General features: G+C 40.7%; 1 protein-coding gene across 3 annotated transcripts; it reads right to left on the bottom strand.

Moving 5' to 3' along the window:
* Positions 1-39,581: 39,581 nt before the first annotated feature.
* tfr1a (transferrin receptor 1a) lies at positions 39,582-138,173 on the bottom strand. 3 transcript variants are annotated; one of them, XM_034184123.1, is made up of 19 exons: positions 116,989-117,015; positions 105,370-105,376; positions 89,623-89,682; positions 86,375-86,612; positions 78,935-79,127; positions 78,606-78,828; positions 75,214-75,336; positions 74,874-74,969; positions 73,538-73,677; positions 67,655-67,806; positions 64,067-64,186; positions 62,226-62,311; positions 48,768-48,831; positions 48,327-48,394; positions 43,802-43,875; positions 42,131-42,239; positions 41,802-42,023; positions 41,518-41,676; positions 39,582-41,424 (listed from the first exon to the last, which is right to left on the bottom strand). In XM_034184123.1, exons 3-19 carry the CDS (start codon positions 89,653-89,655, stop codon positions 41,182-41,184), a joined length of 2,343 nt encoding a protein of 780 aa, XP_034040014.1. In that variant the 5' UTR covers positions 89,656-89,682; positions 105,370-105,376; positions 116,989-117,015; the 3' UTR covers positions 39,582-41,181. The 3 variants fall into 3 exon arrangements, with proteins under 3 accessions (XP_034040014.1, XP_034040013.1, XP_034040015.1); XM_034184122.1 differs by lacking the exons at positions 105,370-105,376; positions 116,989-117,015 and adding an exon at positions 138,066-138,173 and having other exon boundaries at positions 89,623-89,674; XM_034184124.1 differs by lacking the exons at positions 105,370-105,376; positions 116,989-117,015 and adding an exon at positions 116,313-116,350 and having other exon boundaries at positions 89,623-89,674.
* Between the last annotated feature and the right edge of the window lie 6,006 nt (positions 138,174-144,179).

The following is a 144,179-nucleotide window of genomic DNA, read 5'->3' as shown; positions in this document are numbered from 1 at the left end:
CCAAACGGCAGGACGGATCGCTCTTCAGCCTCCATGTTATTGTCCCGCCTTAAGACGAGAGCGAGGCTGCAGCACAATGACCTCAGATTCTGAGTCGTTTTATGCTTTGTGGATAAAATAAATAATTCACGGTAATCGCAAATATGAAAAATAATCACAAATATGAAAAATAATCGCGATGGACGAATATTGTAATAATTGTGACAGCCCTACATGCAGCACAGCCGGCTGAGGAGCTCAGCTCAAAGTCTACGGGGGTTTACATTTGTGTCAATATCAAAGAAAATGCTTTTGACAAAAACAACAGATTTTGTTTATTTCTATTTATATCCAGAGATCTAGGATCCACCATGTACATCAAGGATCCAGTGACCATGTACAGATTCTATCGACTTTTATTTATGTCCAGAGATCAAGGATCCAGTGACCAATTTCATATTTACTTTAAGACTCAATGTTGTTGTTGACATGATTACAGAAAACCTGTAAAGTCTACTTTTAGTACACAGAAAATTCAATAAATCTGATAAAGAAAGATAAATTGATAAAGAATCGGATCGATAACGGAATCGATAGATAAAATTTTATCAATACCCATTCCTAATCGTATCGCACCAAATTGCATCACATTGTAAGGAACTGAATAGCCATTAAATACATATCAAATCGCATCGAATCGGGAACAGGGTTGAATCGTACTGCATCATATCATTATGTATCGCTATATCGTATCGAGGTGCGTATTGAATTGATGTCAGTGATGAGATTCACATGCCTAATAGATATTTATCAAACTAAATAGCCCAACGTGAAAATAATACCCTGCTATTAAAAACTTTAACCACTGTCTATTTGTACCTCACATCAAAAAAAAAATAATAATAATAATTAAAAATGATTTCAAAAGCCAACTGTAAAATTTGCATCAAATTACACAGGACAATGAAAAGCATTATATTCATTTAGTTAGTTATGTAGTCATTTTTAGTTTGTATAAAGTTTAATACCTTTGACGATATTACAGTCCCACTGATCCCAGCTCTTAGCGTCTCTTCAAATATGCATTCTACTACAAAAAGCAGTTGTGGTTGTTCTTTGTGTATGTGGCGTAGGGATACGGATGACGCATGTGTGTGGGTGAAGGGATCTGTCACAGACCTGCCGCAAAGATCATCACTCACCACAACAGTGGCGACTATGTGCGTGTGTGTGTGTGCCTGGTAAATGTATAAACTGATTTTCCGGTCCCTTCAACCCAGAAGAATTAAGTGACTGGGCAGAGAAATAGATAACGGCATAGAAATGACAACACACAATGGAAAAAAACGTCCCCCCCACCCCCTCAAAAAAAAACGTTTCACTGAAACCCATCGTTCTATTTCAGTGCAGCTGCACGTACTAAGTTAATACTATACGATGTTCCCTCTGCTTCACTTTATAACCGTGGTCCCAGTGGACCAATGAGAGTCATGACTGTTGCAGCTTCACTACAGTCATAGTGCACGTTGCATAGGAATTTATGTCACAAGTCTATTTTATTCATACAGATCGGTCTCACTCAGTTTCACAAATGCAGAGTGATAACTGGGAGCATTTAGGGCTGCCACAGTGACAATTTTAAAAACATTTCAACCTTGTTTGCTTCAAATGTGTATCAAGTCTGCTTGTGACAGACAGCACGTCACATAACCTTCTTAACAGATAATCAGGCAGCAATTGCTGCAGAAAATATACAAGTCATTCCAGGTGATTGCCCTTTCCATAATGAAACAATAAATCCTTCTTCCAGTCCATAGGGATGATACCCGTCTCAAAGACTGAAACAGAGATCACTTGCAATGCCAGGTGGACAACCTGGAGCTCAGGAGCTAAATTTGTGTTCTGCATTTCAAATTCTGAATTACTGAATGCAAGACATCTGCAATACAAGCGGAAATCAAGAATGAAATCAAGGTGAAAAGCTTGATGGTACAGGAGAGCTTCAGAGTAGACCCGCTGCTTCTGTGCAGTGAAAGGAACCAGCTGAAGTGGTTCAAGCATCTGGTGAGAATGCCTCCTGATCATTTCACTAGGGAGGCACATCCAACTGGGAGGAGGCGAGGCATTTACATCCTCTATGCTTTCCTATATCATCATAAATATCGTTATAACAAGTTTAACTGAAATATTGTAATACGATTTTGTGGCTGTGTTGCCCACCCCTAGGATCTATGGTATGTTGATGTAATCCAGCTTTTGTGAGATGTTCTGACTTGAACTGTGCTGTTACTTTTGGTTGCTAAGGTGACCGTGGGCGCACCTGATTCCTTTTGGATTATTGTAATTAGTTCACCTGGAGCGTACGTGTGAAGGAGTGGATATAAGACGGGGTTTTGTGGAACGAAGGAGGACTTTTTTTTGCTCCGTTCCACCTCACTTCTTTGGAGAGAGGACAGAGATTTTCGGCGGAACAGCAGGAGGAGTAGCGGGTGAGGAAGTGATCATTTAAAAAGGAGCCATACTGGCGCTGACGTGACTGGTTTCAGTTGAAATACTCCTGCTGAAGAGACGCCACGACGTGGATTATCCGCAACGGCAGGGGAGGACCCTGCCGTGTCTGTGAGTACGTTTGATGTGGTTGTGAGGAGCCTGTTTTAATCAGAAAGTCGGAGTTTCCTTGGAGTTGGAGTTGTGCGCTTGCTGGCCTGGGTGTGTGTGTGTAGGTGCACGGAAGCTGCGGCGACGAAGAGAGGTGTTACGAGGAGAGATCAGTGACGAGGAGGCTGCGCGCTTGGTGATTGGAGGAAGCCACGCCCCGCCAAGAGAGAGTGTGTCGTGCTGAGTGGAGGATAGCAGGGCCCGTCCTGAGACGACAGCAGGAAGTATTTGTGGATTGGCTGTCATCGTGACTGACTGCTCGCAGAGTGACTTTTTTTATATTTGTTTTTATATATAAATTCTGGTTTAAATTGTTTTATTTTTTTTATTATATATTTTGTGATTTGTAATAAATTGTAATATTAAGTTTGCTTTGTTTGGTTACTCCAGCTCCATTTTTATTATAGTTACATGCATTATTTGATTGTGTTTTCATTCATTAATTCAAAACCACAATAACCTGCAAACCCGGGCTTACATTTACACATAATTTCATAGTCTTCCCGATTGGCCAAGGTGTTAACCCCCCCACCATCACACATAGCAAGAATGTGCAGGAACCAGCCCGACACAACAAATATTGCCATAATCCGACACAGTCAGGAGGAAAAGAGGTGTGGTCAGAAGTGACAGAACGCATCTGGATTACCTCATCCACACCTGCATGATGTCATCCAAACCGCATGTAGACAACAGGTAGATGACAGACTGCTGTCAGACAGCCATAAAAGGGGCTCAAGACTAGCCGATGTCCAAACTTCTGGATAGGCCTGGGCAATATTTCGATTTTATCGATTAATTCAAGTTTTTTGTTGCGGACGATTTAAAAAATAAAAAAAATTAGTTTTTTCTCCTCTTGCTTCGGCGCACCTTTTTGTCCCCAGGACCTTCCGTAGCTCCCCACTCCCCGTCGCGTTTCCTTCACCCAACAACAAACATGGCTAACCGCTAATGGAGAGTGAGTTTCATCAGTGGTTTGGGATTGCTGCGACAGATGTAGAACAAGGGCTGCACGCTGCCCATTGCAACAAAATACAGCTGCACAAACTTATTCCAGCATCTAAAATAGAGGCATCCAGCTGTGTGGGAGAAATGCCACAATTTACGAGGGGAACAAGAGCGCAAACTCCCGCTAAAAAGCAGCTTACTCTGGTCGAATCATTTGCCCACGTGCGGCTATACTAAAATACGAAATGGAGCCTAATAATCGCGAAATGGGGTAAAAAGTAATGAAATGGGGTAGACTGACCCAGAGTGACTCCAAATATGATTCAATTAATCACTTTTATTTAATTATTTTTAAGCGAAATGGGGACTGATAACGAAATGGGGTAAAACGTAACGAATTGGAGCAGACAGACTCCAAATATGATTAAATATGGTTCAATTAATTAGTTTTATTTAATTATTTTTAAGCTAAATGGGGACCGATTAGGAAATGGGGTAAAACGTAATGAATTGGAGCAGACCGACTCCAAATACGATTAAATACGATTCAATTAATTACTTTTATTTAATTATTTTTAAGCGAATGAGTGAAATGGAGACTGATAACGAAACAGGGGTTAAACTTAGCAAAATGGAGCAGACTGGCTCCAAATGTGATTCAATTAAGTACTTTTATTAAGTTTTTTAGCTAAATGGGATGAAATGGGGACTGATAACGAGATGGGGGTAAAACTTAACAAAATGGAGCAGACTGACCCATTAATTGAAGTTTCATCTCTCGAACGCCAGACGGTGCACCTGCCCCTACTCTACATGGACTGAGCACATCTCACAAAAAACAAAAACTAAACAATTAATGCATAATCCATTTCGTTACATTTTACCTCCAGTTCGTGATTATCAGTCCCCATTTTGCCCATTTCGTATTTTAGTATGGGCCGTTTTTGATAAAATAAAAGCAAAACTTGTTTTGAGTTATCTCTGTCATTTGTATGAAATGTTTTCTTAAAAGAAAAAAAAGTGTGTGTGTGTGTGGGGGGGGGGGGGGGAATAGGGAAAAAAAATCTAAAGTCAAATTTTTTCTGAAAAAAATCAGGGATTTTATTTTTAGGCCAAATCGCCCAGGCCTACATCTGGATGACAAACATGAGACCAGAGTGGGAGGGAGCGCTGTGTTCCTCACGCACATGTGTGTGCAAGTGCACAGCGTGCGTGGCATATGTATGTTCCACGTTTGTGTGTATGCAAAACGTGCGCACGTGTGCGTGCCAATGGACAGCTTTGCTGAAAGTTTGCTGACAGTGGGCCAAGCTGTTCCATGCGTACAGCGCGAGATCCATTCAGCTCCAAGCCCTATCCGTGCAATGATGTGTTACTGCGCACCATAGAGAGGCGCAGCTGCCAGTGTTATAGACAGTTATGATGGAGACAATAGTTCACATTATTTATGTCTCCCATTGGAAGGAATGGACAAATATCTGCACTATAAGGTCTGTTGTGGATATAACAGCCTGTTTAGATTTGTGGCGGCATGCGCGCAGTAGCGCATGGAGCTTTCAATTTCACAGCCCTTGTTCACATTCACTGTACATGATAATTAATAATTATTATCATGACAAGGAGCGCCGCATACATTTCAACAGTTCCTTTGTGCTCGGGGGGGGGGGGGGGGGGGGGGCATTATTATACGTGGCACATGTAGGTCATACCGGCAGGCTTTGCTGTGCCAGATCCATCTTGAGGTTCCCTCGTATGCACTCAAATCATTCTGGATCCTGTTTTTCCGCCATTGGAATATGTAAATTGCAGTCAAAGGTTCCTCAGTTTGCACATAGACCACCGTCCCATCTCGAGGGCGCCCAGAGGGTTTTGAACATGAGCATCACACTTGGGGCCGTTGGCCAATTTTGATCAACTGTGTGGACTTCCACAGATGGCCATCAGAACTTTTTGGAACTGAAATCCGACACTTTTCAGATGTGCACCGATTCGTCATTCTGACGCTTTTCTGCATGATTCCAGCTTTGTGTGACAGGGATATTAGTGTCACAAGGTGGTCTATTATAGGTTCACTTTTCAGTACAGTTGATGCACCAAGGACACATCATAGATACACTACACCCAGATGAAACAGCCAATACGCCAGTCCCCCAGGGGGCTGATAATGCAATACCCATTTGTGGAAGCAAATAGAAGTGCGATGTGAGAAAAATGCAGCTGTAAATAAAAGCTTCAGAAGCTCAACAGGGGGAGGTGATGGTCTAGTGGTTAAGCGTTGGGCTTCAGACCAGAGGATCCTCATTTCAAAAACCCAGCCAAACCAGAAAATCACTAAGGGCCCTTGGACAAAGTCCTTAATCCCCTAGATGGTCCTGGTATGTAGTGAATGCCCTGCATGGCAACACCCTAACAACAGGGTGTACGCGTGTCTCTGTGAATAGGTGAATGCGAGGCATCATTGTAAAGCGCTTTGAGCTTCTGATGCAGATGGAAAAGTGCTGTATTAATGCATTCCACTTACAACGTTTAAATCCATAAGAAATCATGTGTAGGTAGACTGATGAGGACTAACCCCAACTATGGATGTCAGGCGTAAAACAGCATAACACCCGGAAGCTAGCTCAGGACTAAAATGACACTGTACTCTCCGTCACTCCCACAGGCATTTAGACACATGCACCGTCACTACCCAGAGGCTCTCATTCCACCAAGTTCTCCTCCGTCAGTCTGGACTCTAAAGGCGCCACGTATATTCAGAGACACTATCCACAACATGCACACTACTGAGATCACTGCTGCTATTTTGGGACATTTTTCACTGATCTACACTTACCAATTCAATAAGTATTTTCACTTTCCTTTTGTATTTTCACTTGCTTGGGCGAGCCCTGTATGAGGCACACAGAGGAGCTATGAAGGATTTGAGGATTTTTGAAGATTATTTAAAAATGAGAATTCCCTGAAACAAGCCTAGGTCATATCGAGTGACAAATCGCACCAGTGGACATTGATGTCAAAATGTGTGCCTTCTACAAAAACTGCAGACAGGATGTCAGTGCTAACAGACCTTGAACAACTTCCCTGTGTTACAGCCTTAATAGGGAAGCTAAAACTGATTATTTAGCCGCTATTTTGATAATCAGTTAACCATTTCAGTCATTTACTTTCACTGACTTGTCAAAAGCAACTGTTGAACAGAGAAAGTTGGCTTGGATTGACCCCACCACCAGCACTGTGAGATAAGGATCTTTAACAAGGCTGACACGCTTCCTGCCTTTAACAGTGCTCCAATTATCAAGCCAAGCACTGATGGTCTGCCTCTGATAAGCTGGACATCCTGTAACAGCATTCATTCATTCATACGGTGTTTCACTAAAAAGTATGACTGCCAATATACTCCCACTCACATAAGCCGGTCTGCATTGTCAATTTGTGTTTTGTTTTTTTAAAGATTACAAAAAATTTATGTGATTTACCACTGCATACTGACGATAACGGGTTAGTGCAGACTCCACCCAAAAACAGATGCGGTCCATGACAAGTGCTTGTGCATACAAGATGAAATCAATAATTACTCCATCAAGCCTGTGAGTTAAACCTGGTGGTCACTACCACTCTATTACACAATCTACAGTGTTTAAATCTCAAAGCAGTCGTTTCTTGAAGAACACAACATGCACTTCATAGGCTATTTGTTGCAGAGGAGAATCAGAAGGATTCTTTTGCTCAGAGAATCTTATATCCCTACCACTGACATACCCACATGGACATCAAACTACTTTTACCACATGCCAAAGCAATGACTGCAGCTGTGCACCCGCGGAGAGCTGCTACGGGCATCACGGCACTGCACTTATCTCTCCCCGCTCCCCTGTGTACAGACACTGCACACCATTGCCTGTTCCGGTCAATATTATTAATTTAACTTTAATTACAGAGCATGAGCAAAGACTGCATGAGCATGAAAGGGCAGAGGCTGTCTGCTTTCAACATGCTCTGTTCAGGTAAATGCGTTGTTGCTTTCCATCCATTCACATTTTGATTTAACTGCAGCTGCATGGAGATTCATACAATTATTACTTCTCCACCACCCCTCCAGAATAAAGACTGCACAACATCATAGTGCAGCAGATAACTGAAACAATCATGCAAATGGTGATAAAAGCATCAAATTCGGCAGAAATACTCCTTAGACATTTCTCTTTTGAAAAAAACGATTGGCCACTGGACTTTTCAATCGGTGGTCAGGTAGGGGTCAATTGAAGAATTTATTGAACAGTATACTACATTATTTTCTTGATCATAAAGATTCCAAAAAGGTATAGTTTGGACTATCTGTGACTGAATTCTATGGAGTTATGGGATAAAAACAGCAAAAATGGTGACAAAGGTCAGTTTCAGTTTGTACAGGGATCAAAAGTTAAAGTTGCTCCAATGTTGGTATAAAGTGATGCAAATTATTGGTTGAACTAATAGGATTAATAAATGGAGTAGTTTTGACAGTGCTGAATGCTTGGTCTCCAAAGTAAAGGTCAAAGAAGGTCAATATCCATTGGATTCTATGACATCAGACATACAGTAGTGTTCAGAATAATAGCAGTGCTATGTGATTAAAAAGATTAATTTTTACGCCGTGATGAAGCGTCACAGAACATGTTCTGGCATGTCCAGGCACATCCACAATTTCTTGGATAATCACTCGACTGAAAAACCACCGACAGCTGTCTGAACGCCATCTCAAAGCCGTCCTGTGAGACCAAAACGGAGGTGGTTTTGTGTCGGTCCAGCAGCGCATCCATCATGACGCGCGAAACGTCCGCTCGACTTTCCATGACAAAATCTCTTGTTAAAAGTGAAATCTGCAGGAAAATGGGTGATGTCCAGCTCTTGTGATAACCAGAGAAACTGCACACGATGGTCACGGATCCACAGAGCCATCCATTTAGAAATGAAATGGTCGCTCAGCCTGTCGATGGCAGCTGGAGTGCGGCGCGCCCCACAGCTGCTGTGGACCATCCTTAAAGCGACAGTCACATCCCTTAATGTCTTTGAAGCCCATAAAATTTTCACCAAAAACCACCTGAATTACTCAAATGGTGTCCACATGGATGTGCCTCACAGTTTCTAAAAAAAATTTGATCAAGCAAAGCAGCAGTCTCTCAGCCATTTCCCTGACGACGAAAATCCGCCGAGGGGGGTGGACCACTCCTCACTCAAAGCCTGCTCACAGGCGAATGACGCAACCGACAGGCGTGAAAAAAAAATCACGCATGCGCATGAAGGTTCAAGGTTGGCTCACGCAAATCCATATGGTTTTTTTTTTTAAATAGGTCGTATACTTTTCTAATAGACCTCGGAAATAATGATAGAAAAGGAAGTAAAAACAATGAAATAAATACAATAGAATCAAATAAATGTGCATGTGTGTATGGAAAAGGTACTCTCTGTGCAGTATGTGTCTTTGCATTAATAATAAAATTGTATCAAGAAATTTCATAGTGCTCCTAAATTTTTATCTCTGCTCCTAAATTTTTTAATTTAGGAGCACCTGTGCTCCTAGTGAAAAAGCTAAGCGTACAGTCCTGCTGATGTCAGGGTGCTACCATACAAGGTGCTCACTACACACCGGGAGCAATAGGGGATTAAAGACCTTGCCCAATGGCCCTTAGTGATTTTCCAGTCAGGCGGGGATTTGAACCACAGATCAGTGCAGAAACCACGTGTCTGAAGAAAAATCCTTGGAAATGTTTTTTGTTGTTGTTTGTTACCTCAAAATTTCTGATTACTGTTTAAAAAAGTTTAGAACACTTGTAATTAAAATAGAAATCAATAAATGGTTCTTTAAAAACCTTTCATCTATAAATTAAAATACCCGTTATTTCAGATTAGATAATTTCTTGTTTAACATAAGGAACCTTTGACATTTATTTTTAGAAAAATAAAAAAATGTACAAATTTCCATGTTATTTTAAGTCTGGTAGATTATTACTTGATTGTTCAAGCTACCTCAAGGAGAAGTGCACTGTTTAAGTGATAAATAATAAAATAAGGTGATTAAAATGAAATTATTATATATTTAGCATTTGTTCATTGTTCATTCAGTTTTTTAAAGTATCGGATCGGGACTCGGTATCGGCAGATACTCAAAATCAGATGACTCGGAATTGGATCGGGGCCAAAAAACCTGATCGGGACATCTTTAATAGTAGCATCTGCTGTTGATGCTACAAACTCAAAACTATTATGTTCAAACTGCTTTTTTAGCAATCCTGTGAATCACTAAACTAGTATTTAGTTGTATGAAAACAGTTTTTCATGATTTCTTCACATCTGCGAGGCATTAATTTTGTTGGTTTGGAACCAAGATTTTGCTCATCTACTAGTGTGCTTGGGGTCATTGTCTTGTTGAAACACCCATTTCAAGGGCATGTCCTCTTCAGCATAAGGCAACATGACCTCTTCAAGTATTTTAACATATCCAAACTGATCCATGATACCTGGCATGCGATATATAGGCCCAACACCACAGTAGGAGAAATATGCTCATATCATGATGCTTGCACCACCATGCTTCACTGTCTTCACTGTAAACTGTGGCTTGAAATCAGAGTTTGGGGGTCATCTCACAAACTGTCTGCGGCCCTTGGACCCAAAAAGAACAATTTTACTCTCATCAGTCCACAAAATATTCCTCCATTTCTCTTTAGGCCAGTAGATGTGTTTTTTGGCAAATTGTAACCTCTGCTGCACGTCTTTTATTTAACAGAGGGACTTTGCGGGGGATTCTTCCAAATAAATTCGCTTCACACAGGCGTCTTCTAACTGTCACAGCACTTAAAGGTAACTGCAGACTGTCTTTGATCATCCTGGAGCTGATCAATGGGCGAGCCTTTGCCATTCTGGTTATTCTTCTATCCATTTTGATGGTTGTTTTCCATTTTCTTCCACGCATCTCTGTTTTGTTTTTTTTTGTCCATTTTAAAGCATTGGAGATCACTGTCGATGAACAGCCTATAATTTTTTGCACCTGCGTATAAGTTTTCCCCTCTCCAATCAACTTTTTAATTAAACTACGCTGTTCTTCTGAACAATGTCTTGAACGTCCCATTTTCCTCAGGCTTTCAAAGAGAAAAGCATGTTCAACAGGTGCTGGCTTCATCCTTAAATAGGGGACACCTGATTCACACCTGTTTGTTCCACAAAACTGACAAACTCACTGACTGAATGCCACACTACTATTATTGTGAATACCCCCTTTTCTACTTTTTTTTTTTTTTTTTTTTACTAATAGCCCAAATTCATAGCCTTAAGAGTGTGCATATCATGAATGCTTGGTCTTGTTGGATTTGTGAGAATCTACTGGTACCTTGTTTCCCATGTAACAATAAAAAATAAAACCTGGATTAATCTTTTTCGTCACATAGTACTACTATTATTCTGAACACTACTGTATGTTACCCTGTAACGTGATAACTAAGCATAATACATGGTCCAAACTATTCCTTTTTAAAACCCTGTTAAATCAACTAATAATTTGCATCACTTTTTAACAAAATTGAAGCAACTTTAACTTTTGACCCCTGTACAAACTGACACTACCTTTGTCACCAGTCTTGCTGTTTTTATCCCATAACTCCATAGAATTCAGTCACAGATAGTCCAAACTACACCTTTTTGGAATCTTTATGATCAGGTAAATAATGTGGTATAGGTTTCAATATGATTGGAGCATCTTTTAATTTTGACCCCTGTGTAATTCCTCAATTGACCTCTACCTGAACACTGACTGAAATTTCAAGTGGCCAATCATTTTTTTTTTTTTTTTCCAAAAGAGGAATGTCTAAGGAGTATTTCTGCTGAATTTGATGCTTTTGTCACCATTTGCAGGATTCTGCTCTAAATATTCTCTTATCTGCTGCACTATCAGGGCCAGAAAAACAAAACTGAGAAAAACCTTTTTCCCAGAAGCTGTCAAAATCACAAACTCTGTCAAAATCTGTCACATACTAGAGAATCTTCATATGTGCAATAACAGATGCACTCTTTTCATGTGAAATAATACTCAACATTTATACTCGTATTTCTCAACACTCATTTGTACTTTTAAATTGTGTTGCTTATATTTTTGCTTTACTTTTATTTTATTATATTAATTGTACTTTTAGTGTTTCTACTTATTGTGCTGATGTTTTATCCGAGCCTCCGTACTTAATTTTGTCTGCCCTTGTGTTTCGGAATGACAATAAGTCTTCTTGATTTTGATCATTACTTTAAAAACAAGTCACCATAACAAGAAATCTGCATTTCATATTATTGTGTAACCTCTGCAATTAATCTGCGGCACTTGCATGACAAACAGTGACGGCAGTCCACGCAGCTCATGGACAAAATTAACAGCAAAATACTAAATTCTGAAAATAACTAATATTCAGTCGTAACGATGGCACCTTCATGCTCAGTTTTGACAATGCAATCACTGTGGTACAGCAGCAATCAGACAGACAGTCTGGCACATAAACTCTGTGTACACAAATACAAGCCTGTTAGATCCATCTTCTGCTGTTAAGTGTGTGTCTGTAAGAGTGTGCTTTATGCAAGCAAGGAATCCATAAAAGCCATTTTCAACATTTCCCATACTTTTCTCCACCACTGTCAGGTGATCTTTATCTCACACCCACACGAAAAACCAACACTCTGACCGCAGATGACATCATCCCTGGTGTTTGCTCTGCTTTTCAAAGGTGAATAGCTTCCTTTGAGTTATACAGTGAGCTGGTGTCTACACCTTCTGACTCAGAGAAGCTGTTTAACATGATCTCATGTCTACAGAGCTCAAGCTCACGGAGATAAAATAAACAGAGAAACAGAAAATACAGCATGTAAAACTTTCTCAACTACCACAACACCCATGTCTACGTGTATGCAAGACCAATAACAGTACACATTCGCACCCAGAGCAGATGCACAAAATTATGCCTTCGATACACCCTACAATATACCCTCTGTGGCCATTGGTCATCACAAACCCAGGTGCATATGTTGGAGGAAACTCCTGAAAACCAATTAAACAAAAACTCTGTTATAGTGCAGTGTAATAGGAAACTATTCATTATCTATATTAGAATAGCCAAGTGGCCTCTGTGTGTGTGTGTGTGTGTGTGTGTGTGTGTGTGTGTGTGTGTGTGTGTGTGTGTGTGTGTGTGTGTGTGTGTGTGTGTGTGTGTGTGTGTGTGTGTGTGTGTGTGTCTGTTAGATTAACAGTGTTAGTGTTTTTGATTTATTGTGTTTTGTAGTTCAACTGGTTTAGTCACTTTAGCTAAGTCTTACGTTGCTGTTACCACGAGTGGCTTAAGTGTCATGTTGCTACTGAAATGTGTAGTGCTTTTAATGTCTTCTGTCACTGTCTCTTTGTCAAATTAAAAGCACCAGCTTACAGGAGATTGCAGAAAGACAAAAAGCTGTGCGTGCACACATGCATGCACAATGTTGATGCGATTAATATTTTTAGAGAAGATACAAATATTAGCTATCAACATTGAAATTTAGATTCTGGACTCGCACGCCATTCCAGCAGGGGGCAGAAAATCATCTATATATTAAACGTGTGAGTGCATGTTTGTGCGCATGTGATTTTATTTAGTAAGTTCGATGCAAGCACATAATATATTTGTAAATGCATTAAAAATACATGGATGACAAGAAAGTGAAAACACTTATTGAACTGTGGTCCATTTAAAAATCCAATGACAAAATAGAAGCAATAATAATTATTATTATTATAGCAATTATAATAACAGTGGATATATGATAACAAGAACCAATACAATTTATAAATACATTAAGACAGTAAATTACCATTGATAAATTACATAATTCCAACACACCATTCCAACTCATTTTAAAAACCACACTTGAAAATGTCAGCTACTGATTTTATAAATACTACCCAATCTAGAGCCCGTGGATCCCCACAGGCAACGCGTTAGTTGATGATTATTCATAAATAATAATCAGGGAAAATAGCAGCAGATGTTAAAAAAAAATAGATTGATAAGCATTTTCCTTTTACAAAGTGTTATATGCATTCTCTTTAAATCATTCTGTGGGGAAGGGGGGGGGGGGCTGCCTGTAGGTGGAAGCCCATTTCCAATGTTGGCTATGAATCAACTTGAAATTGTTCCCAACCTGGTCTGGGGGTTGGTGTAGAAATGCCCCAGAGGCCCTGTGCAGGAGGGGGCAGTATGAATGAATTAATGCGATTCACACGGACACACAGTCCACCCACCACCTAGTAAAGTGCCAGAGGAGAGGCTCACAACAAGAAGAAACACCGAGCTATTCTTCCTCCAAGCACATGCTCAACAAATAAGTCCTTTGTCTGTGAGAAAACGCACACAGTGGGAATGACTACATATACAGCAGTGTGCACAGAGCGAGATGAGCACACCAGCCAGCAACAGACACCAATTACATGCAATCCCATAGGCTGAAACCACAAACAAATAGACACAGTCTGACAGCTTTCAAGTCATGAATACCCTCAGGCCTGTCATTCATATATTGACATGAAAGATTCATGCATTCGTGGGCGAGGCTGAAAAAGGGGGCAGTGCCATTTCCTACCAGCAACAAACACTAACATATCACTGGATCATATTGTTCAATTTGTTATGCAACAGTCTCAGTGAGCGAGACAGGGCGGAAAAGGTAAGCCACTACATCCTGCACATAAAGACGTCCCACCAAGCCCCGACAAAGTATGACAGCTGCAGAAACAAAACAACCAAACAAAAAATAGATAAATAAAATACAATGAGCCCAGAGTCTGCATTAAGATGAAACGTGTTAAAATATAGAGTTTGACAGCCTGGAGTGACAAACTCTATATTTATTAACAACCAGTGATGCAACCCTTAAAAAAAAAAAAAAAGAAAAAAAATATCCTGAAGGTTTTGTTCATGACCTCGCAAGGCTCACAGGGCTACAGCACCTAGGTGATGTCCCCTGAGAAAATTTTTAAATATTACATGCAATTTGGTGCAATTCATAAGCTAAATGTCGCAGCATATTGCACAAACACAAGGGTGAAAGGTTTTAGCCTTTTCAAGTCCAGGCACATTGATTGAAAGCCGCGGTGTTGTGTGATGCACGAGATGTCAGGCTGCTGCTCGCTCCGCTCGCACACACGCATTTGCTCCCGACAGCAGACACTTTCCTCTACCGTCTCCATGTTCTCGCACCGCTCACAGGAACACATAAAATGTCAACCCCAAATAATATGTTCACAATAATCTTGAAATGGTCAAGGAACTTACGCAGTAAACACGGCGGCGGCATGTAAACATGGCGGCGGCATGTAAACTTGTAAGAACTTGCAAAATCGCAGGGTGTTCAAATACTTATTTTCCTCACTGTATATATTTCAGCACAACACAGTTTTCAGAACTTTACAGACTTCCCAGTAAAATTTGTAACTATATCTCTAATTAGCTGCTGCCTGTAGGATCAGCGGCTCTCAGCAAATGGGGGTGCACGTTACTTACTTTACTTTTCAGTCTCAAACTTTTGGGATGAAGATGTGAAAACACAAGACCTCTTATTCATTATGGTATCTCACTGGAGAAGTTTCCAATTGATTTTACCAACAGTATGTTGTTCTAACAAATACATACCTGAAATCTGACGCGAAAACGAAAAAGAAAGAAATGTTGCCACAGAGAAGAAAAAAAGAGGACTTCCAGGAATTGGTGAAAGGCTCACATCACTGAACAACAAACTGCCTCAATGGACGAATCAATGATTAATACTCCCAGATACTCAAGACTACTACGGTAATAAGAGATAGACAAAGAAAAGCTAAATCAACTACACAGAATCCAAAAGGCAAAGCAATGCTGCAGCTGGTCAGTTACTTGATACACTAGAGGAAAGCAAAACTTTCTCTGTCAGTCAACCAGAGAAAGGTGACACCATGAAGTCAGAAGCCTGAAATAAGAGTCTGTAATTTTATCAGGGACTGCACAAAAACACCCAGTGGGCACTTTCTGTAACAATAATGGAGTAATCTAACTGACGGTGTGCAAAGGACCTAGCTGTCACAATAACTCTGCTGTACCTGGATGTGTTTGTTGCTGTTTAGATTTTAAGTCTTACGTCTTCTACTTTGAAATAACTTGATCTATCATATTTTTAAAAGGAAAAACAAAATATGTGTCTGTATGTGCAATAATCCAATATTAATAGAATCACTATTTTGCTGCACTTGTCATCACACCAGTGCTCATTGTTTTGTGTTTAACATTTTAGTTCACAGTATTTTACTATTATTCTTCATCTTTTGAGACAAAATTGTGCTACAGTATATAAAACACGTGCTACATACAGTAAATGGCTGAACACACACCAAGGCCCAATCTCAATACTCTTCTGTACCCCTTCCCCTAACCTCTCAAAAAAAAAAAAAAAAAAAAAAAAAAAAAATCTGCCCGTACTGCCATCTTCACTGTTTGTCAACATGGCAACCAACACGCAACTTGTTGCAGTAGCCTGTTTGCTCTTTTTTTCCCCTCGCCTTTCTGCTTGAAATAGAAGTCACAGATTTCTTTGAAGCATCGCAATCATGTCGGAGAATTTTGTGGTATTATTAACTAATTTAATGAATTAGCAATTTATAATAAGAATAATAATGGTAATAATTATTAATTAATGTTAATAATACTACTAATAATGAATAACTATTCATAATAGTGATAATTAATATTATCACTAGTGATAATATTATCATATCACTCCCCTCTAGCTGCCACCTTATCGTGGTGGGGGAGTTTGCGTACCCGGATGATTCTAGGAGCTATGTTGTCGGGGGCTTTGTGCTCCCTGTAGGGTCTCCCAAGGCAAACAGGTCCTAGGTGACGGGTCAGACTAAGGGCAGATCAGAACCTCCATGACCAGTGAAAGATCAAGGACCGAGACGTCGCCCGGTATGGCGGAGCCAGGCCTGGGGTTGGGGCTCGCGCGCGAGCGCCTGGTGGTCGGGCCTTAGCCCATGGGGCCCAGCCGGGCTCAGCCTGAAGGAGCAACGTGGGCCCGCCCTCCTGTGGGTTCACCACCTGCAGAGGGGGCCATGGGGGTCGGGTGCAGAGAGGATTGGGTGGCGGTCGAGGGCGGGTGGCCCGGCGGCCCGGTCCATGCTCACAGCCCCTGGCTGTTGGGACGTGGAATGTCACCTCGCTGGGGGGCAAGGAGCCTGAGCTTGTGAGGGAGGTTGAGAGATACTGACTAGAGATAGTCGGGCTCACCTCCACGCACAGCATGGGCTCTGGTACCCAACTCCTGGAGAGGGGCTGGACGCTTCATTTTTCTGGCGTTGCCCACGGGGAGAGGTGGAGAGCTGGGGTTGCATTGCTTATTGCTCCCCAGCTCAGTCGCCATGTGTTGGAGTTCATTCCGGTGAACGAGAGGGTCGCGTCCCTACGCCTTCGGGTCGGGGACAGGTCTCTCACCATTGTCTCGGCCTACCCGACCTTCCTGAAGTCCCTGGGAGGGGTACTAGATAGCACTCCGACTGAGGACTCCATTGTTCTCCTGGGGGATTTCAACGCCCACGTGGGCGGTGACAGTGAGACCTGGAGGGGGGTGATCGGGAAGCACGGCCTCCCTGATCTGAACCCGAGTGGTGTTCAGTTGTTGGACTTCTGTGCTAGTCACAGTTTGTCCATCACGAACACCATGTTCGAGCACAAGGGTGTCCATAAGTGCACGTGGCACCAGGACACCCTGAGCCAGAGGTCGATGATCGACTTTGTAGTCGTATCATCTGACCTTCGGCCACGTGTCTCGGACACCCGAGTAAAGAGAGGGGCAGAACTGTTGACCGATCACCACCTGGTGGTGAGTTGGATCCGCTGGGAGGGGAGGAAGCCGGTCAGACCTGGCAGGCCCAAACATATCGTGAGGGTCTTCTGGGAACGACTGGCGGAACCCTCTGTCAGCGAGGTCTTCAACTCCCATCTCCGGGAGAGCTTCTCCCAGATCCCGGGGGAGGTTGGAGACATGGAGTCCGAGTGGACCATGTTCTCCACCTCCATTGTTGATGCGGCCACTCATAGCTGTGGTCGCAAGGTCTCTGGTGCCTGTCGCGGCGGCAATACTCGAACCCGGTGGTGGACACCGGAAGTAAGGGATGAGGTCAAGCTGAAGACGGAGTCCTACTTATCTTTGTTGGTAGGTGGGACCCCAGAGGCAGCTGACAGGTACCGGCAGGCCAAGCGTGCCGCAGCCCATGCGGTCGCAGAGGCAAAAACTCAGGTCTGGGAGGAGTTAGGGGAGGCTATGGAGGAGGACTATCGGTCGGCCTCGAAGAGATTCTGGCAAACCGTCCGACGCCTCAGGAGGCGGAAGCAGCTCTCTACCGGCACTGTTTACGGTGCGGGTGGGGAGCTGTTGACCCTGACTGGGGATATTGTTGGGTGGTGGAAGGAGTACTTCGAGGATCTCCTCAATCCCATTGTCACGTCTTCCGAAGAGGAAGCAGAGACTGGGGACCCAGAGGCAGACTCATCCATTACCCAGGCAGAAGTCACCGAGGTGGTTAGAAAGCTCCTCGTGGCAAGGCTCCTGGGGTGGATGAAATCCGTCCTGAGTACCTTAAGTCTCTGGATGTTGTGGGACTGTCTTGGCTGACACGCCTCTGCAACATCTTTTTGGCGATCAGGGACAGTGCCTCTGGATTGGCAAACCGGGGTGGTGGTCCCTCTGTTTAAGAAGGGGGACCGGAGGGTGTGTTCCAACTATAGGGGGAATCAGCCTCCCCAGTAAGGTCTATTCCCGAGTACTGGAGAGGAGAATTTGACCGATGCTCGAACCTCGGATTCAGGAGGAGTAGTGTGGTTTTCGTCCTGGTCGCAGCACACTGGACCAGCTCTACACGCTCCATCAGGTGCTCGAGGGTTCATGGGAGTTCGCCCAACCAGTCCACATGTGTTTTGTGGATCTGGAGAAGACGTTCGACCGTGTCCCTCGGGGCACCCTGTGGGGAGTGCTTCGGGAGTACGGGGTCCTTTGCTAAGGGCTATCCGGTCCCTGTACAACCACAGCAGGAGCTTGGTTCGCATTGCCGGTAGTAAGTCAAACCTGTTTCCAGTGCACGTTGGCCTCCGCCAGGGCTGCCCTTTGTCACCGGTTCTGTTCATTATTTTTATGGACAGAATTTCTAGGCGCAGCCAGGGTGTAGAGGAAGTCTGGTTTGGGAACCACAGAATCTCGTCTCTGCTGTTTGCGGACGATGTGGTTCTGTTGGCTTCGTCAAATCAGTCCCATCAGCGTGCACTGGGGCAGTTTGCAGCCAAGTGTGAGGCGTCGGGGATGAAAATCAGCACCTCCAAATCCGAGGCCATGGTTCTCGACCGGAAAAAGGCACTTTGCCCTCTTCAGGTCAGTGGAGTGTCCTTGCCTCAAGTGGAGGAGTTTAAGTATCTCGGGGTCTTGTTCATGAGTGAGGGACGGATGGAGCGTGAGATCGATAGACGGATCAGTGCAGCGTCTGCAGTGATGCGGTCGCTGTATCGGACCATCGTGGTGAAGAGAGAGCTGAGTAGGGGGGCAGAGCTCTCAATTTACCAAACGATCTACGTTCTGATCCTCACCTATGGTCATGAGATTTGGCTCATGACCGAAAGAACAGGATCGCGGGTACAAGCAGCCGAGATGAGTTTCCTCCGCAGGGTGGCTGGGCGCTCCCTTAGGGATAGGGTGAGGAGCTCGGTCACTCGGGAGGAGCTCGGAGTCGAGCCACTGCTCCTCCACGTCGAAATGAGTCAGTTGAGGTGGCTCTGGCATCTTTTTCGGATGCCCCCTGGACGCCTCGCTGGAGAGGTGTTCCGGGCATGTCCCATTGGGAGGAGGCCCCGGGGAAGACCCAGGACACGCTGGAAGGATTACATCTCTCGGCTGGCTTGGGAATGCCTTGGGGTTCCCCCGGAGGAGCTGGGGGAGGTGTGTGTGGATCGGGAGGTCTGGGTGGCTTTGCTTGAGCTGCTGCCCTCGCGACCCGACTCCTGATAAAGCGGAAGAAAATGGATGGATGGATGGATAATTAATATTGTTAATTGATAAAACGATTGATTCGTAATTAATTAATAATTAAAATAAATAAATACACTTGAAATAGATCAGTCTTTGTGGAATGAATGTATACATTATACAAGTTTCACTTTTTGAATGGAATTACTGAAATAAATCAACTTTTCCATGATATTCTAATTATATGATCAGCATCTGTATGTATGTTATGTAGGGGTGGTAGCCAAGTGGTTAATGCACTTGGTTTCAGTGCAGAAACTTCTGGGTTCAAATCCCACCCCTGCCACATTTCTCCAATGTAATGTGGAGTTGCGTCAAGAAGGGCATCCGGCGTAAAACCTGTGCCAATTCAACACGCAGATCCACCTTGGATTTGCTGTGGCTACCCCGAGTGCAAACAAGGGAGCAGCCGAAGGGCCTTACTACCTGTATGTATGTTATGGGCTGCATCTAGTTCTGTTACCCTTATATTTCTTTTTCTCCCATTTTTTGCATCCAGCCCTATTTCCTTTAGAAATTTCTTTGACAAATAATAACAGGACATCAGGTAGTGTTACGCATATACATGTGTATATATATTTTCCAACTTACTCCTATTGATGAAACTTCTCATTTTCCTGCCTGAAAGCTTATTAGGAGATGAGTTTGCTCAGGGCTCCCCGTTTGTTTACAAAACACACACACGTTACAGACCCTGAAATCCAACACCAGGGATTGATATTATCCAAAGATTTATGAACATACAAATTCACGTGCTTATCCTTTATCATGATTTTCTCCATTGTGAGATATAAAAGTGTCTTATCGTGGCAGTCGTGTATATGTGATCACCTTAGTATTTCTTCAGTTTTTCTTGTTGATTAATGCTGGCAAATTATACAGTATTTTTTGTCTTTCTGATGCCTGATTCTGTTTTTTCTCTGTTTAAGGTGCAGCTCCATCCAGAGATGGGAGTTATATTTGTGTTGGCGACCCTCCTGTCCTGTGCACCAACAGCATTTCTTGTATATTTGTCCGTGAATTGTTCTGTGAATTGTTTCTGTAATTTATGTTTGTAGCATGGCCCAAGCAGAGGGTCACCCCTTTGAGTCTAGTCTGCTTGAGGTTTCTTCCTCAGAGGGAGTTTTTCCCTTACCACTGTTGCTCTGGGGGTTGGTAAGGTTAGACCTTACCTGTGTGAAGCACCTTGAGGCAACTCTGTTGTGATTTGGCACTATATAAAGGAAAATAAACTGAATTGAAATGAACTGAAATATGCATTATAATGCCTCAGCGCACGAGGGAAGTTATGATATTCTTCAGAACGACAATATACGCAACATGCATCCAGCAGCATATACGTTGCTGTCATAGACAACTGCCTGTAAAGTTTTTTGGCAAGTTAGGACTTTCTAAACAGCGTAATTTGTAATGAAAGCCTCTTACATTTATGCGGCTCTTTTGGCACCATGTTTGTTTCTTTGGAGACAGCGGTAAGCTCCTTCTATCCCTTCAAATGGAGTGTGCATCCAGATTCACTCTGTTTGGAGGGGTTTGTAGCCCTCCGCCTACCCTTTCGCCTCGCTCCCAAAAAAAACTGAGACACCCCTCTGTCTCTCATGCCTGCGCAAAACGGAGAGGAAGGGGTAGAATTGAGAGCCAGCCAAACACTCTGTCCATACAACTCAGACTCAATCCTAAGTATAATATTTCTCTTTCAAGAATTGGTTCCAACTGTAGGTTTAGAATCTGATTGTGTTTCCACAAGGATTTAACAACTCTGGTCTTAACTAGGGCTGCTACAATTAGTTGACTAGTCACGATTATATAACGGCTGAGTGGATCCTTGTCATTTGAATGGTGCTTTGTATGTCACGTGACATGGAGTATTCAGCCCATATGTGTTGCATTCCATTTAGCATGCAAATTTGGTTCCATACATTTTTTACCACTGCACGCTGTGAACCCCACCCCCGCACACACTAGTGGTGGACTGGTGGTGGTGGCGTTTAGCTAACCATGGCGGAGTTTGTTTTGCTGACGGACGACAATTTGAAGGAGGTAATAGACTGTGCTAATTCTTAAACAAAAAACAAATCCACTACGCCATAAGCCATCTGGAGGCCTGAAGAACTGTTAGGAAATCAGTGCATGGCATCACGGACCACATTGTCAGAATTATTTTTTGAACTAACTAACCGTTTTTCCAAGTTGAGTGAGAACAATTTTGGACTCCTATTTAAAGTTCATGTGGGCTGTTTATGTCAAAGGACCAGTGAAGCACATCAAAATGTCCAAAATGTCAAAGGTCCCTTTTCTGTTATTCATAAATTAATAAAATATCAAATGACAACAATCTACAGTGAGGAAAATCAGTATTTGAACACCATGCGATTTTGCAAGTTTTCCCACTTAGAAATCATGGAGGGTTCTAAAATTTTCATCTTAGGTGCATGTCCACTGTGAGAGACATAATCTAAAAAAATAAATAAATAATAAAAAACAATGTATGATTTTTTTTTTAAATAATTTATTTGCATGTTACTGCTGCAAATAAGTATTTCAACACCTGCCAATCAGCACAAATTCTAGCCCTCAAAGACCTGTTAGTCCGCCTCTAAAAAGTCCACCTCCACTCCACTTATTATTCCAAATTAGAAGCACCTATTTGAGGTCTTTAGCTGCATAAAGACACCTGTCCACCCCACACAATCAGCAAGACTCCAACTCCTAACATGGTTAAGACCAAAGAGCTGTCCAAAGACACCAGAGACAAAATTGTGGACCTCCACAAGGCTGGAAAGGGCTACAGGGCAATTGCCAAGCAGCTTGGTGAAAAAAGATCAAATGTTGGCGCAATTATTAGAAAATGGAAGAAGCTAAACATGACTGTCAATCTCCCTCAGACTGGGGCTCCATGCAAGATCCCACCTCGTGGAGTATCAATGATCCTAAGCAAGGCGAGGAATTAGCCCAGAACTGCATGGGAGGAGCTGGCCAATGACCTGTAGAGAGCTGGCACCATTGTTTCCAAGTTTAATGTGGGTAATACACTAAGACGTCATGGGTTAACATCATGCATGGCACGGAAGGTTCCCCTGCTTAAATCAGCACACGTCCAGACCAGTCTTAAGTTTGCCCATGACCATTTGGATGATCCAGAGGAGTCATGGGAGAAAGTTATGTGGTCAGATAAGACCAAAATAGAACTTTTTGGTCTTAATTCCACTCGCCGTGTTTGTAGGAAGAAGAACGCTAAGTACCATCCCAAAAACACCGTCCATACTGTGAAGCATGGGGGTGGAAGCATCATGCGTTGGGGGTGTTTTTCTGCACATGGGACAGGATGACTGCACTGTATGAAGGAAAGGATGACCGGGGCCATGTATTGCGAGATTTTGGGGAACAACCTCTTTCCTTCAGTTACAGCATTGATTCCAGATTTAACCTCATGAAATAGTTGTACCATTGAACTCATAAACATTCATTATTTGTATATTATGTTGACTATCACAATAGTTGACGACTAATTTAATAATCAAATTCATCATTTATTTTTTTAAGGTTTGCTTTTCTCTCAAAACTCCTGCTGTACGTTCCGTTGCCTTTCTGTCCTTAATCCACATGTGTGGTTGTGGTAATCCGGGTCAGCTGTTATGTCACCGGTGCCATGTAAAATTATAAATTTTTGATAGATAGCCTTAGATAGCCTACCTAAAACTTCTGCATCTAAACTCTCTAACCCTGTATTAAAAATGCCTCCATGTAATCTTACAGCTGGGAAAACACACCATCTCTGCCTGGAGTCCTCCATTTTTTTCCTCCTCAGCCGAAACTGTGATAACATTCATTGTTCAGCGAGAGTTTTCATGGGAAACTTGAACAGTTGCATTTACTGACAAATTGTATTTAAGTGCATGTGTCTGCTTGCTGTGCCCCCGCCCTAGCTGGTGTACATAAGAGTACCCTTAGAACTGCTCTGGGCACACACTTATTCAACAGCCTGCTGTATTGATTTTGACTGCGTGCGTCTTTGAGGCCTCGAATTAAAAGCCTATTAATTAGACAATCTGTCAATTTGTCTGACTTTTCATTTCCACAAAGCCTCAGATAGTAAAAAGTACTTTTTGCCTCCACAGTTGGTGTCAGATGTGGGATGCTCTCTGGAACGTCAGACCAAACTGCGCAGATGGCTAAACAGGCCGGTAGGTGGGGGTCTGCCTCGTACCCGACTTTGACGTAATGAGTACTGACCAACTTGGGTTCCTGATTGCCATGAAGCATCTCCACGAACCGTGAGCATTGTGTCAACAACACAGCACCAGTGAGCAAGGCTATTCTTTTGTTGTGGAAATTAAAACTGACCGGTTGACAACAGGCACTGTAGGTTAAAATAAAACTTTATTTTAACGAGTTTGTGCCCTTGTAGGAGACCTATGGGTATCTGAGTTCTAGAGAATTTTCATTCTCCGAGTTATGTAAGAGTCAGTCAAAACATCTTTTATTTCTGAGGTAGGACATCGATTTAGTGTCTGAGCAAAATGGGAAACAAAGCAGGAAAATAAAAACCTGATGAAGTTGACTGGTGTTCTCCAACTGTACGAATAATGAAGAAGTCAAAAGATCAAAGTCCGCAAGGGGAAGACTGGTGTTCCGTTTATCATCGACCCCAGCCAAATCCACCAGCCGCAGCTCCCCGACCTGAAGTAAATCCAGTTGTCCTGCTGATGATCGAGTTTCCTGGTGCCAACGGTGAAAATGTCTTGGTTCACCATCACATGTGGACAGAAATGACAACTACTGCAAAGGGCTACCTCCCTTCACTCAGCCAGGGTGGAGAGGGGATTACTGAAAAACTGACTGCTTTCTGTCAAGCCTGGAGACAGACAGGTAAAGAACTGACCAGCCTCTTAAAGACACTTGTTGCAGTCTAACAATATCTGAAAATCCAGGGTGTGGTTGAACAACAAGCATCACAAAGATTAAGAGCAGAGACAGGCACCTGGGATAACATCAGTCAGTACAAAATGCAAATCAAAGCAGTGTGTGATGACACCAAAGCCAAATGTCCAGCCACAGTGGGTATGGCAGCAATCCAAGCCTGCAGACAACAGCCTGATGAGACTGTGACAGACTTCTTCATCTGGCTGGAAAAAGAGTGCATTGCACACAGTGGACATCTGAGACCTGATGGAGCTTACAACACTGTTTGAAGCTGTCCTAAAGTCCTGTCTGGTCCCTGGCCTGAGGTCAGAAGTCTGTCAGGAAGTCAAACAAACCCTGACTGAAGGATGGGCTGACAATCGAGTGAAAAAAATCCTGAAACATGCACATCATGCTGAAACTAGAGAGGTGAGGAAAGCCACCAAGAGGAGAGACAGTGATCACCAGACAATTATGAATGCCCTTGAAACGTCCGCCACTGCACTCACCATGTCGAAAGAGGGTGTCAACGTGGCCGACAGAGCTTTGATCGGAAGCCGCCATCAGCCCCCGACCCAGAGACACTGAAGATGCAGACGGCTGTTTTATTTGTGTGGAGTTTACCACTGGTCCACTGAGTGTCCACAAAGCCATCCAGAGCACAACACTGACGTGGAGGCTTCTCTCGTGGTGAGGCAGATGCAGTGGAGTGCGGTGTCCAGCCCAACAGAGCCAGGACACCCAAGTGGACTGACCACGACAGACGGCTAGCTCAGCAAATGGTGAATCAGACAAACACACCATTTAAACCCGCCATGGGACATGACACAGACACAAGCTTTACAATTCAGGCAAAACTACGCCATTGATCTCTGCAGGAGTGCATCCCATAAGGCCCTTTCCAACACCTTATGATGGATTTCATTGAAACAACCCCTGCAGGAGGACAGAAATACTGCCTTGCGATAGTGGATATGTTTTCCAAATGGGTTGAGGCCTTTCCAACAAAACACGCATCAGCATAAACAGTAGTGAAAGCTTTAATAACAGACATTGTCCCCAGATGGGGAGTGCCAGAAAAATTATCCTCTGATGCAAATGAGAAACAACCTATCACCCTTTGAGAGCCTGTTTTGACAACCTCCTCACACAGGGCTCCATCTCAAGGTGTTGACAGGGGAAGACATTGTTTGTTGCAATAAGCTTTCACAAGCTCTTTCTGTGTGCAGGTCTCATGTGAAGGAAGCTTTCCCACTGAAGGCTGTACAATCACTCCACGACATCTGACCCAGATAACAAACCTGCTGAGTCCTTACTTTGTATTGATGATGTTTTGTATTTTTGAAATTTGTTTACGATGGCGGATGATGATGTAATGATGTTGATGTTTTTAATCAGTGTTTTCTTTTGTGATGTTATTGGAATGTTTTGACTTCTATTAAGAGTGTGATTGTTTTGTTTCATAATTTTGACTCATTTGTGTGATCATAAATGATCAAAGGGTGGAATTGTCATGTAAAATTATTCATTTTTGCCTTACAGATAGCCTGCCTAAAATGTTTGCATATAAACTCTCTAACCCTTTATTAAAAATGCCTCCATGTAAACTTGCAGCTGTGAAAACACACCATCTCTCTGGTGTCCTCCCTTTTTTCTCTTCAGCAAAAACTGTGACAATATTCATTGGTGAGTGAGAGTTTTCATAGGAAACTTGAACAGTTTCATTTACTGGCAAATTGTATTTATGTGTATGTGTCTGCTTGCTGTGCCCCCACACTAGCTGGTGTACAGAAGAGCACCCTTCAAACTGCTCTGGGCACACACTTCCTGAAAAATCCTGCTGTACTGATTTTGACTTTGCGCGTGTCTTCGAGGCCTCGAATTAAAAGCCTGTTAGACAATCTGTCAATTTGTCTGACTTTTCATTTCCACAAACAGCCTCAGACAGTCAAAAGTCCTTTTTTGCCTCCATACCAGAAAAGTTATCCCCAAACAATATCATGGCTTGCCGGCAATGAAGCTCAAAAGTTAAGAAGCATTTTAACCAAATTAAAGAGAAAGATGTGCAATGTAAAACCTGCACGGCAGAACATGCCTTCCACGGCAGTACAACAGCAATGCAGGCACATCTGAGAAGGAAACACGTTGTGGCAGATGCTGACGAAGCGAGTGTCTTCTCTGTCAGCTAACTGGCTACTTAGTCGTTACCATTAACATCTATAGCTAGCTACTTACTTAGCTATAAACATTAACAGTAAGGATGACGATTTCATGAGCGTTAAGGTGCCCTGACACTTGCACGACTTTGAACGTGTACTTGCACGCTCATCTAGGGCTGCCACGACTAGTCATGACTACGTCGACTATTGGAACCGTCGACAACTAATTTAGTAGTCGACGAGTCGTTTATTTTATTTAAATCTTTGTTTTTCTCTCAATTCACAGTTTTAGGCACCGAGCCGTCCTGCCGTCATTTGGATGTTCAAATTTTGGAAAAGTCAGCAGATTAAAACAGTGGCCGTCTTGTTCAAAGCCATTTAAAATGCACAGTTTACCGACAGAGCTGTCAGTGTGTGTGTGTGTGTGTGTGTGTGTGTGTGTGTGTGTGCACGCACACGGGTTAACTGGCTGCAGACTGCGAGTGAGGGAACCATCAGTGCACTTGAGACAGCGAGCGCGGAGCAGAGAGAGAGGATTTTAACCCGAGAGAACATGTAAAACCACACAACAAAACCAAACCTTGGAGCTGCCTTTACTTCTCTTTCCACTTTCTCTACCCGCGTGGTTCTGATGACACCGACCTGTTCACACCATGTGCGTGTCGTATACTGAATTTATGAGATCATGAGATGAAATAAACGGTCAAATATCCTTAAAACATCCTTAAAAAATGAGAATATATAAATGAACTGCGCAAAAATTATACATACACGGGTTCAAAATAAAATCCTGCGTGTGGAGAAGCTGATGTTCAGAGGCACAGACCACAAAAAGTAGGTGAGAACTCTGAACTTTAACAGCTGTTATTTTCCAAAGGTATTTATTTATTCAATCTTAAGCTTAATGTAGTGTTCAAGCACAAAACGTGACTGATGAGGAGAAAGAAAAATGACTTTTAAAAATGACTTCATCACACTAAATGAACTGGAGTCAGAATAAAAATACAAGTGGCTGATTTTTGTTATTTTAAGCTGCAGCTATATGTTTTATTCATTTCAAAGTGAGTTACCTCTTATTTTATTCTGATTTATTTATACAAAAAATAGGGGGAGCCAAATCAGTCTGCATTGTTCTGTTCAGTTTATATCAAAGTTTTCCTGCACATGTCTGTGTATTTTTTCCTTCTTTATAAGAGTTTGGTGATTACATTTGCTCCACAAAGTTTTAAAACACAATACAATGTTCACACTTTATAGCAGTTCTGTAATTTCAGAACTGCAGAAACAGAAACAACCACAACTCAGAAAAAGTTGGGACTATATGTAAAATGAAGATGAAAATAAAAATGTTGCACTATTCCCAGTTTCTCCACTCACAGAAGCCAAAGTACCACACTGTTTGTATTTCTGAATGGTTGATGTAAATGAAGTCTAAGACGTAGTCACTGATTTGGAAATGTTCATGTTTTCATCCCCTGGCATTTCTCGGAAAATGCTGCAGGCCTTAATTTAGAAATTACGTATGATACGACTAGTTGACTAATCGCAAAAATAATCGTTGATTAGTCGACTATCAAAATAGTCATTTGTGGCAGCCTACGTCGTGACCATCCCACCTGCTGTGTTCCCAGCTGGATGCCGCACTTTGTCCCATTGGCTGCCACACATTATGCGCTGGACACTGCGTATATAAAATAATTATCTTGTAGCGGATTAATCATTTTCTCTGTGAGTTGGGTGTTGAAAACGGCTTGAATTGCTTCAAGCCGTTTCAAGCCGGACAGCTCCAGCAGCAGCTTTTTTCCTCATGTGCCCTTAAGGAGGTGGAGAAAGCATTTGGAACAGTCTAAAAAGGTAATTATTTGTAATGTTTATATTGTAATAGCTTGGTAAAACAGTTGCATGTTCATCCCTTCTTGTGTGCCACTGTAAAAATACATTTATGATAGATTAAACATCTCGTTATCATCGTTCAGACGAGCTGCACTGAAGCAATCACTTGCACTCACACTCTGTGTTTTTGACTTGTTTGTGTAATATTCACGTGAAGTTCACGTAATTAATGTGTGATGGAGATTTTGAAAATTTCAAAATTTTCTTTGCGCACTTTCACAAAGCTGCACACAGTTTACAATGGTTTACAGTGAGTTTGAGATGTTTACTCTTGTGCACGGCAGAGTGCGTGCAAGTGCGCGGATCAAAGTCTTGCAAGTGTCAGGGGGCCTTTAGCACACACATGTGGTTGCAGGAACGTTATAACAGCGATGTCATGTTTGAATAGGAAATGTGAAAATGCTAAAGTTTTATAACACTACATTACAGTGCTTCAATGGATGACTTTGTTACCAAGTAAAAGTTGAATGAACTATCATCTTGAATGTCTATTTTTAGTTAGTGCATTCCTTAAACACTTCAAGCTTGAAGCTAATGATGGTCATATAAGTCGTCATTAAGTCGCAATTTACGTATGATCTGATTAGTCGACTAATTGTAATCGGTGACAAGGGATGGGTATTGATAAGATTTTATCGATATCAATGCCATTATTGATTCCACTTATCGATCCGATTCCTTATCAATACCTCTTGTGAATTTTCTGTGTACTAAAATTTGGCTTTACAGGTTTTCTATGTCAGCAACATTTTATTGAGTCTTAAAGTGGATATGACACCTAAAAAATTAGGTAAAACTGATATAAATATCAAAATATACATACAGTATAGTAAGTTGAAAGTGGTTTTAATTATTATCACTGAGAAATAAAGTTTGTACAGTTTCTCAAAAGTGTGTTTCTTGGAAAGCGCGCTGGTAGCGTTCCATCAGCGGTCACGTGATGCCGTGACGTCACAGCGTGTAGAGTCCCGTCTTTGTCTGTTCGATTAACAACAGGAACAGATGGACCTCAGCATGGACAGTGACGAGATCAAGAACTTTTCTGACTCCTCTTCAAGTGTGGATTATTTCTGACTCGGATCCTGAGGATATCGCAGCTGTGATTAGACCCTACAGATTGGAGCCGTATCTTTCGGATGAACATTCAAACCAGGAGCATTCTGGCAGCGAAAATAATGCTGACGGTGCTTATGGTGGAGCCGAAGCAGAGGCAAGAGATGTGCCAATTCCGATGGATTTTGAAAGGCTGCAGAATATGGAATGGTAAGGTAGGCTTTGATTTTTGTTGCTGCTGTTTATAACACTCTAATTATAGCATTTTCGATGTGAGCGTCTGTTTACTGCCTTTGTTACTGTTCTGGAGCCGTGAAAGTGTAGCTATTACTTGTGGACCACCATCATTACCTTTGTGGTTTGGCCGTTTTCGAGTGCCTGGCATTGCATTCATCCGTGTTTAGTTACATTATTTTCACGAAAGAATAGGAAATAAACGGCGAAAGTTTCGAAAAAGATCGCCGAAAACAACACTGAACATGCCGCCGCCGTGTTTACATGCCGCCGCTGTGTTTACTACGTAAATTCCTTGACCATTTCAAGATTATTGTGAACGTATTACTTGGGGTTGATATTTTGTGTTCCTGTGAGCGGGGCGATAACATGGAGACGGTAGAGGAAAGTGTCTGCACAGTTGATCTGAGTGAACGCTTTAATTTCTAAATGGTTCAGTCTTTTTTATTTTTACCAAATAAAGCTACAGCTTTTTTCAGACACCACAAAAGCTCAACTTTAAATAACTTATTTTTTCGGGCGTTTTTTGCCATCGTTTTTTTTTCCCCTTTTTTATATATAAACTGTTTAGTGTTTCTTTATATTTAAAAAAATATTTTTTATTTGTCCCAATCAGGAACATTTGCTGTGCAGACAACCAAACTTCCATTGATGAGCTGAACACCATGAAGTCCAGTCGAAAGAAAACATCTCTGCTCTTCAAAATAGGACAAAAGTGTCTTCAGCAACACCACCAGAGTTCAAAGCTGCAGAAGAGACCTTCATCTGGTCCCGAGAATCCAGCAGAACATCACCTGCTTCTAAATAAAAGGCTCTTTCAACAGCAACTATTTTATTATTTTTTTTAAAAAAAGCTGTTTCATTTTATATTTTAACAATAAATGAACAGATCATTAAAAATGTCCACGAAATCAAAGTCAAAAGACATTTGCACAAGTAGAAGCTCTCCACTTATTGCGCTCAAATTCATATTTTAGAAATTACTCTGTCCTGATAACAACATTAAAGGCAATTACATATTTTGGCGAAATTACAAATTGAAATGACTATAAAAAAATCATCATGAGGTTTATGTCACAGAAATCCTACTTTACAGTCACACTGCAGTCATTGTTAAATTATTTCCTGTTGCATTTCTAATAAACATTTGTATTTATTTACAGTGTCTTTCTGGTTGAAAGACATGCAGGTTGGGTGGATTGGAAGCTTTAAATTGTCCATAGATGTGTGAATGCATTTACGTGTCTATATGTGGCCCTGCAACAGACTGTCCAGGTGTACCCCGCCTCACACAGACTCCAGCCCCCCGTGATGGTTAATTTGGATAAGTGGTTGAAGATGAGTGACTACTGACACACACCTGTTGATCCATAAAACACACACAGCTTCCATCAAATGGCGCAACACACTGCCGCAGTGTTTCACAACAGCACCTGTTCAACACCCGCTCACCTGCCTCTTACTTACCACCGCTGCAGCTTCTTAATCCACCTGCTTTTTAGCACGACAGAGCAGTCGACTAAACACGTGACTAGTTAAACAAACGGCGCGTTGTGAGCTCGGAGGAACGCTGAGTGTTTGTTTACCTGTCAGCCCGAGCTGCTGCTACCGAGATGAGTTTGACGCTACAAACTACAGTCCTGACATCTGGGACGCCATTCCGTGTTAAACCTGACCAGGTTTTAAGTCAGCACTGTCTGAAAACGCGATTTGAGGACCAGGTGCTGCAGCTGTCAGACTTCTGCCTGGTTTGTTCGGCAACTCGAAGCTCGCTCGTGTGTGTGGTTCCAGCTGCTGCTTCTTTTTGTTTTTTAATGACGATTGTCAAACTAGTGAATTGCTGCCACCTACTGGACTGGAGTATAAAGCAGCAAACCATCTGTGAGTGTGGAAGGGAAAACTATTTCTTTCATTCTCCCAGCGCCTTCTCTTAATCTCCAGATACTCAGTAGTAAAAGTAAGATTGGTTTTAATTTGGTCTGTCCTACATTTGACCTGGGCTGCACAATTTATGAAATCCACCCAAAATACCTTATCAACGCAAGCAACAGTGGCCTCCAGTGGCTACAATACCCTGAAATTATCAGCAACGCTTTCAAAGAAACATGATAGACCTGCGTGCCTTCATTTTATTTTGTATGTTAAAATATGCCAGCATGACCAACTCGTTCTCACCTGCGTCTAACTAAATTTTTAGCTAAATATGCAGTAGTTTTTACATTTACAGAAGTTTTGCAGGTCTACTTATGCATTTGCTGGTTAACTCCACAAATACCACTTGCAATGCACTGTGAATGCCGCGTTTAGGGCCCCCTCACACATACGAATAAGTACAAATCAGGGCGAATCACGGCTCGTATGAGCAAACCACGAAAACATCAAACGGACGGGCAGGTATGAACGATCCCGCTGCGACGGTTTCATGCACGCGACGGTGTCGTGCACGCAGGAACACAGTTGGAACAGCTGGGACATGGTACACCATATTGTGCCGCTGATGTGGAGAAAAATAAAATAAAAACCAGCTGTAGAATTAGTGAATATCACTGGGTTGATATAAATAAAAGGGGACGCAATACAGAACCCTGCGGTTAAATAACCCTGGTTAATTAAAAAATAAATGCCACTCTCAGGATTCGAACCTGCAATTTACAAAAGCTCTGATTACCAGACAGAAACTTTACCACTGCACTACAATCACTGTCTTACAACAGGAGCATGAAATAGCTAAAATCAACAAGCTGATAAACTTATTTATCAAAAAAAAAAAAAAAGCGCGGGAAACTGACCAAACAGCGTATTTCTGCTGATACGTGACTGAAAGTGGCGTATTTGTTGCACTGTTGGCTTGCTGTATGGTCCTGCAACACTCACAGGACATGCTGGACATCTGCCTCCATGCTCCTCCATCTCTTGGGCTTCTCAGTCAGACATTATGTCGACTCTACATCCAGCCTGATGGACCTTTGGACCAATGGCCCTTTGGAATATTCATTAGTCACTCTGTGTCCCAGTGTTAGTTGTTCTGTAGTGTTGCTGTTAAAGACAGATTAAAAGTTCCGAAAGTATCAATTGAGCTATTTCATGGTGAAGGAATATAAAGGAGACCTTGGCATTTGCTTTGGCTCTACCACTGTTTTGGATATCTACCACTGTTATGGATATGCGGGTATAGGATGGCCTACACTCCCCAAATCTCGTACTATGCAGACTGTGTTTACTGTGTATAATGACAATAAAGGCTTTCTATTCTATTCTACACAAGGTCACCATCCATAATGCTCTTTTATTGATATAGTCCCCCTTTGTGCCTTAAGCAGAAATTAATCTGACAGCAAATTTTACGAATGTCTTACCGTCTTGTGATTCATCTCAAGGGGTTCACACAGTGTTGTGGCAGACTGTTGCATGTACCTGTCTGACTGAGAAGACTAATTTTTCTGAGGGTGAGGTAGAAGCACAGAATCCAAGTTGCTTGAAGTCCAATATGATCACACAGTGTTAATTTGTAGTGCCATCTCATCTGCTGGTGTATGTCTGCTGTGTTTTATAAAGTCCAAAGTCAACCTACCAGTCTACAAGGGGATTTTAGAGTACTTCATGTTTCCATCTGCTGACACTTTATGGACAAGCTGATTTCCACCAAGACTTGGCATCTGCCCAGTGTCAAAACTGCTGAGAACTGGTTTGCTGACCATCATATTACTGGACTGTATTGGCCCCATAGACAATACCTCATAGATTCTGTCAGGTTTTGACAAGAGTAAAATGAGAGACACTAGACCCAACTATACAGATGAGCTGAACGCCACTACCACAGACCTGGGCTTCCATAAATCCTCAGTACTGCCACGCCACATTTTTGCAGTAATCAGTTCAAAAGAAGCCCCAGTCAAGTGTACTGAATGCACAAATGAACATACAATTCATAAGTTTGACATTTCTGTATTCTAAATCCTTTTTTGGATTGATCTTAGGAAATTTTCTAATACACAGAGATATAGGCATTTTCTATGTTTTGGAGTTGTAGGCCATAATTTTCAAAATGATAACACCTGACAAAAAATGTTCAACTTTTTTATGATATTCAAATGTTTTGAGATGCAGTTATTCATTCATTCACTCATTTTCTAAACCCACTTACTCCGATTAAGGGTCCTAGGAGGGCTGGAACCTATCCCAGAAATCATAAGAGATGAGATACACCCTGGATAGAACGTCAGTCTTGTCAAAGGGCCATACCAAGACAGGCAAACACATTCACACACTTATGGTCAATTTAAAGTTCACAATTCACCTAACCTGCATGTCTTTGGAAGTAGAAACCAGAGTACCCGAAGGGAACCCACATGAACACAGGGAGAATATGCAAACACCAGTGAAAGGGTCAGGGGGGAAGCGATCCCATGACCTTCTTGCTGTGAGGCACCATTGCCAACCTCTAAGCCAATGTGCCGCTGAGATGCACTTGTAATTGATAACATTCCGGTTAATTCCCCTTGAAGCTATCAGACCAGAATTAATTTTCTTCATGAACACCTTCATATGGCAAGCTACCATTGTGACACATTTCATTGAATTGTCCTAAACGATGTAGAACTTGCACTTTCAAGGTTAACATTACGTGAGGTATCAAAAATTTTTCCCTTTATTCATATGGTGGGCAGACGTGTGATGTTTCAATGAAATACACCAAATGGTTGAGGAGTTGCACTTACAAGACTCATGGACAGACAGGGTGATACCTATAAATCCCCCCACCCCACCCCCCAGAAATTTTTCACAGGGCTGTAAAAAAATTAATCAGTGCTACAAATTAGTTAGTGATTGTTTATTGCAGCAAAACAACAAGATGCAAAGCAATTAATTACAAAAACAAGCAGATTATATCTGATTAACAGACTGTAAGGAGGTTGACAGAATTTAATCATGTTCCCAAAATATGTCTAGCCTCTACACACAGTGTCTGTCCTGCTACAGCCATTGCCAGCTTGATGAACCCTTAAGTGGTTTTTATGAAGAACCTCTAGCACATGCCCAATTTCAGGTTTAACTGTATACACGAAAAGTACTACCAGTTGATTTGCCTTTGTAATGACACATAACTGAATTTTTTTCCATTGCTAAATAATACAATCCATCAGCACAACTTGTCCATATCCACTGAATTTGAAAATATGCTGCACAGTGGTATGGCTATCAGGTCACACCAGCAACACTTGGTTTGTGCAGACAACTCAAAATGAATGAACTTCAGAAACTTTCAACTATCACAACAAAGTACACATCTACAATAATGTGGTCAATTGATCTTAAATCATTTTATCATTGTTAAATCAACAAAGTTGATCTAAGAGTATCACAGAGTTGATTTAGAACCTTGTGGAGTGGGACATATGTAGACATTCACTTCAGTCAATTTCACTCTGTAAAATTAATGATGTGTCTACAGAAAGTGAGATCCAGAACCCACTTCACAAAAAAGGCACAGGGAAATTTCTTGAACAAGACTGAAATATCAAAAAAGACTACATTTCACACTGATAGAAAAAAAAACTAAAAACCTGTGATCATCTTTGGGCTACAGTAGTCCATGGGTCAGCAGCAAATTTTGACCTAATCAACAAAGCTCACTTAAAATGAAGTCTTAGTGTATCACGAAAAAAGTAAAACCTTCATAGAGTACTAGCTACAGCCAAGTAGGGGTCAATAAAGGATTACGCAGGGGATTAAAATTCAAAAATGTTCCAATCATCTTGAAAAACCATTCATTTGTCTGATCAGAAGAATTCTAAAAACATGTCATTTTATCATCCACCATCTAAGGCTGTCGAGTTAAGTTTGTACAAGGATGGGATATACGTATATGTATTAAAAATGATAGCGGTTCCAATTTTGATTAAAAAAAAATCTAGCAAAATAAAGAAACTGAACAAATTGGTCACAGATCTTTAGTTAAATTCTTCTCCCTGTTTAATCCTCAATTGAACACCTTGCTATATGAACCACTCTGGGAAGGCCATTCATGTTTATGATGCCCATGGTACGCTGAAACTGCATTGTAAATCTAGTTTTTATCACTGTAAGTGACAACAAAAACTTGCCATCACATCCAGACTAGATTGCATTGTTTGTAATCTTAAAGATGTAATCCCATTTTTCTCAACATTGATAAAACTTACTTTGCTTTGAAATCTGATTATAATGTACCTTTATTTCTGTGATATCACAGAATTACAGCCATTTATTTATTTATTGTTGGCATTCATTATGAAGGGAATTCCATGGAAAATAAAGGGTTTCATCCATGAGATTTTTCAGATGTCAAAAGATAAAAGCTCAGGGGCAATGTTCAAAGTTGATGTTAGATTCAATGAAAACTTGGAATTTCCAAATTACAACTAGGTTAAGGAAAACTCACTACTGTTAACTGTAACCAACATTATTGACAACTCATAGCAGACAAAGTTATGCATAAATGAGCTTTATCACGTATCTGACAGATTTCCAGCAAAATTTTGTGTCCTATCCAGATTTAATTGGTATTTCTTTCCAATGGGATCTCTGGCTATGTTTATGAGCTGTTTGTCACTGTTTGTTTCCATATTATACCATTTTGTTTGCCTGTTTTCTCTTTCAGTCACAGTTAAAGGTCAACCGCATTTCTTCAGCTCCATGACATTAGCGTATGTAGCTACCAGTGCCCTTTGACTCTTGAACAGCATGCTAAGGACACAGTTTCATAATGTGTCATGGCATCTTGTCATAACGTTTATCCACATGGTTCAAAATTCAACATTTTGCCCAGAAAATAGTGTGTTTCCATCTGCATCAGACACTCAAAGCGCTTTACAATAATGCCTCACATTTACCCCAATGTTAGGGCGCTGCCATACAAGGCACTCACTACACACCGGGAGCAATTAAGGGATTAAGGACCTTGCCCAAAGGCCCTTAGTGATTTTACGGTCAGGCTGGGATTTGAGCCAGGGATCCTCTGGTCTCCAGCCCAACGCTTAACCACTAGACCATCACCTCCCCAAGGTAAATTTAGGCAAATTTTGATCATATTTGTGAAAATGATCGTGAAACTTGTTAGTATTACAGACTAAAATTATAGTGGAAATGGAAAAAAAAATAAATGAAAAGGGGATTACAGTTTTAAGTGATAGCAAAACCTTGCTTGCCTCATGAAGTACATCAACCCCAAATGTTTCAAACATTTTTTCACACTCCATATAGTAAAGCTAGTGACTCAGTTCTATGCAGAGGTTAATGATTCCAGATGCTTGATTAAAATTAAATATAGCTTACCACAGACATCCAGGAAAAAAAAAAACTCAGACATGCAGCTGCTCTCGCTGGCTTACCAAACAATTTTCTACCAACACAAATCTGGAAAATAACTGACCCTCACCCTTTTGCTTGGAGGACAACTGTCTCAGCTGTTTGTTTTGGGCACATCTGCTCATTAGCATCTACCAAACAGCAAGAAATCATCATCACATGAATAATATGAATGTGGTGTGATGTGTTTCAGTGCAGTCAATTTGCTCTCCTTCAAGATGTACCTCAATAGTTATTCAAAGTTCCGCAAGTGCCTGTAAGTGTCTTTTTACAAAGGACATGTAAGTGTCATTTGGATTTGAATACATGTTGATGAATGAATGTGTAAATCTGACCCAATGTGTGCACACACAGGGCCAATTCTAGCACCACTGTCCCATCCTCAACAAAGAATTCAAAATAAATGTTTCATACAGGCACAATCAGGATCTTCCTCACAGTTCAGCAGGAGTCATGGTTTCACAGTCAGCTCAAACTACAGCACATACTTGTCAGAGATTTCATCATACAGATGTAGAAAAAAACACTTCCAAGTTAAAATTAAGGATTATCATCACTTGATAAATGTTCAACAACTGGCTTGAGGACCTACAGTTTCCACATATTGGACATTCGTTGAATTGTACGAAGCTTTTACCTTGCATTTTGGGTAATACAAATATCTGTAGATGACAATATAATTCATTATCAAGACAGGTTTCAATTACAGATCTGCACAAAATTTAAGCGATCGTTTCAGAATGTTAACAAAACAACCGCTAAATGACAGCATTTCCACTGAGTGATGTAATGCGACTACTGAGTTTTGTCCTCTCGCAGTAAGTCAGTCCAATAGTCATGGTAACAGCTGTGCCAAACCTGCTAAATACTGGCAATCTGTTGTTTTTTTAATCCAATATTGTCGTAACGTCATCTGTAATGAAGTTTAACGAGCTCTCTGTCTCTTCCTGTGCACACGTACCAGTTCTTGCAATTTTGTCTTTGGAATCGCCTAAAAAATCTTGTGTGAATGAAAACTTCAGCTGTAGGTCTGAGCAAAGGGTACATATATTGTGTCTACACAAGAATAGAAATGTAAAAATCTAACATTTGAAGAAAAGTGCTTAGCAAAGCAAATATATTGTATATACAAACATTATGAGAAACACTGTTCCCGATAATTAAAAAAACCCCACCCCAACAGTGAAATATGGAGGGCACTGCCTCCGATACGAACGCACTGGTAGGATGAAACTACCTTCTCTTTCATATTATGGAAGGCGCTGCTCCCAATAATATCAGGGTGAGAAGCGTACCTGTACCACGGCACCAGTGCAGACGGGGCATTGAATAAAAGACCAACCCAGTGTCTGTCACACACAAAAGTGGATTCAGGGTTGCGTTGGCAACATTCAGTGCTAGCCATCGGTCAGCAGGTACACTTCATTTAGCAGATGCTGCTTTTGTCATTTCGACAGTATAACTGTCATAATTATGGAAGGCACTGCTCCCGATAATTACACATTTCATACAAAAAGGTGATTTAAAAACTATTTATAGTGAACTCTGTCACTGATAAATAAATAACAATAAATACACATACGGTTTGCTTCAGTGCCATATGGGTTTTGATCTTCTCCCTTGATATATGAAAGGCCAAAGATTAGGTCTCATGTTAGAAAATGGTCATTACAATGATAAAACTAAGTGTAAACAATCTGATTTTCTTAATTCTGCATGTAATTTGAATACTTGTGGTAACAGTATTTTTTCAATATTTTGTCCAAAATATTGACAAAATAGTCTGTAATACTGGCATGTTGGTGTAATACTCAGTTTATGCAAATTCTGACTGAAAAAGAGCAGAGGAACATATTCCACCACAGTATGAAGTTCTAACCCTTATTGTACACCGGCTATATTGTGCGTGCATGGTGGCTGAGCCAATAAGCTGCCATGATTACATGATTACAAAAACATGATTACATTGTTCATGCCTGTGGCCTCTTCACTGAAAAAGAGAATGTTTGAACCAACTTAAAAAAGTGTTACAATTTGTAAAAAACCTGAATGAATTAAGTTGTTTGAACTTAAGTATGAAAGTTAAATCAACTCTAACTTACAAACTTAAGTTCAAACAACTTAATTCATTCAGGTTTTTACAAATTGTAACCCTTTTTTAATTTGGTTCAAACATTCTTTTTTAGGTGTTCCTTAGAACTATGGTGTGTGTGTGTATATATATATATATATATATATATATATATATATATATATATATACACACACACACACACACACCTGTTTGATTTCAAAATTACTACCTACAGATTTTTCTTTCTATTTCTGATATCCTACTGTACTATATGTATGCATGTGTGCAATTTCATTTTTTTAAATATATAATACTGCAATTTATCTACTTAACCCACTGCTGCTAACAGGTTTAAGTTGTGTTCTTTTAGCAGGGATGAATCTACGAATATTATTTTTAGATGGGAACAATGTCAATGATCCATATTACACCCTTGCCAAATTAGAAAAAAAGTTACGACCGTTTTTGAGACGTCACAATAAAAAAATCGACGATAAACGATAAACCGACGATGCCGATGATTACAATGGACGCTGCGCCACGACATAGGGTTAGCGGCCTATCGGTCTGTGTCACTTGCATCACGTGTGACAAATATGTGCTGCCTCTATTCTCCAGAGCAGTGGAGTAGCCGCAACCCAAGAGACATCTGGGGTGTTACCCCCATGCAAGTGATGGACAAGGTGTAATCTGTTAATATGGCGACCAAAATTAAAATAAACATGCCACCCAGCTGTCACGCAAACACAATTCATCCGGTGTGTCTCAAGCACTCGGACTCACTTGCACAGCCAGCTCAGGCCTGAAGTAATGAGTCAACAGCAGTAGTGGCAGTACAGGGCCTCAGAATTCTAATTATTAGGGTACCCAAGCTGACAAACAGCTGTCACTGCTGTGTACTTTTCCCACACTAGGACACTTCTAACTCACCAGGGTTACCAATTATTGAATGATTCTGATTAACGTAAAGCCTTCTCTGTATTTACGTTCCATGTAGAATATTGGTTTGTGTTTGCATTATCTATCAAAACACTCAATTGTAAAATGGCTGTGAGATAAGTCTGTATACATTACACATGGGGGCTCCTCAATCAAAGTAAGTCCACTGGAATATTTCTGATAGCACCAAAGACCATAGTTACCTCATTTTTCACTTGAAAACCCAAACTGAAAAGCTTAGACACTATAAAGTAGTCATTATTAGCACCAATATATTTAATGTCCCATGATTTTTGTTCTTTAGGATATTATTGCAATTACAATAATAATAAAAAATGAAACAAAACATTTTTTTAAATGGTGAAAATGAGTTCATTTGAACTTTCAGGAATTAGCAGTCATCACTAGCACCAAAAAGTGAATGCCCCATGGTGATTTTTTTGTTCATGTGGATATTACTGTAATTACAATAACAAGATCTACTTTGAAAATCTTGAAGGTTTAACCTGATTCCACTTGAACCTTCAGTAAATAGTACAAATCAGTCATCAACAGCATCAATATAGTCAATGTCACATGGACATTTTTTGCCAAAACGTTATTCTGACAAAAGTGCCAAAAATGTGACCATAAGGATTACATAGCTACATCTGACTACTTATGAGGGTGAGTTAAATTTTAGCAATAATGTTTAGCTTTTGGAACAGTTCTGGGGAGGTTAAGTAGTGAAAGTGTCGAAAATGATCTAAGTTATTGCTAATAATATTATTTATACCAAAAAAAAAAAAAAAAACCCAGATACACCATTTCCTGAGTCAAGTTAAGCAAATTTAAGATTTTCCTGAATGTTTTTGTAATGCCTGTTGTGGACGGTGGCCAATCTATAAACAAGGGAGGAAAGAGGTGAGATACTTTTCAGATTTCATTATCCAAAGACCAGATGTCCCCAGCTACTGAGTTTGCACAACCCTGAATGGTCCAGGTTGCCATAGCGAACTGGTTGCGGAACAGGTCAGTGTCAGTGCTGGGGTCGTCAGTCTTGAGGTCTTCGAGGTGGCTGGTCAGCGCTTTTAAAGTGTGAGGGCCAGAGCCCAGAAGGATATGACGGAAAGGATTCTGTGTGGGGGACACATACGGGGACAGGAAGTTCCTTTCCACCTAAACGAGGAATGGGGCAGATGGAGACAAACACTGTAATGGTTTGATTCTTTCATCAGAGAAAACAAGTCATCAGCCCTGGTTTTATCTTACCGCCATGATGCGATCATTGATAACCCGACACAACTCGATGTCTTCCAGATCGCTGTCCTCGATGTCTTCTGCCAGGCCGCGAGAAGCGCGGTTAAAGGAGCCAGAAGCCGACATCAACCACTGCACTGTAAGGTCCCTGGGCAACAGCTGAGGCTGCAACTGGAAAGAGGAGCATAGCAACATGACAGTTAATATTCTGAATAATAATGACTAAAATAATCATTCTGGATTCCACAGCAGATCCACTGATAGAGTTTCGCAAAAAACGATTCAAAGGAACGCACCTTCTGAACAACACGGAATTTCCTGCTGATGTCTAACACATGTGAACTAATAACGGTGGCATACTTCTGCAGACCCATCCGCAGCAAGTGGTCATGAACCAGCCGCAGTGTCATGTGACCTGCAAACCGAGCTGCAGTCACCGCCAGCGCGGGGGCCTGGTTGGAAGTGAATGAATTCAGCTTCTCACGCGTGTCTAACATTGTGCCATAGAATGGGTAATCCTACAAAGAACAAACCAGCTGCATTAAGAACGATTATAAACGTGTTAAGACATTCAACAAGTTCATCATCGTAGTTAATTATACAAAACCTCAGAAAGACAACTTACATCAGACACCTCTTCCGACATAGATGTAGTGAATCTAAATGAGACTGAAGGAATGCCAGAAAAAGCAAGGAAGGGATAAGCAGCACTCTCCAACCTGAAAGACTCCAATCTAGAAAAAGGAGAAAAACAATAAAATATTTGGAAACACAAAATCACATCATTATAGTTGTGGTTGAAAGTTGACATACATCATCGGCATGAACGTCATGGTCATTTTGGGCTTCTAATGCTTTCTTTGAACTGTTCGTTTGCCAGGGTGGAATGATTGTAAAGAAGACATCATTAATGGCTTTAAAAAACAAGAATTGGGTGCACAATTTGGACTTATTTTGATCTTGTCTAATCCATGCATGATCAAAATTTTAAACACAGGCTCAAATATAAACACACACCCCCATGAATATTTGGTTAAATGCCCTTTAACAAGCGGAGCCTTGATCAGATGCTTTTTGTAGCCAGCAACAAGCTTCTGGCATAATTCTGGCAGATATTTGACCACTCTTCTTGGCAGAATTAGTAGAATTCAATTGAACTGCTTGGCATTCTGGCACAAACCCAGCTTTTAAGCTTAATCCACAAATTTTCAACAGAGTTGTGGTCGGGCTTTGGGAAGGCCATTCTAGAGTCCTTTAGGTGTCTCCTGGCAAACTCCAGGTGGGCTGTCATGTGTCTTTCACTAAGGAGTGACTTCTGTCTGCTCACTCTACCATACAGGCCTGATTGTTGGATTGCTGCAGAGATGGTTGTCCTTCTGGAAGGTTCTCCTCTCCACAGAGGAATGTTGGAGCTCTGAAAGAGTGATCATCGGGTTCTTGGTCACCTCTCTGACTAAGGCCCTTCTCTCCCGATGGCTCAGTTTAGACGGGTGGTCAGCTCTAGGAAGAGTCCGGGTGGATCCAAACTTCTTCTATGTGTGAATGATGGAGGCCACTGTCCTCATTTGGACCTTCAAAGTAGCAGAAATGTTTCTGTACCCTTCCCCAGATTTGTGCCTCGAGACAATCCTGTCTCTGAGGTCTACATACAATTCCCCTGACTTCATGCTTGGTTTGTAGTCTGACATGCACTGTCAACTGTGGGACCTTATATGTAGACAGGTGTGCATGTTTCCAAATCATGTTCAGTCAACTGAATTGACCACAGGTTGACTCCAATTAAGCTGTAGAAACATCTCAAGGATTAACAGTGAAAACAGGATGCACCTGAGCTCAATTTTGAACTTCATGGCAAAGGCTGTGAAGACTTACGTACATGTGATTTCTTCGTTTTTTATTTTAATAAATTTGCAAAAATGTCAAAAAGCTTTTTTCACATTGTCATTAAGGGGTATTGTGTAAAGAAGTTTGAGGGAAAAAAATTTAATTTAATCCATTTTGCAATAGGATTGTACCATAAAATGTGGGAGAAATGCAAGCTGTCAGTGCTTTCTGGATGCACTGTACGTAAATCTCTGTCCACAGGCATATATTCTACTGTAAAATAGCATCCTTTTATTAATTTACATGTGAAGCACATCTAGGCTCCTCCAACCTGCTGAGAATCTTCTAGCCAATATCTGCCAAACATGGCAATGACTTTCTGACACTGTTTAAAATGGCTGGATGTGTCCAAAGGAAGGGAAACATATGGATTTGAATCAACCTACGCTACAAGCCAAAAAGTGACACTTACATGGTCTTTTCCCAGTTTGCAGACTTTCCAAACTGAGAATACAGAGTCAGAACAGCACTGTTTGGGGTGTTTACCTAAAAACAAAACAGGAACCAAATAAATCAGACATGCATCATATTTCAACATTCTAAAAATACACAGAGAAAACCATCCAGCAAAATAAGTTCAATAGAAATATAGAATAATCACTTTTGTTTTCATTCCCATTTTTCATGCATTAATGTGAAGGACCTACGATTTCTTTTATGCACACAAAAGGCTTATTTATTTCTAAATTTGTTCACAAATATGTTAAAACTCATTTGAGTGAGCACTTCAATTTTGCCCCATAATCCATCCAGCTGACAGGTGTGGCATATCAAGATGCTGATTATTGCACAGGTGAACCTCACACCGGTCACAACAACAAAATAAAACACATGTAACTGTGGCCCTGCAATAGACTGTGTACCCCTCCTCAAATTATAAAATTTAGAGTGAGGGGCCAGCTGGTTCCTAACTTGAAAACTGTAGGGGCCTCCCCAAATTTCAAGGAACCATGATGCAACTTAAAAAAAATTCTGGGAGGAATTTGGCAACTTTATATCCGATTTGACAACTTATGCTAATGACTTCCTGATTCTCTATGGCATCAAAATCCATTTAAATACGCCTTCTGATCCTCTTAGTAAATCATTTATAGACATTACAGAAATGCTGGGATTTCACCAATGCATTCAGGGGCCAACCCACGATAGCGGAATCAACCTGGATTTGGTCCTCATTTGTGGTATTACAGTCTCAGATATTAACATTACTTCTCTTATGTCAGCTGTTTCGGTTGCTCACTTATTACGTTTACAGTTTTATTATCCTGTCCACTGGGACAGCATACTTGTAAGTCGTGTCGGCATCACATCAGCTCCTCAACCATAAATTAACTTGGAGCCAGGCTGATATTTTAGCATGACCTTCTGGACATAATCATTCAGTACATAGTACATCCTTGGTTCAAATCCCAGCCTGACAAGAAAATCACTAAGGGCACTTGGGCAAGGTCCTTAATCCCCTAGTTGCTCCCGCTGTGTAGAGAGCACCTTGTGTGGCAGCATCCTGACATCGGGTGAATGTGAGGCATTATTGTAAAGCACTTTGAGTGTCTGGTGCAGATGGAAACACACTATATAAATGCAGTCCGTTTACTCTGTTTGTGAGTTACTCTGACCAAAGCATTATACTGTAACTACTCTGACCATAGTTAAACTGTAACTACTCTTACCACAGAGTTAAACTGTAACTACTCTGACCATAGTTAAACTCTAACTACTCTGACCATAGGGTTATACTGTAACTACTCTGACCACAGAGTTAAACTGTAACTACTCTGACCATAGGGTTATACTCTAACTACTCTGACCATAGTTAAACTGTAACTACTCTGACCATAGGGTTATACTGTAACTACTCTGACCACAGAGTTAAACTGTAACTACTCTGACCATAGGGTTAAACTGTAACTACTTTGACCATAGAGCTATACTGTAACTACTCTGACCATAGGGTTATACTGTAACTACTCTGACCATAGCGTTAAAGTGTAACTACTTTGACCATAGAGTTATACTGTAACTACTCTGACCATAGGGTTATACTGTAACTACTCTGGCCATAGTTAAACTGTAACTACTCTGACCATAGGGTTATACTGTAACTACTGTGACCACAGGGTTATACTGTAACTACTCTGACCATAGGGTTAAACTGTAACTACTCTGACCAAAGCATTATACTGTAATTACTCTGACCATAGGGCTATACTGTAACTACTCTGACCACAGGGTTATACTGTAACTACTCTGACCATAGTTAAACTGTAACTACTCTGACCACAGGGTTATACTGTAACTACTCTGACCACAGGGTTATACTGTAACTACTCTGACCATAGTTAAACTGTAACTACTCTGACCATAGGGTTATACTGTAACTACTCTGACCACAGGGTTATACTGTAACTACTCTGACCATAGGGTTATACTGTAACTACTCTGACCACAGGGTTATAACGTAACTCGTGCAACCTGATAAATTATGCTAACAGGGCTAATGGTGAATCATGACTAATGGCATCAGTGATACTAATCCTTTTCTCTCAAAAATTCTTGAAAGGGTAGTTGTAAAACAGCTAACTGATCATCTGCAGAGGAATGGTCTATTTGAAGAGTTTCAGTCAGGGTTTAGAATTCATCATAGTACAGAAACAGCATTAGTGAAGGTTACAAATGATCTTCTTATGGCCTCAGACAGTGGACTCATCTCTGTGCTTGTTCTGTTAGACATCAGTGCTGCTTTTGATACTGTTGACCATAAAATTTTATTACAGAGATTAGAGCATGCCATAGGTATTAAAGGCACTGCGCTGCGGTGGTTTGAATCATATTTATCTAATAGATTACAATTTGTTCATGTAAATGGGGAATCTTCTTCACAGACTAAGGTTAATTATGGAGTTCCACAAGGTTCTGTGCTAGGACCAATTTTATTCACTTCACTCCCTTAGGCAGCATTATTAGACAGCATTGCTTAAATTTTCATTGTTACGCAGATGATACCCAGCTTTATCTATCCATGAAGCCAGAGGACACACACCAATTAGCTAAACTGCAGGATTGTCTTACAGACATAAAGACATGGATGTCCTCTAATTTCCTGCTTTTAAACTCAAATAAAACTGAAGTTATTGTACTTGGCCCCACAAATCTTAGAAACATGGTGTCTAACCAGATCCTTACTCTGGATGGCATTACCCTGACCTCTAGTAATACTGTGAGAAATCTTGGAGTCATTTTTGATCAGGATATGTCATTCAATGTGCATATTAAACAAATATGTAGGACTGCTTTTTTGCATTTGCGCAATATCTCTAAAATTAGAAAGGTCTTGTCTCAGAGTGATGCTGAAAAACTAATTCATGCATTTATTTCCTCTAGGCTGGACTATTGTAATTCATTATTATCAGGTTGTCCTAAAAGTTCCCTGAAAAGCCTTCAGTTAATTCAAAATGCTGCAGCTAGAGTACTGACAGGGACTAGAAGGAGAGAGCATATCTCACCCATATTGGCCTCTCTTCATTGGCTTCCTGTTAATTCTAGAAGAGAATTTAAAATTCTTCTTCTTACTTATAAGGTTTTGAATAATCAGGTCCCATCTTATCTTAGGGACGTCATATTACCATATCACCCCAATAGAGCGCTTCGCTCTCAGACTGCAGGCTTACTTGTAGTTCCTAGGGTTTGTAAGAGTAGAATGGGAGGCAGAGCCTTCAGCTTTCAGGCTCCTCTCCTCTGGAACCAGCTCCCAATTCAGATCAGGGAGACAGACACCCTCTCTACTTTTAAGATTAGGCTTAAAACTTTCCTTTTTGCTAAAGCTTATAGTTAGGGCTGGATCAGGTGACCCTGAACCATCCCTTAGTTATGCTGCTATAGACGTAGACTGCTGGGGGGTTCCCATGATGCACTGAGTGTTTCTTTCTCTTTTTGCTCTGTATGCACCACTCTGCATTTAATCATTAGTGATTGATCTCTGCTCCCCTCCACAGCATGTCTCTTTCCTGGTTCTCTCCCTCAGCCCCAACCAGTCCCAGCAGAAGACTGCCCATCCCTGAGCCTGGTTCTGCTGGAGGTTTCTTCCTGTTAAAAGGGAGTTTTTCCTTCCCACTGTCGCCAAGTGCTTGCTCACAGGGGGTCGTTTTGACCGTTGGGGTTTTTCTGTAATTATTGTATGGCTTTGCCTTACAATATAAAGCACCTTGGGGCAACTGTTTGTTGTGATTTGGTGGTATATAAATAAAATTGATTTGATTTGATCATTGACTAATCACTAAATTATTAATTGTGATTGTTTATTATCACAACTTTTGGTGAAGATAATTTTGTATTCACAGCCTTTGTTTTATGTGATAACATTATCACACAACTTCACATCCTTCAGCAACAAATAAACCTTTTAAGTGTGTCTGACAGACGTTTCTCAGTATAATCTGTTCAAATAAATTTGGCCAGCCATCAGCTCATCTGTACTTTCAATACTTTCTAAATATTTGTCCATGAGTTTGAAAATATGCCACTTCTTCGTTGGTGTAACAAAGAAAACTGCCATCATTATAGACTTTACCAGACTGCTCCAGACGAATGGCGTGGTAAGGAGCTGGCTTTCTAATCAGTGGTTGTAAAAACATTTACTGAGGAAAACACACACACACACACGTGCACCTCTGCAGTTAAATGCTTCCCAACATGTCTAATAATATTTTATTGTATTCAGTGGTCAGGAGAAGCATTTTGCTGTGGTGTTTTGCACGGTGCATCTCCTCCATTTAATCATCCAACTAAATGCCAGACTGGATAAAATCTTTTGAATGCAGAGTGAAATGTTTAAAACAAAACAATCTTAAAATAGGCCCCAGGTTCAAAAAGGTCAAAATTCTCCTTTAACTCTGGGTGTGTGTTAGCGTCTGCTGAAAGCTGCCCGGCTGTGAGTTTACCTCCTTCAGTGTGCTTTCAACCAGGCCGAACATCAAAGGACTGGCTGCCACTTTAAATCTGCTCTGACCTGCAAAAGGAGTTCAACACATTCACACGGCTGTGCCTAGAAAAATGGACATGCTTGTAAAATGAACTCAGGAGCAACGCAAAAGCCTTGGAATCGGCACAACTTCACTTAAAGTTAAGTGTCATTTCTGTTTGTCTCTGTATTCATAGTGACCTTGGTTGAAGTGTATCACACAGCATCACATGTAAAAGGCAGTTTGTCCACCTCATTTACAATAAAATGTTCATGTTTATGACACAAGTGTTGTGCTACAGGGAATAACTGTATAACAAACAGAAGGACGTGTGAGACTAATTTCAAGTTTTGCAAGAAACAAAGGCTTCCATCCACACAACAGGGCAACATCATGAAGTGGGACGAGACTCGTTTGTACCTCCAACAACACCGTCCAGGTTGATGTATGAGAAGACTTTCATGCTTAGAGAAGACAGATAACCCTAAACACACAAAATAAACAAATAAATACAAACAATAAATTGGAGCATGGGAAACTGTCTCATTAAGGCCCTGTCACATGATTTAGCCAGCGTATGCCAACCGAATTAAAAAACATTGGCATAAGTCCAAAAAGTTAAGGCAGTCCTTCTCAAATAGTGGGGGGGCAGTGCGATGCCTATGGCAAGCCAACAGTGCCACAATTACGGCACTTTCAGTCGCGTTTCACCAAAAAAAAAAAAAAAAAAAAAAAAAAAAGCTGTAAAAAAACGCCATTTTGTCAGTTATTACGGCGCTTTTTACGCCGTAATTAAAGACAACGGCCTTAAATGCGCCGTAATGTGTCAAACAATACGCCGATGCACACAACGCGCGTCTGTGCACTTCACAACGCTTCAATACGTTTCTGTCTTTCTTGAGTTTAGGTGTTTTACGTCCCCACTTCTTTAACTGTATTTGTAGCGTAGTGGTAAAGCGTCTGTCTTTCACTTAGAGCCTTGCGGGTTCAAATCCCGTGAGTAACTTTATATATATATATATATATATATATATATATATATATATATATATATATATATATATATATATATATATATAATACTCCCATTACGATTAAGAATATCTTTTCCAAGAACGTCCTGGCCAAGATAAACAGCAGCAAATACAAAGCACAGTTACACGCTTACACAGACACAAACAAAAGGCAAATAAAAAGATGATAAAAATTTAAATTACAAGCATACTATAGAAGCAAGTGCATATTATGGAGCTGGACTCAAGTGCTCTCAATTTGGATTTAAAAGTGCTTAGTGAAATTAATACTGGATCTTCTGGTGGCCAGAGCAGGCCACCCCTGAGAGTATAACTGACAGTGGGGTGTCAACACTTTGTAGGAATAATTTTACAATTTTGGTATCTACAGTTGCAGAAACTCATCAAGTTTTTTCTCTTTTGTAGGCTCTTCTTCAAAATTTTAAAATTATTCATGTAACGTTTGATATAAATATTTGAAACCAAGGAGTGTTTTTGTGTTCACCCTGTAGTTTTCGTACTAAGGGAATTTCATTCTTTTCTGCTGTGAGGTTAAAAAGACATGCAAGAGGCTTCACTACAAATTGGTACTATGATGGAAATTTTGAAACGTTATTAAATCTCTCTCGGTGAGTAAAAAGCTCTCAGGTTCTACCTACTTATGTTTTAAAGGATACTGTTCCTGTCTATGATAGGATGTAGATGTTGAATCGTTTTAACAAACATTTTATATTGTTTGGCTCTTTATTTGACTCTGTGGGATCTGTTGCTGTGAAATCGTGCAAGGCCTCCTAATGTCCGCTGGTCAACCTTTCAAATTTGTACCTTTCTCGGTTCAGGAAGTTCATAAAGTCCTTAAAGCTCTACATCATAGATCCTTACTTTTTGAAGCTGGCAACATGCAACGGGTAACTCAGCTCGTAGTGAAATAAAAGTTTTTGCGTTATTCATTCTCTGAAAAATTCTGCCACCATGGTATCTTTTGAGCACACATACTAAACAATAGGTATGCAACAAATACTATAAATATTGGAATACATTGCAACCATGTCAGTAAACAAGACTGCAGAAACCTGTGTGCACTGTCAATTTTTGCTCTCACCTACCTGCAATGAAGATACGAAATTCTTGGACTGTACGTGGTGCCACTCAACTAACCAGTACTACTGCATCGATCCTGGATGTTGTTCACAGAGACTGACATATTGACAGACAGAAAATAAATCTAAATTTTATTAAAGAAATTACACCTTGAATTAGCTAACAAATGCTATTTTAACATTTTATGTATCTTTGAACAACTTTATACAACATCCAGTGACTATCTTATCAACAGTAATTATCAACATCCAGTGATTATCAACAGCCAAGATTCTCTTGTCAAAACGAAGTAAGATATGTTACTCAGTATGTTTGTAATCACTGCATTTTTCACCTTTAACTCACTGTGCAGCACAGTTTACATAGCAGACTCTTACAACTTCACATATAGCAGTCCGAGCAAGATACCTTTCAGCACATAACAGGACCAAACTCAAGGTCAAAGGTCATGGTCACAGGAATGTCAAACTCTAAATTCAACTAAACAACTTTCCTGGTCAAAATTTTTCAAAGTGTGCCTCCAAATTTGGCATGAAAACAGTGAATGGCCTTGTCCATAAGCCATTACTTGGGATAAGTGATCAACCTGGACTATCAGGGTTTACTTAAGGTCAAAGGTGACGTAAACTAGGTCAAATTTCAAATTACAGTAAAACACGTCATGTAATACACAAAATCAAAAGGGCTTGATGAGAGGATCCAGAAAATATCTATCTTTGAAAGTTATGGCATCATCACAATAAAACCTGAAAAGTTAAAAAAAATTTTAAGGGTGTGGAAAAACCATGAAAGTCATCAATGCAGACTCTTGCAATGTCACATATAGCAGTCCTACCAAGATACCTTTCAGCACACAAAAGAATAAAGCTCAAGGTCAAAGGAATGTCAAACACTAAAATAAACAAAACAACTTTCCTGGTTGCAATTTTTCAAAGTTTGTCTCCAAATTTGGCATGAAAATAGTGAATGGCCTTGCCAGTCAGTCTCTCTTCATGGTGGTCATTCCTCGTGGTAGTCTGTCTCGTTCATCTTTTGGTCAGTACCTACATTTTAACATATTAATTTAATAGTTAATGCAAATTAGACTCATTGTAAGTAATAATAATAATATATATATATATATAGAGAGAGAGAGAGAGAGAGAGAGAGAGAGAGAGAGAGAGAGAGAGAGAGAGAGAGAGAGAGAGAGAGAGAGAGAGAAATAAGTATTTGAACATCCTGCAATTTTGCAAGTTCTCCCACTTAGAAATCATGGAGGGGTCTGAAATTTTCATCTTAGGTGCATGTCCACTGTGAGAGACATAAACTAAAAAAAAAAAAAAAAATCCAGAAATCATAATGTATGATTTTTTTTTTTATAATTTATTTGTATGTTACTGCTGCAAATAAGTATTTCACCACCTGTGAAAATCAATGTTAGTATTTGGTACAGTAGCCTTTGTTTGCAATTACAGAGGTCAAACTGTTTCCTGTAGTTTCTCACCAGGTTTGCACACATTGTAGCAGGGATTTCGGCCCATTCTTCCACACAGATCTTCTCTAGATCAGCCAGGTTACTGGGCTGTCGCTGAGAAACACGGAGTTTGAGCTCCCTCCAAAGATTTTCTATTGGGTTTAGGTCTGGAGACTGGCTAGGCCACTCCAGAACCTTGATATGTTTCTTACGGAGCCACTCCTTGGTTATCCTGGCTGTGTGCTTCGGGGTCATTGTCATGCTGGAAGACCCATCCACGACCCATCTTCAATGCTCTAACTGAGGGAAGGAGGTTGTTCTCTCTGTTGTAATTAAGGCCAAAAAGTTCTATTTTGGTCTCATCTGAGCACATAACTTTCTCCCATGATTCCTCTGGATCATCCACATGGTCATGGGCAAACTTAAGATGGGCCTGGACGTGTGCTGATTTAAGAAGGGGAACTTTCCGTGCCATGCATGATTTTAACCCATGACGTCTTTACCCACAGTAACCTTGGAAACAGTGCCAGCTCGGTGCCAGCTCTCTTCAGGTCATTGACCAGCTCCTCCCGTGCAGTTCTGGGCTGATTCCTCACCTTTCTTAGGATCACTGATACACCACGAGGTGGGATCTTGCATGGAGCCCCAGTCCGAGGGAGACTGACAGTCATGTTTAGATTCTTCCATTTTCTAATAATTGCTCCAACAGTTGATCTCTTTCACCAAGCTGCTTGGCAATTGCCCCGTAGCCCTTTCCAGCCTTGTGGAGGTCTACAATTTTGTCTCTGGTGTCTTTGAACAGCTCTTTGGTCTTAGCCATGTTAGTAGTTGGAGTCTTACTGATTGTGTGGGGTGGACAGGCATCTTTATGCAGCTAACAACCTCAAATAGGTGCTTCTAATTTGGAATAATAAGTGGAGTGGAGGTGACTTTTTAGAGGTGGACTAACAGGTCTTCAAGGGCCAGAATTCCTGCTGATTGACAGGTGTTGAAGTATTTATTTGCAGCAGTAACATGCAAATAAATTATTAAAACAATCATACATTGTGATTTCTGGATTTTTTTTTTTTTTTTTAGATTATGTCTCTCACAGTGAACATGCACCTAAGATGAAAATTTCAGATGCCTCCATGATTTCTAAGTGGGAGAACTTGCAAAATCGCAGGGTGTTCAAATACTGATTTTCCTCACTGTATATATTACGAGCTGAGTTACCCATTGTACGCATGGGTAATGGAGAGGAATTGTAGCCATGCAATACAAAATCAGTTGCCAGCTTCAAAAAGTAAGGATCTATGATGTAGAGCTTTAAGGACTTTATGAACTTCCTGAACCGAGAAAGGTACAAATTTGAAAGGTTGACCAGCGGACATTAGGAGGCCTTGCTAGATTTCACAGCAACAGATCCCACAGAGTCAAACAAAAAGCCAGACGATATAAAATGTTTGTTAAAACGATTCAACATCTACATCCTATCATAGACAGGAACAGTATCCTTTAAAACATAAGTAGGTAGAACCTGAGAGCTTTTTACTCACCGAGAGAGATTTAATTACATTTCAAAATTTCCATCATAGTACCAATTTGTAGTGAAGCCTCTTGCATGTCTTTTTAACCTCACAGCAGAAAAGAATGAAATTCCCTTAGTACGAAAACTACAGGGTGAACACAAAAACACTCCTTGGTTTCAAATATTTATATCAAACGTTACATGAATAATTTTAAAATTTTGAAGAAGAGCCTACAAAAGAGAAAAAACTTGATGAGTTTCTGCAACTGTAGATACCAAAATTGTAAAATTATTCCTACAAAATGTTGACACCCTACTGTCAGTTATACTCTCAGGGGTGGCCTGCTCTGGCCACCAGAAGATCCAGTATTAATTTCACTAAGCGCTTTTAACCCCTTAACGCCCATCGTCGCATATATGCTACAATCTCTGACTCAAATATGCAACTTACCAAATTGACCTGTATGCCCATTGTCGCAAATTTGCAACATACCATCATTATTATTATAACATTATAACATAAAGTCATTACCAGAATACCCAATATTACTAGTTTTTGTGCAAAAGTAAAATTAATAATCTCAACATTATTTACCATCTACTTAAAGGCAAAAACACACACAAAACATTTTTTTATATACAGCTATATAAATTCGGGCGTTAAGGGGTTAAATCCAAATTGAGAGCACTTGAGTCCAGCTCCATAATATGCACTTGCTTTTATAGTATGCTTGTAATTTAAATTTTTATCATCTTTTTATTTGCCTTTTGTTTGTGTCTGCCAGCGTATGCCAACCGAATTAAAAAACATTGGCATAAGTCCAAAAAGTTAAGGCAGTCCTTCTCAAATAGTGGGGGGGCAGTGCGATGCCTATGGCAAGCCAACAGTGCCACAATTACGGCACTTTCAGTCGCGTTTCACCAAAAAAAAAAAAAAAAAAAAAAAAAAAAGCTGTAAAAAAACGCCATTTTGTCAGTTATTACGGCGCTTTTTACGCCGTAATTAAAGACAACGGCCTTAAATGCGCCGTAATGTGTCAAACAATACGCCGATGCACACAACGCGCGTCTGTGCACTTCACAACGCTTCAATACGTTTCTGTCTTTCTTGAGTTTAGGTGTTTTACGTCCCCACTTCTTTAACTGTATTTGTAGCGTAGTGGTAAAGCGTCTGTCTTTCACTTAGAGCCTTGCGGGTTCAAATCCCGTGAGTAACTTTATATATATATATATATATATATATATATATATATATATATATATATATATATATATATATATATATATATAATACTCCCATTACGATTAAGAATATCTTTTCCAAGAACGTCCTGGCCAAGATAAACAGCAGCAAATACAAAGCACAGTTACACGCTTACACAGACACAAACAAAAGGCAAATAAAAAGATGATAAAAATTTAAATTACAAGCATACTATAGAAGCAAGTGCATATTATGGAGCTGGACTCAAGTGCTCTCAATTTGGATTTAAAAGTGCTTAGTGAAATTAATACTGGATCTTCTGGTGGCCAGAGCAGGCCACCCCTGAGAGTATAACTGACAGTGGGGTGTCAACACTTTGTAGGAATAATTTTACAATTTTGGTATCTACAGTTGCAGAAACTCATCAAGTTTTTTCTCTTTTGTAGGCTCTTCTTCAAAATTTTAAAATTATTCATGTAACGTTTGATATAAATATTTGAAACCAAGGAGTGTTTTTGTGTTCACCCTGTAGTTTTCGTACTAAGGGAATTTCATTCTTTTCTGCTGTGAGGTTAAAAAGACATGCAAGAGGCTTCACTACAAATTGGTACTATGATGGAAATTTTGAAACGTTATTAAATCTCTCTCGGTGAGTAAAAAGCTCTCAGGTTCTACCTACTTATGTTTTAAAGGATACTGTTCCTGTCTATGATAGGATGTAGATGTTGAATCGTTTTAACAAACATTTTATATTGTTTGGCTCTTTATTTGACTCTGTGGGATCTGTTGCTGTGAAATCGTGCAAGGCCTCCTAATGTCCGCTGGTCAACCTTTCAAATTTGTACCTTTCTCGGTTCAGGAAGTTCATAAAGTCCTTAAAGCTCTACATCATAGATCCTTACTTTTTGAAGCTGGCAACATGCAACGGGTAACTCAGCTCGTAGTGAAATAAAAGTTTTTGCGTTATTCATTCTCTGAAAAATTCTGCCACCATGGTATCTTTTGAGCACACATACTAAACAATAGGTATGCAACAAATACTATAAATATTGGAATACATTGCAACCATGTCAGTAAACAAGACTGCAGAAACCTGTGTGCACTGTCAATTTTTGCTCTCACCTACCTGCAATGAAGATACGAAATTCTTGGACTGTACGTGGTGCCACTCAACTAACCAGTACTACTGCATCGATCCTGGATGTTGTTCACAGAGACTGACATATTGACAGACAGAAAATAAATCTAAATTTTATTAAAGAAATTACACCTTGAATTAGCTAACAAATGCTATTTTAACATTTTATGTATCTTTGAACAACTTTATACAACATCCAGTGACTATCTTATCACAGTAATTATCAACATCCAGTGATTATCAACAGCCAAGATTCTCTTGTCAAAACGAAGTAAGATATGTTACTCAGTATGTTTGTAATCACTGCATTTTTCACCTTTAACTCACTGTGCAGCACAGTTTACATAGCAGACTCTTACAACTTCACATATAGCAGTCCGAGCAAGATACCTTTCAGCACATAACAGGACCAAACTCAAGGTCAAAGGTCATGGTCACAGGAATGTCAAACTCTAAATTCAACTAAACAACTTTCCTGGTCAAAATTTTTCAAAGTGTGCCTCCAAATTTGGCATGAAAACAGTGAATGGCCTTGTCCATAAGCCATTACTTGGGATAAGTGATCAACCTGGACTATCAGGGTTTACTTAAGGTCAAAGGTGACGTAAACTAGGTCAAATTTCAAATTACAGTAAAACACGTCATGTAATACACAAAATCAAAAGGGCTTGATGAGAGGATCCAGAAAATATCTATCTTTGAAAGTTATGGCATCATCACAATAAAACCTGAAAAGTTAAAAAAATTTTAAGGGTGTGGAAAAACCATGAAAGTCATCAATGCAGACTCTTGCAATGTCACATATAGCAGTCCTACCAAGATACCTTTCAGCACACAAAAGAATAAAGCTCAAGGTCAAAGGAATGTCAAACACTAAAATAAACAAAACAACTTTCCTGGTTGCAATTTTTCAAAGTTTGTCTCCAAATTTGGCATGAAAATAGTGAATGGCCTTGCCAGTCAGTCTCTCTTCATGGTGGTCATTCCTCGTGGTAGTCTGTCTCGTTCATCTTTTGGTCAGTACCTACATTTTAACATATTAATTTAATAGTTAATGCAAATTAGACTCATTGTAAGTAATAATAATAATATATATATATATATATAGAGAGAGAGAGAGAGAGAGAGAGAGAGAGAGAGAGAGAGAGAGAGAGAGAGAGAGAGAGAGAGAGAGAGAGAAATAAGTATTTGAACATCCTGCAATTTTGCAAGTTCTCCCACTTAGAAATCATGGAGGGGTCTGAAATTTTCATCTTAGGTGCATGTCCACTGTGAGAGACATAAACTAAAAAAAAAAAAAAATCCAGAAATCATAATGTATGATTTTTTTTTTTATAATTTATTTGTATGTTACTGCTGCAAATAAGTATTTCACCACCTGTGAAAATCAATGTTAGTATTTGGTACAGTAGCCTTTGTTTGCAATTACAGAGGTCAAACTGTTTCCTGTAGTTTCTCACCAGGTTTGCACACATTGTAGCAGGGATTTCGGCCCATTCTTCCACACAGATCTTCTCTAGATCAGCCAGGTTACTGGGCTGTCGCTGAGAAACACGGAGTTTGAGCTCCCTCCAAAGATTTTCTATTGGGTTTAGGTCTGGAGACTGGCTAGGCCACTCCAGAACCTTGATATGTTTCTTACGGAGCCACTCCTTGGTTATCCTGGCTGTGTGCTTCGGGGTCATTGTCATGCTGGAAGACCCATCCACGACCCATCTTCAATGCTCTAACTGAGGGAAGGAGGTTGTTCTCTCTGTTGTAATTAAGGCCAAAAAGTTCTATTTTGGTCTCATCTGAGCACATAACTTTCTCCCATGATTCCTCTGCATCATCCACATGGTCATGGGCAAACTTAAGATGGGCCTGGACGTGTGCTGATTTAAGAAGGGGAACTTTCCGTGCCATGCATGATTTTAACCCATGACGTCTTTACCCACAGTAACCTTGGAAACAGTGCCAGCTCGGTGCCAGCTCTCTTCAGGTCATTGACCAGCTCCTCCCGTGCAGTTCTGGGCTGATTCCTCACCTTTCTTAGGATCACTGATACACCACGAGGTGGGATCTTGCATGGAGCCCCAGTCCGAGGGAGACTGACAGTCATGTTTAGATTCTTCCATTTTCTAATAATTGCTCCAACAGTTGATCTCTTTCACCAAGCTGCTTGGCAATTGCCCCGTAGCCCTTTCCAGCCTTGTGGAGGTCTACAATTTTGTCTCTGGTGTCTTTGAACAGCTCTTTGGTCTTAGCCATGTTAGTAGTTGGAGTCTTACTGATTGTGTGGGGTGGACAGGCATCTTTATGCAGCTAACAACCTCAAATAGGTGCTTCTAATTTGGAATAATAAGTGGAGTGGAGGTGACTTTTTAGAGGTGGACTAACAGGTCTTCGAGGGCCAGAATTCCTGCTGATTGACAGGTGTTGAAGTATTTATTTGCAGCAGTAACATGCAAATAAATTATTAAAACAATCATACATTGTGATTTCTGGATTTTTTTTTTTTTTTTTAGATTATGTCTCTCACAGTGAACATGCACCTAAGATGAAAATTTCAGATGCCTCCATGATTTCTAAGTGGGAGAACTTGCAAAATCGCAGGGTGTTCAAATACTGATTTTCCTCACTGTATATATTACGAGCTGAGTTACCCATTGTACGCATGGGTAATGGAGAGGAATTGTAGCCATGCAATACAAAATCAGTTGCCAGCTTCAAAAAGTAAGGATCTATGATGTAGAGCTTTAAGGACTTTATGAACTTCCTGAACCGAGAAAGGTACAAATTTGAAAGGTTGACCAGCGGACATTAGGAGGCCTTGCTAGATTTCACAGCAACAGATCCCACAGAGTCAAACAAAAAGCCAGACGATATAAAATGTTTGTTAAAACGATTCAACATCTACATCCTATCATAGACAGGAACAGTATCCTTTAAAACATAAGTAGGTAGAACCTGAGAGCTTTTTACTCACCGAGAGAGATTTAATTACATTTCAAAATTTCCATCATAGTACCAATTTGTAGTGAAGCCTCTTGCATGTCTTTTTAACCTCACAGCAGAAAAGAATGAAATTCCCTTAGTACGAAAACTACAGGGTGAACACAAAAACACTCCTTGGTTTCAAATATTTATATCAAACGTTACATGAATAATTTTAAAATTTTGAAGAAGAGCCTACAAAAGAGAAAAAACTTGATGAGTTTCTGCAACTGTAGATACCAAAATTGTAAAATTATTCCTACAAAATGTTGACACCCTACTGTCAGTTATACTCTCAGGGGTGGCCTGCTCTGGCCACCAGAAGATCCAGTATTAATTTCACTAAGCGCTTTTAACCCCTTAACGCCCATCGTCGCATATATGCTACAATCTCTGACTCAAATATGCAACTTACCAAATTGACCTGTATGCCCATTGTCGCAAATTTGCAACATACCATCATTATTATTATAACATTATAACATAAAGTCATTACCAGAATACCCAATATTACTAGTTTTTGTGCAAAAGTAAAATTAATAATCTCAACATTATTTACCATCTACTTAAAGGCAAAAACACACACAAAACATTTTTTTATATACAGCTATATAAATTCGGGCGTTAAGGGGTTAAATCCAAATTGAGAGCACTTGAGTCCAGCTCCATAATATGCACTTGCTTTTATAGTATGCTTGTAATTTAAATTTTTATCATCTTTTTATTTGCCTTTTGTTTGTGTCTGTGTAAGCGTGTAACTGTGCTTTGTATTTGCTGCTGTTTATCTTGGCCAGGACGTTCTTGGAAAAGATATTCTTAACAAGGCTCTAAGTGAAAGACAGATGCTTTACCACTACGCTACAAATACAGTTAAACAGTGGGGACATAAAAAACCTAAACTCAAGAAAGACAGAAACGTATTTAATAAAAAAAATAAAAATAAAATAAAACAAAACGATACGTAAAAGAGGAAGTAAATTTATGAGCTATTTTCCGGCCTAACCCCCCCAAATATTGGCCGATGTTAAACTACACAAGAGGTAAGTTGGAGCAAACTTTGCCACAAAGAGATCTGTGCTGGACTGATTCTGTCTGCTTGTCTTGATCAGCGATTGGACACAAACACTTCAAGTTCAGTGGCTGAGAAAAAAGGGGGCTGGTGATAATTATCATACTGTACAAACGCCGTAAAATACGCGCGTCATGAAGTGCACAGACGCCCGTATTTTACGCGCGTTGTGTGCATCTGAACAGCGTTTTTTACGCGTTTTTTTAAAGCTCCGTTTACACATAGACGGTAAGAGCTCCCGGAAGCATCCCGGAAGAGTTTTTGGCTGTCTTAAGGATCAAACGCTGTTGTTAACGCCGGCACCAGGGGGCATGGCTTAGTTCCGGCTTTACTGGGAATCGTCGAAAAAATTATTCAACATGTCGAATAATTCTGGGAGCGCTCCCGGAGAATTCGCGTGATGAGGGAGACAATGCGAACAACGGCATTTGATACTTTTTAATCTCCGTTTCATCCTGCCCCGTCCTGTAGTGCCGCAGTTTACACCGCCGTAATTGGCGACAGAGGCAGACAAAACGGCGGCACTAGCGGACAGTACGCCGTTCTAAACGCCACCTCCCGGTTAACGGTGTTCCAAACGGCCGATAGGCAGCGGTCAGTATAAAAACACTAGCGCGCTGCATGCAGGCCTCTCACTCGCGGCCAGCTCCAGATATTTTTGCAGAGAAGCTCCAGTATGCCTCCTAAAAGAAAATTGGCAGCGGCAAGGACTTACCAAGAGGTCTGGTTCAGAAGCAGAGGGGAGGCCTGTGGTGGAGACGGAGCAACATGTTGAGGAGGGGGAAAAGGAAGGAGAAGAAAAGGCTGAGGATGATCTCCCTCCCCCTGCAGTGACAGAGGCATGTATTCCTGCTGCTTCAGCCTATTATACTCTGGGGGCGGTGCCTATATGCAAAAGTCGGTGCCTATATGCAAAAGTTCCTGGAATAACGCAGGATTTGCCTGGATAAAACCAGTGGTACACAGGGCATTATCGGCGGCAGCAGAACACCGCCGTTCTCACACGCGTCTTAACCTGTGATTGTAAAGGATAGAACTGGGTATTAACCCCCGTTGCCCGACGTGTGCCGGATACTACGGCGTCAAAACGCCGCTTTATTTGGCGGATTTAGCGGCGTTTTAGCCACGTATTTGTGGCTAGTATGGCGGTCAAAACGCCGGCGAAATGCTCCGCCCCTTTCCACCGTGAAAACAGCCGGAACTACCGCGAACTTCGGTCTACGTACTACCCGCCGACAAAACCGTCTATGTATAAACGGGGCTTAAGGGCTCCATTGCGGCGTAAAAAAACGGCGTATTGTTTGACACATTACGGCGCATTTAACGGTGTCGTCTTTATTTACGGCGTAAAAAGCGCCGTAACAACTGACAAAAACTGCGTTTTTTTACGGTGTTTTTTTTTGTGAAACGCAACTGAAAGTGGCGTAACTGTGGCACTGTTGGCTTGCCATAGTTGCCAGGGGAGGCAATGTAGGGTTTTTTCCCACACTACGGTGAGAGACGAGGAAAGATGCTGTGTCTTAAAATGTTGGCAGCGGACAGCATGACGCCAAATAAATTAAGCCGTCACTTAAAGACATTACACGCCAATAAGCCGCTTGACTTTTTTCAGCGAAAACTTGCCGAATATTGCCAGCAATCATCCTGCTTTGTGAATGCTGCTTCAGTAAACCAGCGAACACCGTTAGCATCATAGCACCTTAGCAGAGGAGCTGCGCAGCAGTAGACATGGTCTCTGTCATGCTGGATGACATTGCTGCAAAAATAAAAACTAATTTAAAAAAAAAAAAAAAGCACAAATTGTTTTATTCATTTTGTTTTGTCTGTTAAATTGTTTTATATATTGTGCTCCTGAGTAAGTGTTCTGATCAATTTGAATGTATTATTATTTTGTTTTTTCAAATTTTGTTTTTGTGTTGTGGTCAGTCAAAAATGGTTATAGTTTAAGGATTTTTTTTTTTTTTTAAATTTCAAGCAAAGTGATGCAAATTTTTTCTGTTACAAACTAAAAAACAATGTTAATAAAGTTATTCTCTGCTGAAAGTTGATCAAAAGTTCTTTCTTTTTTTTTCTTTAATGTTAATAAGGATATAATGAATGCAGAGGTGTACTTATAACAATTTTATGGACAAATGATACTATTTACGGTCACAGCATAGAGTGGGGGGGGGGGGGGGGGCGAAAAAATATTGTCAAATTACTCACCACACTGTGCAGTACCAACCTGAACCACTGGGTGGAAACGGGGCTGTCGGCACCCACTGGATAATCATCAAGGTGTGACAGTTGCATTAATTTATTCGACGTGTGGCAGCGTGTGCCAGAATTTTTAATACAGTCGGCATACACAGACAAGGTGTGACAGGGCCTTTAGAAAGTAAAAGCTGTGCCACAAAATATCATGCAATTCTCACTTCCAACCACTCAGTGGCACCAACACTTCCATATTCTCCTGCACTCCAACTTGCAAATACAATACTCCGCCTCGGTTTGAAACCATCTGTGGAGCGATCAAGAAATGAAAGTTACACAAATCAATGATCAGTGTCTTCAGTTGGTAAATACTTTATCAGGGCACGGTTTCATAAAGTGGTCTAATCTTTAAGCCTACTAACTTACTTAGTCGACTACGGTTAGTCGCCCAACATTATCTGTCTAATCACCGGTTCACATCAACGGCTAAACTTGTAGATTAGCCGTCTTACGTTCGTCAACCATTTTCACAGGCATAATGGCCTTGTGAGTGCCATTGCCAAGAAATGCCTCCAATAGTAAGTCCCTTCTCGGGGTCACCACAGCAAATCCAAGGTGGATCTGCATGTTGAATTGGCACAGGTTTTATGCCGGATGCCCTTCCTGACGCAACTCCACATTACATGGAGAAATGTGGTAGGGGTGGGATTTGAACCTGGAACCTTCTGAACTGAAACCAAGCTCATTAACCACTTGGCCACCACCCCTGCTTAAGAAATGCCTCCAATGTGCGACAGCTTTGTTTACGTCCGGGTTGGTCATTGTCATGAACTATCCACCCTTTGTTTTGTTAACTGGCTTTATTAACATTTACGGACACAAACAAACTGCAGAATGACACATTTACTCTTAAGGCCCCCTAACACTTGCAAGACTTTGATCTGTGCACTTGCACAGACTCTGTCATACACAAGTAAACTCATCTCAAACTCGCTGTAAACAATTGTAAACTGCACAGCTTTGTGCAAGCCCACAAAAGAAAATTCTGAAATGTTCAAAATCTCTATTGTGCATTAATTACGTGAACTTCATGTGAACATTATGCAAACAATTAAAAAACACTGCGTGTGAGTGCGAGTGATTCCGTCACTGCACAGCATCAGAGCGCAGCTCATCTGAATGATTATAACAAGATGTTAAATGTATCATAAACACAATTTTACAGCTGCTCTCAAGAAGAGATAAACATGCAACTGTTTTACCAAGCTATTACAATATAAACATTACAAATAATTACCTTTTTACATGGTTCAAAATACTTTCTCCACCTCATTCAGCACACAAGAGAGAGGAAAAAAGCTACTGCTGGAGTGGTCCACTGTGATTCTGGAAGCGATTAGAGCCATTTTCAACAGCCAACTTTGAGAAAAAATGATTAATCCGCTACGGAATAATTATTTCATATACGCAGCATCCAGCGCACAATGCGTGGCATCCAGTTGGGAACACAGCGGGTGGGATCGTCACGACGATGTGTGTGCAAGTGCGCGGATCAAAGTTGTGCAAGTGTCAGGGCCTTTAGCCTAGTAGTTTTTCTTTGACACTTCCATCAAGGCTTTTTGTGCACACAACGCTGCTTAGCGTAACACCGACACTTGCTGGCTTATGTGAAAACTGTCACAAACACACCATGACAGTCGTCTGGCTACAACCATGGCCAAAAGAGGAGGAGGCGCTCCTTTTGGAAGAATACAAGAGACGTAGGGCTGCTCTTGAGTGTTCTGTCAAGTTGTGGTACATGATAGCCGCCATTTCTGAGGTAAGACACTGAAGTTTTGTCGACTAAAAAAGATTACTCTCCTCTGTACCAGGCTAAAAACTTTAGTCATGTAACGTGAAACTTTAGCTGACTATAAGCGCTTTGTGCAACAACTAACGTCAAAAGATTAGTCAATTAAGTGTGTTTAGTTGACTAAACAAGATTAGACTGTTTTATGAAACCAGGCCCAGGTGGGATAAAGTGCACATCAGCATCATTCCAAAAATTATTTCCAACACTCACCGTTCTTCACCATGTCTGAGATGGATCGTGCCAGCTCTACAAGCATGCTGGTGCCAACTGTGGATGAAGCAAATCCTGGACCCCATGCATCTCTCTGGGCTCCCAGCACCATATATCGATCTAAAAATTGATGAAGTAATGTGAATGGAGGAAATATAATCATTTTACATTCACAATCCTTTTCTGTACATTTTAAAGAGTGTTCGGATTTGGACCAGTTACATTAGTGCCACGCAGGAGGTTGTTTTCAGTGGTGTTGGTCTTTGAGTGAGGTTACTTTGAGCTCATATCTTAGTAATATCATCAATCTCGTGCTGACTGGGAACCAAGTGGGTATTTTTTAAAGCCATCATAAGCATACCCAGATCAGATATTTTAACCATTCATTCATGTTATATACCCGCTTATTCCAATCAAAGCTCATGGGAAAGGGGGAGGGAGAACCTCTCTCAGTGATCACTTGATTAGGAGGCGAGATACAAACTGAACAGTCAAGGCCGACACATATTGACAGACCATCACACCTATGATCAATTTACAGTTTTCTATTCAACTAACCTGCATGTCTTGAAAGTGAGAGGAAGCTGGAGCACCCAGAGGGAACCCACGCAAAACACAATACAGACAGACAACACAAACAGGACTGTTGGATGTTGGAGGAGTGCAATCTGAGAGCCCTAGAGTTATTGAGTTGTAAAGAATGTGAACAGTTCTACATAAAATTCTGACACATCAGATTTTGTGAACCGATTAGAAATTCTCTGTATTACAGCTAAGTACCAAATGCTAATGTAACGACACATTACAACTAGAAAACAAAACACAATACACTAACAAGCATAACTCAGAGACAAAATATGCATTACGTAAAGTACATTTTTAGAAAATATATAAAACATGATACTGGCTAAACTTGAATTATATCCCCAGGACATTCATTTAACAACTTTGGGTGTCATCAGACTGCTTATTTTGTGTACAATAATGCTCCATGTTGCACATGATGTCAGTTCAGAACAGAAATAAGACTGTTGGGCGTTGGCAGATGACTGGCTTCCTGTCCCAGTGAGATCAGATTTTAAGGTTCTGCTACCAGTCTGTAAAATTGTTCACGGACTGGCACCTCCCTACTTAGCTGACCTAATTAAACCTTACGTACTGGCCCGGGCTTTGCATTCTCAGGGTGTAGGACTACTTTGTGTCCCTGCCAAAAATGTGGCAGGAGGGTGGGAGAGAGCGCGATATAGCGCTCAGGTTGGAGGCCTGCAATGATACAACAGTTTGAGTAAGTTTATTCAACTGTTCTTGCTGCTGCTTTAATATGTCCATAAGCTCGCTTAAACCAGGCTCTGGTGGCTCACCCTGCTTACTTGACTGGACACTGCCTTGCATGCCACACTGAAGGCCAAAAGCCGAGGGAACAGAATAACTACGGCCTCTAGCACCACCTAGTAGGCCCTCGCGCTCCCACCTCATCGCCTCAGCCCGGAGCTCCATCAATCTAATGTCTGGCTGCCTACAAACAAGTTGTTTTAGCTCACGACGCAAGGCACTATCAAGGACGTGTTCAGTAAATTGGTCTCGAAGCAATACCTCGGCATTAGGGATCCCACCTGGTGCCTGCTGTCTAACCAGAGCCATCAAAGACATTAAAGCTAGCGAAAACTCCTGAAGGCTCTCACCCTCAAGTTGGTGCCGAGCAAAAAAATCTTGCTGCAAAGTGATGTAAGATTGATGACATCCATAAATCTCCTTCAAAATGGCAAGAATTTTATCAGAGTCCCCACGTTCAGCAGGTGGACGGAACTTAATTTCCTGTTTGGCTTCTCCTTCCAAATGTTCAAAAATAAACAACGCACGGTCAGCAGCGGCCAGATGTCGGGCACGCATGCACGCCTCAACCTCCTCGGCCCACTCAGTTATCCCCAGCCCAGTCCTTCCATTAAACATAGGGCACCTACGGTCCCGAGGTACAACCACAAATCGCTCTGTGACAGCAGGAAGAGGGGACACTGTATTTACTGCTGAACCAGACGGCTGAGAGGTGCCCCATCTGGGTCCAAAGCCACCGCACGCTCCCAAATGGAGTTGCTCATTATCTGCTTGAAGCTGTGAAACAAGATCTTTTAACTGCTGCAATTCCTTCTCCATGTCAACTGAAGAAAGATGCCAAAAGCCCCCCCCCCGAAAAAAAAGAGATCCTAAAACTTTGGGTCCTAACACCACCTCCGCTATTCTGATACCTTTTTATGAAAAATCTAACAATTTAAACCACCAATACTACTAACAAAATAAAAAGTCTCTGCCCCCTTAATTTCCTGGTAATCCTGCTGACAAGTCTGCAGGTCATAGAGCTTTCTCTTATTGTGCCCCTGTTCTGTGAAATGATCTCCCTGCGTCAATAAAACAGTCAGATTCTGTGGAGACTTTCAAGTCCAGACTTAAGACGCACTTATTTTCACTTTCATATGGCTAGAATACTGGTATAGTTTTGTTTTACACTTTTTACTCTTTTAATTAATTTTATTAGTAAACGGAACGTGCCGCGAACCCCAACTTTACCTAAATTCTGGGTCTTTTAGTGAAGCTTAGGGCTAGTGGCCAGCAATCACCTTAGTATTTCTTCTGTTTTTCTTGTTGATTAATGCTGGCAAATTATACTGTATTTATTGTCTTTTGGATGCCTGATTCTGTTTTTTTCTCTCTGTTTAAGGTGCAGCTCCATCCAGAGATGGGAGCTGTATTTGTGCTGGCGACCCTCCTGTCGTGTGCGCCAACAGCATTTCCTGTATATTAGTTTTAGGAATTGTTCTGTTAATTTTTCTGTAATTTATGTCTGTAGCATGGCCCAAGCAGAGGGTCACCTCTTTGAGTCTGGTCTGCTTGAGGTTTCTTCCTCAGAGGGAGTTTTTCCTTTGTCACTGTTGCTCTGGGGGTTAGTAAGGTTAGACCTTACTTGTGTGAAGCGCCTTAAGGCAACTCTGTTGTGATTTGGCGCTATATCAAATCAAATCAATTTTATTTATATAGCGCCAAATCACAACAAACAGTTGCCCCAAGGCGCTTTATATTGTAAGGCAAAGCCATACAATAATTACAGAAAAACCCCAACGGTCAAAACAACCTCCTGTGAGCAAGCACTTGGCAACAGTGGGAAGGAAAAACTCCCTTTTAACAGGAAGAAACCCCCGCAGAACCAGGCTCAGGGAGGGGCAGTCTTCTGCTGGGACTGGTTGGGGCTGAGGGAGAGAACCAGGAAAAAGACATGCTGTGGAGGGGAGCAGAGATCAATCACTAATGATTAAATGCAGAGTGGTGCATACAGAGCAAAAAGAGAAAGAAACACTCAGTGCATCATGGGAACCCCCCAGCAGTCTAAGTCTATAGCAGCATAACTAAGGGATGGTTCAGGGTCACCTGATCCAGCCCTAACTATAAGCTTTAGTATATAGTACTATATAAATTAAAATAAATTGAAATTGAATTGAAATGTACTAATAATGTGTCTGAATAATCCATTTGTTTGGTATAATTTTTATTTTAAAATTCTACAGCAAATATTGTGCTGAAAGGAAAAAAAAATTGTACCTGCATCCACAAAGCCTTTGATGACCCCAAACACATTAATGATCCTTTTCTCAGTCACAACGTTGTTGACAGTCACAGTAATCACATCGCTCTCGTCTCCCAGCCTCATGCTGATTCCCCAACGTAATGGTGGAAGCTGACCTCCCAGCTGCCTGTGAGATACATATGAGAAATTACAAGATTAACAAAGTTACAAATTTTTGCCCCTTCATTCCCACCTCCGATAACTTATACCCCTATATCACAGAGTGCGTTCCTTCCTGTTTAATCTTGAATAGCAAATCCGGGTGCGTTTTGAAGCATCATAGTAACTTCTTGATCCATCTTTTGTCAATCTTGAACAAATCTGGTATACGTAGTAGTAGTTACGGCCGTCATTGGCACCAGTTTTGAAATTTTCCAGCTGCTCAAAAATTTCATCCCGATTCACCAAACTGTTGTCATTACGCAGTCACTTTCTGGTGTCTGTAATCTTAACAGCTTCAGTCATGTTCAAACATATTTAAACTGAGTAGTCCTAGTGAGTACAGCTTGAAACTTCTTTGATTTGCTCCATTGGGGTAAAAATTTGAAGCAAAAGCAACTCATTTTGGAGCGACTTCCAAGGTATGCACTTTATAAGCCAGGCAGTTGTCAGGTATGCACAGGGCTGGAGTTGGACAAAAAATTGGCCCTGGACTTTTCGGTCCAGACTGTTGTGTGGGCCGCTGAAGAGGAGGTACTGCTGGCCTACCACCACCAGAGGGCGCCCTGCTTGCAGTGCAGGCTTCAAGCACAAGAGGGCGTCGGAGCAACAGAGAGTGACAGCTGTCACTCATCAACAGCACCAGCTGTCACTCATTCTACTATCATCATCCACATCACCATAAAAGCCGGCCTGCAACTCCACCTCCCCGCCGAGAAATCAGCTACCAATCAGGTAACCTTCTCTGCTGTACCTTACCGTGACTAAATATTGTTCTGTGTGCAGCCTTTGTTCCTGTGGATACAGTCTTCTGCTGGATTGGCGCATAGTGTGGGTTTGTGACGCCTTTGCCTCTCACTCCATCCAGAGAAGCGACTGACAGGAGCTGCACGGGTGTTCCTATTTTGGAGGTGGAGGTTCTCCCTCCCGGAGGAACTGAGTGTATTCACACACCCACCATTAACTGTTTCTGTTTCTTCCAGCAGTACCAGGTCTGACAGCTGGAGACGGTGGCCGTGGAAGCTGTGTGGGATCCGGCTCTTCTCTGGACAGACGTCTTCTATCCTCGAGCCTGCCCACACGTCACCTTTTGTACGATTGACTGTACTTCTCAACTGCAATTGTCTGTATTCCGTTGTGCAATTCACAACATTAAATTGTTATTTTTGGCTTATCCATTGTCCGTTCATTTACGCCCCTGTTGTGGGTCCGTGTCACTACACTTTCCCAACACAGACTGGCCCACCACTACAATCTGATTGTACACACTGTGCCAACTCATCCCCCGTTGAAGTACATATGAACACACAAGCCCTTACTGTTCACAACTTTGCTGAACAATATCCCTTTATATTCTGGAGTCTTGAATAAAATAAATGATGAAAATTGTTAAAACAGCAGACTTACGAGGTCTGTTAGAAAACTATCCGACCTTTTAATTTTTTTGCAAAAACTATATGGATTTGAATCATGTGCGCTTGCATCAGCCAAGCTTGAACCTTCGTGTGCATGCGTGAGTTTTTTCACGCCTGTCGGTTGCGTCATTCGCCTGTGAGCACGCTTTGAGTGAGCAGTGGTCCACCCCCCTCGTCAGATTTTTATTGTGAGGAAAATGTCTGAACGATTTGGAGCTTTGCTGCATCAAATTTTTCCAGAAACTGTAAGAGACAGCCAGGTGGACACCATTCGGAAGATTCAGACGGCTTTCAGGGACGATTCTATGGGGATCACACAGATTAAGGAGTGTTACAATCGGTTTCAAGACGCCGCACAATGGCCGAGGGCGCGCCGCGCTCTGAGCGGCGTTGGACAGGCTGAAATGACCAGATCATTTCCAAACTGAACGCTGTGTTGATCCGGGACGTCGTCTGACTACTACAGAAATGGCAGAAGAGGTGGACATACCACTTTTTCGGCACATTCCACTGTTACAGGAGTTTTTGTCATGAAAAGACGTGCGGAGAAATTCGCGCGTCGGGACGGAGCCGCGAATGGCGCGGGACAAAAGCAACGCCGTGATGAAGCCTCACAGGACATGTTGTGGCATGTCCAGCTCGTCCACAATTTCTCGGATAGTCACATGACTGAAAAGCCACCGAAAGCCATCTGAATCTTCCGAATGGTGCAAGACCTGAGCATGTTACAACATGTCCTGTGAGACCAACACGGCGGTGCTTTTGTCCCGCGCCATTAGCGGCTCCGTGGCGAATTCCTCCGCTCCTCTTTCCATGACAAAAACTCCTGTAACAGTGGAATGTGCCGAAAAAGTGGTATGTCCACCTCTTCTGCCATTTCTGTAGTAGTCAGACGAGGTCCCGGATCAACACAGCGTTCAGTTTGGAAATGATCTGGTCGTTTCAGCCTGTCGATCGCCGCTCGGAGCGCGGCGCGCCCTCTGCCATTGTGCGCCGTCTTTAAACCGGTTGTACCGCTCCTTAATCTGTGTGATCCCCATAGAATCGTCCCTGAAAGCCGTCTGAATCTTCCGAATGGTTTCCACCTGGAGGTCTCTCACAGTTTATGGAAAAATTTGATGCAGCAAAGCTCCAAATCGTTCAGACATTTTCCTCACAATAAAAATCCCACGAGGGGGGTGGACCACTGCTCACTCAAAGCGTGCTCACAGGCGAATGATGCAACCGACAGGCGTGAAAAAACTCACAGATGCGCACGAAGGTTCAAGCTTGGCTGATGCAAGCGCACATGATTCAAATCCATATAGATTTTGCAAAAAATAAAAAGGTCGGATAGTTTTCTAACAGACCTCGTACATGCTCAAAGCACATTACATAGCAACATGTGAGTTGTAAGCTTGAAGATCTGCAATTATGTGTGGCATCCTGTGGAGTGACCACAAATCTCTGCACATTCTCTACTGTTTGCTGGTTTTACCATATTTAAATTACTGTGCGGAGGTTTGGGCCAATACTTATAAATGTACACTACATTCACGATCGATACTACAAAAAAAGAGCCATAATGACAATTCATAATACCAGTTACAAATAAACAACTTCACTATTCTTAAAATCAAAAACATTAAAATTCAATGACCTGGTTCACATTCAAACAGCACAAATTATGTATAAAGCAGTAAACAATCTACTTTCCCAAAAATATTGAAAAATTGAGATGGAGATTATAATCTGACGGGGGAGTATAAACCAAAACATTGACAGGTCTGTACAACACTAAAAATGTTTTGTATATCAATATGTGGAGTGAAGCTGTGGAACACGTTGGGTGCAGAGCTCAAGAAATGTCCAAGCATGACCCAGTTAAAACGGCGGTACAAAAACATGGTTTTCACAGGGTACAAGGAGCCTGAAGGGCTTTGATGTTTACCAGTTGTTTCACAGATTCACTTTTTACTTACATTTATTTATGTATGAGGTGTTAATTGGTATTTACATACATCCGAGTTGCAAATACAGTAAAACTCACCTAAGCCATCATCGTATGAACCAGAATATTCAAACTCAAGGGACAAAAGCAGAAGTCCCAATGCTTTTGTGTGGTTTCCCATGGAATAAACATCATATATAACAGATTTTGTATAACAGTTTCGCTCACATTGGATGATTGCAATGCATGTCCATTAAAAACCCCTCGTATGTACCGGACTAAGCAGTCTGGATGCGCCCAGTAACAGTGGTATGAAATGAAATTCAGCACTGACACTCGCCGATTCGAGGAAAGCGGGTACCATATTTCCGTGATTAAAAGACTGGCCATTTATTTTTTCAAACTGCTCAGACACAGGACCTAAACAAGGCAGGGTGAAATTTAAGGCTTGTGATTATTAACAAAATGCTGTTTGCTGCCTTCACTGTAATATGATGTTAAGTTTCACACATATCCCTGGGTGTGACAAATCAAACCACTTTTGATCAGAGCCCTCTGCCTGGCTGTGAACCCTCCTTGGATGTTGACGTGCACCTTCAGCAGCAACAGCTGAAACTGCAAGGGCTGTGATTGGTCACTTTTACATTTTCACTTTCTCTCCCATCATATTTTAAAAGTTTTTGCAGTGTACCACTGATTACATTTCGATCATGCATCAAATGTGTTTGGCAGAAAAGTCCGCAAATAGGGCCAACTTAACAACACGGTGTTGGAAAATGACATCGGTGTCAAATGGCCTGCAATTCATGGAGAGAAACTGCACGTACCATGTTGTTGGTTTGGAGGATGATTGCATAAAGAAGCTTGCTGAGGGACAAATTAATCCAGACAAAGCCGCTGTTCCTGCGGCAACTTGCACAAAGACAGGATGGAGAACTTAAAGAGGAATGTCTAAGGAGTATTTCTGTTGAATTTGATGCTTTTATCACCATTTGCATGACTGTTTATATGCTGCACTAATAGTCTCAGATTTGGAGGTATTGATTCCCATCCCAGTCGCTTTATGCTCTTCCTCAAACCTGCTCAGTGCATATTGAACATCAATGTTTGATGAAGCCAACAGAACCACATCATCCACAAAAAGCAGAAATGTCATTCTGAGGTCACCAAATTGGACACGCTCCAGTTTCTGACTACACCTTGAAATCCTGTCCATGAACATCACAAAGAGAACCGGTGACCAGGGACCGCTCTGGTGGCGTCCAACAGCCACCGGAAACAGGTCTGAAGTAATGTCAACAATGTGGACACAGTCCCTACTTTGGTCAAATAGAGATCGGATCATGCGGTGCAGTAGTTTTGGTACCCCAAACCCCTGCAGCACCCCGTTAACCCCCAAAATGTGATTCAGCTGCAAATCGTGAATTATCCGCAAACTATTAATTGCAAAACGTGAATACTGAAAAAATATCTCACAAAATGTGAATATCATTCATAATGTATGTGTATATACAGTAGTGTTCAGAATAATAGTAGTGCTATGTGACTAAAAAGATTAATCCAGGTTTTGAGTATATTTCTGTTACATGGGAAAAAAGGTACCAGTAGATTCAGTGGATTCTCACAAACCCAACAAGACCAAGCATTCATGATATGCACACTCTTAAGGCTATGAAATTGGGCTATTAGTAAAAAAAGTAGAAAGGTTCCATGGACACTGACCTGTATCTGTTACACAAATCTTACAAAACTTGCACAATGTCATAATAAAGAAGAACACTTAGTGATAGGCATTTCACAAACTCAGTGTCGATCACGATTACAGAGTACAACACTAACTCCCCTGGTGATGAATTCCACGGATCCGCAGAGTTTTAACAGCCCTGCGCTTTGCCTTCCCGTGTACCGAGGGCTGGGAGTCCACTGAGCTGCTTAAGAAAAAATGCAAAACATACACACACAACCTTTCTTGACTTTTGCTGAGTGAGGCGCTTGCTCTGTACAAATAAAGTTATCGTTATGATGACCCTCTCACCATATAATCTAATTTCAGTAGTACCGCTCATATTGCAATTTAATATCGCAATGAGTAGATCATTAAAAAAAATTTTAAACACTGAACATTTTGTTTTCAATGAGGACCATGTGCAAATGCTTGCTTTCATTGTTATTCATGTTATTTTACAAAATGGAAAGTAATTTATCTCTTGACTGCAACCCCCTCCCCGTGCCCTTTTTTTAAAGGAGATACAAAAATTGATCTGGTCTGTCATTAAATACTGTCCAATCTAAAGTGTGAGGTTTGCTCTCCATTACGCCTCTACTGATGGTCCTCACTGTATCAGACATCTTACCTGAGAATGTTGTAAGCCATATCTGCTGTGATGGTCTGGGCCACGATTGAGGGCAGGCCTGAAGACTTGACCGGAGGAAACTGTGTGTGGTTAAAGCTGGGAAACCCCGGGGTGTAGGGATCACCTGAACCCAAGTGGACCTGCAGGAGGAATAAACAGAGGAAACTGAGCTGTTGGTCCTCATCCAAAGCAACTACAGATCTGTGAGCAAGCTCAGTTTAAGTTGATTATGAGGGATCAAAAGGAAAACTACCTTGGTTAATGTGACTGCTTTTAAATGTTTTTATGATGGCATTTTAGAAACTGTCATTTCAATTTCAATTAATTTTCATTTATATAGTGTCAAATCACAACAAAGTTGCCTCAAGGCGCTTCATACAAGTAAGGTCTAATCTTACCAACCCCCAGAGCAAGTACACAGGTGACAGTGGTAAGGAAAAACTCCCTCCTGAGGTAGAAACCTCAAGCAGACCAGACTCAAAAGGGTGACCCTTTGCTTGGGCCATGCTACAGACAGAAATTACAAAACAATTCACAAAACAAATATACAGGAAATGTTGCCGGTGCACAGGACAGGAGGGTTTCAGAAACAGATATCACAACCATCTCTGGATGGAGCCGCACCTCAGCTGTAACTGTATCCCATGCTGGCTGGATGTTCTGATTTTATTTTAATTTATTTTGTGTGTATACATATATATTTTGTATATCTGTTTTGCATGGAAGTTATGTCTCTTTGTGTCCATGTTGTTGTGCTGCCTTCTTGAACAGGTCACTCATGGAAAAGAGATTTTTAATCTTAACGAGGCTTTTACCTGATTAAATAAATAAAGGAGAAAATTATTTTCCTGTTCTACCCATGCCAGTGTTTTGCACACACACACACACACACACACACACACCTATGAAATTTAACAATTTAACATTTTCCTCAAAATATTCCCAAGTGCTTTCTTAACAAGGCAACAAATTTTCAACACAGCATTTTGAAACATCCTAGTTCTATTTTGCATGCTTACATTATGTTACGTGCACACAAAAAAAATTATTAATTTGTGAACAGAAATCACACACACACTTTCATATATTTCACAAGGTAGACTTGACGGAGCAATCACAAACTGATGGGAATCTGTCTGTCAATGGAGATCTTACACTCTTGTAAATAAGATCTCATTTTTGTTTATTAGTTGGGCATTTTGCATAAGTAACTTATGTTTGATCTGAGAAATTAATACCTTAAACACACTGAACGAACTAACGAATAAAACACTATACCAAATATCTCTTTCTTCTAAGTGTTTCTTGGTCCACATTTCCAATAAGACATACTCACATGTCCATACAGCTCAGTTGAGCCTCCAATGTTCAAATCGACAGGATCAGAGTAGATCAGCACAGCGGAAGCGTTCACTTTAGCAGCATTCGCTACCTGTTGCCGCAGAATACAGTGGGAATGAAAAGGCACGAGTGAAGTAGAAACTATACAGCCACAATGTCACTGACTTGTCAACAGAAGCCGGGGGGCAAAAAGAGCAGCAGTTTGATTAATTATCATCAGTTCAGATTTGGGGCATGTGGTCTGAAATTGGTATACTGCTGCATCCCCATTCAACTGGATAGAGACGTGTATCCAAACACACACACAGACACAAAATGAACACAGCACCACTCACCTTTTCGGCAAAGCTGATCATTCCTGCACGGACTAACATGACCCTCCCATTGAGGTTATGCCTTCTGTCATACAGTTCCCTGAAGTCAATTTCTCGTCCATAATGGGCATATAAGACAGCACCCTGCACAAAAACAAACACTCTTTAAGCAAGAGTCATTAATACCTGTAACCCCAAATCATAAAAAGCTGGGACGGTATGGACAATGCAAATAAAAAATAAACACAACTCAGAGATTCTAACATTTACTTTGTCTTCTACTTATTTGCAGACCATACAAACCCAAGACATTTCATGTTTTGTGTGGTCAGTTTCCTTTCCAGAGGTGGGTAATCCTGGCTTCAGTGAGCAAAAGTCCTACCACCTATTTGTTCCATCCTCTCACTAAGCATGTGGATTCTAATTAGTTCAACTTAGGTAGGTAGATGAGCTGATTGGTGAAATCACCTGTTTTAGGCACACAGGTAGAAACAATAAATGGTACGACTTTTACTCACTGAAGCCAGGGTTACTCACCTCTGTTCATTTCATTTCTTAATATACAACCCCTGGCAAAAATTATGGAATCACCGGCCTCAGAGGATGTTCATTCAGTTGTTTAATTTTGTAGAAAAAAAGCAGATCACAGACATGACACAAAACTAAAGTCATTTCAAATGGCAACTTTCTGGCTTTAAGAAACACTATAAGAAATCAAGAAAAAAAGATTGTGGCAGTCAGTAACGGTTACTTTTTTAGACCAAGCAAAGGAAAAAAATATGGAATCACTCAATTCTGAGGAAAAAATTATGGAATCACCTTGTAAATTTTCATCCCCCAAATTAACACCTTCATCAAATCAGATCTGCTCATTGACATTGACCCTATGCCATGACATTGACCCTATGTGTCTTTTTGCAAGGAATGTTTTTGCAGTTTTTGCTCTATGGCAAGATGCATTATCATCTTGAAAAATGATTTCATCATCCCCAAACATCCTTTCAATTGTCCAAAATATCAACATAAACTTGTGCATTTATTGATGATGTAATGACAGCCATCTCCACAGTGCCTTTACCTGACATGCAGCCCCATATCATCAATGACTGTGGAAATTTACATGTTCTCTTCAGGCAGTCATCTTTATAAATCTCACTGGAAAGGCATCAAACAAAAGTTCCAGCATCATCACCTTGCCCAATGCAGATTCGAGATTCATCACTGAATATGACTTTCATCCAGTCATCCACAGTCCACAATTGCTTTTCCTTAGCCCATTGTAACCTTGTTTTTTTCTGTTTAGGTGTTAATGATGCCTTTCGTTTAGCTTTTCTGTATGTAAATCCCATTTCCTTTAGGCGGTTTCTTACAGTTCGGTCACAGACGTTGACTCCAGTTTCCTCCCATTCGTTCCTCATTTGTTTTGTTGTACATTTTTCAATTTTTGAGACATATTGCTTTAAGTTTTCTGTCTTGACGCTTTGATGTCTTCCTTGGTCTACCAGTATGTTTGCCTTTAACAACCTTCCCATGTTGTTTGTATTTGGTCCAGAGTTTAGACACAGCTGACTGTGAACAACCAACATCAATTTGGGGCTAGTGATGAGGTCAAAATAAATCAAGTAATATTTTAAACAAGTGATGTCAACAGGTGACTGTAATTATGACTTGCTACAAAGCAGTATCCACAAAAGGCTGAGTATTTGAGGAGTGAATATGGCCACAGATTTCTCTCTTACATATTTCTTCCTCTACAGTGCATAATTTTAAACAATTCAAGGAATATGGAGTGTAATGGTCAAGAATGCAAGTCTGAGCTAAAACCCATGATCTCTGATGCCTCAGATGGCACTACATCAATAACAGTTACTCATACATCGCTGATATTACCACATGGTCAAGGGATTACTTTGGGAAACCTTAGTACTACAATACAGAGAGACATTCTCAGATGCTACTTAACACTTTACTGTGCAAAGAAAGAAGCCTGATGTTAACCTTGTCCAGGAGCAGCGTCAACTTCTCTGAGCTTGGAGGCATCTGAGTTGGACCATCACACAGTGGAAATGTGTTTTGTGGTGAAACAAATCAGTATTCCCTTTTTTCTTAATGAATGCTATGTACTCCAGACCAAAGATGTAAAGGACCACCCAGACTGTTGTCAGCAGTCATTTTTTTTATACCCGCTTACTCCAATCATTGGTCATAGGGGATAGGGGGTAGGCGGGTTGGAGCCTATCCCAGCAGTCATCGGACATGAGGCAAGGTGCACCCTGGACAGGACCCCTGTCTATCAAAGGGCCACATATAAACAGACAAACACACCTACAGTCAATTTAAAGCGTCCAATTCACCTAGCCTGCATGTCTTTGGAAGCGGGAGAACGCCGAACCAATCAAATGAAACCCACACAAACACAAGGAGAACATGCAAACTCCACACAGAAAAGACCATGGTTTGCACTGTTGCTTCACAGCGAGAAGGTCCTGAGTTCATTTCCCACTTGGTCATTCCTGTGTGGCGTTTGCATGTTCTCCCCATGTTAGTGTGGGTTCCCTGGCTTCCTCCCACTTCCAAAGACTGCTGCTGGTTAGATGAACTGGAAACTGTCCATAGGTTGTGAGTGGCCATTTGCATGTGTTTATCCATATGTCTTGGTTGGTCCTGCGATAAACTGACAACCTGTCCAGGGTGTCCCCTGCCTCTAGTCCAATGACTGCTGGGACAGGCTCCAGCCCCGCTGTAACCCTTAATTGAAATAAGCAGGTACTGTAAATGGATGAATGTGCTGCCTTCAATATGACATCTTTTCCAGGGACAACCATGCATTTTTCAACACAATGCAAAACCACATTCTGCACACCATACAAAAGCATGGCTCCAGACAAGAGGGTCTGCATTCTTAACCTGTTCCCAACAGGGAAAGTGTGGAGAATTTTGAAACAAAAAATGTAATGACAAACCCTGTACTGTTGTACATATTAAGGCGTGTTTGTGGGGAAAATAGGACAAAATAACACCTGAAATGCTTCCTTACACTAATAATGGTAACATTACAAAATGGTAAATGCTTTAGCTTTTCAAACCTTTTTGGAATGTGTTGCAGAATTTAAATGTAGAAATGGAAGTATATTAACAAACTCTTAGAGGTTTACCACACAAAACATGAAATATCTTGGTTTATTTTCAGAAAAGAAAAAAGTCACTGCTTTTTAAAAAATATATGTATTTATTTATTTTTTAAATTAGCTTTTTTTCATACCAACTCAACTTTTGCCTGATTTCTGATTTAAGCTTGTAAGTAGGAAAGGCATTTTGACTGCATATTCTGTTAGGTAATATCCTAAATTCCTTTCTTGTGAATTATAATCCACCGCTTCAACAGTTTATCTGCACACGTATTGTGGATTTACCTCTGCTGTTCCATTAGCACTGTAAGATAGGAATCCAACTGGACGGTCCTCCTTCCCCTTGAAAATAATTTTATTATAGGCAGACAGCGGAGGGTCCTGAACCTTAATGAAATGCTCTTCGGTCCAGGTCTTCATGCCGTACTTTTTAAACCTATTTATCACCTTCTCTGCAAGATCTTCATCACCTGAAGAACCAGCACGATGGTTGTTACTAGAAAACTCACTGCAACAGAGAAAGAGGCATGGAGAGGAAGAAATGGGGAGAAAAGTTGAAGGTTCGAGAACTATTACTCACTTTTACAACCAAAATACTTCAGTTTTACAGTTACCTGAAGGTGGCATCAAAGCTCTGTGCACTGAGCTTTTGGGCAAGTAGTTTTTTTACATCAGCCCATTCCATTAAAGGGGCAGCACCTGTTTCAATTGAAGGCTGATGTAGAAACTCATCAAACGGCAGAGTGGAGGCTGCACAGCTTGGAGATACTACACCTTTCTGCTGAACCAGGTAGCCAATGAAATAGCCTGGTTGATTACAAAACAACAAATCAAATCAAATCAAATCAATTTTATTTATATAGCGCCAAATCACAACAAACAGTTGCTTTATATTGTAAGGCAAAGCCATACAATAATTACGGAAAAACCCCAACGGTCAAAACGACCCCCTGTGAGCAAGCACTTGGCGACAGTGGGAAGGAAAAACTCCCTTTTAACAGGAAGAAACCTCCAGCAGAACCAGGCTCAGGGAGGGGCAGTCTTCTGCTGGGACTGGTTGGGGCTGAGGGAGAGAACCAGGAAAAAGACATGCTGTGGAGGGGAGCAGAGATCAATCACTAATGATTAAATGCAGAGTGGTGCATACAGAGCAAAAAGAGAAAGAAACACTCAGTGCATCATGGGAACCCCCCAGCAGTCTAAGTCTATAGCAGCATAACTAAGGGATGGTTCAGGGTCACCTGATCCAGCCCTAACTATAAGCTTTAGTAAAAAGGAAAGTTTTAAGCCTAATCTTAAAAGTAGAGAGGGTGTCTGTCTCCCTGATCCGAACTGGGAGCTGGTTCCAGAGGAGAGGCTGTCATTCTCAGCATCTGTGTGGATGTTAAAATCGCCCACTATAATTATCTTATCTGAGCTAAGCACTAAGTCAGACAAAAGGTCCGAAAATTCACAGAGAAACTCACAGTAACGACCAGGTGGACGATAGATAACAACAAATAAAACTGGTTTTTGGGACTTCCAATTTGGATGGACAAGACTAAGAGTCAAGCTTTCAAATGAATTAAAGCTCTTACTGGGTTTTTGATTAATTAATAAGCTGGAGTGGAAGATTGCTGCTAATCCTCCGCCTCGGCCCGTGCTACGAGCGTTCTGGCAGTTAGTGTGACTCGGGGGTGTTGATTCATTTAAACTAACATATTCATCCTGCTGTAACCAGGTTTCTGTAAGGCAGAATAAATCAATATGTTGATCAATTATTATATAATTTACTAACAGGGACTTAGAAGAGAGAGATCTAATGTTTAATAGACCACATTTAACTGTTTTAGTCTGTGGTGCAGTTGAAGGTGCTATATTTATTTATTTATTTATTTTTTTATGCTTAAATAGATTTTTGCTGGTTATTGGTGGTCTGGGAGCAGGCACCGTCTCTACGGGGATGGGGTAATGAGGGGATGGCAGGGCGAGAGAAGCTGCAGAGAGGTGTGTAAGGCTACAACTCTGCTTCCTGGTCCCAACCCTGGAGAGTCACGGTTTGGAGGATTTAAGAAAATTGTCCTGATTTCTAGAAATGAGAGCTGCTCCATCCAAAGTGGGATGGATGCCGTCTCTCCTAACAAGACCAGGTTTTCCCCAGAAGCTTTGCCAATTATCTATGAAGCCCACCTCATTTTTTGGACACCACTCAGACAGCCAGCAATTCAGGGAGAACATGCGGCTAAACATGTCACTCCCGGTCCGATTGGGGAGGGGCCCAGAGAAAACTACAGAGTCCGACATTGTTTTTGCAAAGTTACACACCGATTCAATATTAATTTTACTGACCTCCGATTGGCGTAACCGGGTGTCATTACTGCCGACGTGAATTACAATCTTACCAAATTTATGCTTAGCCTTAGCCAGCAGTTTCAAATTTCCTTCAATATCGCCTGCTCTGGCCCCCGGAAGACAATTGACTATGGTTGCTGGTGTCGCTAACTTCACATTTCTCAATGTGACTCAACAGAGTCACCAATAACCAGAGTTTGTTCCTCGGCGGGTGTGTCGCCGAGTGGGGAAAAACGGTTAGAGATGTGAACGGGTTGGCGGTGTACACGGGGCTTCTGTTTAGGACTACGCTTCCTCCTCACAGTCACCCAGTCGGCCTGCTTTCCCGGCTGCTCGGGATCTGCTGGAGGGGAACTAACAGCGGCTAAGCTACCTTGGTCCGCACCAACTACAGGGGCCTGGCTAGCTGTAGGATTTTCCAAGGTGCAGAGCCGAGTCTCCAATTCGCCCAGCCTGGCCTCCAAAGCTACGAATAAGCTACACTTATTACAAGTACCATTACTGCTAAAGGAGGCCGAGGAATAACTAAACATTTCACACCCAGAGCAGAAAAGTGCGGGAGAGACAGGAGAAGCCGCCATGCTAAATCGTCTAAGAGCTAATAGCTGCGCTAAGCTAGCGGATTCCTAAAAACACACAAAATGAATAATGTGTAAATAATTTAGAGGTGATTCAGCAGAGGGAGTGCTTTAGTTAAGGCACGTGAAGATTACACTGTGAAACAAATCGTTATCTAGTTAACTAGATCAATTTAACTGCGCAGATTAAACAGCTAACAGATACAGCAAAACACCGCTGTGCTCCGGAACAGGAAATGATACAATACCTCAGTGAGAGCCAACCAGTGTTGGGGAAAGTAACTTTGGAAAGTTACTTCATTAGTTAATCTATACAGTTATATTTTACAGTTACTTCTTACATTTACTTCATTAGCAGCTGCGGACACCTTGTCGGCAGCTGCTGAATGTAATTACTAAAGTTACTCATAATCTAATTTGGTTATTTTTAAGATTTAGTACTCAGAAAAGTAACTATTAGTTACTTTGCTAATTAGTTACTTTTCTGATTGCTCAATTTTACGAGTAACCAAGTTAGATTACTCGTTACCTTATTAGTTACATTACTTATTAGTTGCAAGTTTTCTGCAGATTCTAATAAAGTAATTGCATAAAGCTGCTAATGAAGTAACTGCATGAAGCACCTGTATAAAGCAACTAAAAAAGTAACTTGTCAAAGTTACTTTCCACAACACTGGAGCCAACCACCAGTAAAATGATCATTGACACAGAGGAAATGAGAAGAGAGACAAGGACAAACACAAACCACATCACCAATACCCTCATGGTCCATACTGACTCAAACCTTTCAAACTCTGTTTACTCAGGAGTCACCACATTTCATGTGAACAAACAATATTTGTTGCTGTATGTTAATTAGAATGTATACTTTATTCCATAAGGGTTTTCCATTCTACACATTTACAGATTTTTTTACTTAAACTTTAAACATAGTGAAATTTGTTATAGTTAAATTGCTTAAAGGACATGTTGCACCGAAATCATAATAATTAAAATTTAGGCCAGAGGTAGGCAATCATGTGCCATGAAGGGCCAATACACTGCAGGTTTCCCTTTCTGCCAGTCACCTCAGCAGGTGATTTCATTGATATTCAGGGGAGAAGCTCATCAGCAAACCCACCTGCTGAGGTGATTGGTTGCGAGGAAAACCTACACTGTCTTGGCCCTCATTGCCCACCCCTGAGTTAAGCCTCAGTCCCACTGAATAACAAGCCATGAGTAATGAGCACGCATAGGTGGGTCAGCGATTATTTGAACAATAGTCCACATTTTAAGCCGTCACGTATCCGCTACTAAGGTGCCTCTATGTGCCTCTCTGTACCTCGCATGTGCCAGGTATCAGCTTCTAGTGAGCCATGACTGACCTGCTATTTGAGCCCCGTCCAGCCTCAAGTGGCTTGTGTCGCTACATATGATTCATATCAAGCCACATATGATCCATGTAGCGACATTGGTGCACATTTAGGCATGCGATTGATCCAAACCTCCAGCCCTCCCACACTTGGTCCCTTTAAAGTGTGGGTTTTCAATTCACAGAATCCATTCAAGATGTTGTCACATTTTTTAAACGCAGTCCAAAAAAAGATGCTGCACTGAGTGAGTGTGCGCTTCTGCACCAAGGGATACAAATTCTGATGGGGATAGCCACTTTGGCACGACACCGGCCGGTGTGCGCCAGGCTGCTGTTCACCTGTGTTCCAGAGTCATTAAATGCAGCAGTTCTGTATGTTCACCCAGCTCTCTGTGACCACAAAAAGACACCACAATGAGGTGGCCGCTTTAATTATATACACAGCTTACAGTCACCATGATCCAACTGTTAACTTTGTGTTCATCCATTAATGTCTGCAAAATTGCTCTTTTGCACGTTCTCGTTCTGTGTTCCTGGAACGTCGCCTCTGCGCTCCTTTTTGCTGAGTTAATTTCTTCCGCGGCTTTGCTGGTTTTATTTCTTCCACGGCTTTAAACACACAGTCATTTTGACACCGTGATCCAACTTTTAACTTTGTGTTCATCTGTTATTGACTGCAAAATCACTCTTTTGCGAGCTGGCGTTTTGCGTGAATGCTCATCTTGAGTGCCAGTCATTGTGCGCACACACAGCGGAGCTCATGTGATCCATTAACAACATGTTACATCTATCATAAACATACTTTTACAGCTAGGAATGAACATGCAACTGTTTTACCAAGCTACTAAAACATTACAAATAGTTACCTTTTAAGCTGTTCCAAATATGTTCCTCATTGAGCGGGGGGTGTCCAGATGAAACAGTCCTCTCTGATTCCAGGAGCGATTATAGGTGTTTTCAACATCCAAACTCTGACAGAAAATGATTTAATCCGCTACAAAATAATTATTTTATATACAGCATCCGGCGCAAAAAGCAGGTGTAACTGTAGTGTGCAAGAGAGCGGAGCCAAAATAGCCTGTCTAGTCCTTGTATCCACCAGGTGCTCGGATAATGGGCTTTTAATAGCCTCGGCCTCACCACACACATGCCTCTAAAATCCTCGCTTATCCTGCTGCGCTGTTTTAACCCGCATCTTAGCTGTTTTATTGCCGCTTTGATCAGACAGATCTGATCACATCTAATCTGTCTGATCAGATGTGATCAGATCTGTGATATTTCATCTCCATGTACAAACCCGCAATGAACAGCTGAGATGCAAGTTAAAACGGTGTGCTGTGCACACACAGACACAGACCAAGAACCAAATTCCCACAGACTCTCTCAAAGTGAAATAAAAATTTTACTTTTATTGAATGGAACACAAAGCAAAAGATGAAAAAAAAATTAACATGCCACTCACCCGGTTGTAAAGATTTCCAAATAAAAAGTCGACAACATCAAAGAAGCCCCACCCATTCAATGTGTGCATGATTGCCAGCCAGAGAACAGGTCCACTAGTCCTCACATGGATCGCCAGTCAAAGAGCATGTCCACATCCACCTGTCCTCAGGTACTGATCGCACAAGCAATCGGCGACCAGAGAATGATGTCCAATTGCAGCTCTTTCTGTCACGACTGTGGCACGTAGGACAGAGTACATTATCTCCTGAAAATAGCGTCTTCTGACTTTTTCCAGTATGAGAAGTACATCTGCATTTTCAGGCAGTCTGTAAAAACAGGGTGGTGGAGGCCGTCCACAACCATGATCACGGTGGCAGTAAAACAGCATCCTGGCACACAAAAAGCGCATCACCACACTTGAGGTTCCAAGATCGACAGACTGAAACAGTTAAGAGTTTCAGTATGAAGTGTGCTGTCTCCTCTCTGTAAATCCTCTGTAAATCTGAGCCATCACTTTCAAATGAAAGCTCAGAAGCTTCCTTTTTGGACGTAGCAGGTTTGTTTCACTCTGTCTGTCAGTCATTGGGATGTTTGCACTCATTCTAAAATGTACATCACACGCCGAGAAATGACAAGAATTGCTGACCAAGACTTTTTCCTGAAATGTACCTGCTAATGCTCAGAGTGAGAGGAATAATTACCAATAAAATACATCAACAACCATTAATTATTAGCGCATGCATGAGGAGAGACTTATAATCATGAGTACTTTTATATTGTCTTGCTAACTGAGCGTTAAACAATGTGCAACATGCCCTTTAATGTATCAAAGGCTCAGGATATCCTTCGAGAAGCTCCTTAACATTTTGCTGGAATTTTGAGCCATTCCTCCTTAAAGAACTAGCGTTAGTCTGCTTTGTGAGCCTCCTTGTTCAGACATGTACTTTCAATTCACCTCCAAAATTTTGTGTGGGATGTAGGTCAGGACTTCAGGACTTTGATGTATGAAAGCCAATGTGTCACAGCTTTATGATTTGGATTCCCATCAAGCTGCAATTGTCACCGAACTTTAGCTTTCTGTCTGGCTAAGTTCTGGCTTTTGTTTTTAGACTGAAACAGCACCCCCTCCCACCCTTCCCCTGCCCGAGAGCTTTATACGAGGGCTGTCCATAAAGTATAGGTCCTTTTTATTTTTTTCAAAAACTATATGGATTTCATTCATATGTTTTTACATCAGACATGCATGAACCCTCGTGCGCATGCGTGAGTTTTTCCACGCCTGTCGGTGACGTCATTCGCCTGTGAGCACTCCTTGTGGGAGGAGTCGTCCAGCCCCTCGTCGGAATTCCTTTGTCTGAGAAGTTGCTGAGAGACTGGCGCTTTGTTTGATCAAAATTTTTTCTAAACCTGTGAGACACATCGAAGTGGACATGGTTCGAAAAATTAAGCTGGTTTTCAGTGAAAATTTTAACGGCTGATGAGAGATTTTGAGGTGACACTGTCGCTTTAAGGACTTCCCACAGTGCGAGACGTCGCTCAGCGCTCTCAGGCGGCGTCATCAGCCTGTTTCAAGCTGAAAACCTCCACATTTCAGGCTCTATTGATCCAGGACGTCGTGAGAGAACAGAGAAGTTTCAGAAGAAGTCTGTTTCAGCATTTTATCCGGATATTCCACAGTTAAAGGAGATTTAAAGCGCCAGTCTCTCAGCAACTTCTCAGACAAAGGAATTCCGACGAGGGGCTGGACGACTCCTCCCACAAGGAGTGCTCACAGGCAAATGACGTCACCGACAGGCGTGGAAAAACTCACGCATGCGCACGAGGGTTCAAGCATGTTTGACGTAAAAACATATGAATGAAATCCATATAGTTTTTGAAAAAAATAAAAAGGACCTATACTTTATGGACAGACCTCGTATATATATTAAATAGCTCTCACAGAAGAACAGACTTTTGAAGATCCAAACTCTTCCTCTGTCAGCACATGCACAACTTTTATCAATTCTAAATAATTTCATATGTTAGGGAAGACATTCTCATCAACTGAACACATATTTTTTGGTAACTTTAGATCAGTGTGGTTGGGGAAAATTGTGTTGACAGTTTTTAGACTGTGTGCACAAACTTCTGGCCTAGTACACACAGAACCCATGAAAAGTTCTTTAGTAGTAACTATTCATTAAACTGGTATGTGTCACAACAGCTACTCAGAAACAAGCAGTAAAGTGTACAAGACTCTTTTTAATTTTATTTGGAACTCTGATTCAGTTTTGCAATTTTTGTGTCATGGCAATACTCAAAAGTTAATAAAAACAACAGACAAAGCTGCTCGACTGAACCCTCTGCCTTACCGAGAATAAAGATGGCACAGATGCCAACTGCACTGAAGCAGATCGTCTTGGGTGAGTGCGAAAACTTTTGTGACATATAGGACTGACATCCAGAGTGATGATTGAGGTTTTCACCGACTCCGTTCCCTTCAACCTCCTCCTCCACATCAGATGACAGTTTCATTTCCACCTGGCTGTTGTCACCCTCCATGTTCTGGGTCAAGCTGAAACGTGTATACAAGTGTGGCTCCCCATTAAACTATGAAAGAAAAAAAGGATAATATGTGATGGAGTTCAAATCACAGTTCAAATTAAATTCAAAAAGCCAGAGATTTCTGAGTGACAGTTTAGTTATGCGAAGGACCATGGTTGGGTAGGATTACTTTGAAAGAATACATGTGGATTACATGTATGTATGTATGTATGTATGTATGTACATACATTTGGATTACTTGCAATCTGATTACTTTTGGATTACATTTCAAAGTAATCCTACCCAACCTTGCTAAGGACATTAGCACTATTAGCAGCTATCAGTAGCTTTATGACATTAGGTGCTGTTAATCCACAATTAATGATGAAAATAGCAGGTCAGACTTTTTAATCACCACACCTACACAAACCATTATAAAACCACCACTCTGACCCCCCAAAATATGCTTTCATTAAATATCCAAACCAAGGTTAGCCTGTTAACTTAGCTTGTTCAATAACTGAGACAGAGGCGTGTTCAGGGTCCAAGGACACAGACAGGTAGCCTCAGCCCAGACCTCACCCAAACCCTGATCTACAGGTTGTTAAATCTAGATGTTATAAAATAGGGCTGCACAATGCATTACACTGTGACGTGCACATGCACAATTGTCACATTATAGGATCTGTGATGTCAAGGAGTATAAATTAACCCAACACATCACCCAACATTTTTTGCTTGATTTTAAGATAAATGAGTAAAGCTAGGCAGCACGGTGGATTAGTGGTTAGGACTGCTGCCTCTGAGCGAGAAGGTCATGGATTAGATTCCCACCTGTGGCCTTTCTGTGTGAAGTTTGCATATTTGAGTGGGTTCTCTCCGGGTGCTCCGGCTTCCTCCCACATCCAAAGACACGCTAGTTAGGTGGATTGGAAACTTTTAATTGTCCGTAGGTGTGCATGCGGGTGTGAATGTGTTTGTTTGTCTGTTTGTGGCCCTGTGACAGACTGACGTTGTGTCCAGGGTACCCCACCTCGCGCTCTGTGACTGCTGGGATACAGGCCAAGCCCTCTGTGACCCTTAATTGGACTAAGCGGTTGAAGATGAGTGTGTGTGTGTGAGTAAAGCTAAAGATCTATGACCAAGGGGACCAAGGGGTGTCACAAAATGACACCCCTTGGTCTGTCATATGAGTTGGTTTCCTGTATTGTACATCAGTGGTAATAAATCTTTTGTGATGAAACAACAACAACAAAAAATTAACAAACTGGTCAACCTCTCTGAACTATTTTTAACACATCTACTCATTTCCATTTAAAGACTGAAAAATGGATTTATATTTACCTGGGGAATACTCCAAAATGAATATTTTATTTTTCTTCAAATTCTTCAAAGGAGTTGGTGCGTGTGCGCATCCGTGAGCTTTTGAAATGACCAGAAATGATCTCTGACCTCAGGTGATGCACGTACACATAGCATGCACGCTGACGTCCGTGAGATATCTTGTAAATCACTTCAAAGTTGTTATCTGATTACAAAAATTGCATTTTTAAATTTATAAGTGTTTATTTATCACTAATCTTTACATACTATATGAGAAACATGTTAGATTTAAACAGAAATAAACCATTTTGGAGCTCTTTCCGCCATCTTGGATTTTCTGTTGAAGTCAATTTAAGTCAAGTCTGAGAGCATACACTGCTGCTTGCGCTTTGCTGCATCCACAGAACACCACAGAACCTCCCAGGGTCCTGGATGGCAACTATCCAGGCAGAAAATCAGTCCACTCTGGCAACTCTAAAATAACCATCAATCTACCACAGCCAGGTGAAACGTGGGCATCCCATTGGCCTTCTCCAGCTACTGGGGTCCTCGACACTCAGGCACCTGCATGCTGGATCATGCACAGAGAAACGGGCTCATGGTCGAAATGTCACAGCTGACATTCCCTCACAATGCGAGTGATAAAATTTGCCAAACAACACATTGACTGGCTTCAAGAGAAATGGCGGCACATTTTGTAGACTGATGAAAGCAAGATTGTCCTTTTTGAGTCTTGAAGCCGCAGATCGTTTGTTGACCACCAAAAACTGAATTCAAGCCACAATACACTGTGACGACAATGAAGCATGGTGACACAAGCCTCGTGATATGGGTATGTTTCTCATACTATGTGGCGGGACTATTTATTGCATACCAGGGATCATGGATACGTTTGAATAAATCAAAATACTTGAAGAGGTCATGTTGCCTTATGCTGAAGAGGAAATGCCCTTGAAATGGATGTTTCAACAAGAGAACGACCCCAAACACACCAGCAAGTGAGCGGCATCTTTGTTTCAGACCAACAAGATTAATGTTCAGTCCAATTCCTGGACTTTAATCCAATAGAAAATTTGTGGGGTGACATAAAAAAAACACTGTTTCTGAGGCAAAAAACAAGAAATGCAGAGGAATTGTGGAATGTAGCCCAATTTTCCTGAGCTTGAATACCTGATCACAGGTGCCAGAAGCTGATCGACTCCATGCAACACAGATGTGAAGCAGTTCTCAGAAACAGCAGTTATACAACTAAATATTAGTCCAGTGATTCACAGGAAAGATAAATCTTCAAGTTTTCAGTTTATACAGTAAATGTTTGAGTTTGTAGAAAAAAATAAAAAAATGAAGACCTATTTTTAATTAAACAGCCTAATATTCCTTTTTTCACTTTCTGTAAAGTAATAACAAATTTGATACATTTTTCTTCTTGTTTTGATTTGGAATATAATATGCAGTGTTCCCAATGCATTTGGGTGCATGGAAACAAAAGCTACTGTAAACTTTACTCACCTTTTTAAACACACTGCTATTATTTTGAACACATCTGCACATGGAACTAATGAACCTCATTGTTTGCTCACAGACAAACATTTTCAATGTGTAGAAAAATAAGAACAGTTCCAAATTTCTCTCCTCAACAACCTCCAAGCTGTGAATATGATAAGCTGATAAATATTTGTTCCTCAAGTGAAAAATGCTGACAAATGCAATGATCAAAGTTATGTCAGACTTTAGTTAAGAGTACAATACTTACAATTTTGGATATAGCTGACCTGGCCTGGTCCATTGGTTTTCTTCACAGGAATCTATAAGGAGAATTAAAAAGACATTCTTCAGTGGGGTTTAAGGGAAAATGGGTGCTTAAAAAAATAACACTGAAGTGTGATAAATGTAGAGGACAAGAACCCATAACCATCTGCAAATTTGGTGACTAATATTTTTTCCCCTTGTATTACAAAGGATCATTTCATGTTGGAGAAGATCACTTTATATCTTACTTCAGTACAGCATGTACAGTACTGTGTGCTCAAATTCTGTGAACATCTGAGTCCCAAAAACAAGACCTGCCTCTTGTCTAAACATTCAAGGGGCTTCATTAGCTGCTAACCACAAAGCTAGCACTGTTTGAATTTGCAGAGAGTCCAGTGTCCATTGTACGTCCACGCACTCACCCCATACCGCCGTGTGAACCCAGTGGGTAGAATAACACAGTAACAGAATATAGCTTACTTCCCACTTGCTTTAATACAAGAGTCAGGCCAAATAAAACCAAGATTCCAGTTAAACAGAAACACAAGATGAAATGCAATTCTTCTTAATATTTTTTAACAACAGCAAATGCAGACAGTGTAATAAGACCACTGATATAAGGATAGCCTCTGGAGATGAGGGCATTTCATGCATTGTTTCAATCATTTCAATTCGAGTCAAATCCTAAAGAACTACCCATTGGAAAACAAGACTGCAACTTTAGCTTCTTTTTTTTTACTTTAAGCATGTTTCGACTGATTGTTTTACCTTTATTGCCTTCAGAAAGCATGTGAATGCAGCATTATCTTCAAAAGTAGGTGCAGACCTCTAGCTAATGCTCATACTTGATTGGTATCTGCTAAATTAAACCTGATTAAACCAGTCATCAAAAACCAGTAAATGCATGCGCTTTGTCTCTTTGCTTTATAAGCACAGTGTCAAGGTATTGACCAGACACCTTGTTCCTGCTTCAATATACAGCCACTGTGTGTGTTTAAAAGCAATTTTATACTGTCTTTAAATACCAGGGTTTCTGCAAATACTTAAAAAGACTTAAAAGGCATTGAAATCACAATCTAAAAATAAGGCTTTAATCTGTATCACAATGTTGTGATACCAACCACCTAACCCACATGTCTTTGGATGTGGGAGGAAGCCGGAGCACCCGGAGGGAACCCATGCAACCATGGGGAGAACATGCAAGCTCCACACAGAAAGGCCACAGGTGGGAATCCATCCCATGACCTTCATGCTGTGAGGCAACAGTAATCACTAAGCCACCGTGCTACCCCTGAGAGCAGCAGAAGATGGCAAAGTCTGTGCACCAACAGATGCCAGGTATTTCTCAGTTCTGCTCTGGTTGGACCCTTGTCTCCACTACACTTCTACCTCAGGTACTGGCACAGGCTAGCAGATCTTCAGGGAGCACCTGGCTGTACACCTAACCTTATGATAATGTTGGTCTTACATTTCATTCCAGCTGGTATTTAACAAAACAAACTCTAGAAAATTCTTAAATTTATCTTCCCTTTAGTTGGAGAAACCTTGAAATATACAAGCCAATTTTAATTGTTTTCTTAATGCATGGAAGAGCTGTAAAAGTGACAAGGAGATGCAACGGGTTGACTTTAATGTGCTTGAATTCCGCTCTGTGCAAGTGTCATATCAATAAAAATATAAGTGCCGGATCAGGACTCTGTATCAGCAGATACTCAACATTAAATGTCACTTAGTGGGATCAAGTTCAAGTGTTTATCCTTTTCCATTTGCTCAACAATTTACAGGGGCACTGGAATACTTGTGCAGATCAATCAGTCATTAAAACTGTGCACTATTAAAAAGTGCAACAAAAATAAAAGAGTCTACATACTAACAAATAACAATAAATACAAAAGTACAAAAATTATGCCAGGCAATTTGTGCACACAGAAGATTGCACCTGAAATAGGAAGTGTGTATGGGTACCCGTTTGCACATGTGTGGTCTCAACGTGCCAAAGTCTCAGGTGGGGCATGGTATTTCAAAGCAGCTTGAATGCCCTTTGCCAGCAGTCTGATGGTTGCTGGGTAGTAGTTGTTTTGAAAGTGGTGATGTTTGCATGGAAGCGAACATTTGCGATCATCAATTGAACGTTCATAGAATGTTTGTTTACTGTTCAGCAAGTTTGCGAACGTTCATGTAATGTTTGTGATGTTTGTGTAATGTTTGCATGGAAGCGAACATTAGATTGCTATCACCAGTGAGGTACACCTAGCTGATAAACAACTTGAGAAAATTCTGCAAGCAATATAAACACCTTGTTAAAAATAAAGGGCCTGTAGATAAGCAAATGGATCCAGGCCCGAGTCCAATATCTGGTACCAATCCTGAAAACAGATCCGGTCCAGACAATTTTGCACCCTGGCCCAGATCCGGCACGGCTCCACTTTACAGTTCTGGAACAGATCCGGACCAGATCTGAACCGGATCCGCAAAAGACCAACCATTTACAGCCCATATCTGGCACGGATCTGGGACAGATGTGGTCAACATCACAGCACCAAGGCAGGAACAAGTTTTACAGGGTTAAGTTCTGTGGATCCAAGGAAACTGATTTGTATCTGTAACACACAGATCAGTGTCCGTGGACATATAAAACTTGCTTGTCATAAAGAATTTTTTAGGGTTCAACAATCACAAAAATTGCAGGTAACTGAGCAAGAACACTGCACAAACATCATATGAACAAAGAATGACGACAGGTAATATTCGCATTCAAACATCCTACAAATGTTTTAATGTTCTGCTGCAACTGTTCATATGATGTTTGTGAACGTTTGTATAATGTTCATTGAATGTTTGCATGTAAACATTTCCTATGCTCATTCTTTGTTCATATGATGTTCATGCAGTGTTCATGCCATGTTTGCGAACGTTCTCATACAAACGTTGAATGAACATTCAAAGAATGTTCAGTTTCCGGATGGGTTTACGTTAGTTCCAATCCCAGTCCTCAGGAACCCCTAACCTACCCACTGTCCACCTCTCCCTTCACTACCCACAGCTAATTGGCTCAGTCAGGTGTCTGCTAAGCTCAATTTAAGCCAGTCTGTATCCGTAACTCCGTAGCCATGCAGAGCCCTTGATGCGAATCCCCTCTGAGCACCTCTTCCTAGCCTGACGCAAAAAGTAAGTCCCTTTGGTTGCTCCCTTCTTTTTCACTCAGGTCACCACAGCAGATCCAAGGTGGATCTGCATGTTGATTTTGGTACAAGTTTTACACCAGATGCGCTTTCTGACACAACTCCACATTAGATGGAGAAATATGGCAGGGGTTAGATTTGAACCGGGAACCTTCTGCACTGAAACCAAGCGCACTAACCTACCGAAAACTACACAAGACCACAGGCTGTGATTGGTTGCTAACTACATCACATCCAGAATCTCACTTTTCCGGTTTCACAAACAACGACTTTCATGGGATAGTAGGCCAGTCGTGAAGAAAAAAGTTTACGACTATGCTAAAGCGTTTGCGTGAGTTACAGAGCAGTAGAAGCATAAAAAGGCCTTTAGTTGGTGATTGACTGAGCTAAAAGCTAATCAGCGTTGTGGCAGATCATTAGAGAGATTAAAAATCTGCATGTTAAGGGTCCCAGAGGACTGAGATTGGGAACCACTGAAATATGGTAAGAGACAATAAAATACTAAGAATACCCAAGAACTTGAGTCTTAAATTTAATTTATAAACTGTAATTAAACTTGAATAAAATTTCTGCCAGTATCTTGGAAAAGAGTTTGAGTCAGTGGTTAAATATTAAAAATAACTGGGTAAGTTCTAAGGTGAAATGTGAAACTATCTCATTCACAATTCTAAACTCTACCCTAGTTCTTAAGAGCAAACAGACCTCAAGAATGTCCATGACAAATGCCGTATCCCATCTGGCCTTCATTAAATACAAAACACACCAAAGCTTCCAAACTTAGATAATCACTGCTTGTAACAGATTATTCACAGTTTTTAATCACCTTAGAGAGCTGTATTGTCTTGGAAACCAAAACTTTTTTTAAAAGTGAGAAAAAAATGATCTGAGGTTTAAGCACAAACAATAGTTTGAACAGGATCAGATTCAGGTGGAAGCTTTCATGTGTATCTGTGTGCACTTGTTTTGCAACTGCCTGCACAAATCAAAGAGATGTGTCCAGCATTATTTATGGCCCCTTCAGACATAGTGCGAAGTTTGGATGGAGTTTGGACAAAAACGGCAAAACAGCGGGAAACAATTCGAAATTAGCACACAAAACATTGCGCCAATGTTTTGTGTGCTAATTTCAAATGTACAAACCCAGTGCAAGAGTTCGTGCACGCACCGGTGTCCGTCAAGCAGGAACAGTGCCAGGTGCACCACATGGCGCCCCTTATGTGGAAGAAATAAAAACCAGCTGGTACGTGTGGAATCACATCATGGTGCTTATGTGGAATAAATAAAAAAAAAAAGAAGAAAAAACACACCACCCGGAATGCAAACTCGCACCTTTCAAAACCTGTGATCCCCAGTCAGAGACTTTACCACTGAGCTACAGAGCTGTTCTCTAAAAGCTGTGGGAAGCTGCCTCATATCAAGACGAAGTATTACAAAAAAAGATTAAAATCCCACACCATATAAAAACACTGCATTTATCAAGTGAGCAATACAAATATGACCCGTCTGTTCCTCTGGTGATGACCGATGGTCACAGACATACAGTCATGAAAGTGTTTTCCAAAAGTTCGAAATTTGTGCAGCACGAAAAACGCTGTTTTTGAGAGGAAGAAAAAGAGAGAGAGATGGAGGGAGAGAGAAAGCGAGCAAGAGAGAAAGTGAGAGAGAGAGACAGGCAGAGAAAGAGTGATAGTGCTGTCTTTTCTCTTTAAGTCTATAAAAATAAGACTATAAAAAATAAAAGTACGAAGTCTATTAGAAAAGTATCCGACCTTTTTATTTTTTTCAAAAACCATATGGATTTAAATCACGTGTGATTGCGTCAGACAAGCTTGAACCCTCGTGCGCATGCGTTGAGTTTTTCCACGCCTGTCGGTTGCGTCATTAGCCTGTGAGCAGGCTTTGAGTGAGGAGTGGTCCAGCCCCCTCGTCGTTGTTTCATTGCCAGGAAATGGCGGAATGATTTGGGCTTTTTTTCCATCAGAAATTTTTCAGAAACTGTTAGAGACTGGCAGCTGGAAACCATTAGAAAAATTTATCTGGCTTTCGGTGAAAATGTTACGGGCTTGGTAGAGAATAAGGAGTGTTACTGTCGCTTTAAGGACGGCCCCCAGCGGCTGTGTGGCGCGCCGCGCTCCGAAGCCGCCATCGACAGGCTGAGCGACCATTACATTCCTAAACGGATAGCTGTCTGGATCCGTGACCATCGTGTGCAATTTCTCTGGTTATCACAAGAGCTGGACATCAACCATTTTCCGGCACATTCCACTGTTACAGGAGTTTTTGTCATGGAAAGCCGAACAGAGGCTTCGCGCGTCACGATGGATTCGCTACTGGAGCGAGACAAAACCACCTCCGTTTTGGTCTCACAGGACAGCTTTGAGATGGCGTTCAGACAGCTGTCGTGGTTTTTCCATCGAGTGATTATCCGAGAAATTGTGGATGTGCCTGGACATGCCAGAACATGTCCAGTGAGGCTTCATCACGGCGTTGCTTTGCGATGCGCGGAATTCCTCCGCACGTCTGTCTCAATGTGCCGAAAAAGTGCTGATGTCCACGTCTTTTCATAATTCCTGTGCTAGTCAGACGACGTCCCGGATAAAACACAGCATCCAGTTTGGAAATGAACGGCACATTCCACTGTTACAGGAGTTTTTGTCATGGAAAGAGGAGCAGAGGCTTTGCATGTCGCCCTGTGACAGGGTGCACTTGATTTTTTTTTCACAAGGGCACCCTAAAAATTGCGTATGAGTACATGTACCATTTTGAGGACAGAACACATTTCCAAAATGCCACAAGAAACCACCAAAAAATAAATAAAAGCACTTAATTCTTTCACTAAAACATTGTATCTTAGATGTACATTCTGATAAATTGGGCCCCATAACAAAAAACAAAAACATTAATTTGTCATCCCTGCCCGCATCAATTTTTTTCCACAAATTTCATTAACAGCGATACAGCTGGTGCAAGAACTGGCATGTCCGCTAGGTGGCGAGTATGATTTGGCCAAAGACTGTCACTGATAACCACAGTCAGTTGCTCCGTATCAATCACACACAGTATGCATGTTTATCACGCTACTAGTGTGCAGTACACTGACTGTATTCAACATGGAAACAAGATTTATTTTAAAAATAGCTGATATTTTCAGTTCCTCACTTGGTATGCAGGTGCTGTGTGTCATTTCTAAGAAAATAAATAAATAAATGCACCCTCACCATTTTTTTCTGATGTCAATGATGATAAACTATGATGATGATGTTTGTTTGTTTTTTATGAGGTCTTGTAGCTGAACTTTCAGGTCTTATTTTTAAGAAAATCCTCCTCTATACTACTTCATCATGAAGCTTTATAACTGGGGATACACAATATCCTCATATAAAATCAAACAGCTCTGGTATTGGAACAGTACTGGTATCAGCAGATATCCAAATTCAGGTATCGGGATAAACAACAGACATGCAAAAAGTATGTCCATTTGTCTACACAAGCACACGTAATTCCACTTGAAATGGTTGTAACTTCAAAGTAAATTCATGTTGTCTACCACCACTGACATTAGCTGACAGACCATGTTGTGATGACTGCACAGAGGCAATGTCCACTCAAAACGGACCAATAACCATTCCTTTTATCTTGCAAAAATAAAGACAGTGTAAAGATTAATGCTACCTCTTACTTACACTCTTCATGATAGGGCTGTCCCACATCAAACCATTCACGCAAATAACAGATTTGTTTTGTTTTAACATAATAAAAATGTATCACAATATAAATAGCTGGGTTTCTTTTACAGATTAGGGGAGTAGCAAGATGGCATTGGTGTGTTCCTCAAGCTGTCCACTTTCTACCATCGCCACCAAAGTTGGGCGGAGGTTATCATTTCACCCGTTTGTTTGTTTGTGAACAGCCTGTAAACCACAATTTTTCACATATTGTTATGAAATTTTTACAGAGGATTCATATCCTAATAGGCTAGAACTGATTCAATTTTCAGTCATAGGTCAAAGGTTACTGTCAGGAAAAATCTTGTAAAATTGGAAAAAATCCCTATCCTTTAACATTAAACAAATATTCAAAAAGTCACAACTGTGTCAAAAAAAATTTAATTTCCTCCATATATTAATTACTGAATTTAAATTACTCTCCTGTTTGTCAGCTGTGCTGCTCTGTTAGTGGGGAAAGAGGAGAGCAGATGGAAGTCTGAGGACACCTTAAGTGAGCATTGTAATTTTTCCTTAACACTTGCACGAATTTGATCCTCACACTGGCACGTAATTTAGTATGCCAATGAGTGAAATGTTCAAAATTTCTGGCATGCATGAATTTCGTGCTACTTGCATGATGTGTTCAATCTGTTGTCTGTTTCACACATCCTTTTTTCTTTTTCTTTACTTATTGCACATCTTATCTTCTTGCACATTTCATTTGCACATTTTATTGCTGTGAATTATTCCGTGTTTAGTGTATATTTATAAATGCCATACAGAGAGAGTGCAGCTCAAACCAAAGTCAAATTCCTTGTATTCTGTGGATGCATGGCAAATAAAAGCTATTTTGATTCTGAATTAGCTGTGAACATTGCGCAACCTATTTGCAAACAGTGTATGTCACTGCGTGTCATTGCATGCACAGTTTACGAATTTACTCACTGGCATGCACAACATTTGTGCAAGTGTGTCAAGGTGCATAGCATGGTGACGTCACAGGCTGGTAGCTAGCTGCAAAACTCAGTTTCGTTTGTGTGTAAATATATCCTCTTTGTCATATACTATGTAAAAGATAGCAAGAAATAAACCCTTCTAAAACTGAAAACACTCTTTTTGTAGGGCTGGGTATCAATCAAAATTTTTCGATACCGGTTCCGGAAGGATAGTTTTTTTTTATACCAATTTTATAAGATCAATTTTAACAAAAAGAAAATTACATTTCACATTGTACAAATCTTGAGTTTTATTTTTCAGCTTTGGTAATTTTCCACTCCAAGCAGTTTTCTAACAGAAAAAATAAGCAACAAACAATTTCCAGTGCAAAAGAACACTTGAAAACGCTGTAGTTTTTGTCAAAAGCAATTCCCCTTTCAGACATTTTGGCATGAATGTCTCTCCATAGATTCTGAGCTGAGCTCAGCTGGCTGCACGTCAGTGCAGAACGTCTCATTTTGGGAGGAAAAAAATTTTGATTGATTGCAGTTTATTGTTTGTATTACATCGTTTGGAAAGAGGTGTCATTTGATTTAACCAGCGATTCGCTTTGAAGTTATTAATTCCGACTGGACTCTATTTTTCTAATTTGACTCGCTCGCAGAAAGCCGCTGTTTGAACGTAACGTTTCTTTCTCGCAACAAGACAGGAGTCCAAGTTAGTGACTTCAATCCACACAAAAGTGACTTACGATTGACATATTTTAATGGCTGTGAGAGGGCTTAAGAAGCAGATTTGCCGCTTCTGAAAGGCAGTGAAGCAAAGAACCGAAGCAGCGGGTCGGAACAGTGCTTCATTGCTTCAAGCCTCAAAACGATGCACATATTAAGTTACAGTTGAAGCAAAGTCCGGTGGTGGAGATTTTGAATCAGGCTGCTCGTGCTCTGTAAGGCGGACATGAATGCTAAGAGGAGGATGGCTGCGGACCGCTCTTCTTGCACGTGATTAACCTCTGGGTACCGAAACTTGGCACCGAAAGATGAGGCATGTTTCGATACGCGGTACTACCAAAGTATTTCGGTCGGTGCCACAAAAGACCCGAAGTTTGGTACCCAGCCCTATCTTTTTGTAACCTGATAACACATTTTGCGGCGTTAACATGCACGCTAACATCTGCTAACTAAAAGCTAACTTCCTATGGAGTTAAATTTGTCTCATTAATGCACAGAGGGTGATCTACAAATATTCCTTGATTTGCCGCATTTGTCAAAAGCTCATGTACATGCACACGCAAAGCCTCCTGCAGACGCTGTTAAAACGTAAATATTGTTTTTGATTGACTGATTAATAGAGGGGCTTCATTGAACATGTACAAATTGTATGTAAGACAACAGGATCATAATAATTAATTAAACAACTCCAAATTCTGAAGAACACAAGGCTCATACGGCCAAGGGTACTTAGCATTGTGTTATATTTGATTATACACCAGTGTTTTCACATCACGCATGTCACAGCTTTCTGGTCTCCCTCACATCTGGGTATCTGTTATTACTTTTGCATTATTTTGTGGTTTGCTTTCTCCGCTCTCACATCTCCATGTTTCTGCATCATCCTCTGTACTTGTGTTTCCTCTTCTCTACGTGCTTGCACATTTCGCTTAGGTCAGTGTAATGGTTTCTCTTGTGTGCAGCATCTCGCCATAACACGAGGCTGAGTTTTGAATTGCAGCGCGGCTTTTGACTTTGTAGCTCATCAAATCAGCTGTAAACATTTTCTGTCGCCCTGTTTACCTCATCTAGCTGTGTTTCCCTCTCTGTTCTGAGTTTGATTAAGCTTTTATTGTTGTCAGCTCCTCAGCGGTCTTCAAAGTGGTGTCTGTTGCTTGGTTACCATGTGGTCTAATTATGGACATCCACTCCACCTGTGCAACCAGCATTAATGAGCGTCTTATTAACAAGTTTGTTGACAAGCGTGTGTGTGGTTCTGCATTTCTATCCCCATGGCCATTAGTTGTTAGTATCTACCTGCTGTTATCTGGTTAATCTGAGTTTTCTTATTTTTGAACAGAAATACAAGTGTTTTGTTTTCAAAGGCCAATTTTTGTTAATGAGCAACCTCAGGCTGGATTGAACTCCATCTCTGAATAGGACTCTTGAAGAACTCTGCCCCCTGGTGTTTGATTATCCACATTACACCTGTGGTTTATGTTTTGTGTTATTTGTTGAATTTAGCCCCCTGATCTCTGATTAACCTCATCACATTCATTAATTAGTGATTGATTGCTATTGTGCTTCTTTTGCTTAACTTCTGAAGTTATGAATAAATCTAGGACTGGGCGATATGGCCTAAAAATAAAATTTCAGATTTTTTCACCAAAAAATCAATTTCCGATTTTTTCTGATTTTTTTCCCTACTTTTTGAACAATACAATAAGTATAAATGACAGAGATAACTCAAAACAAGTTTTTTCTTTAATTTGATCAAAAAGTTCTTTAATTTGATCAAAAAGTTAACAAAAGTAACCCCTATTTACCTCCTGCAATTGAAGTACCAGCTGTTCTTTTGTTTTAAATAGTACACTTGGATAAATGATTCCACCACAGTAAGCTGCTTTTTAGCTGGAGTTTCTTTGTTGTAGCGATCTTGTTGCTCTCATGAAGAGTGGCTTTTCTCCCACTCTGCTGGACACCTCTGTTTTAGATGCAGGAATAAGATTGTTGTGCTGCTGCCAGGAAGTTACAGAGGAGAGAGTGAGATGGAAATGATTGATCTGCTGTGGCGACTCCTAAGGGGAGCAGCTGAAAGAAAACAGAACGCTTCAGACAAACTTTGCAGCACGCAGTCGCTTGTTCCACATCTGTCACTGCTAGGGTTGGATATCGGGAACCAGTTCTTTTCAAGAACCGTTAAGAAATTATTTGATCCACCAACATCAATAGACATTTTGCTTAACAATTCCCTTACAGGTCCTTCAGAGCGGCCGTTGTTTTTGAGGGTGGTTGTCAGGAAAATTATCATTTCTCTATGTTGAGTGCAGACCCTCCAGCATGTTTGCAAGCTTGAAGCATGAAACAATGAAGCAGTGCTCCAACCCACTGCTTTGTTGGTTCTTTGCATCACTGCTTTTCAGAAGCAGCAAATCCGCTTCTTAACGCCTCTCAAACCCATTAAAATATGCCAGTCGTGAGTCACTTTGGTGCGGATTAAAGTCACTAACTGGGACTCCTGTCTTGTTGCAAGAAAGAAACGAGAATCGATCTCCGTTCCATTCGCACAGCTCCAAATGCTGCACAGCTCTCTGCCGAGTCAAGTTACAAAGACAGAGTCCGGTCGGAATTAGTAACTTCAAAGCGACTCACCATTTAAATCAAATAACGCCTCTTTCCAAATGTTGTAATACAAACAATATACTGCAATTGATCAAAACAGTTTTTCCTCCCCAAATTAGACGTCCTGCGCTGACGTGCAGCGCAGATGTATGGAGTGACATTCATGCCAAAATGTCTGAAAGGAAATGCTTTTGACAAAAACTAGAGATTTTGTTTATTTCTACTTATGTCCAGAGATCGAGGATCCACCATGTAGATTTTATTCAAGTCCAGGGTTTAAGGATCCAGTGACCAATTTCATATTTATTTACTTTAAGACTCAATAAAATGTTGTTGACATAGAAAACCTGTACAGCCTACTTTTAGTACACAGAAAATATCGATTCCGCTTATCGACCTGATTCCTTATCGATTCCCTTATCGATACCTCCTGTGAATTTTCTGTGGACATGAATAAACTCTACATGGTGGATCCTTGATCTCTGGACATAACTAGAAATAAACAAAATCTGTAGTTTTTGTCAAAAGCATTTCCTTTCAGACATTAACGGCATGAAAGTCTCTCCATACATCTGAGCTGAGCTCAGCCGGCTTCTGGAGTCTGCAAGTCTGCAGCCATACAGTCTTGGGCTGCTGCACGTCGGCGCAGGACATCTCATTTTGGGAGGAAAAAACATTTTGATTGATTGCATTACAACTTTTGGAAAGAGGTGTCATTTAATTTAAACGGCGATTCACTTTGAAGTTATAAATTCCGAGCGGACTCAACTCAGCAGAGAGTGGCGCAGCGTTTGGAGCAACGGAACGGAGGATGATTCTCATTTCTTTCTTGCAACAAGACAGGAGTCCCAGTTAGTCACTTTAATCTGCACAAAAGTGACTCACGATTAACATATTTTAATGGTTTTGAGAGGAGCTAAGAAGTGGAGTTGCCGCTTCTGAAGAGGAGTGAAACAATGAAGCAGTAGATCCAAGCACTGCTTCATTGGTTCAAGGTTCAAAGCAAAGCCGCGCTGCAGAAACGGTTGATTACAGACCCGCTGCAGGGTCTGTAATCAATGTGGAGAAATGATCATTTTCCCGACAAACACCATCAAAAACAAAAGCTGTTCTGAAGGACCGATAAGGGAATCATTAAGCAAAAGACTATTGATATCGGTGGATCGAATCATTTAATGATACCCGAAAAGAACCGGATCCCGATGCCCATCCCTATTAATCAGGCCAAATATTCAAGGGTATGTCAACTTTTGATCAGGGCTATTAGGGTAATTGCAGTTATTTTTTAAAAAGGGCACACACAATTAAGTGATAATAAATGGCTTCATCTGAACACTATCCTTAAGTAAAAGAAAGGTATTCTTGCATGATAAGGCATATTTTTGCAATAACAACCCAAAATTTCAGAAATTCTGCCAGGATATGTAAATCTATCAGCACAACTGTACATACCTAAACTTTGCCCTGTTAATACTTTAATCATCTTAACTGGTCTTACAACTGGAAAAATTACACAAGAGAATATCAGATGACCTCAGTCAAGTAGGCTCATGTGCATGCACATACAATCAAACAGCACAAAATAGAAACACAACGTGGTTGTCTGTGAAACTGAGCACAAAAACTTACAATGAGCTTGTTACCGCAGTACTTATCGATCAAACCCAAAAAAGTATCATGATGATGAATGCTTCAGAAATCTCACAAATTTCTCAAAAGGCTGAGTAAGAAGAATCTGAGTTGTGAATGAAGTAGTGCAGCAGAACAGAAGCAGCAAACCTGGCATTTAGTCTAAGTTAGTAGATTCAAATAGCAATATCCTAATCAACAGGGTTTTCCAACCAGGCAGTCCGAATCAGCTAACATTTAATGAGAGACTGCAGTACTGATTTGCAGAAGGAAAACAGGTTTCTACCCAACTTATTATTTCAATCACCATCATCATCATCATCATCACCCTCCCATAACCTTCATAATCATCATCATTATCATCATCAGCAGCATCCAGCATCACCGTCATTAAACAGGGTTCAAGCTTACGCCATCCTGACACAAAAGCAACAAGGCTGGACGCAACATATAACATATACAATGACGCTTTATGACATGCTATAATTTGCGCAAAAATCAAACAAACTTAAAATTGACAAAACACTGAAGGGGGTCTGGCATGACATGTCACACGACTAGTCCTAAAAAAAGAAGAAAGAAAAAAACCCACATTGCCACATTGATTAGACTCAGGAAGTCTGATCTTGTTTAGTCGACTAAACAAGATCAGACTGCTTTATGAAACCGGGCCCAGGTCTTAAAAACTGGAGGAACACAGAAGATGTACAAAGTCAAACAAAAAAGGTATTAGGAGCAAGTGGACGGGTGAAAGGTGCAGTGGTTCACAGGAGAGGCAAATCATGTGAGCATCACGTTGCGGAAAATCTCCCACAAACTCATGGAAAAGAGCCAGAAGAGGCAAAATGTATTAGGCCGGTACAAATTACAGCACATTTCTGACATTGTTTTAGTCCGTAACTGAGCAGGCAAAGTCTGCCAGCATGCACTGTTCTCCTCTCTCACTTGTGCACTCTGTTGGCCGTTCACAATCTCGTGGTGTGTTAATGTACTGATGGAACATATAGTGTACTCTGCGCTGAACACATTGCTGCCTGCCTACTCTCTCCAATGACACTGCATATGAGATGAAGGAAGATGAAGCTTGTATGGATTTAGAGAATCAGGTTTCATTTATCCTAAATCAATAAAAATACAGTGCATCTGGAAAGTAACATTTAATCTTCAGTCTCTGATCCGAATGTTAAAAGGTGAGACAGTGGCGTCTCACAGACGTTTCCAAACGATTTTCCAAATACAAACATCATGAAATCAGACCACAGACTAAATCCGACACGTGCCAGGAAAACAAAAATAACCCAGAAACATTTTCTACTAGTCACATGACACAACCAACCATTGGGAGGCCAACATAGTGCACCGCTTTGTCCCAAGGCTTGTGATTGGCTCCCAGGTGCAGTAAACATCAAAGTAGCCATCAGGAACAACTCTGACAACATTTTGCTTCAATCAGTACTTGATTTTGCCAGAAATTTCTACATTTCCCCCCCAAAAACCAGAATTCCAGAAATTTCCGGAAAACTTTCACCACTGAAGAACTTGGAGGAGCTTTGCAAGGAATGGACTAATACTGGAGTCACTGCATGAAGACTCACCACACACAAATGTGTCCAGGATACAAGCTGCAAGTGTTAAATTCTTAGGGTCAAGCCATTCCTGAACCAGACACAATGTCAGAAGCATATTCATCAACCTGTATCAAAGCCATTTCTGCCTTTTCTGCTGATTAAAGTCTCTAAACGGGACTCTTTTTCTGCAAGAATCGTCAACTGCTTCACACGGACAGTTTTTATTCGTTTTTCATTAACGTGCCTTTTTTGTGGAGCAGCTAACACACGGCTCTCTGCCGTGGACTGGAACATTAATATCTCCTACTTCTCTGGTTCCTAAACTAAAGTTAGTGGCCTTCGTGAAAATAAAAATAATAATAATAATAATAATAATGATAATATCCTCTGCTCCATGTCTGTGTGTGTTGCGGGATTTGCTGCGGCTCTCTGCCAAGGTGGAAAGACAGATTATTTTGCGATCAATAACTTCAAAGCAAATCACCGTTTTAAATCAAATTATTTCGCGATCAATAACTTCAAAGCAAATCACAGTTTTAAATCAAATGACACCTCTTTCCAAACATTGAAAAACAATCTACAACCTATCTGAAAAAAGCTGTTTTTCCCCAAAATGAGACGTCCTCTGATCCGTTGGGGAGAACATATCCTGTCCACATCCACCTCCCGATCCAAATATGTCCACTTAAATCAGTTTTTTACACCACTATCGATGTCTTTAACATGGTCTTCCTCCTCTCTCTGTAATTTTGGTCATGTTACAGATGCAGCTCAACAGACCAAACTTTCAGAAAATCAAAATGTCCACGTCCGGGTACTTTCAGAAACTTTCGATATTACAGAGATTCTGATTGGCTGAAAATTCGCTGTTGTAGAAAAAGTAACCAATAACATTGCGCGTTTTAGCTTGCATTTTCAGCAATGCGGTTCCATGCATATGAGGAAAGGTTTAACAAGCACGGCTGACCCTGTTGCACCTCCACCCACCCCAATTTTTCTCCGCGGATTTACACTGATCTCAGAAATGGCCCAGAAATCCAGAAAAAGCCATAAATCCGCAGATCTGCTGAAAATCATGAAAAGTCAAAAGAGAAAAACTGATATGAGTTTATAACTTCAACTTTTTTTTTACAAGAGATGAGGATGCCCATATTGTCTGATGAGAAGGTAAGAATAATAATAATACAATAACATGCTTTTGGAGGGCGGTATGCATTTTCAGAGGCCAAAATAACAGATATTCGCCCTTGTCTAACTCGGGCGAATATCTGTTATTTTGGGCGACTGGTCATGAACGGAGGGACTCAGAAAATGCACACTGCACGACAACAGCGTGTTATTTGCATTATTATCACTTTTTACTGAGATACACAACACGTAACGCGTACACAAAAAGTTGGCTCACTTTAACTTTTGTTGTGTCGGCTGGCACGCGTTGCTCTCCAAATTCGGCAGTGAGTCCTCATCAAGCTGGCTGCTTTAGCTGCTGTTCATTGTCGTACTACCCATGAGAAAATCATCCGGAATATCCATATTGGGACCAACACACACTTCTCGCCATTTCATCTTTTCCTCTGCGGACAGTTTTTTGTTTCCTCTGTGGACAGTTCTTGGGCTGCGCGCACTACGACATCATTTGTTTACGCACAGCGGGCGGGTATAGCCAGGTAGTGTCGACGTAAATCTACGATATCGGTCTAGCAACGCCTCGGTAAAATGATAATTATATTTATAACACTTTCTGGATAAATACATGCATCCTACCCACTGATCCTGGCAAGCAAATGCTCGGAAACAGTTGGGGATACTCGGAACTTGCCCAAGCTATAGACTTTCAGCCACCGTAATGTATATGCATGTGCTTCAACTGCAATGCTTGGATCCATAACATCCAGCATCAATGTTCCATTGTTTCACTTGGTTAGCAAGAAAATATTCTGTGCATTTCCTATTTATTGCAACTGATATTTGCAATAAAAGTCCACTGTTTACTTTTGCAATGTTCTAAAAAAAAAAAAAGCCTCTGCACAATGTGAATTTTTTTCATAATATAGTTAAATAACTGTCATGGAATTGCCACAGCATTGTTTTACCCTTTCAGAGGCATTTATTTTAAAAGCAAATAACTATACTGTGCTGTACATTACCATCCATTATGGCTACAACTAAGGATTTTTTTTAATAATCAATAGATCAAGAAAATAATAAATGAATTGACTATTTGCTAGGTCCATACAATGTCAGAAAATGGTGAAAACGTTCCATGTTCTCCAGAGGCCAAGATGATGCCTTCACATTTTTTTGTCAACAGTTCAAAGATATTCACTTAACTGCCACAGATGATTAAACTGGTAAAATAAAACAGAAAGCATTCATGTTTAAGAAGGTGAAATCAGAAAAAAATTTACTCTCAGTGATTAATCGATTATCAAAACAGTGGTTAATTTATTAGTCAATTAATACATTGATTAATCCTTGAAGATCTAGCATCCATGGTTCAAAGCTATACTGCCATACAAATTTTTGGCCATACCACCTCACCCCAATACAAACGGTAACAACTGGGATGTAAACTCCCGATTGTGTCATTTGGCAGCCTTGGCCCAAATTAAGTGTGCAGGACTAAGTGGGAATCGAGTGTCCTAAATGTCCTCTTTGTCTTTGTCCATCTGGTACTGACATAGCACAAAATTAACAGAAAGAACTCAGTGTCACATTTGCAGTTTTAGAACAGTTAAGAATTGCACACAAGAACTTTGAAATAAAAAACAAACACCGCGTGCAAAGAGTTTATGTGGACGCCGGGCTGCCCAGGTCACTGTGTCACTGGTAATGCCGCAGTTCATATATGTGTTAATGTCTGCATTATTATGTTTTCATGCCTGTGAAAATTATCTGTGTCAATGGTTGTGTTATTACATGTTTTAATGCCTGTGTACATCATCTTTTCCAATGCCTATGTAAACTGTGTTTTAATGCCTGTGTACATCATCTGTTTCAATGCCTATGTAAACTGTGTTTTAATGCCTGTGTACATCATCTGTTTCAATGCCTATGTAAACTGTGTTTTAATGCCTGTGTTACTACGTTTTTATGCATGTATAAATGATCTGTTTTAATGCCTGTGTTATCTGTGTAACTTATGTGTTCATGACTGTGTTATTACATGTGTTAATGCCTGTTATGTTTTAATGTACTAGGTCTGTTAGAAAAGTATCACACCTTATTTTTTTTTCAAAAACCTGATGGATTTGAATCACGTGTGCTTGCGTGATTTTTTTCACGCCTGTCGGTTGCGTCATTTGCCTGTGAGCAGGCTTTGTGTGAGCACTGGTCCTCCCCCTTCGTTGGATTTTCATTGCAAGGAAAGGATCAAATTTTTCCAGAAACTGTGAGAGACAGCCAGGTGGAAACCATTGGGAAGATTCAGACAGCTTTCGGTGACGATCCTACGGGCATCACACAGATTAAGGAGTGTTACAACCAGTTTAAAGATGGCGCACAATGGCGGGGGCCATCGACAGGCTGAAACGACCAGATCATTTCCAAAGTGAACGCTGTGTTGATCCGGGACGTCGTCTGACTACCAGAGAAATTGCAGAAGAGGTGGACATCAGCACTTTTTCGGCACATTCCACTGTGAAAGAAGATTTTGTAGTGAAAGACAGGCGGAGGGTTCGCGCGTCGGGATGGAGCCACTAATGGCACAGAACAAAAAGCACCTCCGTGTTGGAAGTCTCACAGGACATGTTGTGACATGTCCAGCTCCTACACAATTTCTCTGATACTCACTCGACTGAAAAGCCACCGAAAGCCGTCTGAATCTTCCGAATGGTTTCCACCTGGTTGTCTCTCACAGTTTCTGGAAAAATTTGATTCAGCGCTGCTCCAATCGTTCAGACATTTTCCTCGCAATGAAAATCAGACGAGGGGAGTGGACCAGTGCTCACTCAGAGCCTGCTCACAGACGAATAACGCAACCAACAGGCGTGAAAAAAATCACGCATGCGCACGAAGGTTCAAGGTTGGCTCATGCAAGCACACGTGATTCAAATCCATCAGGTTTTTGAAAAAAAAAAATAAGGTCTGATACTTTTCTAACAGACCTCGTATGTGTAAATTATCTGTGTTAATGCCTTTGTTATTACATGTTTTAACACCTGTGTAAATTTACTGTGTTAATGCCTGTGTTGTTACGTTTTACCGTCTGTGTAAATTATCTTTCTGTGTTATGTGCTAATGCCTGTGTTATCACTTGCATTTATGCCTGTCTTAATGCCAATGTTATTACATGTTTTAATGCAGGTGTAAATTACCTGTGTTAAAGCCTGTTATTATCTGCATTAAAGTGTGTGTTGTTATCTGTGTTACTGCTTGTGTTATTATCTGTGTTGATGCCTGTGTTATTATATGTGTTAATGTCTGCGTTATTACATGATTTAATGCCTGTGTAAATTATCTGTGTTAATGCCTGTGTTATTACATGTGTCAATGTATGTGTTATTCTATATTTTAATGCCTGTGTAAATTATCTGTGTTATAGCCTGTGTTACTACATGTTTTAATGCCTGTTACAGGCATTGACATTAAGCTTTTTAGTGTACTTGTCCATAGGACAAGTAACCCTGGCAGTTTACTTGTCCTATAGAAAAAACTGGTTGTCCAGACAACCCGTGAGTGAGATTCAAATTAAATGTTATCACATATACTTTGCACTGACTTGTCACTTAATAAAAACCTGTCATACTTATTTTGTTTGTAAGTATTTTAACTTTAATATTCCAACATAAGAATTGCAGCTGAAAGAGAAAAATCATTACATTTCAACATTTTCTGGGACTGAGATTCAGATTAAATATTTATCACATGTACTTTGCTGTGACATATCACTTCATGAAAAAGTTAATATTGTCACTCCCCTGTGTGGGTGGTAAAATTTTGCAATTTTATTTCAGAAGATGTGGCAACAGAAACAGTTCATCTGTGGTAATACAGGGAGCCACTTATTGCCTTAATCCAAATTAAAAAATAGAAATACGTCACTAAAAGACACAAAACATAAATAATGCATGGCCTGTGGTCTTAAAGTTTTTCAAAATGTGGTAGGATGGACACGTAATGATCCTGACATTTACTTTGTTTTCTATTTCTGTAACTGCAGACTGTATGAAACCAACATATTTCATGTTTTGTGAGATCAGCTTTATTTTTATTTATTTTTGTTAATGTACGAGGTCTGTGAGGAAAGTATCCGACCTTTTTATTTTTTTCAAAAACTATATGTATTTGAATCATGTGCGCTTGCATCAGACAAGCTTGAACCTTCGTGCGCATGCGTGAGTTTTTTCACGCGTCGGTTGCGTCATTCACCTGTGGGCAGGCTTTGAGTGAGCACTGGTCCACCCCCCTCATCGGATTTTTATTGTTTAGGAATGGCGGAGCGACTGCCGCTTTGTTCCATGAAAATTTTTTCAGAAACTCTGCCAGACAGCCAGATGGAAACCATTTGGAAGATTCAGATGGCTTTCGGTGACGATTCTATCGGTATCACACGGATTAAGGACCATTAAAACTAGATTAAAAACGGCCCACAGCGGCGGAGGGCGCACCGTGCCCCGAGCGGCCATCGACAGGCTGGAACGAGCAGATCACTTCCAAATTTAAGGCTCTGTTGATGCAGGACGTCGTGTGACTAGCAGAGAAGTTTCAGAAGAGGTCGGGATCAGCACTTTATCGGCACATTCCACTGTTAAAGGAGATTTTGTAATGAAAGACGTGCGGACAGATTCGCGCGTCGGGACGCAGCTGCTCATGGCGCGGGACAAACAACACCTCCGTGTTGGAAGTCTCACAGGACAAGTTGGAACATGCCCAGCTGTTAAACAATTTCTCGGATACTCACTTGACTGAAAAGCCACCGAAAGCCGTCTGAATCTTACGAATGGTTTCCATCTGGCTGTCTGGTAGAGTTTCTGAAAAAATTTTCATGGAACAAAGCGGCAGTCGCTCCGCCATTCCTAAACAATAAAAATCCGACGAGGGGGATGGACCAGTGCTCACTCAAAGCCTGCCCACAGGCGAATGACGCAACAGGCGTGAAAAAACTCACGCATGCGCAAGAAGGTTCAAGCTTCTCTGATGCAAGCACACATGATTCAAATCCATGTAGTTTTTGAAAAAAATAAAAAGGTCGGATAGTTTTCTCACAGACCTCGTATATCCATACCTACAATTGAGGCCTGCAGTATTTTCCAAGAAAAAAAGGTTGGGACAGGGCAGTTTATTGTTAATGGAAGAATTACTTAATAATATTTACAGCCAGTTTTCTTGGGAAATGTCAGAGGATGAACACATGGACATTTCCAACTCACTGAATATTTCTCAGACTTTATTTACATCAATCATTCAGAAATACAAACAGTGTGGTACTTTATGGTAAATGTGTGTCAGGTAGGCAGTTCTCAAAAACTAAATGTCCATGCTGGAAGAAGACAAGTGAGGGAAGCCACCAAGACACAACTCTGGAAGAATGTTTGACTTCTGTGGGTGTGAGTGAGAAACCGGGACTATAACAACATTTTTATTTTCATCTTCATTTTACATACAGTCGCTACTTTTTTTTTCATTTGTGGTTGTTTCTGTTCCATTTCTGAAATTAAAGAACTGCTATAAGGAAAAGTGTTAACATTTTATTGTTTTTTAAAACTTTTTAGTAGAACAAACACAAAAACCACACTCTTATAAAGAAGGACAAAATACACAAACGCGCAGGAAAAACTGAACAATGCAGACTGATTTGACTCGTGATTTTTGAAAATAATAAGCAGTAACTTACTTACTGTAACTAACAGAGCTACAGCCTAATAATTTTGAAAAATAAAAATCATCAGCCTGTATTTTTATTCTGATTATAAAGTTCATTTCCTCTTTTTTCTCCTCCTCAGTCACGTTTTGTGCTTGAACATTAAACAACTGAAAAGAGGGGTATCACTTTTTTCTGACAGGTCACAGCAGGTGAAGGTCAATTCTGTCTGCTCTGATATTGCATTAAGCAGCACTGGTGACCCTCAGGGCTGTGCTAGTTCACCTTTTTTATTTACACTGTATACCAGTGACTGCATCAGCTTTCAGCCAAACCAGTATGTTGTTAAATTTTCAGATGACACTGTAATACTCAGTCTGCTAAACACTAGTACTAATTCAAGTTGTCACAAATCTGGAGTGGACAGGTTTGTGAACTGGTGCGATGTCCATTACTTGCAGATTAATACTAATAAAACAGCGGAGATGTTGATGGACCCTAGGGCTGTTGGAGACCGTAGTGTGGTCACCATACATGGACGTAAGCTTTCGCGCGAGGTGCAATGACAAGACGTGATGTAAATAAGAAAACAAAAAGGCAGGGGTCAGGTATTTTGGTTCCAAGCGATGAAAATAAAGAATTTGAATGTTTTAAACCAAAAAAAATGCCACTTGTCTGGTCAGACAACAATTAGAGCATATTGCTTGTCTGATCACATTTTACACTTGTCCCAGACAATCGGGCAAGCGTTAATGTCGATGCCTGCTGTTTCTATATGTTTTAATGCCTGTGTAAATAATTTGTTTTAATGCCTGTGGTAATACATTTTAAATTATCTGTGCTAATGCCTGTGTTATTACATTTTAATGCTCACTGTTTGGGGAACCACCTACAAAACTAATACAAATCCTATATTTTTACTTCAAAAGAAAGCTATAAGAATTATTAGTAAGAAACCATATTGTGAGCCAACAAGTCCAATGTTTGTCTGTTTGCATATTTTAAAATTTTGGAATTTGATGTAATACAAATTATGTTTAAAGTAAAAAAAAATGTCCAGGACCTGTTTAAAATGAGGGACACCAGTTATAATTTGCGAGGAACATTATTAGTTCAGAAATCAAAGATTTAAACTACCGTAAAAAGTCATTGTGTTTCTGTTAACGGTGTTAATATTTGGAATAATTTCCCGGATAACATAAAATTACTCGGTAATTTGGTTGGCTTTAAAAGGCGCTACAAAATTATTTGATTATTTGTTATAGTATGATGAATTAGGTTTATTGATTTTGTTTTGTTTTTGGTGCACTGCAATTTTATATACATATGTATAATTCTTATTTTTTGGTTAAAGAGGTGGGCGTTTACAAGCTTTTACTTCTGCCTACACCCTTTCGGGCACATGGTGCGTTGTTGGATAGTTATGTTTTCTTGTTGTTTTTGGATCTGTGCATGCTGAATAATTCATTAATTCATTCATTCATGCTTGTGTAAATTATCTGTGTTAAAGCCTGTGTTACTACATGTTTTAATGCCTGTTACTATATGTTTAATGCCTGTGTAAATAATCTGTTTTAATGCCTGTGGTAATACATTTTAATGCCTATGTAAATTATCTGTGTTAATGCCTGTGTTATTACATATTAATGTCTGTGTAAATTATCTGCGTTAATGCCTGTGTTATTACATGTTTTAATGCCTGTTACTATATGTTTAATGCCTGTGTAAATTATCTGTGTTAATGCCTGTGTTATTACATATTAATGTCTGTGTAAATTATCTGCGTTAATGCCTGTGTTATTACATGTTTTAATGCCTGTGTAAATTATGTTTTAATTCCAGTGTTACTATATGTTTTAATGCCTGCGTAAATTATCTGTGTTAATGCCTGTGTTATTATGTTTTAAAGCCTGTGTAAATTATGTTTTAATTCCAGTGTTACTATATGTTTTAATGCCTGCGTAAATTATCTGTGTTAATGCCTGTGTTATTATGTTTTAAAGCCTGTGTAAATTATGTTTTAATTCCAGTGTTACTATATGTTTTAATGCCTGCGTAAATTATCTGTGTTAATGCCTGTGTTATTATATGTTTTAAAGCCTGTGTAAATTATGTTTTAATTCCAGTGTTACTATATGTTTTAATGCCTGCGTAAATTATCTGTGTTAATGCCTGTGTTATTATATGTTTTAAAGCCTGTGTAAATTATGTTTTAATTCCAGTGTTACTATATGTTTTAATGCCTGCGTAAATTATCTGTGTTAATGCCTGTGTTATTATATGTTTTAAAGCCTGTGTAAATTATGCTTTAAAGGAGACCTGCATTGAAAAAAATGCAGTCAGATTTTTTGAACAAAAAAATGACTTACATTTACACATGAGATCCTTCTGAATGTAGTAAAGTAAATCTGCAAGCCCAGATCTGTCATTCAACGGAGAAATCTTAATTTGAAAATGACAAATTTACAGCTAACATTTAGCCCTCCGCAAATTGTCCCTCTCATCATGGACACTGCCGAGACGTCACGGACAAGACCCTCTCCCAGCATGCATTGCGCCAATTGTAATTTGTGGATTTACGTCAGTTTGCATCTGCACCTTTTTCTTGTCTTATACGGAAGGATCTACTTTTTTTAAAACTTCATATTGTCTTGCGGCACGTTTGGTGAGTACACATTTCTTTTATTTGTGCTTGAAAATTATTTTGGGGGACTTTTTCATACGCCGTTTGATTGAGTGGTGCCGCAATGAAAATCTACTGTCTTTCGCCTCCGGTTGCATCGCGGGATATGGATGCGAGACCCGCAAAGAATCCCAGTCATTAAAAATATATAAACCTCTCTCAGCGTCCATGGAGCTCTGGGGCTCCGATTGCTGAGACGTGCGGTGCTGTGGATTTTGCCGCAAGAAGTCTGTCCTTGCAGCAACAGGTGTACCGGCTGCTTCGCATTAAAACAGCGAGCATAATCTCAGGACATGTGCCAAGTGTGCTGCAGCTCCATTCAGTAGACAGCCCGCTGTCGATGTCGTTGCTGATCTGAGCACACAGATCTGTATCTCACATTCATTGCAGCTTACTTTTGGATGTTGAAACCAGGACGTGTATAAGTAACATTACTAACAGATAAAATCAATTTCAATGCGGGATCGGACAAAAGGCGGGAGCGCGTCGTCTTGTCCCTGACGTCATGGAAATGATACGGCTGTACAAACTGTTTTCACAGAGGGCTAAATTTTAGCTGCAAATTTGTCATTTTTAAACAAAGATTTCTCCGCTGAATTACAAATTTGGGCTTACAGATTTACTTTACTGCATTCACAAGGGTCTTATAAATACATATCAGCTATTTCTTTCTGAAATCTGACCACATTTATTTCAATGCAGGTCTACTTTAATGCCTGTTATTAGACACTTTAATGCCTGTGTAACTTATCTATGTTAATGCCTGAGTAAATTATGCTTTAATGCCTGTGCTATGACATTTTAATGCTTGTGTAAATAATCTGTGTTGATGCCTGTGTTGGGCGATTCTCTCAAAATAACGCCTGCATGGCTAAATTTCAAAACTACTTGTATAATATATTCGTTGATTTTATTTAAAGCTTAATGGCCCAGTCACACGGCACACGACGATTCCTTAACGAAGGGAAAAAGTAAAAAAGTCACAATTCGTTGAGAAAAGGTGGACGAAAGAGCTTTTATCACCGAACAGTCTGCAAAGCAAGAGTGCAAAAGGGACGAAAGAGGAAATTAACAAGCTCACGATCTCGACGAAGCGCACCTGGAGCCACAGCTGCAGCAGTGTGTGTCTGCGTCTCTGCGTTCCAGGACTCGGCACTGGGACGGAGCTCATAGCACCTGAGTCCTGGAGAAACTGCAAACAGAATCTGTGGAGATCTGTGTGCACGTCAGTGGACCACCTGCTCTGGTTCCTCGTCCAGAACAAAAGAGGGATCATGTCCGTCATTATCAGAATCCACACTGTCTGTTGATACGCTGCGCGCTCCGTCTTCCTCCAATTAAAAAAAAGTGTTCCGTGGTCACTGCTGTATCACAGTATTATGTTCTAAGCCATATACCGGGGCTGTCAATAAAGTATAGGTCCTTTTTATTTTTTTCAAAAACTATATGGATTTCATTCATATGTTTTTACGTCAGACATGCTTGAACCCTCGTGCGCATGCATGAGTTTTTCCACGCCTGTCGGTGACGTCATCCACCTGTGAGCACTCCTTGTGGGAGGAGTCGTCCAGCCCCTCTTCGGAATTCCTTTGTCTGAGAAGTTGCTGAGAGACTGGCGCTTTGTTTGATCAAAATCTTTTATAAACCTGTGAGGCACATCGAAGTGGACACGGTTCTAAAAATTAAGCTGGTTTTCGGTGAAAATTTTAACGGCTGATGAGAGATTTTGAGCTGATACTGTCGCTTTAAGGACTTCCCACGGTGCGAGACGTCGCGCAGCGCTCTCAGGCGCCATCGTCAGCCTGTGTCAAGCTGAAAACCTCCACATTTCAGGCTCTATTGATCCAGGACGTCGTGAGAGAACAGAGAAGTTTCAGAAGAAGTCGGTTTCAGCATTTTATCCGGATATTCCACAGTTAAAGGAGATTTTTTTTAATGAAAGACGTGCAGACGGGTCGGCGCGTCTGGACGCAGCCGGCGCGGTGCGGCGGCACAGGAAAAACACCTCCGTGTTGATAACCATTTGTAAAATCCAGGCAGCTTTTGATGGCTTTCAGTGGAGTGAGTATCTGAGAAATTGTTTAACAGCTGGGCATGTTCCAACTTGTCCTTAAGGCTTCCAACAGAGGTGTTTTTCCTGTGGCGGAGCGTCGCGGCGGCTGCGAGCCGACGCTGCAATCCGTCCGCACGTCTTTCATTAAAAAAATTTCCTTTAACAGTGGAATATCCGGATAAAATGCTGAAACCGACTTCTTCTGAAACTTCTCTGTTCTCTCACGATGTCCTGGATCAATAGAGCCTGAAATGTGGAGGTTTTCAGCTTGAAACAGGCTGACGACGGCACCTGAGAGCACTGCGCGACGTCTCGACCGTGGGAAGTCCTTAAAGCGACAGTATCACCTCAAAATCTCTCATCAGCCGTTAAAGTTTTCACCGAAAACCAGCTTAATTTTTCGAACTGTGTCCACTTCGATGTGCCTCACAGGTTTAGAAAAAATTTTCATCAAACAAAGCGCCAGTCTCTCAGCAACTTCTCAGACAAAGGAATTCCGACGAGGGGCTGGACGACTCCTCCCACAAGGAGTGCTCACAGGCGAATGACGACACCGACAGGCGTGGAAAAACTCACGCATGCGCACGAGGGTTCAAGCATGACTGACGTAAAAACATATGAATGAAATCCATATAGTTTTTGAAAAAAATAAAAAGGACCTATACTTTATTGACAGACCTCGTATATTTATTTATAACAGAAAACTGTCAAAAGGGAGAATAAATATAAATATGTGTAAAGATGATAGAATATATCAGAGCAGTAAATTAATCAGTGCGTGTGAACGCGCACATTGACTCACGTGCGGTTATTTCCACCAGCTGATCACTGATCCACAATGTGAATTCTTCCTTCCAGAACAGCTCTTTATGTCATCATTTTGATTCATCTGCCTGTTGCCACATGTACAGAAGGACTGGATTGTCATTCCTACACTCACATTGTTATATTTAATACAAAATAATAAGCGCACGCAGCAGCTCCTGCTGTCGCTGATGCTGCATTCAAGTACTGTCGGAAATTACACAACTTTTTCGTTGTTTCAAATTCAACAGTTGCTTGTGGCAAAAAAATGAATTATATCCACACAAAAGATTCATTCTGGCCTATGTAAGGTGCCTGAGCCCATTGAAGCTGCCCCCCCCCACACAGATAAAAAAAAATCCAAGCAAGCAGGCTGAGTTTGCCCTGTAATTTCCGACGGTACATGAAGCAGCAGCAGCCTCGGCGCTCACAAACCGGCTTCTGCGCTGTGTGAAAACATTCAGCTGCTCCAACGAAGTCAAATTAAACAATAACATTACAAAAACTACACAAACGCTTAAAAAACATCAAGAACGACAGCAAAACGAAACAAAGATGAACTGAGGTTTTCGCTGCCCTTCGTTCAAATTTTTCAACAGTTTAAAAATCCTGACGAAGCGCCCGCTGCAGGAACGAAGCTGCGCGAAGGTTAAACGATGCCAACGACAGTCAACGAAAGTCCAGATTTGTGGTTTCATCAGGGCTTCGTCACCCTTTATTAAGTGCCGTGTGACTGGGCCATTATATATTATTTTATTAGTATGGCTACCAAATTTCATGAAATGTTGATTTTCATGGGGGAAACAGCTAGTAAAGAGGGCATGTTGTTTGAGTATGTTTGTTGTTAACAGAAACTGCTTTCAATTTTAAGGGTCATTTCTGCAAAAAATAAAAGTTTTGTTATACATAATTGAATTTAGCATATATGTTAGAATCAATTTATATATTTAAGCCTTTTATTTCTTGTATTTTTTCATTTTCCTTTATATTAAGGGGTCAAACTAAACATTATAAGCCTAATATGTCACACACGTGACACTAGATATTAATTTATTTTTTAATCAAACATTTGTATGGTTTCTCATTAACTTTATACTTAAAATTATAAATCAACAGAGCAGTCTTAAAGTATAAAATGAAAACTGTGTGGAAGGATGCATTAAATTAGCCTTCAAGGCAAAAAGAATAATTGTCACACACGTGACAAATTGTCACGTGTGTGACCATCACGTGTGTGACCACTGCAAATTATATGCTAAAAACACACTAAAATTATATAAATATTCATAATTTTTGCTTGAGCCTACAATATTTGCACTCAGTTGCAATTCGCTTCGCACATGAGCAGTAATGAGCCATGAAAAACTACATATGGCATAAACAAAGTGACTGAGCAATGGAGGAAAGTGAACAAAACGTTGCAAATGAAACGTCGAATTTACAGCCAAGGTTAGTGTTTTTATATACTTGATTGTTTATTATTTAAGGTAGAAACTGTAAGGAAAGCTGGAAATGTTTTTACTCTAGCTAAAAACTAGTAGTTGTTGAAGAAAATATCAGAATAAAAGTGCTGTATTCTCTGGATCTTAAACAGTTTGTTCGCCATTACAACATGGCTGCTGTTGCACATGCATGACTTTGCTGTGTTGTTTTGGGACTAAAATATGGAAAGAAGAAACGTATTAATTAAATTCTGCATGGAAATTCTGTATAACTTGTCTCAGAAGTTTCAGAAGGATTTCTCATGGAAGTACTTTGCCACTTCACATGGTAAAGGTGTCGTGGACGGAATTGGTGGTCGAGCAAAATCTCTAGTTCGCCAGAAGTCAATGAGCAAAGATGGGAGTCATGCCGTACAAAGTTCAAAGGATTTTGCAAAGTTAGCAAGTGATCTGATGTCATCAACAACAGTGCTGCATATTGATCAGCAGGAGATTGATGAAGCTGTGGCATTAGCAGACTCATGGGAGGACACACTAGCAGTTGTTGGAATCCGCAGCTTGCATGATGCCCAGTGCATTTTCAGGGATGGCAAGATCGAGTTTCGACATGTGACTGGCCAGACAGAACCTGATGTAATCATCCGTTATGATGCTGCTCAAACGCAACTTCAAGGTATGTTTATAATTGTTCTAGACAGTACAAACTGTTCATGTATATGTCTGTACACAGTATACGAATTATATGACAGGTTTGCTCTGTGTATGTTAGATGTCTCAATTCTTGTTCCATTTCTATTTCAGATGATATAGCCTCTGCACATGTGCCAGTTGATGTTGTAGCAAGGGACTGGGTTGCTTTCATTTATGATGATCAAGGGCGTAGGTTTGGTCTCAGCTTTGGTAGGGACAATACCACCCCCCCCACCCCCACCCGGCCCCCCTGCTCACCACCATCACCCCCTAACCCACTCATACCATTAGACGCACAAGTACAGCATAATACATAACATATGATGACATAATGCTGAATAATTTAACACTTTATTTACAATATTAAGTGTGTAGGCAAACAAACAAATAGCTTAAATAACAAAATTGCACCCAAAATCACGAATCTATTCTATAGGCCTACACCTGAGAGAACAAGACAACAACAAAAAATACTTGTGGAGCTAACAAAAAAAAAAAAAAGTTTTTGCAAACAAGATGTATAATCTATTCTCTTCATCAATAATGCAGTTGTAGGTATCTGGCAACCTAATTTGCCAAAAAAAAAAAAAGGGATTTCCAATGATATATATGGTGTATTACGGTAAACGTAAGCCTGTGATGTCATAACGCAGAGGAAAAACACGGAAGTTTCACACTAGTGCGCCGCTGATTCTCATTACCGTAAGTTCTCATGTAAGCCCTCACTCTGAAAAATTTCAACACTGACAGCAAGCCAAGAACCTGTGCTTTCCAACAGTATGCTATATCAATCAATCAATCAACTTTTTTCTTATATAGCGCCAAATCACAACAAACAGTTGCCCCAAGGCAGTAAAGTGCGTTCGGTAACTTTTGAAACGAGGGAAAAGTATGAAAAAGAGCGCAAAAGTGACAGAAAAGTACATAGACAGACAGCAAACATAAATGTATTTTTTAAGGAAAAGGCAGGATGTTAGTGTCATTTGTGAAGGTGTGTGTGCGTGTTTGTGTGGGTGTGCAGTTTATTTTAAGTGTGGCGCACAGCATTGTTCGCAACCCCTCCCCCCCGCCCTTCTTGTTTTTCTGCACCGGAGCAGTGTTGCCAGATATGAAATATGAAACTATCGTACCAAAACCTCAAAATTATCGTATTTTGGGAGAAATTATCGTACACAAACAAAACGCATACAACGTAGCTATTTTAGCGTTGTTTTTTTTTAATTTACAAAGAATTTTATGTCACATTTTTAAACAGTAATTATATTAATGGGGAAACTATGGCACAAAAAGAACGCAAATGCACAAGCAAATGCACTACCAGACTGTGAAGTAACACAAACATGTGTTAATTACCAGACTAGAAAGAGTCGAATTCAACCTCGAGGTCGCTGTCCTCATCCGATGCCATGGCCACTTGTGCAGATTTTGTTGAACACAGAAAAAATGTTGACATCTCCATAAGGAACTTGAACTTTTTTTATTTTTCTTGTATATCTCTTTGCTCTTGTGTTTTGTTCGTTTGTTATTGCATTTGTTGAAATAGTTTCGAAAAAAAAAAAAAAAGATGTTGGTTGGGGAATCTTCCTGTCCTGTCCTGCAGAGATTGGATGGGAACTCATTACTTTGTATGGGGAGGGGGCGGGCTTTCAAATGACTGTCCCGGCAGCCCAAAGCCAGCAGCAGCCCTGTGTGTGGTGTGTCTTTGATGCCGCCTGAGTGCAACGCCTGCAAAATGATTCTTGGGTGTCAGAGAGAGATGCGTGTTTGGGCAACCAACTGAAATTATCGTACATATTGGGTTTTTTCCCATTATAGATCGTACATCGTACAGATGGCAAAACTATCGTACAAATACAATAATTATCGTACATCTGGCAACACTGCACCGGAGCCACCCATCCTCTGCGCTCCGGGACCTCCCACTTTACAAATTAAGCACTGCCTGCCACGAGATGCGCTTTGTTTACGTCCATGTGAGAAGAACGTGAGCCAATGAAATTGCAACATGGGTAACCCTGTCATTCTGGCACGTCGAAAACACAAAACGTGACGACTAAAATTATAGTATCGAGTTTGCAAAAAAATAGTGAATGATTTTGTTATATAAACAAAAATGCTAAATATTGGTAGGGACTATTTTGCCATCCCAAAATATTGGTTGTGACTTGTCCCTATGGTCCATATGCAAACCTACGCCCCTGATGATGATCATTGGTGGCCAGGAACTGTCGATTCAGTTTCAACCAATGATAAAATTTCAGTTACGTTTATGAAACCTGTTGCCAAGAACAAATTCATCTGGCGTCAAGATTCAAAGGGCAAATGCATTGACATAGATGTTGGGCCAACAATGGAGGTTTTGGCAAAGCTTGAAGAGATCCCAGTTCCAGTATCTAATCACCACTTCTCCTTCTCAGCATATTATGCAAGTAGGTTAGATGAGCTCATGAAGGCTGTTTAAAGTAACTTCCAAGCAAAACAGTGGAACACATTACTGTATACTTTTTAGTTCTGTTAACTGTTGTTGTTTATATAGCAGGGGTGGTGGCCAAGTGGTTAATGCGCTTGGTTTCAGTTCAGAAGGTTCCGGGTTCAAATCCCACCCCTGCCACATTTCTCCATGTAATGTGGAGTTGCGTCAGGAAGGGCATCCGGCGTAAAACCTGTGCCAATTCAACATGCAGATCCACCTTGGATTTGCTGTGGCGACCCCGAGTGGAAACAAGGGAGCAGCCGAAGGGACTTACTAACTGTTGTTGTTTATATATATTCTATGTTTAATAATATCTGGTGCTATTTATACCAGATTTTTTACTTGTTATTGTTTATATTTCACTCTCGGTCACACACGTGACAGAGTTGTCACACACTTGACAGACACATAATCCTCTCGGACACTGTTAGTTTTAGTTTTTCACAGAAATTTGTATATATGTTTTTAAGAGTGTCAATTACTGCAATATTTCATGTGCTCTTCTTTATGCTATCTTTTCCAAGTTCACAGACTTTTGAACTTGTTTTGAGAACATGATTAAAATTCATTTTTGTGAGTCACACACGTGACATGTCACATTCGCCTTGGTATCTGAAAAAAGGGTAATGAAAAAGTTGTGCTAATTATGTGTGCTAATAGAGTTGACCCAAGACTCAATAAATTTCTAATAATTTTCAAGGCCTCACATATTGCTAAAGCTTAAGGCACTGAACTAGAACAAAATGGTTGTCTGAATGTCACACACGTGACGGGAGAATCCCCCTGTTACTAAATGTTTTAATGCCTGTGCTATTACATTTTAATGCCTGTGTAAAATATCTGTTAATGCCTGTGTTACTATGTTTTAATGCTTGTATTATTACACGTTTTAATGCCTGTGCTATTACATTTTAAAGCCTGTGTAAAATATCTGTTAATGCCTGTGTTACTATGTTTTAATGCTTGTATTATTACACATTTTAATGCCTGTGCTATTACATTTTAATGCCTGTGTAAAATATCTGTTAATGCCTGTGTTACTATGTTTTAATGCTTGTATTATTACACATTTTAATGCCTGTGCTATTACATTTTAAAGCCTGTGTAAAATATCTGTTAATGCCTGTGTTACTATGTTTTAATGCTTGTATTATTACACATTTTAATGCCTGTGCTATTACATTTTAATGCCTGTGTAAAATATCTGTTAATGCCTGTGTTACTACGTTTTAATGCTTGTATTATTACATGTTTTAATGCCTGTGCTATTACATTTTAAAGCCTGTGCAAATTATCTGTTAATACCTTAGTAAATTATGTTTTAATGCCTGTGCTATTACATTTTAATGCCTGTGTAAAATATCTGTTAATGCCTGTGTTACTATGTTTTAATGCTTGTATTATTACACGTTTTAATGCCTGTGCTATTACATTTTAAAGCCTGCGCAAATTATCTGTTAATACCTTAGTAAATTATGTTTTACTGCCTGTGCTATTACATTTTAATGCCTGTGTAAATGATGTGTGTTAATGCCTTTGTTACTATGTTTTAATACCTGTGTTATTACACATTTTAATGCCTATGTAAATTATGTTTTAATGCCTGTGTAAATTATGTTTTAATTCCAGTGTTACTATATGTTTTATGACTGTGTAAATTGTGTTTTAATACCAATGTTACTATATGTTTTAATGCCTGTGTAAATTAGCTGTGTTAATTCCTGTGTTATTATATGTTTTAAAGCCTGTGTAAATTGTGTTTTAATGCCTGTGTTATTACATGCTTTAATGCCTGTGTAACTTATCTATGTTAATGCCTGTGTTATTATATGTTTAAAAGCCTGTGTTAATTATGTTTTAATGCCTGTTATTACATGCTTTAATGCCTGTGTAAGTTATCTGTGTTAATACCTGTGCTACTATATGCTTTAATGCCTGTTATTAGACACTTTAATGCCTGTGTAACTTATCTATGTTAATGCCTGAGTAAATTATGCTTTAATGCCTGTGCTATTACATTTTAATGCCTGTGTAAAATATCTGTTAATGCCTGTGTTACTATGTTTTAATGCTTGTGTTATTACACCTTTTAATGCCTGTGCAATTACATTTTAAAGCCTGTGCAAATTATCTATGTTAATGCCTGAGTAAATTATGTTTTAATACCTGTGCTATTACATTTTAATACCTGTGTAAATGATGTGTGTTAATGCCTTTGTTACTATGTTTTAATACCTGTGTTATTACCAGTGGTGGGCACAGATAACCAAAAAATTTACTTCGATAACAGATAATCAGATAAATGAAAAGTTATCTCTGATAAAGATAAAACGATAAACCACCCAAAAATGTATAGGAAATTACAGATAACCGATAACCGATAAATTCCAGCATTGTCTCAGGTATAGTTGCAACTACTAACATGCTGATTTTGAGCTTTAACACCGGGATCGCTTCTGAAAGCATCAAAAGTGACAACAGACCCATACAATGAGTCACCACTTCTGTCTTTCAGCGTCTTGCTCCCTGCTGGAAGCTCCAGTTTACTACATAGCTTCCTGCACAGACGCAACGGAGAAGATGTTGTGTGGGCCACCGAAGAAGAGGTACTACTGGCCCACCACCAGAGGGTGCCCTGCCTGCTGGCATGCTGCAGGCACCAGAGGGCGCAGTGGCCATAAGGAATCCACCAGGTGCACTATGCAGCTGTCATCACCTGTTTCACATCTACTCATCACATCATCCATAAAAGCCTGGGAGAGACACCATAACTCTGCCGAGTTATCTGCTTACCTTACAGGTAAACCTACTCAGCCGTTTTGTGCCGTACGCACATTCATTGTTACTGAAGTCTTTGCAGTTGTGACTTATACTTGTAGCTTGTAGCCGAGTTTGTGGAGGTTGGAGGAGTTGGCGTCTCCACTCCTCACTTCTGACTTACTGAGTATAACCATTGACACTGCACGTTCTCCAGTTTTCCTCTGCACTCTGGGAGTATCTGGATTTATTCCTCCAGGAGGATTTCTGTGAGTTACTGACTGTTTGCTGGGTGTACACACACCCACCTTAACCTGTTTTGTTCCTGCCAGCAGTAACAGGTCTGACAGCTGGAGCGGTGGCCACCTGGGGATTCGGGACTTGGCGGCTCTGGTGTGTTACAGGTCTCCGTTGGCGGTGGAACTTCGTGGGTCCCGGCTCTTCTCTGGGTAGGCGTCTCCTACCCTCGGGCCTGCCTACGCCTCACCGTTTTGAATTGACTGTCTAAAAGCATATTTGAGTGTTGTGCACATTTGCAGAATAAATTGTGATTTATTTGGAACTCCTATTGACCGTTCATTTACACCCCCTGGCATGGGTCTGTGCATTCACTTTCTCAACAGAAGAGCCAGAAAGCTCAACTCTAACCAATCACAGCGCTGCCATCAGGCCGAGGTCTTGGAAAATAAAGCCCCCCTGAGTTATGGTTTGGTGTATAAATAAAATGAATACTGATAGAATAACTCAATTAATGACCAATTCTGTCATTTGTGCAAAGTTAAGATATAACATATATCTTTTAATGTTGAATAATGCACTAATTCTGAAGTTTTGTAACAAACACAGACAGATGGGATTCTGGGTAAAATGATACACTGATTGGTTGATTAATTCTATGTAAACCAACACGTTAATGTGAGGTGTGTCATGTGTTGGTGTTTACAGATAAATGTGCTTTTGTAAAATATGCTGTTTTTTATTTGTAAAAAAAAAGAGGCATTTTCAAAAAAAAAAAAAAAAGCCAAGTTGTAATTAGATAACGTCTGATATAACCGGTGTCTAGGTTATATCAGAGCAGGGGCGTAGGTTTGCATATGGACCATAGGGACAAGTCACAACCAATATTTTGGGATGGCAAAATAGTCCCTACCAATATTTAGCATTTTTGTTTATATAACAAAATCATTCACTATTTTTTTGCGAACTCGATACTGTAATTGTAGTCGTCACGTTTTGTGTTTTCGACGTGCCAGAATGACAGGGTTACCCATGTTGCAATTTCATTGGCTCACGTTCTTCTCACATGGACGTAAACAAAGCGCAACTCGTGGCAGGCAGTGCTTAATTTGTAAAGTGGGAGGTCCCGGAGCGCAGAGGATGGGTGGCTCCGGTGCAGTGTTGCCAGATTTACGATAATTATCGTATTTGTACGATAGTTTTGTCATCTGTACGATGTACAATCTATAATGGGAAAAAACCCAATATGCACGATAATTTCAGTTGGTTGCCCAAACACGCATCTCTCTCTGACACCCAAGAATCATTTTGCAGGCGTTGCACTCAGGCGGCATCAAAGACACACCACACACAGTGCTGCTGCTGGCTTTGGGCTGCCAGGACAGTCATTTGAAAGCCCGCCCCCTCCCCATACAAAGTAATGAGTTCCCATCCAATCTCTGCAGGACAGGACAGGAAGATTCCCCAACCAACATCTTTTTTTTTTTTTCCGAAACTGTATTTCAACAAATGCAATAACAAACGAACAAAACACAAGAGCAAAGAGATATACAAGAAAAATAAAAAAAAGTTCAAGTTCCTTATGGAGGTGTCAACATTTTTTCTGTGTTCAACAAAATCTGCACAAGTGGCCATGGCATCGGATGACGACAGCGACCTCGAGGTTGAATTCGACTCTTTCTAGTCTGGTAATTAACACATGTTTGTGTTACTTCACAGTCTGGTAGTGCATTTGCTTGTGCATTTGCGTTCTTTTTGTGCCATAGTTTCCCCATTAATATAATTACTGTTTAAAAATGTGACATAAAATTCTTTGTAAATAAAAAAAAAAAAACGCTAAAATAGCTACGTTGTATGCGTTTTGTTTGTGTACGATAATTTCTCCCAAAATACGATAATTTTGAGGTTTTGGTACGATAGTTTCATATTTCATATCTGGCAACACTGCTCCGGTGCAGAAAAACAAGAAGGGTGGGGGGGAGGGGTTGCGAACAATGCTGTGCGCCACACTTAAAATAAACTGCACACCCACACAAACACGCACACACACCTTCACAAATGACACTAACATCCTGCCTTTTCCTTAAAAAATACATTTATGTTTGCTGTCTGTCTATGTACTTTTCTGTCACTTTTGCGCTCTTTTCATACTTTTCCCTCATTTCAAAAGTCACCGAACGCACTTTACTGTAATATATGCAACATATAGCATACTGTTGGATAGCACGGGTTCTTGGCTTGCTGTCAGTGTTGAAATTTTTCAGAGTGAGGGCTTACATGAGAACTTATGGTAATGAGAATCAGCGGCGCACTAGTGTGAAACTTCCGTATTTTTCCTCTGCGTTATGACATCACAGGCTTTACCGTAATACACCATATATATCATTGGAAATCCCTTTTTTTTTTTTTTTGGCAAATTAGGTTGCCAGATACCTACAACTGCATTATTGATGAAGAGAATAGATTATACATCTTGTTTGCAAAAACTTTTTTTTTTTTTTTGTTAGCTCCACAAGTATTTTTTTTGTTGTCTTGTTCTCTCAGGTGTAGGCCTATAGAATAGATTCGTGATGTTGTTTGCCTACACACTTAATATTGTAAATAAAGTGTTAAATTATTCAGCATTATGTCGTCATATGTTATGTATTATGCTGTACTTGTGCATCTAATGGTATGAGTGGGTTAGGGGGTGATGCTGGTGAGCAGGGGGGCCGGGTGGGGGGGGGGGTGGTGGTATTGTCCCTACCAAAGCTGAGACCAAACCTACGCCCTTGTATCAGAGGTTATAAATAGGACACTGCCAACTACTGGTGCCAGTGCGAATTTGGCCCTTTTCCAGCTGATTTTTCATTCATGTGAGAATTTTTTGGATCGCACCGAGTTTCAGGTTAATCGTGCGTCCTGCATCATTTAGTATACATGGAGTAACAAGCTGCGTTTAACATCTCACGACCACCTCCTGATCGGTGATCGTATGGTCAGATGAAAATCAAATCTGTTTGATATTCTTGTGCCTGTGCAAACACTGCAGACCTGTCTTGTAATGTTTTTTGTTTTGTTTTGTTTTTTAAACTTTGATGTCTCCCATCGAGAGTTTTTGTAAATTAAGTTTGAAAAACAAGCTTCTGTTTAAGTCGAGTCTAGAGGTGCAATGATCAGGATTTTTTAGGCCGATCACCGATCACTGAAATTTTGATCGGCCGATACCGATCAAGGTCGATACCGATCAAGTGCATATTTGGATCATGCCCATAATAAGAATATAGGTCTATAGGACTATTTTTGCATTAAAACTTAATGATGAAAACAAAAAAAACATGCATTCAAATAAAGACACTAGAATAAACTGCCAACTTTTGTTTTATTACACTGACTTTGTTCTACCAGCAAGCTTTTTTCTTCATGTTCATGTTGTTTCATGTTGCTCAGGTTACAGCCTACAGAGAATACGTTGAGAATGTAAAATACAGCCCTCATTCTATGAGGTTAAAATTGTCTCATTAATATTTGTAAATGCACACAGGGTGATCTACAAATAATCACTGATTTGCAAATGTGTTCAGATATCCACAAATGCAAATTTCATATTTGTAACTTGTAAATTGGTCTTTGCAAATAATGTTGTATTTGCAAATATAAAACTTAATTTGTTAAAAAGAAAAAATTACATTTGTAAAACTGGAAATTGTATTTGTGAATTGAGTTTCAGCATTTGTGGATCACCAATTACATGCATTCATCGCTTTCCTCTGTGACGTAATTTTGAGACAGTCACACACACTGGATATCCACTAGATGACAGTGTGGTTCCATTCATTACACAGCAGTCTATTTAGATCTCTCAGAGCCATTTGACTCATTTTGACTTCTGATATGAGCTGGACAGACATGGACTACATTAGATGATGGCGACTGCTCTCCTTGTCCGTCCAGCTCATATCAGAAGTCAAAATGAGTTTACATCACAGAGGAAAGCGTGTCATGACAGGACCAAGCGCTCCCTGCGCTACTGCCTGCACTGTTGTAATCGGTCCTTTTGATCGGCGCATTTTGCCGATCACCGATCAAACCGAGCAAGGCATGATCGGCCGATAATGATCGGTGCCCGATCGACCGGTGCACCTCTAGTCGAGTCTGAGGTGTGGTTTTTGAACGTACAATGTGTGTGAGAACACAAATCGGGCGCTCTAAACTTTTACACCGTGTAGTTCTGTGGTACAGTGTCTGCTCAGCGTCTGAGCACTGACATGAACACTACTAGCCAGTAGATAACAGTAGAGACCTTGAAAACTTGCCAAAACAAAATTCCAGATAATCTGTGTTGCTACTTGTTATGTTTAAGATGCGTGGAATTTAATAAAAGCAAACACAAAAACAGCGTCTATAAACCCAGAGAATATATTCACGAGATTTTTAGGCACTAGAGTTTAATGCGGTTGTCCTGATCATAGTGTCTCAAATGCATTCTCCTGTCGTAAACATACTGAGATTACCCTATCCTACCCATAATGCACTGCTGGGCACAGCATGCCCACACTAAAACCTTAAAAATTAGCGCATTACTTTAAAACTAAAACATATATCTGATATTTTCACTTTATAAAACTTCAGAAGTGATGTTAATTTAAAGCCTGTGAACATGTAAAGTATGTTTTAATTACGTTGGAAAACTCATATAAAACATATTAAAATATGATATCCAAAATATCAAACGCTATTGCTATCTTATACAAAGTACAATACTTTCTCCCCCAACATCTGTTGGTTTCACTGTATCACTCATTACTTGTCCCTTATATGACTTACTGCATTGAAGTTTGGGGAAATACATATAAAGCAAATACTAAGCCAATATTTTTGTTACAAAAAAAAGCTACAAGAGTGATAACTTTTAAGATTAGGCTTAAAACTTTCCTTTTTGCTAAAGCTTATAGTTAGGGCTGGATCAGGTGACCCTGAACCATCCCTTAGTTATGCTGCTATAGACGTAGACTGCTGGGGGGTTCCCATGATGCACTGTTTCTTTCTCTTTTTGCTCTGTATGCACCACTCTGCATTTAATCATTAGTGATCGATCTCTGCTCCCCTCCACAGCATGTCTTTTTCCTGGTTCTCTCCCTCAGCCCCAATCAGTCCCAGCAGAAGACTGCCCCTCCCTGAGCCTGGTTCTGCTGGAGGTTTCTTCCTGTTAAAAGGGAGTTTTTCCTTCCCACTGTAGCCAAGTGCTTGCTCACAGGGGGTCGTTTTGACCGTTGGGGTTTTACATAATTATTGTATGGCCTTGCCTTACAATATAAAGCGCCTTGGGGCAACTGTTTGTTGTGATTTGGCGCTATATAAAAAAAAATTGATTGATTGAATTTATTGATTGATAAGTAAAAAACCATATCGTGAACCAACAAATTCACTGTTTGTTCATCTTCAGTTTTTGAAATTTTATGACTTGGTTGATTATTTTACAATACAGATAATGTATGAAGTTAAAAATGGACTCTTGCCTCATCATGTCCAGGAGCTGTTTAAAATGAGAGAGTCCAGTTATAATTTGCGTGGATCTTTGGTGTTTGATAGAAGAAAGATTCGAACTACTGCTAAAAGTCATTGTATTTCTGTAAAGGGTGTTAGAGTGTGGAATGACTCTTCGGATTATATTAAAGTATCAAGTACATTGGCTTGTTTTAAAAGACTGCATAAAAATAATATATTAACTTGTTATAGTTTGCGGAATTAAGTAAATTGACTGTGTGGCTATTTTTTTGTTTGTCTGTTGTATTACTTTGTATGTTTCACTGTGTTACATTGCTGACTGGTAATTGTTTTTTGTGTTTATTTTTTGTTTGTACACAGAAAATGATGTACGGGGTGGGCATTTATAAGCTTTTGCTTCTGCCCACACCCTTTCAGCCGCACTAAATTGGTAAATTGTTTGAGTTTTGTTCTATATGTTTTAATTTTTGTTTTCTCTTGACTTGTGTTGTAAATGTGAGATTCTGTCTGTGCGTGCGTGCTGAATAAAAATCATTCATTCATTAAAAATAAGTTTGGTTAAAATTTGAACCATAAGTTAAAAATGTATGCCTCTGGATGACTTGGGTTATTGGCTGCGTATCAGTATGGTGTTAAAAGAAATGTTTCTTTTTTTTTAGTGACCAGTTCTCCTTTGCCTGCAGAGAACAGAGTGGTTTCTTACAGAAACAGCTCTCAACTGTTTGAAGAGGGTAGAACTGCATGTGTTCACCTTTGTTTACCATGTTAACGGTCTAAAAATTATCAGACAAAAATTCATCGGAAGATAATTAGTCCAATAATGGTTTTCAAAGTTATCTGAAAAGATAATCCGATAATGAAAACTTTATCTTCGATACTTATCGGTTATCAGATTATTGGAAGTGTGGCCACCACTGGTAATTACACATTTTAATGCATATGTAAATGATATTTTAAAGCCTGTGTTAAATATGTGTTAATGCCTGTGTTATTATATGTTTTAAAGCCTGTGTAAATTATGTTTTAATGCCTGTGTTATTACATGCTTTAATGCCTGTGTAACTTATTTATGTTAATTCCTGAGTAAATTATGTTTTAATGCCTGTGTTATTACATGCTTTAATGCCTGTGTAACTTATCTATGTTAATTCCTGAGTAAATTATGTTTTAATGCCTGTGCTATTACCAGCCCTGTCTCACGTTTTAGTTTTTTTTTTGTGCTCCTGTGACGAAATGAGTCAAATTTTCGTGACGGGGTTTTTTTTTTAACTTACTATACTAACCCTACACCTACCCCCAACCCTAACCTTAACCATAACTTAATTCTACTACTTCTCCCCACCCTAACCATAACCGCCCCAGACCACCCCCGCACGTCACTTTTAATTTCGTGCAGCCATCACAGAATTAATTAGAATTAATTTGTGCTGTTGTGACGAAAATGAGGCGCTTTTTGTCACAATATCATGAGCCAATAGATTAATGTATACAAGGTCTGTGAGAAAAGTATCCGACCTTTTTATTATATGCAAAAAATATATGGATTTGATTCATATGTTTTTACGTCAGCCAAGCTTGAACCTTCGTGCGCATGCGTGAGTTTTTTCACGCCTGTCGGTTGCGTCATTCGCCTGTGGGCAGGCTTTGAGTGAGCACTGGTCCACCCCTCTCATCGTTTTTTCATTGCCAGGAAATGGCGGAATGATTTGGGCTTTGTTCCATCAGAATTTTTTCAGAAACTGTTAGAGACAGGCAGCTGGAAACCATTCGAAAAATGTATCTGGCTTTCAGTGAAAATTTTACGGGCTTCACAGAGAATAAGGACTGTTACTACAGCTTTAAGGACGGCCCACAATGGCACATGGCGCGCCGCACTCCGAGCCGCCATCGAGAGGCAGAAACCACCACATCATTTCTAAACGGATGGCTGTGTGGAGCTGGGACCGTCGTGTGCAATTTCTCTGGTTATCACAAGAGCTGCACATCAGCCATTTTCCGGCAGATTTCACTTTTAACAAGAGATTTTGTCATGGAAAGCCGCGCGGAGGCTTCGCGCGTCACAACGGATGCGCTGATGGAGCGAGACAAAGAACACCTCCGTTTTTGAGTGCCCAGCTCTCCACAATTTCTCTTATGCTCACTCGACTGGTAAGCCACTGAAAGCCGAGATAGGCATGTCTCAACTTGTCCTTTAACATTCCAAAACGGAGGTGTTCCTTTGTCTCACTCCATCAGCGAATCGGTCGTGACGCGCGAAGCCTCTGCGCGGCTTTCCATGACAAAATCTCTTGTTAAAAGTGAAATCTGCCGGAAAATGGCTGATGTCCAGCTCTTGTGATAAGCAGAGAAATTGCACACGACGGTCCCGGCTCCACACAGCGATCCATTTAGAAATGATGTGGTGTTTTCTGCCTCTCGATGGCGGCTCGGAGCGCGGCGCACCGTGTGCCATTGTGGGCCGTCCTTAAAGCTGTAGTAACACTCCTTATTCTCTGTGAAGCCCGTAAAATTTTCACCGAAAGCCAGATAAATTTTCCGAATGGTTTCCAGCTGCCTGTCTCTAACAGTTTCTGAAAAAATTCTGATGGAACAAAGCCCAAATCATTCCGCCATTTCCTCGCAATGAAAAAACGACGAGAGGGGCGGACCAGTGCTCACTCAAAGCCTGCCCACAGGCGAATGACGCAACCGACAGGCGTGAAAAAACTCACGCATGCGCATGAAGGTTCAAGCTTGGCTGACGTAAAAACATATGAATCAAATCCATATATTTTTTGCATAAAATAAAAAGGTGGGATACTTTTCTCACAGACCTCGCATTTCGTGCTGCTGAATCACGACTTGCCGTGAGACTGGGTTGCTATTACACGTTTTAATGTCTGTGCTATTACATTTTAATGCCTGTCTAAAATATCTGTTAATGCCTGTGTTACTATGTTTTAATGCCTGTGCACATTATCTATGTTAATGCCTGAGTAAATTATGTTTTAATGCCTGTGCTATTACATTTTAATACCTGTGTAAATTATCTGTTAATGCCTGTGTTACTATGTTTTAATGCCTGTGTTATTACACATTTAATGCCTATGTAAATTATGTTTTAATGCCTGTGCTATTACAATTTAATACCTGTCTAAATGATCTGTGTTAATGCCTGTGTTATTACACATTTTAATGCCTATGTAAATTATGTTTTAATGCCTGTGTAAATTATCTATTAACCCTCTGGGGCCGACGCCGTCGTATACGATGGCTAAGACCAAGCTGTACTAAATTATAAATAACTTTTGAATGATATGAGATAGAAATGCACTTTTTTTTTTTTGCTGGAAAGTTAACTCCGCGGACTTTCAATCCAGCCATCGGCCATCTTTGTACTCCTCATAGAAGCTGTGCGATGACGTGCGCAATGTGAGTGTCCAATTGGAATTGGTTCACTGTCACATCGTTTTCCAAAATCCAATCGTAGGGCAGATTCATCTCACGTGAAAAGCCAAAGATCGTTTTCAGGAGTGATATGTTACTAGTTGGCCCGTTTGAATAGCCCCCTGGGTGCTCCAATGAGTACATACTATTAGTACATACTCAGTGTGCCCTGTGCCATTACGCACAGCGATCAGTGAAAGCAGGAGCACACGGAGAGCCTCTGATGACAATCTCATGTGCTCAAACAAAGAGTGTGTAACTATCAGGATTGCTCCACTAGTTTGCATGTGAATGCTACTGGATAACTCTGTTGCTTTCTCTGCATAAAGCACTGTTTACCATATCAATGGACAACAAAATGCATAGACCATTTTGTATATATTGTTCAAAATGTGCATTTGTGTTTATTGTTTGAACCTTTTTGTTGTTCAGTCTTTCACACAAGACCTCAAATTACCTTTATAAAGTGTAAAACAGTTGTTTATTATAGTTTGCTGTGTGTTTTGAATAAATGTGTGGAAAATTATTTTTCTCTTTCTTTTTTCCTTGCCTATTGTTGACTGTAAACCTTTATTACACTTATAAAACACAACAAAACATACATATTCTGAAAGCACAGGCTGTCCTGAAAAAAGAGACATAAAACTTGATTGTGGGATGCAGGGAGAGCTGTTAACAGCAATAATAAAACATTTATTCCATGCGAGCAAACTGTCCAAAAAAAAATGCCCTTGGACCCCAGAGGGTTAATGCCTGTGTTACTATGTTTTAATGCCTGTGTTATTACATTTTAATACCTGTGTAAAATATCTGTGTAATACCTGTGTAAAATATCTGTTAATGCCTGTGATACTATGTTTTAATGCCTGTGTGGTTACACATTTTAATGCCTGTAATGACTGTCTATGCACCATTTTAATTTTCCCTGCCACATATCACAGTGAACAATGTGCTTTTAGTTCTTCACTGCAAAAAAAAGTCTTCATTTTGTGTCTTCATCACCTTATTTATTGTTTACTTGAATGCTAGTTATGTCTGTTTTATTGACTACCTTACTGTCAGGATTATTTCACCATGGAATGGTGAGAAACGTAATTTTGATGGCTTTGTATGTCTGGTACGTGTGAAGAATTGACAATAATTACGTTTTCCTGCCTGCGCAAATTATCTGTGTTAAATGCCTGTGTTACACTCATAAAAATGACTCATTGGATGAACTTAATTCGATTATGTGCAGGATTTCCATCTAATAAATATATGTAGCCTAAATTAAATTAAATTATCTTGCATGAATGTGCTTTATTTCAGCTGGGGCTACATATATTTATTAGATGGAAATCCTGCTCATAACTGAATCGAGCTCATCCTGTTTTGAGTGCATATGTTTTGATGCCTGTGTTATTACACGTTTTTAAGTTCATCCTTTTTTGAGTGCATATGTTTTAATGTCTGTGTTATAACACATTTTAATGCCTGTGTAAATTATGTTTTAATGCCTGTGTTATTACACGTTTTAATGCCTGTGTAAATTATGCTTAAATGCCTGTGTTATTACACGTTTTAATGCCCCTGTAAATTACCTATGTTAAAGCCTGTGTAAATTATGTTTTAATGTCTGTGTTATTACACGTTTTAATGCCTGTGTAAATTATGCTTTAATGCCTGTGTTATTACACGTTTTAAAGCATCTGTAAATTATCTATGTTAATGCCTGTGTAAATGATGTTTTAATGTCTGTGTAAATTATGTTTTAATGCCTGTGTTATTGCACGTTTTAAAGCCTCTGTAAATTATATTTTAATGTGTGTTATTACGTTTTAATGCCTGTGTTATTACACGTTTTAAAGCCTCTGTAAATGATCTATGTTAATGCCTGTGTAAAATTATGTTTTAATGTCTGTGTTATTACACTGTTTTAATGCCTGTGTAAATTATGCTTTAATGCCTGTGTTATTACACGTTTTAAAGCATCTGTAAATTATCTATGTTAATGCCTGTGTAAATTATGTTTTAATGTCTGTGTAAATTATGTTTTGCCTGTGTTATTACACGTTTTAAAGCGTCTGTAAATTATGTTTTAATGTGTGTTATTACATGTTTTAATGTTTTAATGCCTGTGTTATTACACGTTTTAAAGCCTCTGTAAATGATCTATGTTAATGCCTGTGTAAAATTATGTTTTAATGTCTGTGTTATTACACGTTTTAATGCCTGTGTAAATTATGCTTTAATGCCTGTGTTATTACACGTTTTAAAGCATCTGTAAATTATCTATGTTAATGCCTGTGTAAATTATGTTTTAATGTCTGTGTAAATTATGTTTTAATGCCTGTGTTATTACACGTTTTAAAGCGTCTGTAAATTATCTATGTTAATGCCTGTGTAAATTATGTTTTAATGTGTGTTATTACATGTTTTAATGTTTTAATGCCTGTGTTATTACACGTTTTAAAGCCTCTGTAAATGATCTATGTTAATGCCTGTGTAAAATTATGTTTTGTCTGTGTTATTACACGTTTTAATGCCTGTGTAAATTATGCTTTAATGCCTGTGTTATTACACGTTTTAAAGCATCTGTAAATTATCTATGTTAATGCCTGTGTAAATTATGTTTTAATGTCTGTGTAAATTATGTTTTAATGCCTGTGTTATTACACGTTTTAAAGCGTCTGTAAATTATCTATGTTAATGCCTGTGTAAATTATGTTTTAATGTGTGTTATTACGTTTTAATGCCTGTGTTATTACACGTTTTAAAGCCTCTGTAAATGATCTATGTTAATGCCTGTGTAAATTATGTTTTAATGTCTGTGTTATTACACGTTTTAATGCCTGTGTAAATTATCTATGTTAATGCCTGTGTAAATTATGTTTTAATGTCTGTTATTACACGTTTTAATGCATGTGTAAATTATGCTTTAATGCCTGTGTTATTACATGTTTAATGCCTCTGTAAATTATCTATGTTAATGCCTGTGTAAATTATGTTTTAATGTGTAAATTATGTTTTAATGCCTGTGTTATTACACGTTTTAAAGCTTCTGTAAATTATCTATGTTAATGCCTGTGTAAATTATGTTTTAATGCCTGTGTAAATTATGTTTTAATGTGTGTTATTACATGTTTTAACACAGGCATTAAAACATTCACACAGGCACTAAAATGTGTAATAACACAAAAACATTAAAACATAATTTACACAGGCATTAAAACATGTAATAACACAGGCATTAAAACATTATTCACACAGGCATTAAAACATACACGTTTTAAAGCTTCTGTAAATTATCTATGTTTAATGCCTGTGTAAATTATGTTTTAATGCCTTTGTGTTATTACACATTTTAATGCCTCTGTAAATTATCTATGTTAATGCCTGTGTAAATTATGTTTTAAAGTGTAAATTATGTTTTAATGCCTGTGTTATTACACGTTTTAAAGCTTCTGTAAATTATCTATGTTAATGCCTGTGTAAATTATGTTTTAATGCCTGTGTAAATTATGTTTTAATGTGTGTTATTACATGTTTTAACATAGGCATTAAAACATTCACACAGGCACTAAAATGTGTAATAACACAAAAACATTAAAACATAATTTACACAGGCATTAAAACATGTAATAACACAGGCATTAAAACATTATTCACACAGGCATTAAAACATACACGTTTTAAAGCTTCTGTAAATTATCTATGTTTAATGCCTGTGTAAATTATGTTTTAATGCCATTGTGTTATTACACATTTTAATGCCTCTGTAAATTATCTATGTTAATGCCTGTGTAAATTATGTTTTAAAGTGTAAATTATGTTTTAATGCCTGTGTTATTACACGTTTTAAAGCTTCTGTAAATTATCTATGTTAATGCCTGTGTAAATTATGTTTTAATGCCTGTGTAAATTATGTTTTAATGTGTGTTATTACATGTTTTAACATAGGCACTAAAACATTCACACAGGCACTAAAATGTGTAATAACACAAAAACATTAAAACATAATTTACACAGGCATTAAAACATGTAATAACACAGGCATTAAAACATTATTCACACAGGCATTAAAACATACACGTTTTAAAGCTTCTGTAAATTATCTATGTTTAATGCCTGTGTAAATTATGTTTTAATGCCATTGTGTTATTACACATTTTAATGCCTCTGTAAATTATCTATGTTAATGCCTGTGTAAATTATGTTTTAAAGTGTAAATTATGTTTTAATGCCTGTGTTATTACACGTTTTAAAGCTTCTGTAAATTATCTATGTTAATGCCTGTGTAAATTATGTTTTAATGCCTGTGTAAATTATGTTTTAATGTGTGTTATTACATGTTTTAACATAGGCATTAAAACATTCACACAGGCACTAAAATGTGTAATAACACAAAAACATTAAAACATAATTTACACAGGCATTAAAACATGTAATAACACAGGCATTAAAACATTATTCACACAGGCATTAAAACATACACGTTTTAAAGCTTCTGTAAATTATCTATGTTTAATGCCTGTGTAAATTATGTTTTAATGCCATTGTGTTATTACACATTTTAATGCCTCTGTAAATTATCTATGTTAATGCCTGTGTAAATTATGTTTTAAAGTGTAAATTATGTTTTAATGCCTGTGTTATTACACGTTTTAAAGCTTCTGTAAATTATCTATGTTAATGCCTGTGTAAATTATGTTTTAATGTAAATTATGTTTTAATGCCTGTGTAAATTATGTTTTAATGTTTGTGTAAATTATGTTTTAATGTCCGTATACATTATGTTTTAATGCCTGTGTAAATTATGTTTTAATGTCTGTGTAAATTATGTTTTAATGCCTGTGTAAATTATGTTTTAATGTCTGTGTAAATTATGTTCTAATGTCTGTGTAAATTATGTTTTAATGTTTGTGTAAATTATGTTTTAATGTCCGTATACATTATGTTTTAATGTTTGTGTAAATTATGTTTTAATGCCTGTGTAAATGATGTTAATGAATTAACAGGTGCGCAGGACACGTGCACATTTTCTCTCGATAAAAAGGACATGAGTGTCTTCTTGTTTTTATCACAAAGCTGAACACAAGAACCCGATCAGTCAAAATTTAAGAAAAGCAGCAGAACAAGTGAGACTTTCCACCTGCACATATTCAAAAAGGAAAAACAAGAACGCTCACCTCCTAAAAACACGAATTCATAACCGAGTCCCCACTGTATTTAAACCGCTGCAGCACATTTAATATGTTACCTTCGACACGGCTCTGAACGTCAGAACTCCTTCAGGAACACGCGGTTGCTCTGCTCTTCTGTCTGCTGCGACCTTCAAATGAGCCTAATTCCAATCTGCAGCTCGCACATGGACAACGTGCTGCTGCTGCTTCTTCTTCTTCCTATTCATTGAGTCGTGGCGCTTAACAAACAGGGTGGTGCATTACTGCCACCAACTGTGTCATTCGTGAAACATCTTATTCTTTTCAAAGGTTCTTTCTTCTGAACAAAGGGATCCGAGTCCTGTTCCCGAATTGAAAATATGCCTACATTTCGGTATACTCTAAATTTCTCATCATAATTCACTAGATGGAACTGACCAGAACTCAACTTTGGGTTTGTTTTCAAAATGGCCACTAAAGGACATATTGAAAAATGTCCATTGTTACTCAGCAATCCCAACATTATGAATTATACCTCTTTTCTAGCTATTTTTTTCCTGCGAATTAGGTGGAAAGAAACACAATAGGGATTTATTAGTATTATGCACATTCAAGATTAATTAGAGGGTGACAATGTAAAGTGAACCAAAAGGTTAAGTGTGAAAATTGATGTCTGCAACACAGCCCAGGCTCACATTTTTTTTTCGTGCTCCCGTCACGAAATGAGGCAAATTTTCGTGACGGTATTTTTAAAATCACTATTACTAACCCTGCTCCTTCCCCTAACCATAACCACCCCGACCCCCCCCCCCCCCCACTTTACTTTTAATTTCGTGCAGCCATCACAGAATGAATTACAATGAATTTGTGCTGCAGTGACAAAAATGAGGCACTTTTTGTCACAATATCACGAACTAATAGATTAATGTATATTTCGTGCTGCTGAATCATGACATGCCGCAATGCTTGCTGAACAACATACTTTATATGCAATATCTATAGTTATTTCAGGCACAATGAGTTCAGACATCTGGTGAGGACGTCCCCTCGTTGTCTCTCTCGGGATGTCTTCCAATAAGGAGGAGAACTCGGGTAAGACCCAGGATGTGCTGGAGGGATTATGTTTCCCAGCTGGCTTGGGAATGCCTCGGGAACCCAGAGGTAGAGTTAGAGGATTTGGCTGAGGATAGGGAAGTGTGGGATGAGCTGCTTGTCTACCCAAACCTGGATAAGTGGCAGAAAATGAATAAAAAAATGAATAAATGAGGAAAATATTTAATGTGTAAAATATTCATTAGACTTATGTTGCCTTCTATCTTTGCTGTGTAGTAATGGCAGGTGTCAAAATCCAACCCCCTCGTCCATGTTGTGGGTAACATATCAAGTAGGGCCTGTTGGGCTGAAATTGGGCTGTTTGATTCCTCGCCACAGATGGATTGCCATGATGATGGCAGCAATGGCATATTTCTGAACAACATGGGCTACAAAAAGTCATTGAAACAAATGTGATTGGTCTTTATTCTGAATTTGCACCATCGCATCCTGTCTAGTAATCACCTGCTTAATAGACTGTTCATTGCAGGTGACCATGCAGTCTTAATTCAAGCTGTATTGAATAATTTTTTAAAAAACATTTGCCATAATCAATGATGTGAGGGCTTCCCTGCCAAATTTTTAAGATTTTTCAACTTAATTGTCCAATTTAAAAGTGTTGTGAAAGTGTAATTGTTGTGTGGGCCGCTGAAGAGGAGGTACTGCTGGCCCACCACCATCAGAGGGCGCCCTGTCTGGAGTGCGGGCTCCAGGCACCAGAGGGCGCTGCCGCCTCACAGGAGCAGCCAGGGTGACAGCTGTCACCCATCACCTGAGACGAGACAGCTGATATCAATCAACAGGGAGGTATATCAGCAGGACGTCATCTCCACCTCATTGCCGAGATATCGCTCTACCAAGGAGGTAACGTATCCAGCCAAACAGATCATCTTTTGACCATTAAATACTTTTTGCCTTTACACAGAAAGAGAAAAGACAGCAGGAGACTGTATTTTGGATAAGTACTCACATTCCTGCACTCACCTGTAATTTCCTGACAAGAGGTGGAGGTGGTGTTTCCACCCTGTGTGTTGCTGGGTGCAGCCGCACCCACACCTGACTGTTTCTGTTCCTTGCCAGCAGTACCGGATCCGACGAGCGGAGGCAGTGGCCACCTGGGGTTCGGGACTTGGCGGCTCCAGTATCCCCGGGGTTCGGTGGCAGAGGAAATCGGGTGGTTCCGGTTCGACTCGGACAGACGTCTCCTATCGTCGAGCCTGCCCACACGACACCTTTGGAATTCGGTTACTGCTGTATTTGTAATCTGTTGTGTTTGTTGTGTGAATTCACAACAGTAAAACTTTGTGATTTGACTTTCTCCATTGTCCGTTCATTTGCGCCCCCTGTTGTGGGTCCGTGTTCCTACACTTTCCCAACAGTAATGACACGGACCCACAACAGGGGGTGTAAATGAACGGACAATAGATGAGCCAAAAATACAACACTTTACTGTTGTGATGCGTGCACAACGAAATATAGACAAATACAGAATTTGGACAGAGTCAAATGTACTAAGGTGACGTGTGGGCACGCTCGAGGATAGAAGACGTCCGTCCAGAGAAGAGCCGGATCCCACACGATTTCCACTGCCACCGAACCCGGAGAATACTGGAGCCGCCAAGTTCCGAGTCTCCAGGTGGCCACCGTCTCCGGCTGTCGGATCTGGTACTGCTGGCAGGAAGCAGAAAGTTATGTGTGGGTGTGTGTACACCTAGCAATACAATCAGCTACAGTTCCTCAATGGTGGGTAAAACACCTCCACCTCCGAAACAGGAACACAGTAAGAATTAACAGTAGTACCTACTACTTAACTGAATACGGCTGAGAAAATACCTCGAAGGCAAACGATATCTCGGCAGCGGGGTGGAGATGTCGTCCTGTTTTTATGGAGTGGTTGATGAGTTGATGATAGGTGACAGCTGTCAGGAGTTAACGAGTGACAGCTGTCACTCCCGGCTGTCCTGTGAGGCGGCAGCGCCCTCTCGTGCCTGAAGCCCGCACTCCAGGCAGGGCGCCCTCTGATGGTGGGCCAGCAGTACCTCCTCTTCAGCGGCCCACACAACAGGACCCCCCCCCTCAACGGGCGCCTCCTGGCGCCCGACCAGGCTTGTCGGGGTGTCTGTTGTAGAAGTCGGCCAGGAGGGCCGGGTCCATGATGAAGCTCCTCTTCACCCAGGAGCGTTCTTCGGGTCCATACCCCTCCCAGTCCACCAAATACTGGAACCCCCGGCCCATACAACGGACATCCAGGAGCCGGCGGACTGTCCACGCGGGCACCCCGTCGATGATCCGGGCAGGAGGCGGCGCCGGTCCAGGAGCACAGAGGGGTGAGGTGTGGTGCGGTTTGATCCTGGAAACATGAAACACAGGGTGGATCCGCAGTGAAGCTCCAACTCCCAGCTTCACTGAGGACTTTGAGGATCTTGAAGGGGCCTATGTACCTGTCCTTCAGTTTCGGGGAGTCCACTTGGAGAGGAATGTCCTTTGTGGATAACCACACCTCCTGCCCAGGCTGGTATGCAGGGGCCGGGGAACACCGGTGGTCTGCATGGGCCTTAGCCCTCATCCGGGCCTTCAACAAGGCAGAACGGGCGGAAGGCCACACCCAACGGCATGTTCGTAGGTGGGCCTGGACCGAGGGCACACCGACCTCTCCCTCCACCACGGGAAACAATGGGGGCTGGTACCCCAAACACACCTCAAACGGGGAGAGGCCGGTGGCAGAGGACACCTGGCTGTTATGTGCGTACTCGATCCAGGCCAGGTGGTTGCTCCAGGCCGTCGGGTGCGCAGATGTAACACAGCGGAGGACCTGTTCAAGTTCCTGGTTAGCCCGCTCTGCCTGTCCGTTCGTCTGTGGGTGATACCCGGACGAGAGGCTCACGGTGGCCCCCAGTTCTCTGCAGAAGCTCCTCCAGACCTGGGAGGAGAACTGAGGACCACGATCCGAGACAATGTCTGTTGGTATCCCATGCAGATGCACGACATGGTGAACCAGGAGGTTTGCAGTCTCCTGGGCCGTTGGGAGCTTCGGGAGGGCCACGAAGTGGGCCGCCTTGGAGAAACGGTCCACTACCGTGAAGATGGTCATCATGCCCTGGGACGGCGGGAGGCCCGTGACAAAATCCAGGCCAATGTGGGACCAGGGGCGATGAGGCACCGGGAGCGGTTGCAGCAAACCTTGGGCTCTCGAATGGTCAGCCTTGCCCCTGGCGCAGGTGGTGCAGGCCTGGACATACTCCCGGACGTCGGCTTCCATTGACGCCCACCAGAAGCGCTGCAGGACCACTGCCACGGTTCTTCGCACCCCTGGGTGACAGGAGAGCTTGGAACCGTGACAGAAGTCCAGAACTGCAGCTCTGGCTTCTGGTGGGACGTATAAGCGGTTCTTCGGACCTGTGCCTGGGTCCGGGCTTTGTGCCAGGGCCTCCCGGACGGTCTTCTCCACGCCCCAGGTGAGGGTGGCCACGATAGTGGACTCAGGTATGATGGATTCCGGTGGATCCGACAGCTCTGTTTTGACTTCATCCTCGTGTACCCGGGACAAGGCATCCGACCTCTGATTCTTGGTCCCGGGGTAATAGGTGATCCGGAAGTCAAAACGCCCGAAGAACAGTGACCAGCGGGCTTGCCTGGGGTTCAGCCGCTTGGTGGTCCTGATATACTCCAGGTTCCGATAGTCCGTGAAAACCGTGAATGGGTCCGAAGCTCCCTCCAACAGGTGTCTCCACTCCTCAAGAGCCTCCTTCACCGCAAGAAGTTCCCGATTGCCCACGTCATAGTTCCGCTCTGCCGGGGTCAACCTGCGAGAAAAATAGGCACAAGGGTGGAGAACCTTGTCCAACTCCCCGCTCTGGGACAGCACGGCTCCTATCCCTGAGTCAGAGGCGTCCACTTCAACCACAAACTGGCGGCAAGGATCAGGCTGCACCAGAACGGGTGCAGTCGAGAACCGACGTTTCAACTCCCTAAACGCGGCTTCGCACCGATCCGACCAGGTGAAGGGGACTTTTGGGGAGGTCAGGGCTGTCAGGGGGCTAACTACCTGACTGTAGCCCTTAATGAACCTCGGGTAAAAATTTGCAAAACCGAGGAACTGTTGTAGTTTCCTATGGCTTGTCGGTTGGGGCCAGTCTCTCACCGCCGCAACCTTGGCCTGATCAGGTTCGACGGAGTTGGAGGAGATGATGAACCCCAGGAAGGACAAAGAAGAGTGGATTCGCTCACGTCACGCCCGGTGTGAACACGGCATAACAGTTACAAGGCGGAGGCATCGGTGGAGGCGGTTCATCCAGGCCCGAGGCGTCAGCTAGATCTGAGGCTAGCAGTGGCTACGTCCGAGGCTAGCAGCGGCTACATCCGTGGCTGGCGGCGGAGGCATCGGTGGAGACGGTTCATCCAGGCCGAGGCATCGGTGGCGGCGATACATCCAGGCCCGAGGCGTCGGCTACATCCGAGGTTAACAGCGGCTACGTCCGAGGCTAGCAGCGGAGGCATCGGTGGAGGCGGTTCATTCAGGCCCGAGGCATCGGTGGCGGCGATACATCCAGGCCCGAGGCGTCGGCTACATCCGCGGCTAGCAGCGGCTACATCCAGGGCTGGCGGCGGCTACGACCGTGGCTGGGGCGGCTGTGAACGAGGTTAGCAACGGGGAGGGTTGGGGTGCGGCTACCGGACCTGTGGTGATGGAGGCTACTGGTGAGAATTGTTTTTGTAATCAATAGTGGCCATACTGAGCCACGACAGTCGGCATGGCACCACCCAGGAAAACAGATAAACTCGAGGAAGATATAGAGGAGATAAAGACCTCATTAAACCATATATCAAAAGACATGTCTAATCTAGACAAACTGATGGTGGAAATTAAAGAACTCCAAAATCTGGTTAAAGAGAAGGACAAGATCATTAAGAAACTTGAGCAACGTGTAGATGAACTTGAACAATTTACTAGAAAAGATGACGTTATAATATCTGGATTAGAAACAAGGCATCGGACATATGCAAGGGTGGTGGATTCTGGTGTAGCCAGTGGGGAGGATGCACCACCTGAAGAAAGACAATCATTGGAACAACAAGTTACAAACTTTTTATATCAAAAAGGTGTTGTCATCCATCAAGAT

Source organism: Thalassophryne amazonica, chromosome 12 (assembly GCF_902500255.1).
Source record: "Thalassophryne amazonica chromosome 12, fThaAma1.1, whole genome shotgun sequence".
Classification (NCBI taxonomy): Eukaryota; Metazoa; Chordata; class Actinopteri; order Batrachoidiformes; family Batrachoididae; genus Thalassophryne; species Thalassophryne amazonica.
Note: the sequence above shows the minus strand (reverse complement) of the source record. Positions and strands in the feature narration are given on the sequence as shown.

What these genes read in the sequence shown, in the direction of transcription:
- tfr1a (XM_034184122.1), bottom strand. Translation starts at nt 89,655, where the DNA reads ATGGACCAGGCCAGGTCAGCTATATCCAAAATT. An exon ending in TGATCAGCTTTGCCGAAAAG is followed by an intron (nt 74,970 to 75,213) that starts GTGAGTGGTGCT and finishes CTGCGGCAACAG; the next exon opens with GTAGCGAATGCTGCTAAAGT. An exon ending in CTCAGACATGGTGAAGAACG is followed by an intron (nt 62,312 to 64,066) that starts GTGAGTGTTGGA and finishes ATCGCTCCACAG; the next exon opens with ATGGTTTCAAACCGAGGCGG.